General features: G+C 36.4%; 3 protein-coding genes, 1 long non-coding RNA gene and 3 other non-coding genes across 8 annotated transcripts; 4 read left to right on the forward strand and 3 right to left on the reverse strand.

The window, feature by feature from the left end:
* Positions 1–18,996: 18,996 nt before the first annotated feature.
* LOC141674046 (protein FAR1-RELATED SEQUENCE 5-like) lies at positions 18,997–20,091 on the reverse strand. Its single transcript, XM_074480771.1, has one exon. It carries the CDS (start codon positions 20,089–20,091, stop codon positions 18,997–18,999), a length of 1,095 nt encoding a protein of 364 aa, XP_074336872.1.
* A 388-nt stretch (positions 20,092–20,479) lies between these two features.
* LOC141675072 (uncharacterized) lies at positions 20,480–35,231 on the forward strand. The gene is made up of 2 exons (XR_012555878.1): positions 20,480–20,729; positions 34,743–35,231. It is a non-coding gene; the product is annotated as an uncharacterized LOC141675072 (long non-coding RNA).
* Positions 35,232–35,603: 372 nt separating this feature from the next.
* Positions 35,604–37,102, reverse strand: LOC141670805 (RNA-binding protein involved in heterochromatin assembly dri1-like). 2 transcript variants are annotated; one of them, XM_074476806.1, is made up of 4 exons: positions 37,066–37,102; positions 36,153–36,573; positions 35,956–36,074; positions 35,604–35,827 (listed from the first exon to the last, which is right to left on the reverse strand). In XM_074476806.1, the coding sequence occupies exons 1-3, from the start codon at positions 37,085–37,087 to the stop codon at positions 35,984–35,986; spliced, it is 534 nt and encodes a 177-aa protein (XP_074332907.1). In that variant the 5' UTR covers positions 37,088–37,102; the 3' UTR covers positions 35,604–35,827; positions 35,956–35,983. The 2 variants fall into 2 exon arrangements, with proteins under 2 accessions (XP_074332907.1, XP_074332908.1); XM_074476807.1 differs by lacking the exon at positions 37,066–37,102 and adding an exon at positions 36,681–36,831.
* A 16,446-nt stretch (positions 37,103–53,548) lies between these two features.
* LOC141675823 (small nucleolar RNA R71) lies at positions 53,549–53,655 on the forward strand. Its single transcript, XR_012556455.1, has one exon. It is a non-coding gene; the product is annotated as a small nucleolar RNA R71 (small nucleolar RNA).
* A 2,431-nt stretch (positions 53,656–56,086) lies between these two features.
* LOC141674047 (uncharacterized) lies at positions 56,087–56,710 on the reverse strand. The gene is made up of 3 exons (XM_074480772.1): positions 56,642–56,710; positions 56,314–56,539; positions 56,087–56,205 (listed from the first exon to the last, which is right to left on the reverse strand). The coding sequence occupies exons 1-3, from the start codon at positions 56,708–56,710 to the stop codon at positions 56,087–56,089; spliced, it is 414 nt and encodes a 137-aa protein (XP_074336873.1).
* Positions 56,711–64,357: 7,647 nt separating this feature from the next.
* On the forward strand, positions 64,358–64,468 carry LOC141675731 (small nucleolar RNA R71). The gene has a single exon (XR_012556368.1). It is a non-coding gene; the product is annotated as a small nucleolar RNA R71 (small nucleolar RNA).
* Positions 64,469–100,501: 36,033 nt separating this feature from the next.
* LOC141676267 (small nucleolar RNA R71) lies at positions 100,502–100,608 on the forward strand. Its single transcript, XR_012556865.1, has one exon. It is a non-coding gene; the product is annotated as a small nucleolar RNA R71 (small nucleolar RNA).
* The last annotated feature ends 43,571 nt before the right edge of the window (positions 100,609–144,179 follow it).

The following is a 144,179-nucleotide window of genomic DNA, read 5'->3' on the forward strand; positions in this document are numbered from 1 at the left end:
ACTTATATCTTTTCCAAATACTACTTGAACTACCACCGTTCAAGTTATAATTAATTTCAAAAGTTCATCACATAGATGAGACTATAAGACAAGATTTGAATAGATTAAATCTTTAAAATATTATCAAAATAAAATGAAGTTACGAGATACTTTATTTGATGTAAACATCATTTTGAAAACTTGACCCTGCCAACACTCAACAATCGCCCAACCGTAGCCTTTCTATCGAAGTGCTCTGGGTAGTGTTGCAGAAATTATCCAATTGGATGATGAACTCATTACGGGAGTTTGCCGCGCCAGGAAGACCACTTACGATGATCAGTCGTAGTAGTACAACCCCACCATTTTCTACATGTAGAGGAGAACCTGTCGGATTTACTTGTCAACCGAACACTGAACTCCTAAGGAATGGACCGCCTTAGTGGAACTTCCAGGCCATTTGGGCCAATATAATAAGGCTGGGCCGGCGCTACTCGGCCACTTACGCCACTCCTAGTTCAGATGAAATCCATGACTCTGAAACGTAAAGCTCGTCCCCACTTTCCCCAAGTAGAAACTTGTTGATACGGCTCCACCAAGAAGTCGTATCTATTTGGAAAGGAGAACTCACCGATATTTCCCAGGCGATGCCTGTTAATGGATTAACTTGTTCCAAGAATTTAACTTCCCGAGTGTTGGGTAAGTAATCAATTCATTTATCAAAACAGCAACCTTGTTGCGAATATAAAACACACCACAGAGCCGGATCCCTCAGGTTTTGAGCGAGTATTTAAATCCCCTTAAAAAGGAAGATCTTAAATATAAAAATGAGTTTTGGGATCCGCTCTAACTTTTAAAAATCATTTTGAAGACTCGAAAATACTTTATAGAGTGTTTGGAGTAAAGCTGATTTAATGAAGTAAACCAGTCCCCAGAATATTTAGAAAATGACTGAATATTATTATTTAAATAATATTCCCATAAAGAATAATCTTTATAAAAATAATTGAAGTAGAGGTATTAAAACTTATACTTGAAATGGATATCAAATAACCAAAGATATACTTATATGAAAGTACTATCTTTATTTGAATAATCGAAAATAAGTTTGATTATTGACACCTTATTCTTTAATAAAATAAAGAATATATCTCAGCAAATAATCGGAGTCATAGATCCTCAAATGAATATTCAAATAATATTCATTAAATAATATAAACTGAGTCATAAGCCCTCGAATGAATATTCAAATAATATTCAAATAATAAAATAAAAGGAGTCATACATCCTCAATTGAATATTCAAATAATATTCATTTAATATAAAGGAGTCATACGCCTTCGAATAATATTCGAAATAATATTCAATAATAAAATAAAGCTAAAGTTATCGAATAAACCTTATTCGATTAATAGTTTTGAAAACTATGACCATATATATATATATATAAGTATATATATATATATATATATTTATATCCATATATACAAAACCTACTCGGGATCCTCGACTCCCGGTTTTAGAAAATATTTTCACCTTTGGGTCCCTATACTAAGGGTATATGCAAATTACCGCTATCCTCTAGCATAGGTATTATCAACTGAACCAACAGATATATATGACAAGAATACGAAACAGGCATGCATATATATACCATATCAGCATGCTTCAATATATCGCAAAATTTGCTAATTAACCAACATGCATCTATCACAAGATAATGCATATACATATATACATCACAACAACAGTATAACGGGTAGAAAACTTGCCTGAGCGCTCCCGGATAGGCTTAAGCTTAGAGTGGGTCCGATAACCTATGAACAACAACATAAGTCGGAATTAAACCCCGGTCGCTTAAGAAACTAGACTTTAACCATTTAGAGTCCTAACGTTCGCTTTCGCGCTTAACGATTTACTTAAGTCACTCGAGTACCCTCGGCTCCACCATTTTTAATAAATCAAACCATTAAGGGTTTTAAGGCGATTCTTTCGTGAGTGTCTTACCAACTGCCTAACACTCTTACCATAATTGTTTCATACACTAATTAACCCTTTTTGGTCTTTAACCTATGTTTCAAAGTAAGGCGAGGGGTAAGGGTTCGTTCGCGAAACGTCGTTACTTAAAACGGCCGTTTCTCCTAAGCCGTTCATCGGAATCAAACGAACCACATATCAAAACGAAGCTCATAACATGAACTATCTAATCATGGCAATGGTCAAAACCTAACAGTGAGTTCAAGGGTTCTGATCTTAAGAACAAAAATAGTCTACGGTAAATCGGGCATTACGACGGCTATGTTTACGCGATTACCCAATTTTAAACAACTCCAAATCATCTCACAATCAACCCACAATCACAACCCAATTCAACCTCAAATCCAACATACAACCAACATCCATCCTTATCACATCATAACAACCCCAACCAATTCAATTTTAACATTCATACTTATGCCTAAGCTTAACTTTAACCCTTCTTAAGTTCTTTTAATCAAAACAACAACATTTACCATTCCAATTCAATACCATTTCAAATCCCAAACTCTAAATCACAACATCAAGCTACAATATCACCCTACTAATCAAAATCATCTTATAATACATAGGAATCTAGGGTTTGGAGATGATATACCTTCCTTGAAGTGGTGGGAGGAGCTAGGAAGCCTTAAGAAGCTTTGAGAAGTCTTAGGAATGCTTGGATCTTCAAGGAAAACAAGAAAAACTTCAAGTTAAAAACTTGAAAACACTATTCATAGTCTTCTTCTTTGATTAAATGAAGAAGATGGAGAAGGAATTGATGGCTTAAACTCATGATATAGCCCTAACTAAGCATGAAGATGATTAGGGAATTAACTCACCAATTTAGGAAGCTTGGATCTTTGATTTTGAATTTCTTGCTCTTTTGAATAGTAAAAAGCCGAGAGCTCTTCAAGAACAAGCCTTGGTTCTTTTTGATTTTGATGAAAATGATTTTGCTTGGCTTGGTTGGCTTGTTTTTGTGTTTGATTTAGTTAATTACCTTATTGCCCTTGAATTTGTGTGGTTAAAAAGCCACCACACCTCCTTCCTTCCCATGTCATGCTTGTGTCATCCTCATGATGTCATCCTCCCCTCCTTGTCCTCTTTCTATTGGTTGGATGACATCATCCCCACTAATCCCTTTGATTAACTTCCTAATTGTTTGCCTAATGACCGCTGATCTGTTATACGGTTCGCTTTACTTTCGTTCTCGTTTATCGTTTGAAGGATCATACCCGAGATCTTATTACTTAGGTTCCCTTAACCTTTCTCAATACATTATATTCCTTTTTATGATCCTCTATTATAATCCTTTAATTTAAATCTGTTTTATCCTGTTACCTTGTACTCAATCCTTTCCGTATCTAGTGGATTTCCGGGAAAAATCCAAGTGTTCGGAAATTGGATTCTGACGATCTTTACATACACTTATATACCACATAGAGTACTAATAATATCCCAGAAGATCAATAACAGAACCCCTACATAGTGTGGCATGAAAAGTTTTCTCATTCAGCAAAAACATTATTCATATGGGTTTCAAAATTTTTCCAAAAATTGGGGTTATTACAGTCTCCCCTCCTTAAAAGGATTCCGTCCCGGAATCAGATAGAAATGAATAGGGATACCTTCTTAGTATTGCACTTTCTAACTCTCAAGTCAATTTTCCCACATTGTGGTTCTACCATCAAACTCTTACTAGTTTGATAACCCTTCTCCTAAGCACTCGTTCCTTCTTAATCTATACCCTTCCTGGTTGCTTCATATAGGTTACGTCTGGTTGCATGTCTATGCGCTCCTATGCCCCTATTTGTCTGGAATCCGAATTACACTTCCTTAACATTGATATGTGGAACACGCTATGAACTTACTACATGTTCGGGGGTAGGGCTAGCTCATATGCTAACTTCCCAAAACGTCTTAATATATCCAAGGGTCCAACAATTCGTGGACTTAGCTTTCCTTTCTTTCAGAACCTCATCAATCTTTTTTTCCCAAGGGATACCTATAACATTACTAGGTCCCCTATTTCCCATTCCTTGTCCTTTCGTGTTAAATCAACATACTTCGTGTTCCCATCTTGGGCTACTACCAGCCATCCTCTGATTAGATTATCATATCCTTGGTCCTTTGGACTACTGCGGGTCCGAGCATCTTGCGCTCTACAACTTCATCCTAACATAAGGGAGATCGACATTGTCTTCCCTCTAGGATCTCATAAGGCGATATCTCAATACTGACATATGATCTATTGTCGTGATATAACTTAATCCGCGTTAAGTGATCATTCCAAATTCTTTCAAGTCTATTGCACAGACTCTCATTATAGCTTTTAGCATTAGAGCTTTTGCTTCTCAATACCCATTCTTTTCCAGTTCGTAATCGCTATCACCTTCCGTTCCTAATATTATACTGGCTATACTTTTGCTCGTTAACGTTTTATAACCTTTTAATAACCATGCCAACCTTAGTATCACGAATGTGTTTCCATTCCGAATACTACCACAACTTTATTACTCCTTTTTTAGTTGTTTCTATTTTCCAAAATTTGATCAATCAAATAGAAGTAAAGGAATTTGTTGAGAGATCACTATGATCATGAACACTTGTTATATCACATAGTTAGTACAGAAGGTGGCCAGCCTTTAGTACTTGACAAGCAATTAAACAACATGCGGTATCCTACTAGGCTTCTATCACAAAGATAGATAGTCATTCGGCAATACCTCCCCTTCTGGAAGGGTTGTTCTTCTCAGCTTACATGAAATGAAAAGAAGAGAAAATAACAAATTGAAGAGAATTGTATATATGAAAAAAATATACTGCCACAAAATATCTGGCTTGGAACCTACCTCTGAACTATAGAGGTTTATCATAGGAGAACAAAACATATACGTATTTATATCAGCATCAAGTATTATAGCATCGCATTTCACATGCTTAAATATTTTTGTTATTCCGTCCATCATTCTATGGACCCATGCTCTTCCTCGAGCATATACTCAATTACCTATGAAACTCCCTCGACATCGAAAATCGAATCTGGAATCTCATTTTATACATCATCGTTAATAAAATTCTATGCTTGCACCACAACCTTCCTCGTATAGTAATACGACTCTCTATTGATAAGAAAGAATAATATTCAATAGGTAGATACTCTACTTAATTAGTCTATCAATGATAACTTATACACTACCACGACCCGATTAGTGGTACTCAATCTCAACACCCATTCCAATACAACTCTCACGGTTGTAATCAGCTCATTACTCGCAGAATCATTGCTACCTTACTATGGTCCACCACTGACCTACTGTAGTCATTCATTTTCCATGAAGTCTTAATAGCTAACCATACTGAGTCCATACATGTCGTATCAAATCCTTCTAGGGAGGTAACATAATCACCATTTCTGATTCATGAAGAACACTCCTGATCCTGACATATATACATGACATGAAGCAGATAAAATTGCAGAAGAGTTTCAATCAAAGCAACGATAGCAGGTTAATACCATTCTAAATCATATGCCTTAAATAGAAGACTTACTCAAAGGTTCGTCTAGTCCTTTTTGAAACATGGTCCTGGCTTATCTCAAGATAGGACCTTCTAAGATAGATAGCCCGTTCATGGCGATTACATGAATTAAACCTTTACCAACTACTATTACGGTTGGGTATTGCACAGTCATCAGAAGGAATGCCAATCTTCCAATTTATAATACAACCTTCACAGTTTTAACCATCATCACTGTATTCTTTTGGCACAAGCGCCTATAATTATCCTCTTACCTTTAAAGTGTCGGCCACCTCTCTGGCCTTTCCTGATAGTAAAATTTCCTTACAGTCAATGTCACTTTAACCACCTCCAAATAAATTTTCTACCTTATTTCAATCACAGCTTATGTGAAAAGGCTTTTCTTAAAATCTGATGAGTAAAAAAAAATCAACATTTTTCCATAAGTTATTGCCTCAGTCTTTAGAGGTTAATCACTGTCATGACTGACTCTCAATCATAATTAGAACATCTTTTATCTTAAGTCCTAATTGCCCTGAATAATTTCAACCATTACTGGTTCGATCCATACTTTCTCGTGGTTTAACACGTGCCCCACTTGGCAACATATAATTACGTCATATTTCCTTTATCAACATTTCTATTCTTGAAAATTTTGAATATTACCTTTCTCCTTGTAAAACCTCTAAGGTTATCCTTCAATCGTTCCTCCTGTATTCCCTAGATACAGGGCATATTAAAATACCATTTACTATTACTAGAACCATTATCTATATACTTCTGAAAAATTTCTCCACTGATTCTTAAAGGTTGTTGTTACATTAACCCTTTCCAAATCATACTGTCAAAACTCATACTGTCCCTATTAAGGGTGAAATGCCAACCTTTATGCATTCCCCTAGGATTCATTTTAAGTTATCGAAGTTATATCCTTAATCCCATCTTTAAAAGGTACCTGCATCCTTCCATGGATAAATCAAGTCATATTTCCTTGATAGATTATCTTATTCATCATTCCCCACCTCGATAGTCTATACCTAACTTCATAATAGCATCCTTATTCAAATTGAGGTCAATCCATATGGCCTCCAAAAGATAACAATGGTCATCCGCTCTTCTTTCCTGATTTGGTAATGATAACATGGATGTTCTGGAAGATATTGGTCATGTTTAACATGAACCTCTTCTTAATAATTCCTTATTTACTTTTTTTGTTTATCTCAACAGTCACCTCAATGTTGGGATATCTTTCATACCTGGCGTCTCCCTTTCTGGGTATCATGCCACCGGTCTTACACTTCACATTCTTGAAGGTCACTTCCTTCATCCAATTTTCCTAGTTTCTTACTTCCTCGCCTCCTTAGTCTATTCGCGTCTTATTATTTATCCTTCGAACTATCTAAAGGTTTCCTTGAATCCTCCCAACTTAAAGGGGATAAAATGTACATAACTCGTATGCCTTTGTTCTGGCTCTAAAGCTTTTACACTATCTCCTTATCTTTGGGAATTACTTTCCCGAAAACAATTGACTGAACTTAAATCAGTTTATTCTAATCTCTTGCTTCGTGCCTTCCTTGGTCTTTCACCAGCGGGTGGTCTCTCTCTTAGGAGGGTAAGTGACAAAAACGGTCTTTTGTGGTTCATCAATCATTTTGAATCTCAAATGATTCCTATATTTCCTTTAGCCAGGCTCTTGCCTCGGCTGGGTCAGCCTGTTCCTTGGAACTCTGAGAGCTTAGCGATTTAAAGGTCATGAAAGAATTTCACACCACATTGTTTCCTCAAGGTGGTGGTTGGGAATAAAATATAAGTTCTGTCTAGACAGGTCCATGAATTGCCGTATAGGAGTACCGTCTCGGGTCTCCTTATCTCGCTCGACTTTCTATTTCCTTAGTATGAAATGTTTTATCCTACTCCCCATAATTGGGGTCATCTTTTAATTTAAAATCCTCATTTTCCACTCCGATATGTCATGGGTTCCTTCTATCTTGATGGCGACCTCCCTGACTATCACGTTCAGGGTTTGCTCTAAATCTTATTCCTCCAACTATGGCTCTCATCTAAGTTCTCATTCTTACGCTCTTGAACTTTTCGGAACCCAAATTCTATAGGAATACCTCATTATTCCCTTATCATCTTTCTCGGTATTAATCTCATATCTATTTGTTGGCTCTCTGCCGTCATTCATCACTTTTTCTGTCACAATATGTTCTTTTCCGATAATTCGGTCTCTATTGCAATCTCAAACAGCTTTTCGGTACCGGCTCCGGTTACCTTCACTACTATTTCCAAAATCTCTTATAAACTCTCCCAAAGACATTATCATCTTGAGTCTCTCCTTTTTACTAAGGGCATCAGCCACCACATTGGCTTTCCCCGAATGATAAAGAATCTCCCAATCATAATTCTTGATTAGCTCTAACCGCCTCCTCGGGCGTATGTTGAGCTCTTTCTGCGTGAAAATGCACTAGAGCTCCTATGGTTTGTGTAAATCTCGCACTTCTATCCATACAAGTAGTGCCTCCAATATTTAGGGCAAACCTATTGCCACGAGCCCAAGCTCATGGGTGGGGATATCGAATTTTAAATTCCCTTAATTGTCTTGTCGCAGACGCGATTATCTTGTTGTTCTATATAAAAGCACCCTAATTCCTTATGCGAAGCGTCACTTACAAATCACAAAATCTCCTTTTTCCATCCGGCAACGCCAACATAGGGGTCGTCACCAACCTTTGCTTCAGTTCTTGAAAGTTGTTCTCGCATTTCTCTGTCCATTCGAACTTCTCAGTCTTACGAGTAAGCCACGTTAAAGGGGGCTACTATCTTTACAAACTTGAACGAACCTCCGGTAGTGATCGACCAATCCTACCTCTGGTAGTCGACCTAATCATGGTCATCAATTCATCAGTGGTCCTTTATTCATTCTTGTCAGGATCCTCTATGGGATCCTCCTCAACAACTATCCCTTCTAGGACAACATCCTCAACCGCTACATCCTCAATATCAACATCATCCGGTCCTGTATTAAGACACTCTATCGGATCCACAATCCGATCTCCAATTAGTAATAAAACATCATCGCGTTGTTGCTCCTCAACCTCAGGGTTTGGAGTCCCGCTACCATGTACGATAACGAACTACGCTACTATCACGATATTTATAGGGGTTCCCATAAGGGTTTTAACTGTCAGTACTATGTAAGGTAGTCCGACTATGAACTTGGCAAGAGTTCTTATTATCTTTGTGAACTTATTATCTTAACGTCCCATCATCTCTGAGGTTTATAACGCTTAGCTCTGATACCACTTCTGTAACACCCCCAGATCCGGGGTCGGGGATCCGGGTTGTCACGAGTTCCATTTCCCTTAGTAACACCCAACCTTAATAATTAATCAACTACTCTGTACTGTGACCCCACAATAAACACACACACTACACGTTATAGTCTCAGAGATGAACATCCAAAAGTAATCACAAGTCATTTTATTCCACAATTATCTGCCCATACACCTTAAAAGGTTTTCTGAATAAATTTACAGTTCTTTGCCATTATTACAATTCATAAATATACATAAATCTGGTACATCAAAAGTTGAAAGCCTAGCCTATTGGTAGTTCCTACCTCAGCTACAACGACATCAACGCCTATAGGAAACTGCGGAATGTTTCCTATCCGCTCGCGAATTGGGAGCTTGGTCCTGTTCATCTTGTCTATCTGATGTTGTGTGATGAAAGAAGAAAGCAAGGGTGAGCAGCAAGCCCACCAAAATAATATGTATAATGATTAATAGTATATGAGCCTTCTCTTAGTACTCATGAAAGTCTTGGTCAAAAGAAATGAACCAAGTTGATATCTTAATGCGATGAAGTCGCAAAATATTCAGTATATATATATATACATATATACTTTTCAAAATATTGGAAGTCCTCTTCCATGCATAATATACACAAAGTCCCAGTGTATAACTGTATATAAAAAAATATCGTTGCAAGGTGATCTCATATATCTAACCTTGTCTCAACATTTTTCTGAAAATCTTTGTCATTCATAAGACAATTATTAATTAGATATAAGCTTAAAAGATGAAGTTACCAAATACTCCAATATACTTATATCTTTTCCAAATACTACTTGAACTACCACAGTTCAAGTTATAATTAATTTCAAAAGTTCATCACATAGATGAGACTATAAGACAAGATTTGAATAGATTAAATCTTTAAAATATTATCAAAATAAAATGAAGTTACGAGATACTTCATTTGATGTAAACATCATTTTGAAAACTTGACCCTGCCAACACTCAACAATCGCCCAACCGTAGCCTTTCTATCGAAGTGCTCTGGGTAGTGTTGCATAAATTATCCAATTGGATGATGAACTCATTACGGGAGTTTGCCGCGCCAGGAAGACCACTTACGATGATCAGTCATAGTAGTACAACCCCACCATTTTCTACATGTAGAGGAGAACCTGTCGGATTTACTTGTCAACCGAACACTGAACTCCTAAGGAATGGACCGCCTTAGCGGAACTTCCAGGCCATTTGAGCCAATATAATAAGGCTGGGCCGGCGCTACTCGGCCACTTACGCCACTCCTAGTTCAGATGAAATCCATGACTCTGAAACGTAAAGCTCGTCCCCACTTTCCCCAAGTAGAAACTTGTTGATACGGCTCCACCAAGAAGTCGTATCTATTTGGAAAGGAGAACTCACCGATATTTCCCAGGCGATGCCTGTTAATGGATTAACTTGTTCCAAGAATTTAACTTCCCGAGTGTTGGGTAAGTAATCAATTCATTTATCAAAACAGCAACCTTGTTGCGAATATAAAACACACCACAGAGCCGGATCCCTCAGGTTTTGAGCGAGTATTTAAATCCCCTTAAAAAGGAAGATCTTAAATATAAAAATGAGTTTTGGGATCCGCTCTAACTTTTAAAAATCATTTTGAAGACTCGAAAATACTTTATAGAGTGTTTGGAGTAAAGCTGATTTAATGAAGTAAATCAGTCCCCAGAATATTTAGAAAATGACTGAATATTATTATTTAAATAATATTCCCATAAAGAATAATCTTTATAAAAATAATTGAAGTAGAGGTATTAAAACTTATACTTGAAATGGATATCAAATAACCAAAGATATACTTATATGAAAGTACTATCTTTATTTGAATAATCGAAAATAAGTTTGATTATTGACACCTTATTCTTTAATAAAATAAAGAATATATCTCAGCAAATAATCGGAGTCATAGATCCTCAAATGAATATTCAAATAATATTCATTAAATAATATAAACTGAGTCATAAGCCCTCGAATGAATATTCAAATAATATTCAGATAATAAAATAAAAGGAGTCATACATCCTCAATTGAATATTCAAATAATATTCATTTAATATAAAGGAGTCATACGCCTTCGAATAATATTCGAAATAATATTCAATAATAAAATAAAGCTAAAGTTATCGAATAAACCTTATTCGATTAATAGTTTTGAAAACTATGACCATATATATATATAAGTATATATATATATATATATTTATATCCATATATACAAAACCTACTCGGGATCCTCGACTCCCGGTTTTAGAAAATATTTTCACCTTTGGGTCCCTATACTAAGGGTATATGCAAATTACCGCTATCCTCTAGCATAGGTATTATCAACTGAACCAACAGATATATATGACAAGAATACGAAACAGGCATGCATATATATACCATATCAGCATGCTTCAATATATCGCAGAATTTGCTAATTAACCAACATGCATCTATCACAAGATAATGCATATACATATATACATCACAACAACAGTATAACGGGTAGAAAACTTGCCTGAGCGCTCCCGGATAGGCTTAAGCTTAGAGTGGGTCCGATAACCTATGAACAACAACATAAGTCGGAATTAAACCCCGATCGCTTAAGAAACTAGACTTTAACCATTTAGAGTCCTAACGTTCGCTTTCGCGCTTAACGATTTACTTAAGTCGCTCGAGTACCCTTGGCTCCACCATTTTTAATAAATTAACCATTAAGGGTTTTAAGGCGATTCTTTCGCGAGTGTCTTACCAACTGCCTAACACTCTTACCGTAATTGTTTCATACACTAATTAACCCTTTTGGTCTTTAACCTATGTTTCAAAGTAAGGCGAGGGGTAAGGGTTCGTTCGCGAAACGTCGTTACTTAAAACGGCCGTTTCTCCTAAACCGTTCATCGGAATCAAACAAACCACATATCAAAACGAAGCTCATAACATGAACTATCTAATCATGGCAATGGTCAAAACCTAACAGTGAGTTCAAGGGTTCTGATCTTAAGAACAAAAACAGTCTACGGTAAATCGGGCATTACGACGGCTATGTTTACGCGATTACCCAATTTTAAACAACTCCAAATCATCTCACAATCAACCCACAATAACAACCCAATTCAACCTCAAATCCAACATACAACCAACATCCATCCTTATCACATCATAACAACCCCAACCAATTCAATTTTAACATTCATACTTATGCCTAAGCTTAACTTTAACCCTTCTTAAGTTCTTTTAATCAAAACAACAACATTTACCATTCCAATTCAATACCATTTCAAATCCCAAACTCTAAATCACAACATCAAGCTACAATATCACCCTACTAATCAAAATCATCTTATAATACATAGGAATCTAGGGTTTGGAGATGATATACCTTCCTTGAAGTGGTGGGAGGAGCTAGGAAGCCTTAAGAAGCTTTGAGAAGTCTTAGGAATGCTTGGATCTTCAAGGAAAACAAGAAAAACTTCAAGTTAAAAACTTGAAAACACTATTCATAGTCTTCTTCTTTGATTAAATGAAGAAGATGGAGAAGGAATTGATGGCTTAAACTCATGATATAGCCCTAACTAAGCATGAAGATGATTAGGGAATTAACTCACCAATTTAGGAAGCTTGGATCTTTGATTTTGAATTTCTTGCTCTTTTGAATAGTAAAAAGCCGAGAGCTCTTCAAGAACAAGCCTTGGTTCTTTTTGATTTTGATGAAAATGATTTTGCTTGGCTTGGTTGGCTTGTTTTTGTGTTTGATTTAGTTAATTACCTTGTTGCCCTTAAATTTGTGTGGTTAAAAAGCCACCACACCTCCTTCCTTCCCATGTCATACTTGTGTCATCCTCATGATGTCATCCTCCCCTCCTTGTCCTCTTTCTATTGGTTGGATGACATCATCCCCACTAATCCCTTTGATTAACTTCCTAATTGTTTGCCTAATGACCGCTGATCTGTTATACGGTTCGCTTTACTTTCGTTCTCGTTTATCGTTTGAAGGATCATACCCGGGATCTTATTACTTAGGTTCCCTTAACCTTTCTCAATACATTATATTCCTTTTTATGATCCTCTATTATAATCCTTTAATTTAAATCTGTTTTATCCTGTTACCTTGTACTCAATCCTTTCCGTATCTAGTGGATTTCCGGGAAAAATCCAAGTGTTCGGAAATTGGATTCTGACGATCTTTACATACACTTATATACCACATAGAGTACTAATAATATCCCAGAAGATCAATAACAGAACCCCTACATAGTGTGGCATGAAAAGTTTTCTCATTCAGCAAAAATATTATTCATAAGGGTTTCAAAATTTTTCCAAAAATTGGGGTTATTACAACGACTCGTTTATTTTTTTTATTTTATTTATTTTATTTTATTTTATCCTAATATTTGGAAGTGTAATAAAGGTTTAGGTAAATAAATAAAATGTGCGTATTGGTTTTGGCAGCAGTTATGGATTGTAATATAACTATTTATGATTGTTGTTATGTGGGATTGAATTGTGTGATTTACTAATGAGTTATATGACTTTATTTGACTTGTGATAGTGATTTTATTGTAGTTTTAATTCCATAAATATTTGGATTGTCTTTAAAATTGGTTTTCTAATTTTATAATTTCAATAATTATTTTTAGGACTTTATAAAATTGAGAAATCAATATTTCATTGATTATTTATTTTTTTAAATAATTTTCTGAGTGTACTTATTTGTAAAATCCATATTTAATTCAGAAATTCTTTAAAAGTCACGAAAATTTTATTTTATCAAGTTCGTATTATTCTGAGAATTTTAAAATTATTTTTGAAATTTTCGGGAATCGTTTTACCCGCGCGTTGTTTCGTTATTTGTTAAAAAGCGGGTATAAAGCGTATCTTAAAAATTGTTTTAAAAATTCAAAACTATGATTTAAATAACTTCGGGATATTTGTATCATATTAAGCCTATTTTGGCGATGTTCTGATTAATACTTATTTACGAATTGTACCCTTAAAAATAGATTAAAACAGCGTGTCGGGCTTGCAGTCAGTTAAAACAAAAATAAAACGACACGTATCCAACGAAGTTGGACACGTGCCGTGCGTTGGTTCTTACAGGAGGGTGAGTAATCAATTTGGGGGGGGATAAATATCACTTCTCTTTGTCTCTCTTGGCTGTATCTCGATTCTCTCTGTTCTCTCTCGAATACTTCTAGTTTTGCTCGGCTCTTTCTTTTCTCGGCTATCATCTTCTTCCTTTTTGCTTCCCTGGGCTTCGTTCCTCTTACTGCTTCTTTCCGGCTTGTTTTTCCGGTGAGCCGCCGCTGTTATTCAGTTTGGCTTGGTTCAATTTTGCTCAGTTGGTATACATATATATATACATACATGTGTGTGCCCTGTATGTGCATATATGCTATGTTGTGTGTGTTGTGTTGTGTGTGTGTATGGGCGGCGCGTGGTCATGTGTGCTGCGGTTGCTGCTCTGTGGTTTCTCTGTTGGGCCTGTGCATTCGGGCCTTGTTTTTTGTTGTTGGGCCTTACAGTTGTGTTGACTATTAGGCTGATGGTTTGGGTTTTGTGGGCTGTTCATGTTCTGTTGGGTTGGATTATTGCAAATTTTAATTTTTAAATTCCTTTTATTGCAGGGAATTATTGATTAATATTCGTGATATTAATTATTCGTGTTGGAAATGGTTTTTAAAATAATTGGTAGAATTTGCGATGGAAACCCGAAATTAATCGGGTACCCGTAAAATTTTACCGCCGTTGATGATGAACTTCGGTGAGTCAACGGTGGACCGTGATGATCATTATCTGAGTCCTAATCTTAATAAATAAATAAAAATAAATCATATATTGGAATTATATATAATAATCGCGTGATTGTGAAATTGGTGGTATATCGAGACTTATGATTTGTTGGTTGTTGACGTCGATTGCAATCGACGGGTAGTCCTCTAAACAAATAAGATGCTGCCAAAATTTTCTAAAAATATATTATAAATATACATAATTATGTTCTACGCGTTACCCCTATTTATGTTTAGGATATGTGATTACGTGATTATGGGTATAATAATAATACGAGTCGGATTATCGGATTGAGTTGTTAGAATCTGAGGATATCAAGCATGTCGGTATAACTAATTAGAGTATTCTGTAATTGTAGATCCCAGTCGAGTTGTCTCAGGATCAAAGTCAGCGTGAAAGCTACTTAGGGTTTTGTAAAGCGTTGCAAGGCAAGTACCCCTGACCATTCTTTTATGGTTCAGTGCATATGAATAGCTAAATATTTTATTCTTGTAATGGAACATAAACGTTTTAAGTTACGTATCCCCTGTAGTTATAAATCACTGTTTTCAAATGGTTTAGGGGAGAAGTAACTTCGAAAGGTACCTATCTCGAATGAAATGAATTGTGAACTGGATTTTATATGTGTGATGGTTAAATAAATGATTTTAAAAATGAGATAGGTACAAGTGTTTTGAAAACTGGATAAAACGGTCAGATATGGGATACATTGGGGCCAGAGTAGGCCTATTGAGGTGGCGTAAGAGGCTAATTTGGTTGCGCGCACTATAAAACCGATTAGTCCAGCAGGTCAGAGACCTAGCTAGTCTCTGAGTTCCGGAACAGGTATATGGGATGGCAGTTAGAGCCGTCTGGTGTTGATAGCCTGATCAACTGTCTTCACATATCCTCTATGTATCTGATTTGGATTTGTGATTTACATAAGAGCATAAGTAGTTGATACAGCGGTTTTATAAAATGATTAACATGCTAAAATTGGACTCTGGTATTACACAACACACTACTATGTTATTTTAACAAAGCATGCTAGTTAGTGATATCCAGTTATCTCTGATTTTCATTATGAAATGTTGATATCATGATTACAGCTCTGTTCCTATTATTGTTACATTATTGTTTTATTCTATTATTCATATTTTGGTACTGCTGAGCGATTATGCTAACCCTTACAAACTGTTATGTATATCTCGCAGATGCCTAGAAGACCAGTCAGACCGACCCATGTTCCCGCCCCTACTGGACCCGGCTCCTCTGAGGTAGTTTGTATCAGACCATGAGGTCTGAGGAGTTGCTGAATAAACTTAGTGTGTGTTAGATGTTGAATAAAGAGTTTGTATTAGTGAGAACCTGAATTATACTTGAACCTAGATCAAATCTTGGTTTGGGGGTCAAGTTAGTATATTTTAATAATAATTCTGTTGTTTATATTTTTGGTAATGGTGTATAGTGACGTCAACTCCTAACCTCGGGGTTGAGGCCGTCACAGACGGGGTCAAGCTTTACAAATTAAGGGAACGATGTGCGGAGCTACCAGAGGGGGGGGGGGTAGAACAGGATCTTGTGGTTTATACACGAGCTTATCTTTTATACATCATTGGGGGCATATTGTTTCCTTCATCGATTCGATATACCGTGCATCCGAGGTATTTACTTGTATTTGTTGCATTTCAGTTTTTAAATTGTAGTTTATAGCATCTTAGTCCTTCACTGGTCCTTTTTTCTTGATTTTGCATATGAAGCCCCGTATTCTCATTTATTTCCAATTTGACACTATAATTCTTATAATTGGTGCATTTTAGTTCTTAAATTGTAGTTTATAGCATCTTAGTTCTAATTTGACATTAATGTCGCATTGTATTTGCATATCATGCCCTGTATTCTTACTTACTCTGTATTTTCTTTGTCGCAGGTACTTACAGCTCATTCAGGATTCACCTCGGATTAAATCGTATGCATGGGGAGCTGCTGTATTGAGCTATTTGTTTAGAGGTTTGACCAAGGCTGCTCATAAGAGTGCAATAACACTTAATGGATGCACGATGCTACTGATGTTGTGGGCACACGAGAAATTGTTACCTAGTGCTCCTAAGATTGCACCTGGGGTGGAGCTTGTTTGGCCGAGGGCTTTGGCATGGGCTGAGCCGAACCCTGATCAGAGGGTAAACCCTCACCACCATACAGGTACTGTTCTTTTTTACATATTTTCTATTTGAACTCTCCTTCGACCAAACATTTGCATGCTTTTGAACTATCCAATTTCATATGTTCCCTTATTGTTTTGCTTATACGTTAGTACCGAGGGGATTTTGACCGATTTAAGATGAGTTGGCTAACACGGGAGCCTTATCGGTTATTCTTTGATGCGGTGGACTATTCTGAGGAGCAGTATGTTGTCGAGCTGATGGATGCTTCGTATATAAGTCTCGGCCTTATTCCACTTATTTGCTTCGAGATTGTCGAGTATGTCATTCCGGACAGAGTCTTGAGACAGTTCGGTATGCTGCAACATATTCCAGATGATCCTATTGATATGTCTGCTCTGCGGAGGGACAGGTTATCTTGTTGGCAGAGGGACCAGCATATGACTACTCTAAGACAGTATCGGGATGAGTGGTATGCTTATCTTGATGGCCAGATAGAGCCCGTTGGAGAGGGGCAGTACGTGAGCATTGACCAGTATATGTACTGGTATAGGACCCATAGTAAGCTGAGGATTGCTCGTTTTGTGGGTGTTGATCCATGCAAGATAGTGTCGCGTGACTGGTGCTCTCAGCAGGACATGGTTGATGCGGTATGTTTTAGAGTTTAGTTTAATATTTGAATCTTGTATTCATTTATTTCATTGTTGCATTTTTATAGGGTGTTTAGGTAGATGATTAATAGTTAATGATTTGTGTAGCTTGACTGTGGGATGAGGACATTGCATGCTATTCACAGCCATGATCCCCCAGACTGGTTCTATGAGTGCATTCCTGAGTTTCTGATCCGTTATGATCGAGTCAACACTGAGTGGAGGGGTCCGACATTCAGTAGACCCAGTTTTGATAGACCCTCATGTGCACATGATATGCATATTGATCCAAGTGCTCCTCCTTCACCTGAGAAACGTACATGCGAGGTGCGTTTCATTTATGTCATTCCAAAATCCAGTCTACTATATTGAATGTGAATGTGTGTATGATCGTTATCTTATCGTGTTATTGCATGAGTTTGCTTCTGATTCTCATGATTCACCTACACAGGAAGCCAGTAAACGCCCTCGTCAGGTACTTACTCGAGTAGTCTACTACACCGAATTATATGTAGTTTTATCGAGTTATTGACATCTAATGTAGGATGAGACTGTAGTTCCTAACGCTGCGGCTATCCCTGTACATGTCTCTCATCCTGTTCAGATTGAGGTACTTATTTATATTCGAGCATGTTATTCGCGTAGTCTAACTCTTTAGTTTTAAGATGTATATAATGTTTGATACTCAGTGCATTTGTAGGTTGCTGCTACTGCCCCCCCTGCTTCTCAGTCGACCCCCTATCCGCCCCCCTGTTGTTCAGTCTGATGTTATTCAGTCTGAGGTACTACTCTTTAGTTTTATAACTTTACTTTTTTTTACTATTGTGTGTCTTATACATATTCGAGTATGTTATTCAAGTAGTCTAACTCTTTAGTTTTAGAGCTGTATAAAATGTTTGATACTCAATGCATTTATAGGTTGCTGCTACTGCTTCACAGTCGACCCCCTATCCGCCCCCCTGTTGTTCAGTCTGATGTTGTTCAGTCTGAGGTACAACTCTTTAGTTTTAGAACTTTACTTTTTTTTACTATTGTCTATCTTATACATATTCGAGTATGGGTGCTCTGTCACTACTCTCTTACGATATTTCAAGTTGGATAAAAAGAGCGACCCTAAAGAAAAGAACTCCAGACCGAGTTAGGAGAAATACCACGTTGGTGTTGACTATTTTAAGGGCTAGTTGACTTAATTTATTAAATCACTTTTTTCAAATTTTCCCATTACTACTGCATATTTTTATTATTTTAAGAGTTTTGGTGTTGAAAAATGTTTAAACAATATTAATATTACTAAACTTGGTTTTGTTAAAAAATAACATTAATATGCAACATTATGTGTAAATTTAAATAACGTTAATATTATGTAATTTAAATAGAAAAGTTAAAAGAACTAATGTACTACTTGTCAACAATTTTTAGGTTAAAACCTAAAAATTTCTTCGATCATGCTCCTCCCTTAGGGGACAGTTTCTTGCATCATGTTCTCCTCCGATCTCCCCACAATAATTGCACTTGCGAGGCTTGATCTTGATCTTTGAAGTTGCCGTCTCAATTCCATTTTTAAATCTTTTTTTTCCTTCCTTTAGTTTTCGATGTTGGAGGATCGAATATTGGATCATGTTGGTAGTCCTCTTGAGTTTTCGCCTCATGGGTTCTTTCGCTACGCTCTTCATCTGCAAAAGTATCTTTCAAGTATCTCTTCTCTCTATCAATCACACCCATTAAGTATTTATACAGTGAAACGGAACAACTACCAGAATCAGCTAAATCTTGAAAAGATTTGCACAATGCACCATACCTTAATGGTTGTGACGCACCATCATTACCAATAGCGAGAAGAGCATATGAAAGAGACCCCACAATTTTGTTACCGTTTATTGTCCACCTACCCATGATGAGACTTTCTGGTATCTTGATTTTTTGTTTTTTGTCAAGATAACGAATTATGTGTTTGCAAATCATCCCGAAATGTTCAAAGTTCTTACACGAGCATTCAATTTTTTCGTACATGAAAACCGTCACTCGATATTTTCTTCTACAATTCTCCAGCAGGGTAGCCTTCTCAACCAAATACAGTTTCGATATATAAGTTCCATTGTTTTTGACACTGTTCACGATGTAACATGTACTTTTCATAAGCTCCTTTTGAAAACGTTTGAACATTTCTTTCGTGTAGATTTCGGATGCATGCATTTTCAAGGACGAGTGCAAAACTAATCTCCTTTCCAATTGTTCGGTGCCATAATCGGCTTTAACCTCCTTCAGATATTGTGTCTCCAAAGCCTTTTGGGAGTTCTCAATGAATTCCTTCAAACCGGTAGATGATTGCACATATTCATCAAAAAAAGAATTTATAGACTCGCTTCTTGAAGTTGTAGTCATGCCGGCGGAAAAATGTTGCTTCGTGTAAGCACCAATCCCTTGAGTTCTAATAGCATACATGTCATTTAACCAAGCATGATCCTCAAGATCGTACTTCTCAACTAATTGCTCCCATCTACCTTCAAATTCTGTAGGTGTCAACGACTTGTACACATATGCATTAAACTCTGTCTTGAACTCCGGATAATTTGTGTACAAATAAGACAACTTCTCGGAAAACTTACTACTTATATGCCATGTACAATATGTATGCTTTGTTTGTGGCATAGGCATGACCTCGGCAATGGCATTTCCCAATGCAATGTGTTCGGAAGACGACACCTTTCGATCAATAAACAATCATAACAATACTCCATTCATACATTTCAGTTATCATCTGCGGTTTTTTATGTTTTTCATTAAAACTAATATTTTAATTATTTTTCCGATTATATATCTTATTTAATTTTAAATTCTTAACACATTATACAATTGATAATATAAATGGGAAGTAGTAATAAAATTAGTATAAATAGAACAAGTGGTTGTTAAAATTAATTATATACTTTTTAACTCCGTTATTATCAAAAACAAATTAATTAATTAAAATATGATTTTTTGTTATTTAGGAAACTAAATCACTACTTCATTGTTTCATTGCGGGGTTGCAATGAAACAATGCGGCAGTACCTGCAGCATTATGAAGTACTGCCGCAATACGGCAACCATCGGAGTTGTGGACCAAAACCCAATTATAAAATATATATATATATATATATCACAAAAGTTTTAAAAAAAATATAAGCGCGGGTTTACCGACAGCACTACTAAAGGTTCACCGTAGGGGCCCCGTAAAGATGCAACTTAGTTGGCGCCAAATGGAAACGGAATCAGCTACAGCTCGTTTGCAGTGTTTTCACGTCGGCAAATAGGTACCAAATGCCGTCCAATCCGTAGTGTAGTGCCGTATTTTTTTTTTCTCAAAATAATGATTAAAATACTGCGTACAAACTGTTTGATTAAATGTTAATTATAAACCTAGTACTTGATATTTATTTATCGAGAAACTGGTCCGATTACCGCAATCAGTCCAGTTCGCTCAAATTGCCGTTTTTGATGTCTGTGGCTCTAAGTGCCCACTAAACTCACCCATACGAGGGTGTCAGTATTAATATTCCACTTTTGCATTTGTTGCACATACAAACACAACACAATACCATGCAATGTAGCAAACACGCGATTCTTTGCTTCATTTCTGGCGTCTCTTTTACACTTTTTAATTACTAATTAGCTGTAGGTTTATTCTATTCATGTTTAGGATTGTCATATATTTATATCTCAAATGTGTGCGGACTTGCTTAAAATTTCCTTTGATTAAATGATTTTTAAAGATCAAAGATGTTTTGACATATAAATTTAGTTGGTCTTAATGTTTCTACACTTCAGTTATCATTTGAACATTTACCTATTTGTTTTGGTTATTTTGCGCTAGTTTTTTAAGTTTATACATATAGGAAGGACACATTAAATTTCATCAGTAATTACTTTTTTTAAAAAAATTTAAGTGGTAATACAGTAGCTGAATGTTGTTACACATAACATCTAAATTTTTATAAATAGCAACGAAGACCATAGAAATACTAAGTTCTGATTAAAAATTATTGACATATCTAGAGTTTCTATGACAATTTTTTTTTTCAAATTTCTGTATTATGCGGGATGGTGTAGCTATTCGGCCATTGTTAGGAAAAGCTGATGTGGTGCACGGAGTAAAGAAATTAGTTGTTAATTACTATTATTGACTTACAATGATAAATAAATTATAAGTAATTAAGTAGTTCAGGTTCTTTACAATAATATTGTAACTTTCACCCAGTATAACTCTCATGACATATTTATGAAAATTTGAGAAAAATGAAGCTAATTATGTTGCTATGGTTTGTTAGTGTGATTGTGTGGTACTTAATATTTGTTGCAAAGCATGTGAAAAGTTCGTGTTACTAAGAGCATATTCAATGATGTGCTATATCTTGTACTATAAGAACAAAAAATAAAAAAATGTCAATTCAATGGTGTGCTAAATTTTGTGCTAAAATAGCACAATGCTATAGTCAGTGTATGTCAAATGGTGATTTAAACATGTGTAGCCATTACTATTATTTAGTATCAAAAAGTAGATTTTGGTGCTAAAATAGCTCCATGGCTCCAATTGTTTGTCTCTATCTTGTTCTAAAATTCTTTTACTCTCTAAGTACTCCACTATTTTGAATACAAAATTATTTTTCTACCTAAATTTTTTAATTTTTGATGAGGTGAGATGAGCTGGGATGATGTGTCAGTTATAGCTACACCTATCTTTTGTTCTATTATTGGCACAAATTATAGCATTGAGCTATTTTAGCACAAGATATAGAATACCATTAGGAGTGATAAATTTTAGTTTTTGTGCTACAATATAAATAAATATAGAACAAGATTTAGCACACTATTTGTTTTGCGCTTAGTTTGTGCAATATTTAGCACAAAATAAAGATGGTGCTATAACTGCGAACTCATCAAAAGTTTTAAAATTAGGGGGGGGGGGTAATGGATAAAGTATGTAATTAAGAGTGTGGGCACTTGGAAGGTAGTTAAATTTGTATTTAATGTGTAGAGTTTTTTGTAAGTTCTTTAAATTCGGAACAAAATTTAAAACAAACCATTTGAGACATTATAATATTTTAGCATCAAAATTCACTTTTTGGTACTAAATTATAGCAATAGCTACACCCATTTTTACACCAGCATTGGCTTTGCCCTAATATAAGAGTGCTAAAACTCGCAATAAATTTAATCTTTTATATAATAATGTATGTGTAGAAGGTGCTTGCTTGATAAGTTTAATATTTGCATGCCAACAAATTTGTAATTAATTGGTAAGAGATATTATCTGTGATTTTTAAAGGGTTATTGCATCTAATGAAGATTTTGGGTTATTTCATCTAACAAAGATTTTTGTCAAAGACTTCATTTTTATTGTTGTTGCTGGAACTTATGTGATTCTGTCTAGCATGGGTATTGTGTTTTTAAACTCTATGTAATCTATGATTTTAAAAAACTATATTGCTGCCAATCAATTGTTCATTTTAAATTTATGTTACTTTCGCTCTATAAAGTGTAATAATGTTAGCAAATTGTTTTGTAAAAAACAGGTTTAATATGAAAAGTTGACACAACATCCCCTGATTTTTAAAAACTATCATATCTGTGAACGATATAGTTCTATTTTTTATATTCAGTATGAAGAATTTACGGTATATATATACTACTAATAGCTAGATTACTGATAAACATAAATACAATGATAAGAGGTACATGATAACTATGTACTAGTGGATAGCTACACAAACTAACCCTGTGATAAAAAATATCCTTTTGGAGATAGTTATGTTATCAGCTCCTCGGAAGCCTATAGTGTACGAGGCAATAGACGAAGCTTGGAGCGAAGCAACAAAAACTGACGAGTACCCAAAGGCTTGGTAAAAACGTCACCAATTTGATCGGCGGAGGAGATAAATTGAACTTGAAGAGTGCCATTCGAAATATGTTCACGCACAAAGTGATAATCAAGTTCGATGTGCTTAGTATGAGCATGAAAAATAGGATTTGCTGTCAGATAGATCACACCAATATTGTCACACCGTAAACTTGGCTTCCGAGGACACGGAATGCCAAAATCAGTTAACAACGATTGAATCCATAGTTATTCTGAATTTGTATTAGCAACTGCTTTGTATTTACTTTCAGTAGAAGGACGAGCAACTATTGGCTGCTTCTTTGCCGTCCAAGAAATTAAAGAGTTCCCTAAATAAATGGCATAACCATTAGTGGAGTGGCGATCATCCGGACAACTACCCAAGTCACTATCAGAAAAAGATTGCAACTGAGTGTTAGAATTAACAGAAAAGAAAAGGGTAAACTCATTGGTGTGCTTAAGAAAGCGCAACAAACGTTTCACAGCTTGCCGATGAACATCAGTAGGTTCGTCCATAAATTGACAAAGGCGGTTTACAGCAAAAGCAATATCTGGACGAGTGAAAGTTGCATACTGCAGTGCCCCAACAACCTCTCTGTATTTCTCACTAGAAGCTAAAGGGATACCAACTACCTTCGATAATGGTGGAGATGCTGCCATTGGAGTGAGGCAGCCTTTAGCATCAGCCATACCAGTCTATTCGAGCAGGTCATTAATATATTTGGTCTGACTTAATGTAGTTCCTTTTCAAAATTGAGAACTTCAATTCCAAGAAATTAACTTAAAGGAACAACATCTCGAACTAGAAAATTGCTTATTTAAGCATGACATAAATTTTTCTAAGAGTAGTGGTGAAATGCCGGTTTATATTATGTCATCGACATATACTAACAAAAATATACGAGAAGTACCTTGTCGAAGAATGAATAAGAAAGAAACTTCCCTAGAAGCTGTGAACCCGAATGCCAATAAAAAGGAACTCAATTTATTGAACCATTCACGAAGTGATTGTTTCAAGCCGTATAAGAATCTTTGTAATAGGCAAACATAATCTGGATGATCAGAATCTTCGAAACCTCGAGGTTGTTCCATAAAAACTCTTTCTTGGAGGCTGCCATGTAGAAAAGCATTAGAAATATCTAATTGCTTCATGGGCCAATGATTATTGGTAGCAAGGGTGATGATTATGTGTATCGTGGTTGCTTTCACTACCGGGCTAAAAGTCTCATTAAAATCAATACCATTTTGTTGATCATATCCTTTCGCCACCAATCGAGCCTTGTATCTTAATATGGTGCCATCTAAGTTCTTTTTGATTCTGTATGCCCATTTATTGCCAACTACATTAACATTTGGTGGCCTAGGTACCAACTTTCAAGTGTTGTTTTGCAACAAAGCATGCATTTCATTAATCATGACCTCCCTCCATTCTTTACGTTTAACAGCTTGTGTAACGTACGAGGTTCATGATCTGGCAAGGAATTTTGGTTGGAGATGTAGAAGTGTGCTTCACGGTGTTTCATAGTACTAGGTCTCAGCTTCATGTGGTGGGTTCTAGGAGGAGATGCTGGTGGTGTAGGTGGCGATGACTGAGCTTGGCTTATGTGCTGAGAAAAAGTAAATGGGTGAGATATTATAGAATCAGAATAAGAAGAGTTAGGATTACCTGTAATTTGTGAAGGAGAAGTGGCAGAACCAATAACCTCAAGCCAGGGAACTGTCGGAATACTTTGTGGCCGAGAAAATGTGTTGCTGACATGTTGAAAAGGAAATATAGTCTCGTTAAATTTGACATGTCTATCTATATAAATCTTATCATTTTGAATGTCCAGACACCGATGACCGTGATGATCAGGAGAGGGACCTAGATAGGCACAGTCTTTTGTGCGGAAATTAAATTTATTGGGATTACAAGGACGTAATTACGTCTTATATATAATTGGAGTAAGGGAGTTCTTATGGTTCAGTTTGGTCGTCACGGATAATTTAGTAATTTACTTGGAAAGGAGTAAGCAATTTTGATGGTACGGTTTGATCGTCAGGGTAATTTAGTAATTAACTTGGAAGAAAATAAGAAAATAATTAAAAAAACAAGGCTTTAAACGTGATGGTCGCGATCAAGACATAACTTAGAAGAGGGTGCAGATTAAGACATAACTTAGAAGAGGAGATCAAAACATAACTTAGAAGAGGATATGTTCATGCAACACTGGAATTTGTAAATAAAAATATTTAAAAACTAGGAGAAAAAAAATTAATACAAATACAATAGGTATATATATATTTTTAGACTAATATATGATTTAAGAATAAGTAATAATAGTTATAAAGTCTTTTTCATGATTAGTAATTATAATTTTATCAAACACAGTTGGAAAATATTATTAATTTGAAAATTACTTTGCAAATAAATATGTATTGAATATATTAGTTTACAATTTTTATTTTAATATAAAAATTGATGTGAAGGATTTATTATGGTATATTTTGGTCGTCCTTTTAAAGTTAGACTTGGCAATTAAAAATTAAAAAATGTTGTTAGTTCAGAAATTATTCAGCAAAATTTGTGAATGGGATTTGAATATATAATTTTATAATTTTTACAAGAAAATGAAAAATTATTTACATATATTATAATATAGTTAAAGCGACTAAAATAGAATACATAATCGAAGGATCATTCCTTTTTGCGGTATACGATATAGGGAATTTCACTAAATCTATTTTTATAAAATCTCTAATAACCATTTATCCTTATTTCAACAAAGGAAAATTTGAATATTTTAAACTTAGAAAAATATACTATACAATTAAAACAAAACGTTAGTAATAAAAAAATGTATGAAAATATAAATTTACAATATTTTTTATAATTTTTTTTAATATAAAAATAAAAATAACTAATATTAATAAAGCTTCTCGTGCATTACACGGGTACAGAGCTAGTAATGGAATAATGGTACAACCAAAATTTTTAAAGAATTCAAAACTAGGTTGTTTACCATATAAAAAAAGTGTGGAGAATTTTCATGGAGTACATCGGTCGGTAAGCCACTAATTAAAGTGATAGCTGTACCATAGGAATAAGGCCAAAAACGAAAAGGAATAAAACTGTGAGCCAACAATGTAAGACCTGTGTCAACTAAATGCCTTATTTCTGCTATTCCGTTTTGTTCGTGTGTATAAGAGCATTTCCAATGGAGGTTGTCAAATCTTATGTGGCATGGCACCATTGGTTGCCAATCTATTAGAGTTGTATGGTTGCCAAGAGGTTGGCTATCAAGGTTGCCAAAACTTGGCAACTTCCTAAAATGGTTAAAATATATATACAAATGCAAAAAAATTATATCAATAATGCCTTTTTTAGTTTATAAGTCATTTGCAATTTAATTTAAGGGGCCACATAGACAAAAATTAAAGTTTGCTAACTATTGGAGTAGAATGTTGCCAAGTTGATATAAAATTGAGTGAAAATAAAATATTAATATATATGATGATTTGGAAAAGTTGACAACTAGCTTGACAACCCCTTATTGGATATGCTCTAAGGGCAGGCTATACGATGAATGATACCATGATTTCGAAAGTACTTAATTAATTTTTGGTATTCACCACCCCAGTCAGAATGAAAAGCTGTGATTGTGGTGGAAAATTGATTTTCAACAAGCACCTTAAAATTAACGAATGTATCATACACTTCATGTTTAGTTTTCGAAATATAACAAAGTGAGTCTTGTATAGTCATCAATGAATATCACAAAATATCGAAATCTAAAATTTGACAAAATGGGAAAAGGGCCCCAAACATCTGAGTGAACAATATCAAAAGGTTTTGAACTTTTATGTTCAACAAGAGCTACAGAAATGTTGGATAATTTTCCTAACAAACAAGAACATCTATTTTGGGGATGACCGAGTCGTGAATGCTAGACATGAAAAGGAGCAGCTTCAGCCATAAGAGCATTAGGTTTCTTGAAAATCGGCATATGATACAACCCATTTTTATTCACGCCTTGCAGGAGTCATTGCTTTGTTTTCTGATCCTTGATAAGAAAGAAAGAAGGCCAAAATTCAAAGAAACAATTATTGTCATGACAGAATTGTGAGAGAGAAAGTAATGGTTTGGTAATACGAGGGACATGTAAAATATTATGTAAAGAAAGTTATCTAGAAAAAGAAGATATATGAGAGTGAGTGACCAATAGAAAAAATATGTAATCCTTTACCATTTCCAACCACTAAATCACCACCACCTGTATAAGGCATATGGAGATCAAAACTAGAAAGATCTGGGGTAATGTGACAATTTGCACCAGTATCGACCATCTATGGAGCTGCATAAGATGTCCTGCATAAGTGTGCCTGTGGATAAGCTGGCCTTGGGTTGAATAGTGAGGTATAACATCGACACCTATCAGCTCTATGATTCCTCATATTGTAGATTTGACAAGCTGGCCGATTATTTTTCCATGAATGGTTACGATTTGGCGGGTTAGGCAGCAACGGTGGTAATGTATTTTGAAGTGGAAAATTCTTGTTGAATGGTGATGCCTGAGGTTTATAAGAAAGGTGGGCAAGTGGAGTTTCATGGCGTCCTCGAAGATGAATTTCATGAGCAAGAAGATGGCCATGCAATTCATTGAAACTAACAGGTTCGGGACAAAGGTTTATGCCGTTATAATACTGTGATATTAGGCACCAATGTTCCGATAGATCATGGCATTAAATTCAGCAGGGGTCATGGCTCGACTAGCAAATGCTAATTCATCAGAGAGAGATTTCCCCTTCTGAAGATACTGAGAGACAGACAAGTCATTTTTCTTTAATTCTTGTAATTCACTGTTGAGTTGGAGTTGTCTATTTTGAGAAATAGAGCCAAACGTGCTAGCCAAGGCTGCCCATACATCTTTAGATAAAGAAAGACGAATAATGTAAGGAAAAACTTCTTCAGCGAGAGAAGACAGTAACCACGAAAGAAGCATTTGATCACGTTGGAACCAAAGTTGATACTCAGGATTTGGAATTGCATCGGGAGGAGATGCAGAATTTAGAATAGTTTTCAAAGGGGAGGTGTTTCATCGATAAAACTCATGAGATTTTGATAATTTAAAAGAGGCGAAAATTGAGTCTTCCGGGCTAAGTAATTTTTGGTCAATTTGATAGAAAATGAATGGTGAGCAGAAGTAGATATAGCCGGGGGAGCAATAGGTTGAGTAAGTTGGTTGGTAGCGGCCATTGCAATTGTAGCTTGACAAGGAACAAGAAAATGAAAGGAAAGGAAATATATATATATATATACACACATATATATATGAGTAAATGACACTTTGCACCCCTTATAAATATTTACTTTTTCAGTTTGATCTTAAATTTTTAATTTTGGCAGAATGTATCCCTTAATTTTAAATTTCACTTTATATTGCACCCTTTTAATAATTTTCGTCCAAAATAACCGTTATTGTCAGGGGTAAAGTTGGAATGGTTTTTAAAGTTTATATAATGACGATATGCACCCCATAGTTTTAATATTTTGACGATATGCACTCTATATAATTTTATAGTTTATATTTTATTTTAAATTTTCATAACTTTTGAAATCCATAAAAATATATATTATAAAATTAAATTAAAGAATAAAACATATAACAGACAAACTGGCTAGGGTCGAGTGTGATTTTTTTTAAAAGAAATAAACCGAAACCCAAAATTAATGTTATAAAAACGATCTAAATCAAACCAAATGCTATAAAATTAATGAAATCTTGAACCCATATATAAACATAAAATTTGATGATTTTTAGTAAATTATTATATTATGAAATCCAAACCAAACCGAATAAAGTAGAAAATTTTGGTTTGTGTAGTTTAGTTTAGTTAGAGCTCTAAACGAACCGAACTCGGACGAACTTTTAAGGAATTCGGACAAAATCTTAATGAACCGAACACTGTTCGATAAGCTTTTCGGACAAAATTTCTTGTTCGAACTAGAGTTCGATAATATTCGAATTGAACACGAAATGTTCGCGAACTCAACGAACCGAAGCGAACACAAACGAACACGAACGGTTCGCGAACATCATTTGTATTTTTTTTAAAAAATAATTTTAAATATTATTTCAAGTAAAAAATTATATCAAACTATTAATATATATTTTTTCATAAATAAAATATATATTTTAAATAACTATAAAATATATTTAATAAATATTATTAATAATACCTATACTATTTATACATATAATATTATAAAAATATTATTTTTTTCGAACCGAACTCGAGCTTAACGAACGAACCGAACTCGAATCAAACACGAACCAAACTTGAGTTGAACACCTTAAAAGTTCGATTCGGTTCGTTAAGATTATCGGACAAGAAATGTTGTTCGAACTCGAGTTCGATAAGCTTATCGGACGAGTTTATCGCACTCGAACTCGAACGAACCGAACGAGTTAAACGAACAGCTCGGTTCGTTTACAGCCCTAAGTTCAGTGGATTCTAAGAAAAAGAATGTCCAATAACACTGCATGCATTTTACGAGTTTTTAATTTGGTACATATTTTGTAGCTAATTTATTTTAAAAAAAAAAATAAGAACATGAATCAAATGCAGTATTTAGTAACACTAAAAAATTTGAAAAATTAGGAAATAGTTTTAATAGAGATTTATTATAAAAATATTAAAACAAAAATAAGAAATTATAAATTATATAGATTGTGCCGAAAAGTGATATCAAAACCTAGACACATATATTTGATAAAATAGATATCCTTTGATATTATTATTTAAAAATATATATAATTTAAAATTATCTACATAGTATTTAAATTAAATTAATTTGAATAAAAGACTTATTTGTGATTTTAATTCATATTTAATAGAGAATATTTATATTTTAATTATTTTTTAAGTAAAAAAATATTACCTAATATTATCATACAAATTTATATATTTTTTGAAATGATTCGAAATTAAAATCGGGGTGTAATCTGTTACAATATTATAAATACGGGGTGCACATTGTAATGACATAAACATAAATAAATTATTCCGATTTTACCCTTGAAAATTGTTAAAAGAGGTGCGATATGAAACGAAATTAAAAGTTGAGTGATGCATTCTGCCGAAATTAAAAGTTTAAGATCAAACCGAAAAAGTGAATATCTATAAGGGGTGCAAAGTGCAATTTCCTCTCTCTCTATATATATATATTTGAATATCAGAGTGGTTCTGATACCATTTGAACGATATAGTTCTATCCCTTATATTCAGTATGAAGAATTTACAGGATATATACTACTGATAGCTAGATTACAAATAAACATAAATACAATGATAAGAGATATATTATAACTATGTACTAGTGGATAACTACACAAACTGACTCTGTGATAACAAATATCCTTTTGGAGATAGTTACGTTATCAATATCAACCCCTAGCTTTTATCAATACTACAGTAGCTTTTATTCAATGGAAGCATTTCCGATTATTTTGTTTTGCCACTAATATTATATGTTACGAGGGCTTCTTCTTTTTTCTTTAAAAAAAAAATTATTCAAGTACTTTGGGGTTTTTTTGTCAATTTTCTAAAGAGGCTGTTTTGTTTACTTTCAAGAAGTTGGGGACTGTTTGTCAATTTTCTAAAACTTGGGAATGTTTTGTCAATTCTTAAGAACTCGAGGGCTTTTTTTGTCAATTTTCAAAATTCTAACACACTAGTATGTTAGTTTATACAACATTTATAATTTTATATCACCGAAAGGATTGTTAAGGCACTGGTATGTTACTTTATACTACAACATTTATATCACCAAAAGGATTTTTATTTTGATTTCATGATACACTCAAATATTCAGTACAATTACACCTATTATCTACTTGTGTTAAATAACTAGGTTATATGCCAGAAAAGTCGGGCTCAAAACTATACCACTTCAATCCTAGCTGAATTAGTCCATAGTCCATTGTCTATATATCTCGATTCAGACCACGGTCTTCTGCAAAAAAATAATAACATTATGTTTTAAGTATGGTATGTGCATTTACCTTTTTAATATCTCCTTTCAAGGTGTGTAAATTGGTATAGTTGTTGAGACAAGAAAATGTAGACTTTTTAAGAGAGAAGCATTAGTGTTGAATATGATGTTATGAAGTTTTCGATTGTGTTTGGCTCTCAGCTACTTTTTAAGGATGACTAATCTGGCATCGTATACAGTAGTCTTATTGGTTGAATCTCTAGGGTGTTGTAGAAGTATTATTAAAGAGCAGACTCCAAGACTTGTAGTCTGTAGAAATTAATTAATTGTGGGTATATGCCGGAGAGGTGCTTCTCAAGTAGCTATTTGCATATGTTTCTACAGACTACAGTCTGCACCCGAATGAAGAGGTAGAGGTTCTTTTACTTTGTGATTCAATCTAAGTCCTGAATTGGTGCTTTTGTATTGAAATACCCAAGCAGGGTGTACATCGTGATCATTATAAACTATTGTGTTTGATTATTTTTGCGGGTTTTCACCTTAATCAGAGAAGTTATCAGAGCGGAGTGTATAATCAGTATAAATTTCTATAGAATCATATTAAATAAGGCCGTTACCAAATGAAAGGGCAATTTATTTAAATTTCCCTTCATATGTTATATGAAACAGTGTATTGATAGAACTAGAGCAGGGAATATTTACTAAAATAACCTCTCTACTTTAGGACCGTACATCCAAGTAGGACATCCGCGGCAATTATTTTTTTTGAGTAGTGCTAGGTGTACAGAATTTTGTACAAAATATTTGTACATAATGACATGACATTTGATGTGGGGTGTTTTAATTGGTTTTGTTGATGTAAATGCAGGGGGCGCATTCCAATTAAAACACACCACATGTCATTATGTACAAAATTTTGTACACCATTCTGTACACCAAGCATTTTCCATTTTTATTTAGTATCCTGCTGAAATTAGTGTCTCGTTGAATTTTAGTTTATGTATCATCATATAAGTTCCCCTTAAAGAAGTAATTTAGTAAACTTTAAGTAGTGGGCACAACTTTACTAGTTGCATAGAAATTTCGTAATCACGAGGATTTGTTCAGCACCTGGTGAAAGCTGTAAATTCGTAGAAGAGACCATAAACAGGATAGCTCTCTAGGGCAAATGTTGAATAGCTCATTTGGGATCAAACTTCTTCAAACCTGCCCTTAATATATTTACTTTGAAGAATGTTCCAAAATATTTGATGTTAGAAGGGATAAATTATCAATGAATTGATTATTGAAGATAAAAGGAGGAGAATGCATGTTTCCAAGGCAAGCAAATTGTATAGAGTTTATATGTTCAGTCTCCAGCAACCATCTTATAATTTGGTTGGGAACTTGAAATTTGACTATCATAAACCTAGAACTTAGATCTTATTAGGAGTCCGGACTGAAATGCAACTGAACCCGGGTACAAATATTTGTGTCGTACGTTGTGATTTCAAAAGATTTTGTAGACTGTTTAGCAATATATTTTTTCGCTAAGCAAATTTTTGTTGCTAAGCAATATATTTTTTGAATAGCCTTCGAGTTGGGAGAGAAATGATCCCTGAACACCCTCTCAATCTTTTGCTCATTTAGATTAGACAGGGCAGATGAATAACTGTCATAATGGCATTTATGTAGGAAGTAAAATTTTTAAATTGTTAACTCAAAATCAATATGTTCCATCATTTTTTTCACAATACAGTATATTTTTATTACATATTCATATCACATGCTACATATATTAAATTCGAATGGTAGTATTCTACAGATCAAGTATTAACTTGAAACCTAAAAGAAAGTGTCAACAGGCAAACTGAGAGAAAGTTATTTACATAATTAAAGATCATTTGATGACTGCTTTCCAGAAATGGATATCAGTATCAAAAGTCATAACCAGTGTAAGCAAGTGATTAGTTAGAGCCCACAGGATAATATTGATTGTACTTCCATATCAAACAAACTAGATGAGTAAAAATGGGCCCTGTTAAAAGAGAGACAAGAATCTTTCAGAAAGCTAGATAATGGAGTCTTCTAGGGGACAGTTAAAATTGTGTTGTTCCTTTTTGACCATCAAACTCTACTTATGATATGCTTGTTAGTTGTTAAGTCAATGATTATCTGAAGATGTTAATATATGGAAGCATGAGAATCCTATGTGAATTATATATTATCTTAATTTGCTAAGATCCTTATCGGTTTTCATTGAACAAAAAACTTATGCTCCACCAAAGTTGATAACATTTGTAGTAAATATTTTTAAACTCTAGTGTATAAAGGACAGATTTGAAGAGAGTGCCATCCCCCTTTCTGTTTTGATGTTAGCTGCAGTGCTAAGAGAAATTTAAAGTTCAACACTTTTCCATTACATTCAATCTAGTGTTTTCTTTTTCTTTTTAGTCGCCACCAGTTAGGACGAGCTCTGAATCATAATCTAATTCTTCATTATTTGTAAAGATACATATTGCTTGACAGGACAGGCAATACAGGAACCTTTCAGACTCTTCTGTGTTAAGGAAATTATACACACACCTGCATGTATGTGCCATTAATGAAGAACTTGCTAAGAATATTTTTCCAGTGTATTTCATGCATATAATGCAAGGCTTCTGTAGAGACATCCGGTTTATGTGTCACATACAGAACAAATATGTAGTGTTTGGAAGGACAGTGATATTTGATCCTTGTCAGTAATGATGATTTTGTGTTCCTTATTGTCCATGACTATAGTCGGGGTCTCCCCAAAATACTCTCCTCTTATGTGGACAAATTTAAGATAGTATATTTCTGGACTGATGATTTACATTTTACACTAATGAAAGTAGTAGTGTCATATTTTTGCTTGACAAAAAATAAAATAAAAATATTGTCATATTTTTACTTGTTTGTTCGGTATGCACTATTCAACTACGTTTGGCTCTTCTCTAATTGAGCTTCACTTTTAATCTATGAACAAATTGAGTTTTAGTGCGTCTAAACTTTGATTCTTGTAAAAGTTCTAAGAGCAGGGTAGGTTTTTGACTCAGAGTAAACTTGCATAGAGACTCAAAAGACTGTAGATAAGAAGTCTTTTGTTATAAATTCATGAACATCCCCGTGAAATAGGTTTATGAACAAAATTGTGAACATGCACGATGGGTAGACCGGTAAACGATATTGAATATTTGATTATCTTTCCTATTAATTTTGGATATACTAACATAAAATATTGATGGTAGTGAGCATAAAATTTTCACAAGTTATGCTTAGATAGATGGTACTAGTATTATGTAATTTAAAATGTTTTGAATGTGTATAAATCTATGAAGAACAAGTGGCATTGTGGCATCATGGTTCAAAGTTTGAACCAAATTTTTCAACAAGTCTATTTTTTGAGGTGGAAACGGGAAGTGCATATCTCAGCTCATTTAGTTTCGCCTGCAGGTTTACAGCCCAGTATATGGCCTTGGGGATTTGGCTGATACTTTTTATTGCAGGCACCTAATTAGGAAGGAACTGAGAAATGCTTAGTGGCAGAGAGGGAGTAGAAAGAAACATTGTCCTTTTTGGGGCTGTTGATGCTTTTTGCTGCCGTTTGGTTTGGTTTGGTTTGGTTCAGACGATATCAACCTGGTTACAGGGAACCAGAATGTTCTATGTATGGTTGAAATGAAAATCGCATTCTCATTAAGCACATAATTCATTCCCTACCTACTTGCACTGAAATTCTAAATCATTATCATTCCGTTATCTACATTAGCATTCAAATACATAGGGCCCTAATCAAGAATATTTTCTTTCCAAGAGCATCTAACCTGTAAAAGGTGTGTGTGTGTGTGTGTGTGAGGGAGGGTAGGTTTGTGTTGTATTGTGTTGTGTTGTTTGTGGACCATATATTCAGACACTGGTGTTCTTTAAACACGAATTTGAACCTGGCTTGCTCTTTTAGTTACATATATGTGCTGCACCAGACCATCTCATGCAAACTAAAAAATGTAGTTGGCTTAAGTAGACTGATATGTTATTGCAGGTGTTTGTTTGGCGGAGTGTTCTGTTTTTTTTATGTGTTCAGTATTTCTGAATCTAAAATTCATATTCAATCAGTTTTTGGTGAAACGCCCATATCCGATTTGAAATTATTTGTATAATACTCATGTACACTAAAAAAATAGTAATTTAATTATATATAAAACTATAACATGTGAAGCACTTGCCCTAATTTATAAGTGAAATCATTGAAATTCCTTAAGAACATTTGTTTAGGAATTTATATTAAAAGATCTAACAAAACAACGAAGTCAGATCTAATTCAATATCAGAAACATAGTCCATTAGAAAAGCATAAAAATGAAAAAGCCCTTATGAGTAAGGACTATAAAAGGCATACAAAGTAAAAGATAAAAGAGTAAAGAAAAAGAAAAGAGATTGATGGGGCTGGGCTACTTAGGGCCAAAAAGGGATGACTCAGATTTCATGCATCTTGAATACTGAGCTACTTGATCTTCTCACTTTCATGAATTTGAGCTTACCTGGAGAAAATTAATGATTTCTTTAGATATACTTTGCATGGAAATGAAAAGGACAAGTTATGTAAAATTTGTGAAAACACTCAAATATATGAATGATGTCTTGCAGTGATTTGAAGATGTGAACTTACCAAAATATATCATGGAGATGTTATGTGGCTAATATGGAGATCTGCTGCCAGGCTCCCTAGGAGCATTGCATCTGAAACATTCCATTCTACTAGCAAAGTTGTGTTCATTACAGCCTAACCTGCAGCTTGCACAAATTTATCCGGCTCAAAATTTTTCATTTGAAACTTACCTATAAATTTTAAGTTTTCAGCTAAACCTGGTACAAATCCAATCACCGGACTTCCATGCAGAGCGTCCGCTGCTACCACTTCCCCCATTAATACTCCCAAAACCTCTTCCGCGAGAAATGTCACCACCTGCATCAAATCCTCCTCCGCCGCCTGTTTCATCCTTGAAAGCACCACATTTGAAACAGCTAGAGCGGCTTGCAAAATTGTGAGCACCACAGTTTCCAATATTACAGTACCAGTCACCAGGCCTGACATCAGGACCGGTGAGTCCAAAAGGCGACAAGCCTGTGTTCCTCATTCCAGAGCCTGCTCCGAATCCAAAGTCTATGACACCTCTGTCAATGCTGCCATGCCTTGGCTCACCACAACGCTGGCACGAGTCTCTCCTCTGGAAGTTGAGGTGCTGGCATGACCTGCAGTTCCAATCTCCTGGCCTGTTCATGTTTCCTGCAATCATACGTATTGGTAATTATCATGCATGCATGTGTGATTATATATGTGTTGATGAAAAAAAAATACATATATATGATAGAGTAGCTAACTAATTAAATTACCTTGGAACATGAAAGTAAACGGATAATGCTAAAAAAAAAAAAACAAGAAGCGAGAAATGGAGGAGATGATAGATAAAATGGAAAATGTGATCTTATAAGTTTGATGAGGGAGTGAGGGGGTATTATATAGTTGGAGGAGGGACCTAAAATCGAGGCAAATTGTGAAGCTGGACTGTAAAATATTCTTGAGTTGTACAAAGGAATCAAATGATGAATAAAAATTAAAGAAAAAAAGTAGGGGGGGGGGGAGGGGAATATAATTAAGAGGAAGATAAATATGGCTAAAGAAAGATGATAGATTATAGTGAAATTTGAATAAAGCTTTAGGCTACGCCTTCTTTTGAGGCTTCTAAGGTGTTGGGAGTCATCAACACTGAACACTTACCAATAAATTCTTCTTCTCGCATTACAAAGATGCCCTTCTCCTCTTCCTTCTTTATTTCATCAGTCGTCTATTTTATAAAAATCCAAAATCACAACAAAACCCCCTCCTGCCATCGGAAACTAGTTTAGCTAATTAATTTAAGTGTTACCCAGAGTTTGTCATGTGATTCTTTGGAGGTTTTCAGATTGCCTTTGGAGGTTTTCAGATCAATATTTCAGCTAAATAACGTGATTTCATTGTTTATTGCGCGACTCAAATTGTGTAACCATTTCGTAGGTTTCTACTTTAATTTATCTATTTTTGTTTTATCAGCACTTATCGTGTGAATCAATTTTGTAACTTCTATAGCAGTGTTTGAATCAATCTCTTTATTTCATATAAACCTTAGATTTTAGGGAGCCTCTGATATAGTTTAATGGAACCCAATTATGTCCGAAGACCGAACCCGAACCCGAATTATTTTATATTATTTTAAAATTCTGTGAATTTTGACCGTGAAACCAAATCCCGCTAATTCCGCTCAAAGTTAGATCAATTATCGTCAAAATCAATATAAACAAGTATTGTTATAAAAATCGAATAATTTTACGAAGATGAATTATTGAAAGTTCGGAAGTTAATCCAATCGGATTTATACTTTCATATTTTACAAAGTATTTGAACGTTAGAAATGCGTATTGAAAGTATTCAAAAATTCAGCCAAATGTTCGGTCTTTAAAAATGCAATCAGCTTTCGTTTTTTTATTTTATAATATTGAGAAGTTCAAAACTCAGACTTTTATTTTGTAGTTATGAAAATTTTGAGTCATGAAATATTGTAATGAAACCATTATTATAAATGAAAGTCGTACCTTCATCTATTGAACATGTTGGGTCCCGAAGTATCGTAGAAAGGGGTTGAATACGATACTCACTAAATTAAAAAAAAATTGAATATTTTGCGGATATATAATTTAGTATTCGGTTAGTAGTTCTGTGTTCTCTAAATAGTGTTTAGGACAATAAAGTAACGAACACAACATATTCGGAGAAGTATATATTCATATATAAATCCTCGGGGGTGTTGTTACACTCCAGTAAATAAATTAACCGACTACAATCCAAAAATAACAAGGTTGGGTCCCGAAGTTTTCAAGCTCTAACTGGCGACTACTAGGAACAAGGTGAAGTTTTCCTTAGCAAATTGCTAATTGCGAGCCCTTGCATCACTAGGAGAACTAACTTGTGCAAAGAAGAGGAAAGGGTTGCACTTGGTTTCCTTCTCTTCTAGGTGGCGACTAGAGGTGCTCCATAGGATGCTTACTTGTGATTACAAGCTCCTAGAGGAGTTTCCTTAGTGAGCTGCGACCCTGGCCCCTCTTGGAAGCTAAGTGGCGACCCCTAGTGCTCTATTAATATTCCATGACTTAGAAATTATTCTAAGTTGCGTCTAAAACACCTGTGAAACCCAAGTTGTGATAAGTTGTGCACTGATAAGGCCTCTTGTCACAACTAAATGCCTTAGAACATTTTCAACATAGTAGAAATCTAAGTTGTGATCAAGAGGTAGAAACATGCACTTTTGACTTTGATTTTGCTCTAGTTTCCTCCTAGATTCTCCTGCTAGGTCAAGGCCAATTCCTTTACTTAGATACTGAGTTGTATTTCAATGTTCTTGCTCTTACTAAGAAATGAAATGGTCTTAGTGACTCCTACTACAAGGTAGTGATCACTTTGACTTAGTTTCTGTAGAACGCTTTAACCCTTAAATTGTCCCGTCTTCAAGTCTTCTTTCAGAATCTTCGAATAAACTATATAACCTTTATATTTAGATACAAATTCTCACTTAACAATTCTTCTAATGATAATACTCAGATTTCTTTCACAAACTACTGACGCCTAGTGCAACTGCTCTGGTTCACAGATGACTAGCTTCGATTCAGGTCTTCGTATTATATCCTTGATTACATTATAAAGTTTGGAACAACTTTATCACTTCGAACACTGATTATCAATAAACAATTGTACTTTCAATGAAATCTTTTCTGGTACTCAGACAACGTCTTCGTTGTTACTACAATCTTGAATACTTCATTCACTGTTCTTCACTGACGCTTGAACATATAAATGAACTCATTTCAGTGAGTATAACTTCAAGATTGCAGCTGTCTTCTTTAAACTTTGTCTTTACCATGTCTTCATTTCTTCAAATTTCTATGCTTCGTACATTGTCATCTTCAATCAATGCTGATACACTGAAATCTTCTGGTGACACTTTTACACTGAACCTTCAACAATTCTGAAACCCTGAAAGTCTTTCACCTTTATTCTTCAGTGAGGCATGAACATATTAATGAATTTCCTTCAGTGACCTATAAACAGACTTCAAGTCTTCTTCTAATCTTTAGATTATTTATATTTGACTTTTTTTCATTTCTTCCTAATTTCTCTGTAGACGTAGTATTATTTACATGTCTTGTTCTAGCGTTGAGTTATCACGTAAACTGTTCATACAGCTACGCGTCTCAGCAATAATCTCCCCCTATTGATAAGTATACAACAACGAAGGCAAAACCCAAAGCGAATAAACAAGAACAAGAAAATAAACGACAAATACACAAGACAAAGATTTACATGGTTCGGAAATTCCTACTCCATAAGTCGCACTAATTTTGTATTGATCTCTCACAATTTATTGTGTTATGATTTTACAATTACATGAGTATTTATAAGAGAAGAAACTAGGCCTAAATCAAGATTCTAGTCCAAATCTGACAATTAGACTAATCCATAAACTAATTTGAATCTGAATCCGAATAATCTATTTTCATGGCCTTAATTAATAGACTCCACAAATCCTGGAGTCTGGCCAATATTCACTTCACTCTTGTAAGTCTAGTAAAATCAATTCTTCAATGAATAACTCTAACTAGTGCAGCGCCTTCTCATCAATCAATTCTGAAGGTCAGTTGAAGTTACGCAAAGCTTCAACTTTTCATTCGTAACCACCTTAGTCAACATATCTGCAGGATTCTTTGAACCAAGGATTTTCTTCAAGTATAAAGTACCATTACTTATCAACTCTCTTGTAAAGTGATATCTCAGCTGAATATGTTTCGTCCTAGCATGAAACACAGGATTGTTCGCAAGATGAATAGCACTCTGAATCTCGCTACACAAAGCAAAGTCCGCCTGTTTCTTGCCCAACTCCTCAAGAAAATTCTTCAACCAAATCATCTCCTTTCTAGCTTTAGAGATATCTATATATTCTATTTTTGTGGTTGAAAGAGAAACACTCTTTTGAAGTCGAGACATCCAACTAACTGAGGTGACACCCAAAGTGAAAATACAAACCGGTGTTCTTTTTCTTGCATCCAAACATACACCCAAATCTGCATCAGAGAATCCTTCCAAGATAACATCTTTCTTACTGAAATATAGTACAACCTTGGATGTGCGTTTCAAGTAGCGTAACAACCACTTAACTGCTTCCCAATGCTCTCTTCCTAGATTAGACATAAATCTGCTAACAACTCCTACTGAATGAGCAATGTCTGGCCTTGTACACACCATAGCATACATTTGTTCGCACAAAAACAAGCAAACGTACACGATCACAAGTAGTATAAGATTAAGTTTAGTTCGTTCCCACAGAAATTGGTTTAATTCAGAATGTGCACTTATGCAATAATGTATAATTATTATTCCCTGCTAAGACAAGTATCAAATTGAGTTTGATTATCTAAAATAAATATGCTAGAATGAATTAACTACGAGATTTAAAAGCAAGTTACTTATATAAATAAAATATGGGATTCTAACTTCATTAAATACTTCGTTCAGAGTTTATGCCTTTAATCATAGTATGTGATGGTGTTGATAACTAACCAGATAACACAAAATTAGTACACGCTATCTTTCAATATACGTGTACCCTACTACTCAGCATCCACAATTCAGATAAAAGCTGGGCAAACACCAATTATGCTTAGACCCTATATGTCTATAAGATTTGAAAACATAACAGTTTAAGAGCAAGTTATCTATTGAGATCATATAGGGAAGCGTAAGATGGTTAAAATTACACTAAGAATCATGCATGTTAAAACATCCATAAACCTATGCTAGTATGTCAAGTTCTAAACCCCTATACCCACTTTCGCAATCAATAGAGATTAACAAACAACTTAGATGTTGCTACGCATCCAAGAAGATTAAGCACAACGATACTAGGATATCAATAATTCAACACACGCTAAAAACTTTAAGGCAATCAACTACTAAACTCCATAAATAAATTCGCTAGAATCCCACGATAACGATTAGTTCATAATCGAACGTCTCGTCATCATGGGTTCCAATGAAAACATGATAGAAAAAAGGATTTGAATACTACAAGAGAATAATAAAGTATCAAGGTTTAGAAAACAAATCTGAACAAAGCATCCAAAGTATCGCCTAATTAGAAGAATACAAAAGAACGATATAGAACTAAATCTTCTTCTTCTTAGCCGTCTTGTGTGCTTTTGATTTCCAGAGTTCTCTCCTTGTTCCCTGTTGTTAAATTCGTCTCCTTTTATTTATTTATATGCTCCTAGTTGCCTTGGCCGCTTAGAATATCCAAAATGAACTCAAAATAGGATTCTGCCAACTCGACCTAGCGCAGGCGCGCCTGTATGGACCGCGGGCGCGCTCTCCTTCTGAAAAATGAGCGCAGGCGCGCCTGAGTCAAGCGCAGGCGTGCTTGGCTTCTGTAAAAACTTTTACAGAATTCTCATTTCTCGTTCTGATCTTCTCACAAGCGATCGCACTTCAATTCATGATCTCTTATCAACATAAAAGCATATAGAAGTCCATTCCTGCCTCCAACTAAAGCCCTACCCATACTCAACACGAAATGCATTAAAAACACCACATACTTGAGGTCAAATCACCAACTTAAGCCGATATGAAGCGTTCTAAATGGATATAAAATTTACTTATCACACCCCCCAAACTTAAATCGATGCTTGTCCTCAAGCATAGACAGACTCGACAACTACTACAACTAATGCATGAATACATCTAAATGAATGAATGATAAAAGATCCCCTCGGAATAACCATAACCAAATCAACAAGTCAATGCCTCTAAAAATGCAATAACTTTAAACAGAGCTCGACTAAATCCAATGCCCTAACTTACAAGCACAGAAGCATGATTGTGTGCTTTGCTTATCAGAAATACTCCCAACACTAGATCAAAAACCATATCTTATTCTTCACCAAAACAATCACAAGTTTATAAGTAAAATAAACACTAAACACATCACGACTCCATACACCTCCATCATCACTAGAGTTAAACAAGGATTCATGCTACAACACTGAACATATCAACACAAATGCTTATTTGACAGTGCAATGGATGAGGCCCCAAAAGACTTATGCAATAATACCCATATAACGAGCATTAGGTTAGTGGATCCTAGACTGAAAAAGCCTTAGGTCACTAGGCACAAAGTCCCGTAGAACTTAATTGCTCGACTATTAAAGAGCTCACCCGTGGTCAATTCTGCATAATCAAATACTACACAATTTTTTTTCTTTTGTCAATTCTTGTTTTTTCTTTTCTAGAGTGAGTGTGTTTCACTCCATCTCATCCAACCCTAGACTTCTCATAAATATGAGCGGCTGCTAGCCTTTTGATGCCTAAATTTTATTACAATTAGCAAAGAAATCCCTGGTTCCCCCCAATTTAAATTTTAGTGTTCCTTCGTCATCAAGGAATAACAGACATTCTTAATGTAAACAAGTGATTAAATTTCAACAACTAAACAAGTATGAACTTGATCTAGCCCAAAAGCACCTGATTAGACTTGTGAATAGATTCTGCTTCTGAACATGCAAGTTAATTCATACGAACTTAATCAACCCTTTATTCATTATCACTACACCCAAATCAACACCGACCGACCAACCGAAAATAGCTCATCCTACGGGATCATGGTATATGCTATGTAAATGCAACTAAATGGACTCACATAATAAGCATGAACAATTATGCAAACAAATATGGCGTATATGACGATTATGTAAAATTATAAATGAACTACTACTACACATGCAATATGATTCCTATATGCACACGACCCTACTATTAATAATCCTTAAATTATCACCCCCAAACTTATAATATTCAATGTCTCCATTGAAGGAAATAATAAGGATAGCAATGGCATACCTAACCGTTGGCAGGATCACCCTCTTCAGGTGGAGAATCAGGAGCGGATACACTGTGCTACCTCCAAAAACTGGCCAATCAACCTCGACACCAGTGGCTCGAAAAGTAGTACCTAGGGCCTATGTCAAATCCTCTGCAAAATGGCGGTGAATGTCATGCATGGCATCCATACGCCGAGCCAACCTTCTGTACCGAGCATCACCAAGACCAGACCTATCAATTGTCTGCTATGCATGAGAGGACCTAGCAGCTGCTGCACGAGGAAAACAAGGAGGATCCGGGTGGCCACCACTTGAACCATCAATAATATAACCCAACCCTTCTCTTGGGGCCAACCGTCGTCCCATTCCTCCATTCGAGAAATTGTACAACCATCAATAGGGGCACTCGGCATCTGTAACTGCTCATGCTCAGACCACCTAACACCCACAAATGTGCACAACTTAGTAACAATAGAGGTATGAAGAATCACCCATGTCGTCCCCCCCTCGCATAAATCACATCATGCTCTGATGAATGACATAACCAAGATCAACATACTCTTCATTTAGAATCCCCCACAAGAGTATGGAGCGGTCCAGAGTGACCTCATGCGAATGCGAAGAAGGCAGAATATTAGCACATATAAACAAATTCCATGCCCTCGCATACCTGTTCATTGCAGAAGCAGGGAAAGTAAGCGGCTCAGTTGTGCCCACCATGTATTTCCATTCCGTGCCCGGAACACATAGCTCCCCCAAGATATAGTCCAATTCCAAATCAGCCCGGGTCTTGTACACCCAATCATCAGCAGCCCTAGGCTTCGCAGGTTGATGTAGAACCCGATGAATAGAAGCAGGCCGGTAATCCATAGTCAAAACCCCGAACCAACGAAAATAAATTCTTCTCAGCCTTAGCATTGGCATAAAACTCCCGCATAATGCTCAATGGAACCGCAGCGGGTACCTCACAAAAACTCTCCCAACCCTTCTCTGCAATCATCTCCAATAACTTCCCATCTTGAGCCGTAGGCAAAAATTCCCTTTCCTTAGCCACCGATTTAGACATCAATCAAGCAAATTCCGCTTGTGCCTCCTGTGAAGTGAATTTATCATCACCGCCACCCATACTAGATGCCTCTTCAGAAGAGGGATGGGTGCTACTACTACCAGTAAGTCTTGCTCTCTTCGGTCCCACAATCAACAAGTGAGTGAGATGTGGATTTAGGAAGTGTATGTGGAGCTAGGGTTTATATGTATATAAGATGGTTGTGTATAATAAGAAGTGAATATGTAGGAGAGTGTTAGGGCGTAATCACGCACTAATATTCACGCAAGTATACGCGTTCGCAAGTAATATAGAATACTTTCTAGTTCGTTCCCTCAGAGACTCAGACTAAGTTAATGTCTAATTAAACTCACTCACCAATGTATGATTACTTCTCAATGTTAAGATAACACTTAAAATTGTTGATTAAATATTAACTATAATTAACTACTTAATTAACCACTTAACTAACACTTCAATTTATCAATAATAAAACACTCATGAGATCACAACTTCATTATTACTTCCTTCTATAGCCATTGTTATTACCTTTAGCATGTGATAGTGATGACATTAATCGAATAACACGAAACTGATAAAAGCCAACTTTCATTGTACTAATACCATTCTACCAAACATCCACAATTAAGATAGAAGTTGAATAGTCATCAATTATGTTGAGTTCCTATATGTCTACAGAAATTGACAACACAACGATTTAAGCACAAGTTATTCCTTTTGATTACATAGGGCAAATAAAACTGTTAGAGTTACCCACTAATCATGCACAACGTACATGAACCTATGCTAGCATGGTAAGTTCTAAATCTCAAGATCCACCATCGCTTCACAAGAGATTAACACCCTATCTTATATGTTCGCGACGCATATAAGACGAATACGCACAACCAATACTAGATATCATGCAATCATCACACACTAAAGTATTAAACAATTAACTAAAGAATTCTATAATAAATTCGTTGCAACCCCATGATCACGATTAGCCCATAATAGAACTTATCGCCATCATGGGTTCATATGAAATCATGATAAACAACATAAGAGAATAATAACTAAACTAATTATATTAAAACAGAGTACGTCACAAGAGTAAATAAGTCAAAGCAAGAAAACTAGCATCCAACGTTACAACGAAACAAGAATCACAAGAAAATATGCTTCCTCTTCGTTGCGGTGTGCTAAATCGGTCTTCTTCCTTATCTCCTTCGCTTCTTGCGCAAAACATAATCTAAAACATAATCTCCTTCTTATTCTCTGTGAAAACGTCTCAAATCTACTTATATAATAGTCCCATAAAACTCAGATTACATAGAAGTTGGAAGCCAAACAGAAGTAGAAGTCTAAAATAATTCAGCTTTTTCCCTGACCCTGCGCGGCCGCTCAGCATTACTGCGCGGGTGCGCAAGGCTGCTGTGCGGCCGCTTAGCATTGCTGCGCGGCCGCGCAGGACCCTACTGGAAAAATTCCAGGTTTGCTCCGTTTCTTCGCCGTAATCTGCCCGTTCTTTTCCTCTCGCAATGGTGAACACATGCCAAGGCTTATTCTTGATGATTCCTCCTCCGAAATGCAACTAATACCCTGAAATGCATAAACACTAGAAAAACGCATCAAATACACAAAATACTTGATTTCAAGACACCAATTTAAGCCATTTTAAGACGTTCTAAGTGGTATAAAATGCCACTTATCACACCCCCAAACTTAAATCGATGCTTGTCCTCAAGCGTCACAGACTCAAAACAAATAAAAATATGCATGAATGCAATCTATATGAAAATGCAACGATCCCCCTTACTACAATTAACCAACCAAATTGTCACATCTCAACGAATGCAGTTAGACACTAAAGATCAATAAACTCATGCAAACGGACATACAGCCAGAAACGTGGTGTGTGCAAATGCTTAACAGATATGCTTCGGAACTAGACCAATTACTATGACTAGACTATCCTCAAGGCAATCCTACGATTATACAAAGAATAAAAATTCTAGGCACAAAGTGATATACAACACTATAAGAACTCTGGAGCTTTCTACGGAATCGTGCTTTTTATTTACAACTCAAATGCTTATTTGACCGTGCAATGAGTGAGGTCCACAAAAGACTTATACAATGGTATCCATGTAACGAGCGTTAGGTTAGCGGATCCTAGACTCTAAAAGCCTTAGGTCACTAGGCACAAAGTCCCCTAAGAACTTAATAACTCGAATACCAAAGAGCCCACTTTTGATCAATTATGCAAAAAAAAAAAAATTTCTTTGAGCAAGTGCGTTTCGCTCCATCTTGCTCAACCCTAGACTACTCGCATAACATGCGAGCCGGCTACTAGCCATTTGACGCCTAGCCACAACTAGCAACAAATTCCATTTTTACTCCATTTTTTTCTTTTTCATGCCTTTACCACTAAGAACCTATTATCAAATTCTAAGCATAATAAATAGATTATCCTCGAAAATAATCAGATGATAACAACAATCTAGCCCTTAAGCATTCTCTAAGACTTAGTGAAAATACAAGTGCTTCTAGCATGCATATCAACCTACACAACTTAATATCACTTTAATGCTATCACTACACTCGCATCAATATCACAATTCAGTCGATAAATTATTGCAAAAGGGATCATGGTATATGCATGAGCTATATGATATGACAAACAAATAAAGCTATAAAAAAACTATATGGCAAAAATTATGCAACTATATGAACTAACTATCATGAATATGCAGCTATATGACACACACAAAATATTCCTTAACTACCACCCCCAAACTTAAAATCTTCACTGTCCCCAGTGAAGGTAGTAGAAAGGAACACAGGGTATACCTACTCGGAGTCATCATCATCATCACCCTCAGTGGGTGGAGTATCATGCGGCGGGTATGCAGAGTCCTCACCAAAAACTGGCCACTGGATATCAGCTCCAAGGCCTCGAAAAGCAGTCCCTAACGCAAGGGTGAGCTCCTGAGCAAACCTGCTCTGCGTCTCATACATGGCATCCATCCACCGTGAAAGCCTCCTATACTGGGCATCACCCATCCCAGCACCCTCCTGAGCTCTCGAAGAACCAGCCTCACCACGCCCTGGCCTAGCCATAGTAGCACCTCGTGCTGGACGTCCTCCTGGAAGACGATAACCCAGCCCATGCTCCTCAGGCTCACCACCGGTCCACTCCTGCATCCCATTCAGAGTGCCAGAATCTATCGGAGCTGCTGGCATCTGCAACTGCTCATGAGCCGGCCAGTTCACTCCTACTGCTCGGCATAGCTTCGTAACCGTGGATGCATAAGGGATGTTCATATGCTTTGCTCCCCTCAAAAACTTCAGAATTCCTTGGTAGATAAACTCACCAAGGTCCACATAGTATTCATCATTCAGAATTCCCCACAACAACTGTGCTCTCTCAACTGTGACCTCGTGTGCATGTGAAGAAGGCAAAATATTAGCACATATAAATGCATTCCATGCATGGGCATACCTGTTCATGGCGATCGCCGGAAAGTGACGATACTCATTATTGGCTGGACTGCGGTTCCAAACTATGCCCGGTCGACAGAGAGTCGCACAAATCAAATCCAAGTCAAAATCCTCAGCAGTTTTTCATTCCAGTTCTCCTCCTCGGGCTTCCTCTCTCGCTGTCCAATCACACGGCGAATCTCCGCAGGATGATAATCAACCGTCAGCCCACGAACTACAGAAAACCCATTCTTTTCAGCGTGTTCACGTAGAACTCGCGAACAACACTCATCGGTACTGCTTCGGGTGACTCACAAAAAGCTATCCACCCCTTCTCTGCAATCATGGGCAACAACTCACCATCCCTCCCTGAGGGTAAAAACCCCTCTCCTTCAGAATCGGCTTCCCCAACAGCCTAGTGTACTCCTCCTCCGCAGCTCTGTCAGTTAACCGAGGCCTTGCAGCAGTACCCCTTGATGAATCAGCAATAGGAACTGTGTTGCTGCTGTCAATAGTGTGTGCTCTCTTGGGTGCCATTGATTTGTGAATAAAAGTGTGTAAGAACTGATTTTTGATGTTTATGAGAGGGTTTAAGTGTAGGAAGTTTGTGGGAGATATGTAGGATAGGTGTATGTATATATAGGGTGTGGAGTAGGTTAAATTAGATTAGGAGTGAGGTTGAGGGATAAAATCATGGGGTAATGGGAAAAGAATTCGTGGGTTTATGGGCTGTGATGGGTTTTTGTGTTTTTGTTTTTCTTTTTTTTTCTGAACTGTAAAAAAAATTTCTGGAACTCGACCCCTGCGCGGCTGCTCAGCATTTCTGCGCGGGCGCGCAACAAGCTGCGCGGCCGCTCAGCATAGCTGCGCGGGCGCGCAGAGGGTCTCTGGAAAAAAAAATTTTCAGCCCCTGTTTTCTGATTTTTTTGTGTTTTTGGATAGGTTATTAACTTCTAAGGGTTCCTGTAACAACAATTCATGGGTTGCCTCCCACGCAGCGCTTCTTTTTCGTCATTAACTTGACGTTCCATACCTTTCTCAAGTAGTCAACAAAATGGCACTAACCACCTCTCGGTTTGCCATGTCCCCATAGTAGTGCTTCAACCGCTGACCGTTAACCTTGAATGCTTGGTCCGAATCATTCTCAAAAATTTCCACCGCTCCATGTGGAAACACAGTTTTGACAATAAAAGGTCCAGACCACCTTGATTTCAACTTCCCAGGAAAAAGTCGGAGCCGAGAGTTGAATAAAAGAACTTGTTGCTCTGGCACAAATAACTTAGGATGTAGCTTCCTATCGTGCCACCTCTTCACCTTTTCCTTAGACATTTTGTTATTCTCGTACGCTTGAAGTCGAAATTTATCAAGTTCATTAAGCTGAAGCATTCTTTTCTTACCAGCTGCATCTAAATCCAGGTTCAATTTCTTCAATGCCCAGTAGGCCTTATGCTCAAGCTCCGCCGGTAGATGACATCCCTTACCGTACACCAACTGAAACGGTGACATCCCAAGTGGAGTTTTGTATGCTGTTCTGTAAGCCCAAACAGCTTCATCGAGCTTTAAAGACCAATCCTTCCTTGACGGACAAACAACCTTCTCTAGAATGCGCTTTATCTCTCTGTTAGACACTTCCGCTTGACCATTTGTTTGCGGATGATAGGCAGTAGCTACTCGATGATTCACATTATAACGCTGCATCATAGAACTGAACTTACGGTTGCAAAAATGCGATCCTTCATCACTTATGATTACCCGAGGCGTTCCAAACCTTGTGAAAATTTGCTTATGAAGAAAATTTAGCACTGCCTTTGCATCATTTGTCGGTAAAGCTTTAACTTCGACCCATTTTGAGACATAATCGACTGCCAGCAAGATGTACTGATTATTGCAAGACGAGATAAAAGGCCCCATGAAATCGATTCCCCATACATCAAAGACCTCGACTTCAAGCATCACATTTAATGGCATCTCATCCTTCCTTGACAAATTTCCCACTCTTTGGCAACGATCACACCTTAAAACAAACTGATGAGCATCCTTGAACAAAGTAGGCCAGAAAAAACCTGCTTGCAGAATACGAGCTGTCGTCTTCTCACCTCCATAGTGTCCACCATAAACCGTGGAATGGCAGTCTCGTAATATCCCCTCCGTCTCACAGAACGGGATACATCTCCTGATGATCTGGTCAGCTCCCTGTCTAAACAAATATGGTTCATCCCACATATACCACTTCACCTCATGCAGAAACTTCTTCTTTTGAGCGGATGTCAAATTAAGCGGCATTATATTGCTGACAAGATAGTTTACAATATCTGCAAACCATGGTTCTTCCTCCTGAATTGCAAACAACAGCTCATCCGGAAAAGATTCATTGATTAACGTCCTATCTTGTGAAGTAGAATCGGGATTCTCCAACCTAGAGAGACGGTCAGCTACTTGATTCTCAGTACCTTTTCTATCTTTGATCTCTAACTCAAATTTCTGAAGTAAAAGCACCCAACGAATGAGTCTCGGCTTCGAATCCTTCTTAGAAACCAGATAGCGAATAGCTGCATGATCAGTGAATACTGTTACTTTCGTACCAAGCAGATAAGATCGAAATTTCTCAAAGCCAAAGACTATAGCCAAAAGCTCCTTCTCAGTAGTGGTGTAGTTCAATTGGGCCCCATTTAAAGTCTTACTCGCATAGTAGACCACATGGAAGAGATTTTTCTTGCGCTGTCCCAAAACTGCACCTACCGCATAGTCACTCGCATCACACATCATCTCAAACGGTTATGTCCAATCTGGTGCTGTAATAACTGGTGCCGTGATCAAACTCTCCTTGAGAGTCTCGAATGCTGCCAAACATTCATCATCAAATTTGAAAGGCACATCTTTCTCAAGTAAATTGCACAACGGCTTAGATATCTTTGAAAAGTCCTTGATGAATCACCGATAAAAACCCGCATGACCGAGAAAACTACGGATTCCTTTCACCGAATTAGGTGGGGGAAGATTTTCAATGACTCCCACCTTGGCCTTGTCCACCTCCAGACCTTTGCTAGAGACCTTATGCCCAAGGATAATGCCTTCACGCACCATAAAATGACATTTCTCCCAATTAAGCACCAAATTAGTTTCCACGCATCTTTTGAGTACGGCGCGCAGATTATTCAAACATTCCTCATATGAGTGTCCAATGACGGAGAAGTCATCCATGAACACTTCGACGTTATTTCCAATCATGTCAGAGAATATAGCCATCATACATCTCTGAAAGGTGGCCGGGGCGCCACATAACCCAAACGAAACTCTACGAAAAGCAAATGTGCCAAATGGACAAGTGAAGGTAGTCTTTTCCTGATCCTCTGGTGCAATACAAATCTGATTATACCCGGAATAACCATCCAGAAGACAAAAATACTCATGTCCCGCCAATCTGTCAAGCATTTGATCAATGAATGGGAGAGGGAAGTGATCCTTCCTTGTGGCTTTGTTCAATTTTCTATAATCCATGCATACTCTCCATCCTGTAACTGTTCGAGTAGGGATGAGCTCATTCTTTTCATTTGCGACCACAGTGATACCTCCTTTCTTAGGTACACATTGCACGGGGCTCACCCACGAGCTGTCAGAAATAGGATAAATGATGCCTGCATCTAGCCATTTCAGAATTTCTTTCTTCATCACCTCCTTCATGATCGGGTTCAGTCTTCGCTGCTGTTCCACAGTTGGCTTACTACCTTCCTCTAACAGAATTTTATGCATACAATATGAAGGACTTATCCCCTTGATGTCTGCTATGGTCCATCCTATAGCCGATTTGAATTCTCTCAAAATCCTTAAGAGCTTGTCTTCCTCACTACCTGAAAGGTCAGCTGAAATAATAACAGGTAACGTAGATGAATCACCTAAAAAAGCATACCTCAAGTGTTCAGGTAATGGTTTGAGCTTCAAGGTAGGTGCTTCCTCTATTGATGGTTTGAGCTTCCCTTCAGCATTCTTAAGGTCAGAAGTACCAAGAGATTCAAATGGTATGTCGAGCTTTCGCTTCCATGGAGAAGCGTTCAGATATTGTAATTGCTCGTTGCTATCTTCATCATCGCTGTCAAAATCCCCCACTAAGGCCTTTTCCAATGCATCAGACATTAGCATGTGATCGAGTTTCGAAGTAACCGCAGAATCAATCACATCCACTTTTAAGCACTCCTCATCTTCTGTAGGGAATTTCATTGCCTTGAATACGTTGAAGGTCACATCCTGATCTTGGACCCGCATAGTAAGTTCCCCTTTTTGCACATCTATCAAGGTACGACCAGTAGCCAAGAAAGGCCTCCCCAAGATTATGGGAATCTTCTTATCTTCCTCAAAATCCAGAATAACAAAATCTGCAGGAAAGAAGAGCTTATCCACCTTGACGAGCACATCCTCAACTATGCCCCTTGGGTAAGTAATGGAACGGTCAGCCAATTGTAGCGACATGTATGTGGGTTTTGGATCAGGCAGATCCAGCTTTTTAAAGATCGACAACGACATCAGATTAATGCTTGCTCCCAAATCACAAAGGCACTTGTCAAAAGTTAGATTGCCAATGGTGTAAGGAATGGTGAAGCTTCCTGGATCTTTTAGTTTTGGTGGTAACTTTTGCTGCAGAACAGCGCTGCATTCTTCCGTGAGAGCAACGGTTTCAAGGTCATCCAGTTTCACCTTCCTTGAAAGAATAGTCTTCATAAACTTCGCATAACTAGGCATTTGTTCCAGAGCCTCAGCGAAAGGTATATTGATGTGAAGTTTCTTGAACACCTCCAGAAACTTCCCGAACTGTCTATCCAGCTTTTGTTGCTGCAATCTCTTAGGAAAAGGTGGTGGAGGATAGAGCTGTTTCTCCCCTGTATTAGCCTCAGGCAGAGTGTGTTCAACAGTAGTCTTCTTTGGTTCCGCCACTTTCTCCTTTTGCTTAGATTCTTCATCTCTAACTTCAGCTTCGACTTCTTTTGCCTTTTCAGCATCAGCTACTTTTCCAGAACTTAAGGTAATAGCCTTGACTTGCTCTTTAGCTTCCTTCCTGCCTGGTACTTCCGTGTTACTGGGAAGAGTGCCAGGTTGACGATTGAGCACTGCATTGGCTAATTGACCGATTTGATTTTCCAAGGTCTTGATAGAAACCGCCTGACTCTTGCACAACAGCTTAAGTTCCTCAAAATCAGCACTAGTAGGTGCAGCTGCACTTCCCTGTTGAGGATATGATTGCCTTGTAGCATACTGTTGTGGTTGCTGGAATCCAGGTGGGTTAAACTGTTTACTTACTCCTTGCTGATATGGTGGCTAAATAGCATTCTGATTATTTCCCCAGCTGAAATTTGGATGATTTCTGTTATTAGGATGATAGGTCGCTGGCACAGGCTGCTGTTGTCGCTGATAATTATTCACATACTGAACAGATTCATTGACAAGAGAACACTGATCCGTAGCATGAGAACCTGCACAAAGCTCACAAACCACAGCTATTTGATTAACTCCATACGTAGCCAAAGAATCAACCTTCATTGATAGCGCTTGGAGCTGGGCTGCAATAGCGGTGGCTGCATCAACTTCCAGAATACCTGCTACCTTGCCTGACATCATCCTCTGAGTTGGGTTTTGATGCTCATTTGCAGCCATCGTCTCGATAAGATTATACGCCTCAGTATAGCTTTTAGCCCATAAGGCGCCTCTAGCTGCTGCATCGAGCATGGGCCGAGATTGGGCCCCGAAACCATTATAAAAACCAGTGATTACCATCCAATCCGGCATTCCATGATGTGGATATTTTCTCAACATTTCCTTGTAGCGTTCCCAAGCCTCGCACATAGATTCTGTAGGTTGCTGCGCAAACTGAGTAAGAGCACTCCTCATAGCAGCAGTCTTTGCCATTGGATAAAACTTCACCAGAAACTTTTGCGCAAGATCTTGCCACGTAGTGATGGACCCAGCGGGTTCAGAATGTAACCAGTCTTTAGCTTTATCCCTCAGTGAGAATGGGAAAAGCCTCAACTTGATAGCCTCATCAGTCATGCCATTATACTTAAAAGTGCTGCAGATCTCGACAAAATTCCTTATGTGCATGTTGGGGTCTTCAGTTGCCGCTCCTCCAAAAGAAACAGAATTCTGCATCATCTGAATAGTGCCCGGCTTGATTTCAAAGGTGTTAGCTTGAATAGCGGGATGAAGGATGCTTGACTGAATGCCATCAATTTTAGGCCGAGAAAAATCCATAAGAGCTGGATCAGCTTGAACAATACGATCTCCCATGTTTACTGGTTCTTTCTGCTCAGTTCCTGAATCCGAATCCTCAAAATCTAACTTCTCCGGAGTATCAAGAACTTCGTCTTTCTCCTCAGCTGTATCTAAGGTCCTCTTGCGAGCACGAGAACGAGTTTGCATAAACGCTTGCTAAAGTACCTGAAACACAACCGAAAAGAGTAATTAACTACTACGTCCTAATCACTGAGTCCTAATGACCAATGATGGTAAGTATATAAACTAAACAAATACGCCGAGTCCCCGGCAGCGGCGCCAAAAACTTGTTAGGGCGTAATCACGCACTAATATTCACGCAAGTATACGCGTTCGCAAGTAATATAGAATACTTTCTAGTTCGTTCCCTCAGAGACTCAGACTAAGTTAATGTCTAATTAAACTCACTCACCAATGTATGATTACTTCTCAATGTTAAGATAACACTTAAAATTGTTGATTAAATATTAACTATAATTAACTACTTAATTAACCACTTAACTAACACTTCAATTTATCAATAATAAAACACTCATGAGATCACAACTTCATTATTACTTCCTTCTATAGCCATTGTTATTACCTTTAGCATGTGACAGTGATGACATTAATCGAATAACACGAAACTGATAAAAGCTAACTTTCATTGTACTAATACCATTCTACCAAACATCCACAATTAAGATAGAAGTTGAATAGTCATCAATTATGTTGAGTTCCTATATGTCTACAGAAATTGACAACACAACGATTTAAGCACAAGTTATTCCTTTTGATTACATAGGGCAAATAAAACTGTTAGAGTTACCCACTAATCATGCACAACGTACATGAACCTATGCTAGCATGGCAAGTTCTAAATCTCAAGATCCACCGTCGCTTCACAAGAGATTAACACCCTATCTTATATGTTCGCGACGCATATAAGACGAATACGCACAACCAATACTAGATATCATGCAATCATCACACACTAAAGTATTAAACAATTAACTAAAGAATTCTATAATAAATTCGTTGCAACCCCATGATCACGATTAGCCCATAATAGAACTTATCGCCATCATGGGCTCATATGAAATCATGATAAACAACACAAGAGAATAATAACTAAACTAATTATATTAAAACAGAGTACGTCACAAGAGTAAATAAGTCAAAGCAAGAAAACTAGCATCCAACGTTACAACGAAACAAGAATCACAAGAAAATATGCTTCCTCTTCGTTGTGGTGTGCTAAATCGGTCTTCTTCCTTATCTCCTTCGCTTCTTGCGCAAAACACAATCTAAAACATAATCTCCTTCTTATTCTCTGTGAAAACGTCTCAAATCTACTTATATAATAGTCCCATAAAACTCAGATTACATAGAAGTTGGAAGCCAAACAGAAGTAGAAGTCTAAAATAATTCAGCTTTTTCCCCGACCCTGCGCGGCCGCTCAGTATTTCTGCGCGGGCGCGCAAGGCTGCTGCGCGGCCGCTCAGTATTGCTGCGCGGGCGCGCAGGACCCTACTGGAAAAATTCCAGGTTTGCTCCGTTTCTTCGCCGTAATCTGCCCGTTCTTTTCCTCTCGCAATGGTGAACACATGCCAAGGCTTATTCTTGATGATTCCTCCTCCGAAATGCAACTAATACCCTGAAATGCATAAACACTAGAAAAACGCATCAAATACACAAAATACTTGATTTCAAGACACCAATTTAAGCCATTTTAAGATGTTCTAAGTGGTATTAAATGCCACTTATCAGAGAGATATATAGGGGATTGGGTAAAAAACTGTAGAATAATGGGTAGGGTTAGGGTAAAATTCGGGTAGGGCTGGGGTGTTTTATTTTTGAGTTTTCTGTTTTTTTTTTCTCCAGAGGGAAAGCGCGGGCGCGCTTGGGAAGGGCGCGGGCGCGCTTGGAAAGGACGCGCGCCTGGCTCCTGTAAATTTTTTTATTTTTTTCATTTTTTGTCTCTTTTTTTAAAAGCAAATATACTACAGAAAGCATAGGTTGCCTCCCACGAAGCGCTTGTTTTACGTCTTTAGCTTGACATGAAACTTCAACTTCAAGTCGTAGCAAGAATGACGGTTACCTCCTCGCGGTTCGCCGTATCACCATAGTAATTCTTTAACCTCTGACCATTAACCTTGAATGCTTGCTCTGGATGTTTATCAAAAATCTCCACTACACCATGTGGAAATATAGTCTTGACTATGAACGAACCTGACCACTTTTACTTAAGCTTTCCTGGAAAAAGTCTAAGACGAGAGTTGAAAAGTAGGACTTGCTGACCAGGCATAAATAACTTGTGCACTAACCTCCTATCATGCCATATCTTGACCTTCTCCTTGTATAACTTATTGTTCTCATAACCATGTAGACGAAACTTACCGAGTTCATTAATTTGAAGTATTCTCTTTTCTCCAGCTGCGGTCATGTCAAAAATTAGCTTCTTCAAAGCCCAGTATGCCTTATGTTCAAACTCAGCAGGCAGATGACACGCCTTACCATACACCAACTAGAAAGGAGACATTCCTAGAAGAGTCATGAATGCTGTTCTGTAGGCCCACACAGCTTCATCTAGCTTCAATGACCAATCCTTCCTTGACGGACTCACAACCTTCTCCAAGATTCGCTTGATCTCTCGATTAGAGACTTCGGCCTGTCCATTAGTTTGAGGATGATACATTGTGACAACACGATGATTCACATGATACCTTTCGATTAATACAGTAAATTTGCGATTACAGAAATGCGATCCCTCGTCACTGATTATTACCCTTGGAGTACCGAAACGTGTGAATATTTGCTTATGCAGAAAATTTATCACCACCTTAGCATCGTTGGTTGGAAAAGCTTTAACCTCAACCCATTTAGACACATAATCCACCGCCAAAAGAATATATTGATTATTGCACAATGAGATAAATGTCCCATGAAGTCTATTCCCCACACATCGAAGATCTCAACTTCCAGAAGCATATTAAGAGGCATCTCGTCTCTCTCGGATATATTTCCAACCCGTTGACAGTGATTACATCTCAAAACGAACTGATGAGCATCTTTAAACAAAGTTGGCCAGAAAAATCTCGCCTGAAGGATACGGGCAGCTGTCTTCTCTCCACCATAATGGCCACCATACGCAGTGACATGACAATCTCGCAAAATACCCTCCGTTTCACTATACGGAATGCACCTCCTGATTATCTAATCTGCCCTTGTCTAAACAAGAATGGCTCGTTCCATCGATACCACTTCACTTCATGTAAAAACTTCTTCCTTTGAGCATAAGAAAATTCTGAGGGAATAACATTACTCATAAGATAGTTCACAATATCTTCAAACCATGGTTCTTTTTCTTGCACCCCAAAAAGTTGCTCATCAGGAAAAGATTCATTGATCAACGTGTTATCTTGTGAAGCTTTACCTTGACCTTCCAAACGTGATAGATGATCCGCTACCTAGTTTTCTGTACCTTTCCTGTCTTTGATTTCCAACTCAAATTCCCGAAGCAAGAGAATCCATCGAATCAATCGAGGTTTTGAATCTTTCTTCGAGACCAGATATCAAATAGCAGCATGATCAGTATAAACAGTCACTTTTTTCCCAAGCAAGTAAGATCTGAATTTCTCGAACCCGTAGACAATTGCCAAAAGCTCCTTCTTCGTAGTAGTGTAATTCAGTTGAGCACCATTAAGAGTTTTACTAGCATAATAAACCACATGAAAAATGTTCTTCTTCCTCTGACCAAGAACAGCTTCAACTGCAAAGTCGCTAGCATCAATCATCATCGCGAAGGGCTCATCCCAATCAGGTGCAGTAATAAAAGTTGTTGTAGTCAAACTCTTTTTCAGAGTCTCGAAAGCAGCCAAACATTCTTCATCAAACTTGAAGGGAACATCCTTCTCCAACAAATTGCACAAGGGTGTAGAGATTTTGGAGAAGTCTTTAATGAATCGCCGATGAAAACCCGCATGACCAAGAAAACTGCGGATTCTTTTAAATGAGATTGGTGGAGGAAGATTTTCAATAACCCCCACCTTCGCCTTATCCACTTCCAGCCCCTTGCTAGAAACCTTACGCACAAGAATGATACCCTGTTGCACCATGAAGTGACATTTTTCCTAGTTAAGCACCAGATTGGTCTCAACACACCTTTTCAGCACCAAACTCAGATTATGCAAACACTCATCATAAGAAGACATGAAAACATAAAGTCATCTATGAACACCTCCACATTGGTACCAATCATGTCAGAGAATATGGCCATCATGCATCTCTAAAAAGTAGCAGGTGCTCCACAGAGCCCAAAAGAAACTCGACCAGAGGCGAAAGTTCCAAAAGAAAAAGTAAAAGTGGTCTTCTCCTGATTTTCTAGGGCAATGCAAATCTGATTATAGCCTGAGTACCCATCCAGAAGGCAAAATTACTCATGACCTTCCAACCTGTCAAGCATTTGATCGATGAATGGAAGCGGAAAATGATCCTTCCTGGTGGCTTTATTCAGCTTCTGATAATCTATGCATACTCTCCACCCTGTGACTGTCCGAGTAGGGATGAGCACATTCTTCTCATTAGCCACAACTGTAATGCCTCCCTTCTTGGGTACACATTGCAACGGGCTCACCCATGAACTGTTTGAAATAGAATAAATGATGCATGCATCCAGCCATTAAAGAATTTCTTTCTTCACCACCTCTTTCATGATAGGATTGAGTCTTCTCTGATGTTCAACGGTAGGTTTACTTCCTTCCTCAAGTAGAATTTTATGCATACAATAAGAAGTGCTGATTCCCTTGATATCTTCTATAGTCTATCCGATTGCTGATTTAAACTCTCTCAGAATTTGCAAGAGCTTGTCTTCATCACTACCTGAAAGGTCGGAGGCAATAATAATAATAGGTAAATTAGATGCATCACCAAAAAAGCATACCTCAAGTGATCAAGCAGTGGTTTGACCTCAAGTGTGGGAGCTTCTTCAATATATAGTTTAAGACGCTCCTGAGAATTTTTTAGCTCTTCTAATCCAAGAGACTCGAATGGCAAATCCAACTTCCTCTTCCACAGAGATGCATTCAAAAACTGAAGTTGTTCTGCCCCTTCATCATCTTCACTATCAGATTCCCCTTTAAGGCTCTCTCTAAGGTATCTGACCTTAGCAATTGATCAAGCTCCGAGTTCACTAGAGAGTCGACCAGCTCTACCTTATAGCACTCCTCTTCATCTCTGGGGAAATTCATTGCATTGAAGACATTAAAAATGACATTCTGATCCTGAACCCTCATTGTAAGTTCTACCTTTTGCACATCGATCAAAGTTCATCCTGTAGCTAAGAATGGTCTTCCCAAGATAATAGGAATCTTCTTATCCTCCTCAAAGTCTAGGATGACAAAATTAGCAGGGAAGATGAGTTTATCCACCTTAACCAAGACATCCTCCACTATACCCCGTGGATAAGTGATGGATTGATCGACCAGTTGTAAGGACATGTTTCTAGGTTTTGGATCAGGCAAACCAAGCTTCCTAAAGACAAACAATGGCATCAGATTGTTGTTAGCTCCCAAGTCACACAAATACTTGTCGAAAGATAACTCACTAATGGTGCATTATATCGTGAAGCTTCCTGGATCATTAAGTTTAGGAGGCAGTTTCTGTTAAACAACGACACTGCACTCTTCCGTTAGAGCAACGGTTTCCAACCCCTAAAGCTTCAACTTCCGAGGTAGAATACCCTTCATGAACTTAGCATAGCTCAGCATTTGCTCTAGAGCTTCCGCAAAAGGTAAGTTGACATGTAATTTCTTGAAAACCTCCAGAAACTTGACAAATTTCTTATCGAACTTCTGCTTCTAAAGTCTTTTAGGATATGGAGGAGGCAGAAAGACCTGTTTGTCTCCTGTATTCTGCTCAGGAGTAGTGTGTTCAGTAGAAATTTTCTTTATTTCCGCTTCGCCATCCTTCTGATCAGCTGTTTCCTCAAAATTTACAATTTCTGGAATAGGGGCAGGCGCGGGCGTGCTTAGATTGGGCGCGGGCGTGCTTGGCTTCTGACGAAATTTTTTTTGAATCAGATTTTTTATGGTTAGCGACCTTTCCAGACCTCAAAGTGATTGCTTTCAACTGTTCTTTGACTTTCATCTTGCCTGGGTTAGCTTCCGTATCACTAGGAAGAGTTCCTTGAGGTCGATTCAGCAACACATTAACAATTTGTCTTATTTGATTTTCCAAAGTTTTAATCGAAACCGCTTGGCTTTTACACATTAGCCTCAATTCCTCCAATTCAGATCTTTCGTTAGCAGATTGTTTGGCACTTCCCTACGATTATTGTTGCATTACCGATGGCTGAAATTATTACCTTGGTGCATATTGTTGTTGAAAACCAGGAGGGTTGAATGGATTGGCTCCAAACTGCTGATAAGGCTGTTGTGGATGTTACATATCACTCTGATTGGTGCTCCAGCTAAAATTAGGATGGTTTCGGTTGTTAAGATGATAAGTGGCAGGAACCGGTTCTAGTGGTCTCTGAAAATTGCTCACAATCTGTGTCGATTCCCTCGATATAGCACATTGATCCGTCGCACGTGCACCTGCACAAAGTTCAAAAACACTTGCTATCTGATGAACTCCATAGTTAGCCAGAGAATCCACTTTCATAGTCAACGCCTTTAGCTGAGCAGCTATAGTCGTAGCTGTATCCACCTCCAGAATTCCTGCTACCTTACTGTAATATCCGGGATATCGCGTGTAATTATTTTATCAATAAATGATTTTTATGTAATTATTATGTGAATTTTGATGAATTATCTACTGATTGATAATAATATTTAGATGCAAATGTGTGATAATATGTGAATGTGTTAATTTTGTTATGTCCAGAATAAAATATAGATAATTACGGAATTTTCTAGTAATTTTTGGAGTGTTATATGATTTTATACTAATTGATGAATTTATTAATTATTTTCTGAATAATTACAAAATTATTTTATAAAGCCGAGAATCGTCCAACCTCAACCGTTTTTACGTTTTTACAACCCGAAACTTTTCTGAAAACTCCTTCCTAACCGAATCTGGTAATTCCGGACATTTTCCGTGTTTTGACTTTTTTGATCCGGATTACGGTTTGACCCGTACGCGTCCCGGCGTACAATTTTCGATACGATAATTGTTTCGATATATCAAAAAATCCCATATTCTCCAAAGACGGGATAATATTACATTATTTTCGTATAAAGTGTTTTATAAAAAGTCCGGTTGGGATAATTATCCAATACGGGTATTAAATCAGATCGTTTTTGCAGTTACTTAACGGCTACATAACTAATTTTAAGATCCAAAACGATCCAACACGATCAATTATTCCATAAATATAAATAGACCTTTTATTATTTCATTTTAATCGTATAATCACAATCAGACAGTCGAAACAGAAAATTTACAGAGAAAATCCCGAAATTTCGTCGCGTTCTTGAAAATCAAACCTAAAAATGAAGGCGTTATCGAAATCAAAACCAAGCGTGCTATATACCGAATCGAAGCTCATGAATTATACTTTCTAAATCCATCATCAATTTCACTACAGAAATCAAGGTATTTTTCTGATTTAATTATTTTAATTCGAATTAATTATGGATTAAATTATGAATTTTTGTTCTTGATACTGTTGATATGATTGGATGATTCCATCGTATAGATAATATTTTTCTGGTCATTTTAGTATATTATATGTCAAAAACCGAGTTCAATAACATATAGAAATTTATGTTTGATTCTCGGTTATGAAATTAGGGCTTTAAACTATGAATGTTCTAAATAAAAAATTAGGGGTTTTATTTTTAATGAATCTGGGTTTGATTAAATGAAACCAGTGAATAGATCGTGGAAAAACAATTTAATTTATGTATAGATAGTAAACGGACTGTTTCGGGAAGGTGGTAACCGGAGTTCGACCGTTCGCCGGCGTCGGAGTTTTCATGCGGATGTTTCAGACGTTTCTGTGATTGTTTGAACATAAAAACCACAGAAATGGACTCCTGAGGTCACGGGGATTATTCCCTGTTAATTTGGGCAGTTTCTGGGTCATGTCGAAGTCACCGGAAAGCGTGAGCGACGGCGGAGGTCGCCGTTAATGGCTTTCCCGCGTCGACGATGGAAATGAAGAAGACGAGGCTAAACTGCAGTTTAGTCCTCGATCTTCTTCCCATTTTCCAAAACAGCCCCTGTACTTTCAAAATCTTATAAAAATAAGATTTTTGTTTTAAATATTTTCAAAATTTATATTTGTGTTTATTTAAATTTCAGAAATTAGTTTTTAATTGATTTTAAATTTTATACATCAATATTTTTAATTTTAGAAATTATTTTAAATTCAAAATTAAATCTTAATTATATAATTAATTAATTTGAAGTGATAAATAATTATTTAATTAATCAATTAATTTAATTATTAATTGGTTAATTGATTTAATTAGTTATTAATTAATCTTAATTAATTTAGTAATTAGATTTAATAATCTTTTTTATTTAAGAATTATGAAAAATAGTTTCGAGCTTTAAAATATTATTTAAAATTATTTTCAAGGCTCGATAATTATTATAAAATTATTTTAAAGTTAGATTCGTGTATTCAAACCTTGTTATTTAAATATTAAAATGATTCGGAGTCCCGTTTAAATTCCGAAAAATATTTAAAAATCCGTATTAAATACGTGAAAAATCATTTTAACCTCGAATCTTCCTTAAATAATATTTTATGTGCTACGTGTTATATGTGATTTGATTGATGCGTAATATGATTGTACGTGTATTGTTTGACTGTTTTATTCATAACTTTCAATCTGTACGTCAGATTTGGGTGAAACGAAGGGTAATTAGAAGCTCGTAACGAATAGAATGTGATAAGACGTAGTATTGATAAGTGCATGTGATATTTAACAGAGGAAGCGAGGCGTAGAAAAGGAAAGCAGATAGTTAGTGAGTAGGAATCACCTGATAAGTGCTAGTAAAGTGAAAGTGAATTGATAAGGCAAGTGTTTCTTTTCCTCTTGATTATTGCAAGTATTTTGGAACGTTCTTCATTGTGTTGCAATTACTCTAAACGGTTATTATTCTATATTGCAAGTACTTTGAAGTACTTAACCTAAACCCTGATTCTTATTGATCTTGAGTCATAAGCCTGTTTCTTCATAAACCGTTGATTGTTGAATCCACATATACAAACCAGACCTATACAATACTACTCCATAAATACATACCTACCACATACTGATCCCTGATATGAAATTGTTTATCATACCAACCCTTATACCTTGTGTAACAGAAGACCAATTCTTGTAACTCTTGAACGCTTGAGTCTTTTGCTTTCTGTTTCTTTCCTTGATTGAAACCCATCCTTTATGATTTCCTGGTCATTTCATGGAATTACAGACCATCCTATGTTTCAAATTAAATGTTGTTTATGATTCAACTATTGAGTTACATTGCTTATCATATTGTGATTTTAGAATTGGATTATTTTTGAATATGGACCAGATTCGTGGTCGGACCAGATTCGTGGTCACAGTAGGCCAATGTGTGCCTCAGATCCAGTATATAGAGCAAAGTTGGGAGCCTTGCTCGGGGTTAGTGCGTGACTGATCAGCAACCTAACCTTGGTTTTTAAAATGAAAATGAATATCCAATTCTAATCACTGCTTATCAGTAAACTTGATTCTTTATAATATTTCAATTGATCATTGTTAATCTCAGTTATGGTCTTTATGACTTGTTGAGCTAGTTAGCTCACTCTTGCAAAACTGTTTATATTCTTTTCCAGTGAAAAAGGAAACTGGTGGTAGCGAGGATCCCCAGATAAGTGTGCGAGCTAGGTATCCAGGTTGAAATGGAATAGACTAGCAGATGATGTTTGGCGTGGTTGTGTTGATAGTTTGTAATAAAGTTTAAACTTCAGTTGTAAGATAATTAAACTGGGATTTGGTACGTTTGTGTGATAAATTAGATTGTGGCTTGTGGACATACTTTAAACTGCATCGATCCAAGGATTATGGTAAGTAGGGTCATTTTATATACATATTATTATATTCATAACAGGTTTAATATGGTGTGTGTGTGTGCTGTGGGCCCCAAATTTCTGACCCGGGTTTAGAGGGCGTTACACTTGCCTTGTGACATTCTCTGACTTGGATTCTGAAATTCATTAGCATCTATCATTTCAATTAGCTCATAAGCTTCCTCATAGCTCTTAGCCCATAAGGGTCCACCTGATGCTGCATCAAGCATGGGTCTTGATTGTGCTCCCAAACCATTATAAAAGCAATTCTTTACCATCTAATCAGGCATTTCATGATGAGGACACTTCCTAAGCATCTCCTTGTAGTGCTCCCAAGCTTCACATAAAGATTCTCCCGATTGCTGTGCAAATTGAGTAAGAGGCTATTCTTTTGGAACGAGTAGCCCTGTTGGCACGGGTCCAGGGATTTCAACACATTATCGGGACTATAGATGTCGATAGAAATATAAAGGAACTTCGGAATAAGATACAGGTGACCCGGAAAGTACTTGAAACTAGACGACGGAGATAATGCGATAGCTGATATAAGTATAATATTGTATGATATGTAAGATCAGACTTGTAGTGGAAATATAAGTAAACCAGATTTGCTGACTAATGGATAGGCCTGTTGTACCTTTGCCTTCAATAGAACGTTTCGTGCTTTTATAACCAAACTTCGATATAGACCAATATCCTTCCTTTTCCAGCATTGTTATTACTTTACTATACATATTTTATCTTATTGCACCAGATATGAACTTTTGTGATAACATGTACCCTTTCCCTTAACTCTTTACATTCTATAAAGAAGTATGAAATTTACTTAGTTCAATGATTGAAAATGTTTTCAAAAAGAGATAATTCTATTTTACAAAAAAACTTTTCAGAAAAAGGGATTTGATTTACAGACTAAATAAATTATTTGATTCTTTATAGAAAATGCCTCCTAGACGAAACACCCGTGCTACCAACCATAATGAAGAAACCAACAACAACAACAATACCCAAGACAGCAATAACTAGAATGTGAAACCAGGTCCCATAGACCCAACTGTAGCCCAAATTCTTCAGGTCTTGGCCCAACAGACAGTCCATCTGACTCAAAAGCAGCGGAGGTAGACTAACCCTCAGGTAACCTTTAATACCTTTCAGGAAGTGAATCCACCAGAGTTTAAGGGTTCTGCAGATCCGATTGAGGCAAGGGTTTGGTTGAAAGAGATTGAGAAGGAATTTGCCATAGTCAAGGTAAAGGAGGAGCAAAAGACTGAATTTGCAAGTTACTATCTGAAGAATGAAGCCACCTATTGGTGGGAAACTGTTAAAGTGTTGGAAGGTACTGATGATGTTGTGTGGGAAAGATTCAAGGAGTTATTTCTAGAAAAGTATTTCCCTCAGTTTGTTCAAGATCAAATGGAATTGAAATTTCTGGAGCTCAAGCAAGGGAATATGTTAGTGGCAGATTATGAAAGCAAGTTTGAGGAATTGTCTAGGTTTGTGCCATCTTATGTGGAGACTGATATGAAGAAGGCTAAGAGGTTTCAGCAAGGACTCAAATCATGAATTCTTGGGAAGGTGGCCATATTTGAATTGGACACGTATGCGGGAGTTGTGTAGAAAGCTATGATTACGGAGACAGAAAGTGAAATGTTTCAGAAAGAGAAGGAAGGTAAGAAGATGAAGTTTGAAAGGAATGAAGAACAGTCCCAGACAGGGAAGTTTCCAAATTTCAATCAGAGGAAAGGTAGGTTTCAGCCCGGAAGGAACTTTAACAGACAGAATACAGGAAATGGAGGACAAGGTAACCGTCCAGCAACTGGGAACCAACCAACCCAACAGAGGCCAGATCTACCAGATTGTCAAGTCTGTAGAAAGAAGCATGGAGGAGTTTGAAATAAGTTGAATATGGTCTGCTACAGATGCAACTAAAGGGGTCACTATTCAAGGGAGTGTCATAACCAGCCATCCAGAGAGCCAGCTAATAGGGATCAACCTACCAGGAATTAGGCAGGAAAAGTTCTAACAATTGGGTATACCTGTTTCAAGTGCGGGAAGCCAGGATACATAGCAAGGGATTATAAGGCACCAGTTCCAATCAATAATACACTGTGAATCATGGGAGCCCCTCCAGCGGTGAATGAACCTCCCAGAGCTAGAGTTTATGACATGTCTGTGAAAGATGCTATCATGGACACAGATGTTGTGGCATGTACGCTTACTATAAACTCCTTATGTGCTAAAGTGCTAGTAGATTCGGGAGCAACTCGATCATTTATTTCTCAAGATTTTGTTGATAAGTTGAATTTCCCAATTAAATTATTAAGTGAGCTTATGACGGTAGAATTATCAAATCAGGAGTGTGTATCTGTGAACCAAGTATGCAAGAACTGTGAGATTGAGATTTCTGGAAATAAGTTTGACGCTGACTTGATACCATTTAAGTTAGGAAAGTTTACCATTATTTTAGGAATGGAATGGCTATCTAAGCATGATGCTCAGATAGACTGTCGTAACAAGAAGGTGATTTTGAAGACGTCAGACGAGAAGGCGGTGACGTTTAAAGGTTAGAAGCAAGCAAAGAAGTTCTTAACGATGATTCAAACTAAGAAACTATTACGACAAGGATGCGAGCATTTCATTTCCTACGTGATAGACAAAAGTCAGGAGCCAGCAAAACTGGAAGATATTCCTGTGGTAAATGAATTTCCAGACGTATTTCCAGGCGAACTACCAGGACTTGCTCCGGATAGGGAAATTCAGTTTGCAATCGACTTAGCACCTGGAATGGAACCAGTATCGAAGGCCCCATATAGAATGACGCCAGTTGAAATGAAGGAGCTAGCAAAAAAATTGCAAGAATTATTAGAAAAAGGAGTGATTCGGCCCAGCGTATCCCAATGGGGTGCACCGGTGTTATTTGTTAATGTTGTGTATATGTTGTGAACTTGATGATTTTATTAACAAAACATCTTGGTAGATTTTACTTAGTGAAAAATTGTAGCACTCGACGGATAAGGATTATAGTCCCGACGGATGACTCAATATATTCCCGACGGATGATGATTTATTATCCATCGAGTGAGTAGCTTATGTAACAATAATTCTGTAGCACATTTCTGCATACACATTGTTTAGATTCTGTAAGTAGTACTCAAGTCATGTTGACTTTAACTAGATATGCAGAATAGGTTGATTAATTATACATAGATGATGTCTTGTAATCCTGCATAAATGAAATGAAGTCAAGTGCCAGATTGCTACCCGACGGATGAACAACAATGCCATTTGACGGATGATCAACTAGACAACCCGATGGATGATCATGAACTCGACGAATGATCATGAACCCGACGGATAAAGAATTCAAACATCTGTTGACAGTGACAACACAGTCACATGCGTCGAGTGTATGTAAATGGAATATGGAAGCCAATTCAACTGGGTTTTAGAAAACAAAGAAGCATTGCCATTTCCATGCTATTATGAAGATATTCAAAGATGCTGGAATAGAGTAATGAAGTAGCATAGTATTAGACTTGATAGTTTTTGTTTTATTATCTTGTCTTATTGCTTTGTAATCTTGGTGATATCTAAACCAAGAAGCAGCAAATAGAACAACTAACTGAGATACAAGGAGATAAATATTTGTAAGCTGTATTCTTAGCATTTCTCTGCATTCTTAGTTGTTCAACATTTGTAAGCAGCTGTGAGCTTTTTTGCTACACAGAGTTCTCTCGATATATATTATATATCTCTGGTGGATACATTCAAATCCACCAGAAAGTTTTTAAAGACTTGTGTTTTTAATTACTTGTGTTTTGATTCATTTGAAGTTATTATTCCGCATTCTGCAAATCAATTCATACTGATATATATATATATATATTTATTTAAGTTAGAAAAATTTTATTTAAGAAAAAGTTTCAAGAATTCCATTCAACCCCCCTTCTGTAATTCTTGTTAAGTTGTTAAGGGACTAACAATTGGTATCAGAGCAAGCTCTTGATAAACAAAGAGTTTTAAAGATCAACAAAACAGCAAGATGAACAAGAAGGATGTTGGAGTCAAGATTCCTTTTCTGGATAAAGATAATTACCATCACTGGAAGGTAAAGATGCATCTTCATTTACTTTCTCAAGATGAGGCCTATGTAGATTGCATAGAAAGAGGTCCTCATGTACCAATGAGAGCTGCAACTGGAAATGAGCCATCTGTCCCCAAGCCAAGGCATGAATGGTCTATTCCTGATATAGAACAAGTCAGGAAAGATAAGAAGGCCATGAATATCATGTTTAATGGAGTTGATGGTGATATGTTTGACAAAATCATCAATTGAAAAACTGCCAAGGATGTTTGGGACACTATACAGATTATCTATGATGGCACTGAGCAAGTTAGAGAAAACAAAATATAGCTACTGATTCAGCAATATGAGCATTTTTATAGTGAAGAAAGTGAGTCTCTCACTGACATCTTTAGTAGGTTTCAAAAACTACTAAATGCTCTGAAGCTGTATGGAAGAGTCTATCAGACAAAAGACTCCAATCTGAAATTCCTTAGATCTCTTCCAAAGGAATGGAAACCAATGATAGTCTCATTAAGAAACTCTCAAGATTATAAGGAGTTTACTTTGGAGAGACTATATGGCATCCTGAAGACTTATGAGCTTGAAATAGAGCAAGATGAGAGGATGGAGAGAGGAAAGAAGAAAGGAGGATCCATTGCACTAGTTGCTGAGTTAGAAAAAGAGAAGGAGATGAAGATAGAAGCTGTTGAATCAACTTCAAGGGTCTATGAAAACAAGGGCAAGGGGCTGGTAGCTGAAAATGAAGATTCTTTGAGCCAAGATGACATGGAGGATATTGATGAACATCTAGCATTTCTTTCCAGAAGATTTGCCAGCTCAAGTTCAAGAAGAACTTTGGAGCAACCAAGCCAAATAGAAACATGGTGGATAAATCAAAATTCAAATGTTTCAAAAGTGGCTTGGAAGGGCACTTTGCCAGTGAGTGTAGAAAGTCGGATTCCAACAAAAAGAATTTTGAGCCTGTGGATTATAAACAGAAATACTTTGAGTTACTCAAATAAAAGGAAAGGGATTTTATTACACAAGAAAATGACTTGGCTGCAGATGGTCTGGATGAAGATGAAGATGTCAACTATGTCAATCTAGCCCTAATGGCCAAGTCTGATGAAATAGAGACAAGTTCTTCAAGTAATCAGGTAATTACTACAAACCTTGCACATTTATCTAAAGCTGAGTGTAATGATGCTATAAATGACATGTCTATAGAGTTATATCATTTGCGTGTTACACTTAAGTCTCTTACTAAAGAAAATGCTAAAATCAAAGAAAACAATTTGTTTTTAAGTGAGAGGAATAATGTGCTAGAGTCTCAGTTCATTGATTTTGAAAAATTAAGAATTGAGTGTAAGATTGCCAAGGAGGAATTAACTGAGTCCTTGAAGAAAGAAGAAATTTTGAAGAAGCGGCTTGAACGTGAACAGGAGGTGATTAAGGCATGGAAAACATCTAGAGATGTTCATGCTTAAATCACCAAAGTTCAAGGGATCGAGTCCTTCTGTGATGCAGCCTGAAAGAAGAACAAGGAGAAGCTAGATCCAAATTTGGTGGAAGGAGTGCTAACATATGTAGACTTGACGGATGATGAGGGTCATCCGTCGGATAACAAAAAGGGTTATCCGTCGAGTGATGTAAATCCTCGTCCGTCGACTTTGAGCAAGCCTATCAGTAAAGCCAAACTCATTAAGTTAAATGAAAAGTATGGATCAGTTTCCAAGAATTTTGTTACAAGAGAATCGAGTCAAGTTAAGAAAGGGAAAAAGGCTAGTGTTGGTCATATGACTGTCAAGCAATTGAGTGATAGACTTGAAAAGATTGAGGTTAAAACAGAGGCTAAAAAGAAAAATAATAGAAATGGTAAAGTAGGGATTAACAAACACAATAACTACACACCTGATAAATATGCTCTAAGAAAAATCTGTGTCAAGTGTGGTAGTGTAAATCATTTGTCTTTTAATTGCAAATCTTCCATGCCTACTTCCATATCTGTGCCACCTCACTTTCCCAACATGAATGCCATGTCTCCTATGCCTATAAATGCTATGTCTACACAGAATATGAATGCACAGTTTGCTAACATGCCATTTGCACCTAATTCTTATTATGCTGCATTTAGTATGCCACAATTGCCATTTAACATACCTTACTGGAATAACATGTTCACTAATAACATGCCATTCCCTGTTAATCATAATATGCATGATAATTCTGCTGTGATGAATGGTTTCAAAGGCCCAACTCAAATGACTAAGGATGAATCTGATATCCCCAAGTCAAATGAGATAAAGCCTAAGAAACAGAAAAAGAAAGCTAACAAGGCAGGACCCAAGGAAACTTGGGTACCAAAATCAACTTGATTTGATTTTGATGTGTGCAGGGAAATAGAAAGAATCCATGGTACTTGGATAGTGGTTGTTCAAGACACATGACTGGTGATTCTACCCTGCTCACAGAGTTCAAGGAGAGTGTTGGCCCTAGTATTACTTTTTGAGATGACACCAAGGGTTATACTGTGGGATATGGCTTGATTTCAAAAGACAATGTCATCATTGAGGAAGTTGCCTTAGTGGATGGTCTCAAGCACAATTTGTTGAGTATCAGCCAGCTTTGTGATAAAGGCAATTCAGTAACCTTCAACTCAGAAGCCTGTGTTGTGACTAACAAGAGGAGCAACAAAGTGGTTCTCACTGGTGTGAGAAAAGGAAATGTGTACCTAGCTGACTTCAACTCATCAAATGCAGAATCTGTTACTTGTCTTCTCAGCAAAGTAAGTTAGGATGAAAGTTGGTTATGGAACAAGAAACTATCCCATTTAAACTTCAAGACCATGAATGAGCTAGTAAAGAAAGAACTGGTTAGAGGCATTCCTCTAGTAGAGTTTTTTAAGGATGGATTGTGTGATGCCTGCCAAAAGGGAAAGCAGATTAAAGCATCATTCAGAAAGAAACTTGATTCAACAATTGAAGAACCTTTGCAACTGCTACACATGGATTTGTTTGGACTAGTCAATGTGTTGTCCATCTCAAGGAAAAGATTTTTCCTAGTAATTGTAGATGATTTCTCAAAGTTCTCTTGGACATATTTCCTAAAGTCTAAAGATGAGGCTGGTGAAATCATAATCAATCACATAAGGCAAGTCAATAATCATCCTGATTTCAAAGTTAGAAGAATCAGGAGTGACAATGGAACTGAGTTCAAGAATTCTGTCATGAGAGCATTTTGTGAAGAAAATGGAATACTGCATGAGTTTTCAGCAGCTAGGACCCCATAACAGAATGGAGTAGTGGAAAGGAAGAACAGATCACTTATTGAAGCTGCCAGAACAATGCTTGAAGAATCTAAATTGCCAACATATTTCTGGGCTGAAGTTGTAAACATTGCGTGCTACACTCAGAATATTTCCCTGGTTAATCAGGAAAGATGCATGACTCCTTATCAATTGTTCAAGAACAAGAAACCAACTCTAAATTTTCTTCATGTCTTTGGCTGCAAATGCTATATACTGAGAAATCAAACTGATCAGAGTGGGAAGTTTGATGCTAAAGCAGATGAAGGAATTTTTGTTGGATATGCTGTTGGTAAAGCATATAGAGTCTACAATCTAAGAACCAACATTGTTGTGGAATCAATACATGTTGTGTTTGATGTAAAAAGATTGAAGGACTACAAGATGGAGATTACCATGAGAGCCTCAAATTTGACAATGTGGAGATGGTTAGTGATGACAGTGATGATGAAAGTGATCAAGAAATAGTATCAAAGGATAATGCAGAAAAATCCACTACAAATTAAGCACAAAATTCAACATCTGTCGAGTTACATAATGCTTCATCCGTCGGGAGGCAATCTGCGTTATCCATTGGTAAACAACCAGCTTCATCCGTCAGAACTCAAAATTCACCATCCGTCGGGTTATCAAAAGAAGCTGGAAATCAGAATAGATCACCTATAGAAAGTTTCCCTTTCTCTAGTCATAGATCCACAAACTCAGGGGGAGTTTCTAATAATCAAAACTCAATCACAAATCAAGACAACAATGAGGCCTCTTCATCTAGAGCTAATCTACCTCAACAAAGGAAATGGACAAAGGATCACCCCTTTGAGCTCATCATTGGTGATGTTTCTTCTAGAGTTCAAACCAGGAGAGCAACTCAAGAAGAATGTCTATACAGCAGCTTTCTTTCCAAGGAAGAACCAAAGAAGGTAGAAGAAGCTTTGTTGGATCCTGATTGGATTTTAGCTATGTAGGAGGAGCTAAACCAATTTTAAAGAAATAATGTATGGAAGCTGGTGCCCAAGCCTAAAGGAAAAAATCCAATAGACATCAAATGGGTATTCAGAAACAAGATGGATGAAAATGGCATAGTAGTCAGGAACAAAGCTAGATTGGTTGTTAAGGGCTATTGTCAACAAGAAGGAATAGATTTTGATGAAACATTTGCCCCTGTTGCAAGACTTGAAGCCATCAGAATCTTCTTAACCTATGCAGCCCATGCCAATTTCAAGGTCTATCAAATGGATGTCAAAAGTGTCTTTCTGAATGGAGATTTGGAGGAGGAAGTATATGTCAATCAACCTCCTGGTTTTGAAGATCCAAATTTTCCAGAACATGTCTATTATCTTTTGAAAGCACTTTATGGACTAAAGCAAGCACCCAGAGCCTGGTATGACACTTTGTCAAAATTCCTTTTGGAAAATCACTTCACAAGAGGTACTGTAGATAGAACTTTATTCTTTAGAAATGTTAATGGCTCTAGCATACTTGTTCAAATTCATGTAGATGATATTATTTTTGGCTCTACAGATGAGAAACTTTGCAAAAAGTTTGCCAAATTGATGCAAAGTAAGTATGAAATGAGTATGATGGGAAAACTAACTTACTTTCTTGGTTTGCAAGTTAAGCAAGTTAGTGATGGAATATTCATTAGTCAAACTAAATACATTTTTTATCTTTTAAAGAAGTTTGATCTAATGGATTGCACATCTGCAAAAACTCCCATGGCTACTGCAACTAAGCTTGAATTAACACTACTGAAAAGTCTGTGGATATTTTAAGTTATAGGGGCATGGTTGGCTCACTTCTGTACTTAACAGCAAGTAGGCCAGATATAATGTTTGCTACATGTTTGTGTGCTAGATTTCAGGTTAACCCTAGAGAATCTCATTTAGTAGCTATTAAGAGAATTTTCAGATATCTCAAGGGAACACCAAAACTTGGCATTTGGTACCCTAGAGATTCTGGTTTTGATCTAACTGGTTACTCAGATGTAGACTATGCAGGTTGTAGAATTGATAGAAAAAGTACAACAGGAACCTGTCAATTTCTTGGAAACAAGCTTGTGTCCTGGTTCAGTAAAAATCAAAATTCAGTTTCTACTTCTACAGCTGAAGCTGAATATATTGCTGCTGGCAGTTGTTATGCACAGATTTTGTGGATGCGAAATCAATTGCTAGACTATGGTTTGCAAGTTGAAAGGATTCCTATTTTCCGTGATAACACAAGTGCAATTGCCATCACTGAAAATCCAGTACAACATTCAAGGACAAAGCATATAGACATCAAGTACCACTTCATAAGGGAACATGTAATGAATGGTACTGTGGAACTACACTTTGTTCCAAGTGAGAAGCAACTTGCAGATATTTTTACCAAGCCACTGGATGAATCCACTTTTCAAGGTTGGTAAGTGAGTTAGGTATACTCAATTATTCTTAAATCTTTATGAGATAATTTGCAAGTTGTAATGCAGCCAGAAATTTAATTAATTTTTCAGTCTTGGATGAAATTTTGGCTAAGTCGAAATTTACATCTCGACGGATGATCGTTATCCATCGAGTTTGATCATCCGTCGGAATACTATTCGCTAATAAAAATCAATTATTTTTCTGGAATATTTTATAACTCGACGGATAACAGTTTATCTTCATCCGTCGAATTGTCTTAATCTTAGCCGTTAATTTCCTGAACATTATCCATCAAGTATACTTACAGTTTGTAAGCATAACACGACGGATAATTGATGGAATTTTTACAGTTTATTTTTAAACAGCTATTTTAGGCAATTTTAATTGGCTACTTTATTTTACTTTATTATTTTTGGAAGTTATTTTTGAGATAGTATAAAAGCCTATTTCATTTCCATTGCTTTTCTTTTATCATTCTCAAATTATCTGCTCCAATTTCTTTCTCTTTCAAAGCACTTACTCTCTCTCTGCAAACTCTTATTCTCTAACAATGGCGCCTGTTGTCAAGATTATGTCTCAAACTGGGTTCATTTATTAGAAGATAACTTCACAACCTTAGTGAATAAAGGGATTCAGCATTCTGGTGACTACCACAAAATGATGGATTTTGTGAAGATCTGTGTAACACCCCCAGATCCGGGGTCGGGGATCCGGGTTGTCACGGTCTTTCTTTCCACAATATCACTTCACTTAATTAATAATAAATAACCTCATGCTGTGACCCCACACTAACACACACCACAACTCGTTATAGTCTCAGAGATGAAATTGAAATAAGTACAAGTCTTTGAATCCAGCATTTAAAAGTTATTACAACCCAAAATGATTACTTGATAAATTTACAGTTAATTGCCATTATCTGCTACAAGTTATAATTATACATAATTTGATTCTCAAAAGTAGATGGTCTGAACTACAATGGATCTACCTCTGCAGCTATAGCAGCTACAACATCATCGGGAAGACGCGGGACGCTTCCCACGCACTTGCGCTGGGTCTGCTGGAGTCTGGCCATCTCTCCTAACTGTTGTTGTGTGATGAAGAAATAAAGCAAGAGTGAGCCTTACAGCTCGCAAGATAATACATAGTGATAACAATAATATAAGTATCTAAATGGATACTTACTAGAATCTTTATCGTAAGTAAGGTAATTACTTACTGGATATAAGTTTTAAAAGAAGATGAAGTTACCAATTACTTCACTATACTTATACCATTTTTTTTTTGAAATCTACTTGAACTACTACTGTTCGAAGTATAATAAGATTCACGAGGTCATCCCATAGATGAGACCACAAATAAAACTTGAAAATATTTGATTTTTGAAATATTTTGAAAAGAGATGAAGTTACGAGATACTTCATTCAATGGATACACCAGTAAAAATGTTTGACCCTGTCAATGCTTCGGCAACCACCCATTAGTAGCCTTTCAATCGAAATGCTACGGGTAGTGTTGCAGAATTATCCAAATGGATGATGAACTCATTACGGGAGTTTACCGCGCCAGGAAGACCACTTACGATGATCAGTCATAGTAGTACAACCCCACCATTTTCTACTTGTAGAGGAGAACCTGTCGGATTTACTTGTCAACCGAACACTGAACTCCTAAGGAATGGACCGCCTTAGCGGAACTTCCAGGCCATTTGGGCCAATATAATAAGGCTGGGCCGGCGCTACTCGACCACTTACGCCACTCCTAGTTCAGATGAAATCCATGACTCTGAAACGTAAAGCTCGTTCCCCCTTTCCCCAAGTAGAAACTTGTTGATACGGCTTCACCAAGAAGTCGTATCTAGTTGGAAAGGAAAACTCACCGATATTTCCCAGGCGATGCCTGTTAATGGATTAACTTGTTCCAAGAATTTTACTTCCCGAATATTGGGTAAGTAATCAAAAACTCTTTTACCAACACAGCAACCTTGTTGCGAATATAAAATACACCACAGAGCCGGATTCCCCAGGTTTTGAGCGAGTATTTAAATCCCCTTAAAAAGGAAGATCTTAAATATAAAAATGAGTTTTGGGATCCGCTCTAACTTTTAAAAATCATCTTGAAGACTCGAAAACACTTTAAAGAGTGTTTGGAGTAAAACTGATTTAATGAAGTAAATCAGTCTCCAGTATATTTAGAAAATGTCTGAATATTATTATTTAAATAATATTCCCACAAAGAATTATCTTTATAAAAATAATTGAAGTAGAAGTATTAAAACTTATACTTGAAACGAGTATTAAATAATCAAAGATATACTTATATGAAAGTATTATGTTTATTTGAATAATCGAAAATAAGTTTGATTATTGACACCTTATTCTTTAATAAACTAAAGAATATACCTCAACAAATAATCGGAGTCATAGATCCTCAAATGAATATTCAAATAATATTCAGATAAATAAATAAAAGGAGTCATAAGTCCCCGAATGAATATTCAAAATGATATTCATTAATAAAATAAAAGGAGTCATAAGTCCTCGAATGAATATTCAAAATAATATTCATTTAATATAAAGGAGTCATACGCCTTCGAATAATATTCGAAATAATATTCAATAATAAAATAAAGTTAAAGTTATCGAATAAACCTTATTCGATTAATACTTTTGAAAACTATGACCATATATATATATATAAGTATATATATATATATATCCATATATACAAAATCTACTCGGGATCCTCGACTCCCGGTTTTAGAAAATGTTTTCACCTTTGGGTCCCTGTACTAAGGGTATATGCAAATTACCGCTATCCTCTAGCATAGGTATTATCAACTGAACCAACAGATATATATATGGAAAGAATGCGAAACAGGCATACATATATATATACCATAGCAGCATGCTTCAATATATTGCATCATTTGCTAATTAACCAACATGCATCTATCGCAAGATAATGCAAATACATATATTCATCACAACAACAGTTATAACGGGTAGAAAACTTGCCTGAGCGACTTGGGGTGATAAAAGGCTCGGGACGAGTCTGGTAACCTATAAACAACAAGTAAGTTGGAATTAAACCAAAATCACTTGTAAATCTATACTTTAACTAACTTAGACTTTAACGCTTGTTTTGCGCTCACTGATTTGCTTAAGTCACTCGGGTACCCTCGGCTCCACCATTTTTAATAATTTAACCTTTACGAGTTTTAAAGCGATTCCTTCGCGAGTGTCTTACCAACTGCCTAACACACTTACCATAAATGTTTCATACATTAATTAACCCTTTTTGGTCTTTAACCTATGTTTCAAAGTAAGGCGAGGGAAAAAGTTTCGTTCGCGAAACGCCGTTACTTGAAACGGTCGTTTCTCCTAAACCGTGCATCGGAATCGAACGAACTACATATCAAAACGAAGCTCGTAACATGAGCTATCTAATCATGGCAGTGGTCATAATCTAGGAGGGGGTTCTCGGGTCCTAATGCTATGCACAAAAACAGTCCAAAGAAAATCGGACGTTACGACGTCTATGTTTATGCGATTTCCCAATTTTAAGCCATTCAAAACCAACCACAAACCAACCTCAAATCCAACATACAACCAACATCCATCCTTATCACATCATAACAACCCCAACCAATTCAATTTAATCAATCATACTTATGCCTAAACTTAACTTTAATCATACTTAAGTTCTTTTAATCAAAACCACAACATTTACCATTCCATTTCACTACCATTCCAAATCCCAAACTCTAAATCACCACAACAAGCTACAATATCATCCTACTAATTAAAATCATCTTATAATACATAGGGATCTAGGGTTTGGAGATGGTATACCTTCCTTGAAGTGGTGGGAGGAGCTAGGAAGCCTTAAGAAGCTTTGAGAAGTCTTAGGAAAGCTTGGATCAATTTAGGAAGCTTGGATCTTTGATTTTGCATTTTTCTTGCCTTTTGAATAGTGAAAAGCCGTGAGCAATGAAGAACTAATGCCTTGGTTCTTTTTGATTTTTGATGAAGAATGAATTATTTGGCTTGGTTGGTTGTAGTTTTGTGTTTGATTTAGTCAATTACCTTCTTGCCCTTGAATTTGTGTGGTTACAAAGCCACCACACCTCCTTCCTTCCCATGTCATGCTTATGTCATCCTCATGATGTCATCCTCCCTTCCTTGTCCTCTTTCTATTGGTTGGATGACATCATTCCCACTAATCCCTTTGATTAACTTCCTAATCGTTTGCCTAATGACCGCTGATCTGTTATACGGTTCGCTTACTTTCGTTCTCGTTTATCGTTTGAAGGATCATACCCGGGATCTTATTACTTAGGTTCCCTTAACCTTTCTCAATACATTATATTCCTTTTTATGATCCTCTATTATAATCCTTTAATTTAAATCCTTTTTATCCTGTTACCTTATACTCAATTCTCTCCGTATCTTGTGGATTTCCGGGAAAAACCAAAGTGTTCGGAATTGGATTCTGACGATCTTTACATACACTTATATACTTCATAGAGTACTAATAATATCCCAGAATATCCATAACAGAACCCCTACATAGTGTGGCGTGAAAAGTTTTCTCATTCAGCTAAAACACTATTCACAAGGGTTACAAAAAGTTGAAAATTTTGGGGTTATTACAGTCTCCCCTCCTTAAAAGGATTCCGTCCCGGAATCAAACAGAAAACAAATGGGGGTACTTTTCTAGCATTGTGCTCTCTAGTTCCCAAGTTGATTCTTCCACGTTATGATTCTGCCATAGTACTCTGACTAGCTTTATCACTTTGTTCCGAAGCACCTGCTCCTTCTTATCCATAATCCTTACTGGCTTCTCCACGTAAGTTAGATCTGGCTGCATATCCACCTGCTCGTACTCCACTATGTGTCTGGCATCCCGATGATACCTCCTTAGCATTGACACATGGAACACATTATGAACTTGTTGCAAATTAGGGGTAGGGCTAGCTCGTAAGCTAACTTTCCAATCCGTCTTAATATCTCAAAAGGTCCAATGTATCTTGGGCTTAGTTTTCCTTTCTTTCCGAACCTCATTAATCCCTTCCAAGGGGATACTTTCAACAATACTAAGTCCTCTACTTCATATTCCTTGTCCTTTCGGGCTAGGTCTGCATATTTCTTCTGTCTGTCTTGGGCTGCTACAAGTCGCCCTCTGATAAGATCCACTATATCTTTGGTCCTTTGGACCACTTCGGGTCCGAGCATCTTCCGCTCTCCTACTTCATCCCAGTATAAGGGAGATCGACACCTTCTTCCGTACAGGGCCTCATAAGGCGGCATTCCGATGCTAGCATGAAAGCTATTGTTATAAGAAAACTCGATCAACGGCAAGTGATCATCCCAACTTCCTTTAAGGTCTATTGCACAGACTCTCAACATATCCTCTAGTGTCTGGATGGTCCTTTCACTCTGTCCATCCGTCTGGGGATGGTACGCGGTACTCATATTTAACTTGGTCCCCGCACATTCCTGAAAGCTCCTCCAAAATATGGAGTTGAACCTGGGGTCTCGGTCTGAGACAATGGACGCTAGGACTCCATGTCGCGTCACTATTTCCTTAAGGTAAATGTCCACCAGTCTATCGACTGTGTATCTCTCATTGATAGGAATGAAATGAGCTGACTTTGTCAGTCGGTCTATAATTACCCAAATGGCGTCGTGATTGGCTTTCGTCATTGGCAAGCCTACAACAAAATCCATCGCTATCTGTTCCCATTTCCATTCGGGAATCTCCAGGGGTCGCAAAAGTCCACTGGGTCTCTGGTGCTCTGCCTTTACTCTTTGGCAAGTCAAACACTTGTTTACCCATTCTGCTACGTCCCTCTTCATGTTGGGCCACCAGTAATATTCCTTCAAATCCCTATACATCTTGGTACTTCCCGGGTGAATGGAATACCTTGAACTATGGCTTTCATCCAAAATCTCATCTTTAAGTTCTTGAACATTCGGAACCCAAATTCGGTAGGAGTACCTCATTATCCCTTTATCATCTTTCTCAGTATGGATCTCCTCTCCAGTCATTGACTCTCTGCCTTCATTCATTATTTTCTCCTGGCACAATCTGATCTTTTCCAATAACTCTAGCTGCATTGAGATCTCAAAAAGCTTTTCAGTTCCGGTTACCTTTACTTCTATTTCCATTCTCTCAAAATCCCTTATCAACTCTTCCGAAGTCGTTATCATTCTGAGTCTTTCCTTTCTACTAAGGGCATCAACCACCACATTGGCTTTCCCTGGATGATAGAGAATCTCACAATCATAGTTCTTGATTAGTTCTAACCATCTCCTCTGGCGCATGTTGAGCTCTTTCTGCGTAAATATGTACTTGAGGCTCTTATGGTCTGTGAAAATCTCGCACTTCTCTCCATACAAGTAGTGCCTCCAAATTTTTAAAGCAAATACTATTGCCGCGAGATCAAGGTCATGAGTAGGATATCTAACCTCGTATTCCTTCAGTTGTCTCGATACATACGCGATAACTTTACCGTGCTGCATAAGCACACATCCTAATCCTTTGTGCGACGCGTCACTATATATCACAAAATCTCCTTTTCCGTCTGGTAATGCCAATACCGGATCCGTTATCAACCTTTTCTTTAATTCCTGAAAACTGTTCTCGCATTTCTCCGTCCATTCAAACTTCTCTGTCTTACGAGTAAGTCGTGTCAAAGGGGCTGCGATCTTCGCAAAGTCCTGTACAAATCTACGATAGTAGCCGGCCAATCCTATGAAACTCCTTACCTCTGTGGGTGTGGTTGGCCTTTCCCAATTTGAGACCGCCTCTATCTTGGAGGGGTCGACCAATACTCCTTCTTTATTGATCACATGTCCTAAAAACTGTACTTCATTCCGCCAGAATTCACACTTCGAGAATTTGGCATATAACTGCTCCTCTCTGAGTATTCCTAGAGCTATCCTCAAATGCTCTGCATGTTCTGCCTCAGTCCTTGAGTAGATCAAAATATCATCGATAAAAACTATCACACACTTATCCAAGTACTTCTTAAATACTCTATTCATTAAATTCATGAAAGCCGTTGGGGCGTTGGTTAATCCAAAGGACATTACCAAGAACTCATAATGCCCATACCTGGTACGGAACGCTGTCTTGGAAATATCTTCGGGTTTAATCTTTAGTTGGTGATATCCAGTTCTCAGGTCGATCTTGGAAAAATAAACAGCATCCTTTAGCTGGTCAAACAGATCGTCTATTCTAGGCAATGGGTACCTGTTCTTTATGGTTAGCTTGTTCAACTCTCGATAGTCTATGCACAACCTCATGCTCCCATCTTTCTTCTTAACAAATAAAACTGGTGCTCCCCACGGAGACACACTGGGTCTTATCATACCCTTATCCAAAAGTTCCTGTAATTGGATAGCTAATTCCTTCATTTCTAACGGGGCTAACCGGTAAGGTGCTTTTGAAACTGGCGCCGTCCCTGGGGCCAACTCAATATCAAATTCAATCACTCTATCGGGTGGTAATCCCGGAAGGTCTTGTGGGAATACATCTTCAAATTCGTTGACTACTGGAATATCTTGTAAGTTGGGCACCTCCTTCTGCGTGTCCACCACATAGGCTAGGTAGGCCTCACTTCCTTTTCGTAGCATCCTTTTGGCTTGAGCCATAGTCAAAAATTTCTGCATCTGCCTCTTTCCTCTAAATATAACTTCTTTCTTCCCGGAGATATTTAACTTAACTTTCTTCCCTTTACAGTCTATCTGAGCATCGTTGCTAGATAGCCAGTCCATTCCCAAAATCACATCAAACTCCCCTAATTTAAAAGGAATCAGATCAACACTGAAAGATTGCTCCCCTATGCCTATCTCACAGGCGGGGTGAATCTGGTTAACAGGAATAATTTCATGATTGGCTATTTCTACTTGTAAGGGTTCTATCAAGGGTTCAGCCTTAAGTCTTAACTTACGCGCAAGGTCCTTTGATATAAAAGATTTAGTTGCTCCCGAATCAAATAAAACATTTGCACTGACTGAATTTAGAGAAAGGGTACCTGCTATCACATCTGAATCTTTCATAGCATCCTGGACTGTCATGTTGAAAGTCCTCGCAGTAGGTGGCTTATTAGAAGCAGCCCTGCTTGCTCCCGAAGCTGCTGGTTTGTTCATTGGGCATTCCCTCTTCTAATGACCTGGGCGTCCGCACTGATGACAAGTGGTGGTTGGAATGACGGCAGGGGCTGACGAAGGGCATTTGTGAGAATAGTGGCCCACTTGCCCACACTTAAAGCAGGTTACTGGCTTTCCCTTACATTCCCCAGAATGCATTCTTCCACAAGTGTTACAGGTTGGCAATGGGGGTCGAGACTGGTTGGAATAAGACATTCTAGACTTCTGGCCGCTCTGGCTCACATTCATGCTCATTGGCCGCTTAAACCCAGTGTTCTTTCCCGGTAGGGACACTGCTCCTCGATTAAATCTAGTTGGGAAGCTCCTTCCTGCTGAACCCCCACCCATGCTCATACTTTTCCTCTTTATTCCCTTCTTCTCTCTTTCCTTCTGCATCTGTTCACTTCCGGCTTCTACAATCGTTGCCTTTTGCACCAGAGTGGCATAGTCCGTAAGCTCAAGGATTGCCACCCTATTCTGAATCCATGGTTTCAGTCCCTGCTGAAACCTCCTAGCTTTCTTTTCCTCGGTGCTCACAAACTCCGGCACAAACCTTGATAACTCAGTAAATTTCGCTTCGTACTCTGCTACAGACAAGTTATTCTGCTTTAGCTCCAAGAACTTGAGCTCCATCTGGTTTTCCATAAACCTCGGGAAATACTTCCCCAGAAACAACTGACTAAATCTCTCCCAGGTTATAATAGCATCTGTCTCCATGTTTTTCTTGGCCTCCCACCAGTAGTTAGCTTCTCCTTTCAGAAGGTAGGTAGCAAATACAGTCTTCTGTGCCTCCTCGGTACTCAAAATCTCAAAAGATTTCTCCATTTCCTTTAACCACGCCCTTGCCTCAACTGGGTCGGCTGATCCGTGGAACTCAGGGGGCTTAAGGGACTTAAAAGCCCTGAAAGAGTTTGCCACTGAATTGTTACTTCCTTGAGGGGGTGGGTTGGGTTGACGTTCCAAATTCTGCCTTAGGAGTTGCATGAACTGGCTCATGGGATCCATGCCTGGGTTTGGTACTGGTTGCTCAACCTCGGTTTCTCCTTCTTCAGCCTCTATCTCAAATCCCTCAATATCATATGTTTCCTCTTCCTCTTCATACAGGGAGTCATCCTGTTCCACATAATCCTCATCTTCCTCGTCACTGTGTTCTTGGTTTCTATTGTCCTGATTATGGCTTCCCTGGTCCTCGGATCCAGGGTTTGCCCTAGTTCCAATCTTTCTTGGCGGCATGATTCTGATAATAATAAAAAAAAATTTGGGAAAATTCAACGTTAGGTCACAATCATATACAACATTGTGCCTTGCACAGCTCTTATAATGGGGAGAACGTATATCGCAATTCTATTATTTTAAGAAAGTTCTAATACGAAGTGCAGTAATAATAATGATAAAAACAGTGATCCCGTCACTATGGAACTGAACTGAAAGGAAACAAATATATACATAATGCGAGAAATACATAGTTTGATCTGGTCAAAAGTACAACAGTGCTACAGTCATCTGTCCCAAAAGTGATACACAAGAGTCTATCTGTCTAGTCAGAAAAAGGGATGCTATATACAAGTCAACTATCCCGGAAAATTGGCTCTTACTAAGGCCTCGGCTAACTAGACAACTAGACTATTCCATCATCAATCTTGAATCACACACCGGAGCGGGTCAGCTCCCAAACCCTTTCCATCGCACGACGGAAGATATAGTCGGCCTGCCGCCTGGAGATCCTACCATGCCTGTCCCCCTGGAGCGATCTGAGCCTCGCTCGGGATGTGAGCTCTATCCCCGTAAGCTCCCTCCTCAAGGATCGGGGTATAGAAGCCCTAGTCTCATAAGCTCGGGTACGCCTACCCGCCCTCTCTGCATCCAACTCCCTCCTGGCCTCATCTAGTCGGCCCTCGGCAACAGCCACTCGGGTCCTCAGAACATCCTGAACATATCCATGTGCTAACGAAGACTGCCTGTGGGCAGGGTCAAGAGGTGGTGAATCCGGAGCCGCTGAGGGTGCCTCCTCGGTCTGCCTAGGCTCGGAAGTATGGGTCTCTGAGCTGTCATCATCAGGAATCCAAGATAGTGGTGGAGGGGTAGGGGCTCTAACCACCGGAAGTGTGGGTAATGGGATACCAGCATACAGTACCATAGGTCCAACATGCTCCTCAGCTACTGGGACCTCATCCGGGTCCTCCTCATCTGGAATAGCAATAACCTCTGTCTCTGACTCCTCTGAGGGGTCCTCCTCATCTGAAATAGCAATGACCTCCGTCTCAGGCTCCTCTGAGGGGTCCTCCTCATCCTCCTCCATCTCAGGCTCCTCCTGATCCTCAACATCTAGCAATGCCTCATCATGCTCACGCTCGAACTTCTCAGGGTCCTCTATCTCAGGCGCCTACACATTAAACGAGCTAAGTTACTATCATGATACTTATAAGGGTTCCCGTAAGGGTTTTAACTGTCAGCACTACTTTAAGTAGTCCGACCATGAACTTGGCAAGAGTTCTTATTATCTTTGTGAGTTTGTTATTATATCGACGCATCATCTCTGAGGTTTATAACGCTTAGCTCTGATACCATTTCTGTAACACCCCCAGATCCGGGGTCGGGGATCCGGGTTGTCACGGTCTTTCTTTCCACAATATCACTTCACTTAATTAATAATAAATAACCTCATGCTGTGACCCCACACTAACACACACCACAACTCGTTATAGTCTCAGAGATGAAATTGAAATAAGTACAAGTCTTTGAATCCAGCATTTAAAAGTTATTACAACCCAAAATGATTACTTGATAAATTTACAGTTAATTGCCATTATCTGCTACAAGTTATAATTATACATAATTTGATTCTCAAAAGTAGATGGTCTGAACTACAATGGATCTACCTCTGCAGCTATAGCAGCTACAACATCATCGGGAAGACGCGGGACGCTTCCCACGCGCTTGCGCTGGGTCTGCTGGAGTCTGGCCATCTCTCCTAACTGATGTTGTGTGATGAAGAAATAAAGCAAGAGTGAGCCTTACAGCTCGCAAGATAATACATAGTGATAACAATAATATAAGTATCTAAATGGATACTTACTAGAATCTTTATCGTAAGTAAGGTAATTACTTACTGGATATAAGTTTTAAAAGAAGATGAAGTTACCAATTACTTCACTATACTTATACCATTTTTTTTTTGAAATCTACTTGAACTACTACTGTTCGAAGTATAATAAGATTCACGAGGTCATCCCATAGATGAGACCACAAATAAAACTTGAAAATATTTGATCTTTGAAATATTTTGAAAAGAGATGAAGTTACGAGATACTTCATTCAATGGATACACCAGTAAAAATGTTTGACCCTGTCAATGCTTCGGCAACCACCCATTAGTAGCCTTTCAATCGAAATGCTACGGGTAGTGTTGCAGAATTATCCAAATGGATGATGAACTCATTACGGGAGTTTACCGCGCCAGGAAGACCACTTACGATGATCAGTCGTAGTAGTACAACCCCACCATTTTCTACATGTAGAGGAGAACCTGTCGGATTTACTTGTCAACCGAACACTGAACTCCTAAGGAATGGACCGCCTTAGCGGAACTTCCAGGCCATTTGGGCCAATATAATAAGGCTGGGCCGGCGCTACTCGACCACTTACGCCACTCCTAGTTCAGATGAAATCCATGACTCTGAAACGTAAAGCTCGTTCCCCCTTTCTCCAAGTAGAAACTTGTTGATACGGCTTCACCAAGAAGTCGTATCTAGTTGGAAAGGAAAACTCACCGATATTTCCCAGGCGATGCCTGTTAATGGATTAACTTGTTCCAAGAATTTTACTTCCCGAATATTGGGTAAGTAATCAAAAACTCTTTTACCAAGACAGCAACCTTGTTGCGAATATAAAATACACCACAGAGCCGGATTCCCCAGGTTTTGAGCGAGTATTTAAATCCCCTTAAAAAGGAAGATCTTAAATATAAAAATAAGTTTTGGGATCCGCTCTAACTTTTAAAAATCATTTTGAAGACTCGAAAACACTTTAAAGAGTGTTTGGAGTAAAACTGATTTAATGAAGTAAATCAGTCCCCAGTATATTTAGAAAATGTCTGAATATTATTATTTAAATAATATTCCCACAAAGAATTATCTTTATAAAAATAATTGAAGTAGAAGTATTAAAACTTATACTTGAAACGAGTATTAAATAATCAAAGATATACTTATATGAAAGTATTATCTTTATTTGAATAATCGAAAATAAGTTTGATTATTGACACCTTATTCTTTAATAAAATAAAGAATATACCTCAGCAAATAATCGGAGTCATAGATCCTCAAATGAATATTCAAATAATATTCAGATAAATAAATAAAAGGAGTCATAAGTCCCCGAATGAATATTCAAAATGATATTCATTAATAAAATAAAAGGAGTCATAAGTCCTCGAATGAATATTCAAAATAATATTCATTTAATATAAAGGAGTCATACGCCTTCGAATAATATTCGAAATAATATTCAATAATAAAATAAAGTTAAAGTTATCGAATAAACCTTATTCGATTATTAGTTTTGAAAACTATGACCATATATATATATAAGTATATATATATATATCCATATATACAAAATCTACTCGGGATCCTCGACTCCCGGTTTTAGAAAATGTTTTCACCTTTGGGTCCCTGTACTAAGGGTATATGCAAATTACCGCTATCCTCTAGCATAGGTATTATCAACTGAACCAACAGATATATATATGGAAAGAATGCGAAACAGGCATACATATATATATACCATAGCAGCATGCTTCAATATATTGCATCATTTGCTAATTAACCAACATGCATCTATCGCAAGATAATGCAAATACATATATTCATCACAACAACAGTTATAACGGGTAGAAAACTTGCCTGAGCGACTTGGGGTGATAAAAGGCTCGGGACGAGTCTAGTAACCTATAAACAACAAGTAAGTTGGAATTAAACCAAAATCACTTGTAAATCTATACTTTAACTAACTTAGACTCTAACGCTTGTTTTGCGCTCACTGATTTGCTTTAGTCACTCGGGTACCCTCGGCTCCACCATTTTTAATAATTTAACCTTTATGAGTTTTAAAGCGATTCCTTCGCGAGTGTCTTACCAACTGCCTAACACACTTACCATAAATGTTTCATACATTAATTAACCCTTTTTGGTCTTTAACCTATGTTTCAAAGTAAGGCTAGGGAAAAAGTTTCGTTCGCGAAACGCCGTTACTTGAAACGGTCGTTTCTCCTAAACCGTGCTTCGGAATCGAACGAACTACATATCAAAACGAAGCTCGTAACATGAGCTATCTAATCATAGCAGTGGTCATAATCTAGCAGGGGGTTCTCGGGTCCTAATGCTATGCACAAAAACAGTCCAAAGAAAATCGGACGTTACTACGGCTATGTTTACGCGATTTCCCAATTTTAAGCCATTCAAAACCAACCACAAACCAACCTCAAATCCAACATACAACCAACATCCATCCTTATCACATCATAACAACCCCAACCAATTCAATTTAATCAATCATACTTATGCCTAAACTTAACTTTAATCATACTTAAGTTCTTTTAATCAAAACCACAACATTTACCATTCCATTTCACCACCATTCCAAATCCCAAACTCTAAATCACCACAACAAGCTACAATATCATTCTACTAATTAAAATCATCTTATAATACATAGGGATCTAGGGTTTGGAGATGGTATACCTTCCTTGAAGTGGTGGGAGGAGCTAGGAAGCCTTAAGAAGCTTTGAGAAGTCTTAGGAAAGCTTGGATCAATTTAGGAAGCTTGGATCTTTGATTTTGAATTTTTCTTGCCTTTTGAATAGTGAAAAGCCGTGAGCAATGAAGAACTAATGCTTTGGTTCTTTTTGATTTTTGATGAAGAATGAATTATTTGGCTTGGTTGGTTGTAGTTTTGTGTTTGATTTAGTCAATTACCTTCTTGCCCTTAAATTTGTGTGGTTACAAAGCCACCACACCTCCTTCCTTCCCATGTCATGCTTATGTCATCCTCATGATGTCATCCTCCCTTCCTTGTCCTCTTTCTATTGGTTGGATGACATCATTCCCACTAATCCCTTTGATTAACTTCCTAATCGTTTGCCTAATGACCGCTGATCTGTTATACGGTTCGCTTACTTTCGTTCTCGTTTATCGTTTGAAGGATCATACCCGGGATCTTATTACTTAGGTTCCCTTAACCTTTCTCAATACATTATATTCCTTTTTATGATCCTCTATTATAATCCTTTAATTTAAATCCTTTTTATCCTGTTACCTTATACTCAATTCTCTCCGTATCTTGTGGATTTCCGGGAAAAACCAAAGTGTTCGGAATTGGATTCTGACGATCTTTACATACACTTATATACTTCATAGAGTACTAATAATATCCCAGAATATCCATAACAGAACCCCTACATAGTGTGGCGTGAAAAGTTTTCTCATTCAGCTAAAACACTATTCACAAGGGTTACAAAAAGTTGAAAATTTTGGGGTTATTACAATCTGCAAGCTTAACTATGCCATGCTGGAATCACCCACCATCTTTTGTGAAGTTGTTGAAGAGATGTGGACCACTGCTACATACAACTCAACTGATAAGACCATCACACTCACTATCAGAGGAAATGAATTCTGTATTAATAGTGATGTTATTAAAGCATGTTTCAAGATTCCTGATAACAATGTGACCACACCACACACAGACACTGATATAGTTAATATGCTTAATTCCATGAACTATGCTCTTTCTACTTCTAAGTTGAGTGACATTAGGAGATTGGGCCTTAGGAAGGAATGGAGTTTCATGTGTGATATAGTGACCAAGGTATTTACTGGTAAAATCAGTAATTTTGATTCTGTTAATATTTTCATGCTTAACATGCTCTACATGCTAGTTACAAATAAGTACTTTAATTTTAGTGACATTGTTCTGTTTGAGTTGGATTTTAAATTAGGAGAGTTAAATAAGAGGGGTAAAAGTGTTTATTGTGCTAGATTTTTCATGATGTTAGCTAACCACCTCTCTGAGGAAATTGTGCCTCAGAACCCAAACAACAAATTAGATTGTTGGGTTTAAGAGAAAAGGATTATTGCAGATTTGAACAGGGCAAATCATCACAGAGAAGTGCCACTTTTCTATTTCCCTGTAATGGAAGCACCGCAGGTAAGTGAGGTAAGTTCATCTATCCCTACTACTATTCCAACCTCACTAGTTTCTTTGAGTTCTAGTGTAGCTATGGCAACTGTGTCAATGACCCAACAGTTGCCTACCCTAGCTACCAAACCAACAAAAATTTCAAAATCCAAATCAAAGAAAGCCCTCTCTGGTATCTCTCAAAAGATGCCAGTTGCAAAATCCACCAAAACCAAAGAGGGGAGTGTGAAGGTGGGCAAGGTACGTGAGGGAAAGGGTGAACATAAAAGAAACCCTAAGGATAAGGATGGAGAGTTGAGTGGTTCCCAGCCTAGCCATACTGCAGTTTCCCAACAAACTGCAGTGCTTAAAAAGGATAAAAGCTCATTTCTAGTTTCATCCTCCCAAAAGGATGTAACTATTGAACAAAGCTCTCAACTAAGAGCACATTCCAAGAGGGTAAGGGACACTAGCTCACCCCAAACTTATGCCAGAAAGAAGAAATCCAAAACACTTGGGGATGCACAGGGTACACACACTGTGCAAACTGGTGCTAAAGTCACAGTCACTGCACCTTCTCAAATTCAGCTTGATGTGGCTCCAATAAATGTGGACTCACAGCCAAAATCTCTAGTAATAGAAGCACCTTAAACACCAAATTCTCCTACAATTTCTCTGGATGTGGATATGATCAACACATCAATTCCTGATTCCCCTTCTTTAACTTTGTTGGGGAAGCCAAAATCTAATGCAAGTGAGCATCATCTTTTAGATGATTTGTTGGCTCACTTGTCAATTCTTTCAGGAACTGTTGAATCATCTGTGCCCAAAATATCATCAATCAACATAGAGTCCACAATAGTTTCTATACCAAGATCATTCATTTCTACTCTATCAATGGATATTGCTCATCCATCGAGTAGTAATTGTATCCCGACAGATAAGCTTAACAGCAGTTATCCGTCGGATAGCAAAACCACTAACCCGATGGATATTACTCATCCGTCGAGTGTCTCTGCACAGCTTTAAACTTCATTTATTTCTAGTGCAGAAGAATTAGTGGTTGTACAGTCACTCTTAGGATTGAGGGCAGAGAGTGCTATGAGTGAGAGTCTGGGTTGCTCCCAGGAAAAAGGAGAGGAAAAGAGTGAAACTATGCAATCCATTTCTTCAGGATTGGTAAAAGAGAGTGAGAGGAGTCCCACCTTAGATGGTGAAGGTGAGGGTGTGAGGGTGGGGAGCCAGGGTGAGACCCTGATGCAACAAAAGAGAGAACATGAGAGAAATGCAGGTACATGATCTATAAGGATGGATGTCATTGCTAGTGAGTTAATGAATATCCAGGATGCAGACAGGGAGGGACTATCTCAGCAACCTCAAGCTGTTATAGATTCCACCTCCCTTGATGCTGAGGTATTTACTCACCCTGTTACAGCTTATTAACTTCTAGCTGAACAGGGAAATGACAATGCATAAAGGATGCTCAATTTGGTGCATACCACTCAGTCAATGCTAAGAGCTAAGGATGCCATCACAGCTTTGCCTTCTACAGCTGGTGATGTGGAATATGAGATTGGTGGTTCAACAGATTTCTTTGGTGATGAAGGTGGAGATAGTGAAGAAGAGGCATTGGACATAGGAGAGAAGTAGGTTCAAGTTCAAGATCAGGAATGCCATCATGGGTATTTTCACAGCACTGTGATGAGCACTACTTCAAGACAACCCTGATTCAATTAATCAATCAGACAAATACTGCTCTTCAAACCACTACAAATGCCAACACCAAGAAGCTCCTTCAAGCACATCTTGCTTCTGTGCAATTACAATAAATTCAAGACTTCCAACATCCTAGGGATGTTAATACCATCAAGGGTGATATTGATGAGATGAAGAAGGCCATTTTAGACAAAATGGATTCTAAGCTTCCAGAAGCTACAATGCTTGACATCAAGATGCAACTAAGGAAAAATTCTGATCTTGCAACAAAGATAGATGCTTTGGATACAAGAATGTCAGTTATGGAAGCATCTCTAATAGCCATTCATCTTCATCAAGCCCAATAGACAGATTTTCTTCAGAAACTGGTGGCTGCTCAAACCTCCTCCTCTACTCAACTTGATGATAACAAAAAGGGGGAGAAAAGACCAAGTAAGGGGGAGAAGCTTCAAATTCAAATCAGTAAAGTAATTATGCCCACAATTACTTTCACCAAGCCACCAGTAACAAATAGTATAGATCTGATCAATGCAGCAGCAGCCAATTTAGGAGAAGCTGAAAAGGAGTAGTTGAAGCCAATCAACTGGGAGAAAATTGATGAGGACATATAAAGGAAGTCTGGGCTAGTAAATGAGCCAGTAAAGTCAGCCATTCATCACTCAGAAGTCAAACAGATCTCTGTGAATGAAATGAGCATGAACTATCTGGAAAGAGGACAGCCATCCTGCATCAAATCTCTAAAGGTTGAAATTATTCTGAAACCAAGGGTAAACTATCCAAAATCATCATTAAAGAATCCTTTGAATACAGTGTATGAAACACCTAAACCTAATGAGAAGAAACTTCTGTCAAGGTCAATTGCCTTCTACAAGGATCCAGCTGATTCAGCTTTAAAGAGAAGAATTGCTAATGTTTTCAGGAATGGGAAAAAAAATTTTATGGTGGCTGGACATCCTCAATTTGCTCAAGCAAAGAGAGAAGAAAAGGCAAGATTGAAGCAGGAAAAGAAGTAAGCTATTCTAGATGCCAAAAAGGCTAAGCAAAAGAAAGAGCAAGCTGCTATCTTGGCCAAGCTACAAGTTGTGAAACCAACTCAACAGATTCCTTCTCAGCCATCTGAAATCACTGAATCTCAAGATCCAAAGAAGCAAGTTGAATCAGAACAGAAGAAATCTCCAAGATACAAGGAATTGGCCAAAAGAACTAAAAGGAAACTGAATTTTGTTGATAAGGAATTGGAGGTTCAGTTTTCCAAGGAATCCACTTCAACTATAACTCAAGCATCAAAACCCACTGTGGTATTTGAAGACATCAAGGTGGTGAATCCTTACAGGAACATTCATGGTGAACCTATTGTGCCTAAGGATGAACCAATAGACTGGGAGAGCCTACCAATTCCTGACTTCAATTTGCCAATTCTTAGCAAGCCAAAAAGAACAAAGTCAAGAGCAGTCAAGAAAGTGAAGTTGTCACCTCTCAATTCCAAAACTCTAGTCAAAACTCAATCTAAAGACAATAAGGGAGATTACATGTACTTATGTGACATCAAGGAATTCTCAGATCTAAATCTCTATCTAGATGAACTAGAAGAAGTGAGAGGGATTGATGCATACAAAAACCTACCTGAAATGTTAGTTTTCAAGTACAAGGGAGGAAAAGAGATTCAATGGCCACTTCACAAGATCCTTCAAGAAAGCCAAGCTATACTGATTAAGGTTTATTCATCTTTCAAGAAGAACTTTGGGTTCAATGTAACTGCAAGAAGATTTGTTCTAAAGAATATTGAAGAACTGAGGAGTTTTAGAGCTAAAGATGCACTCCCAAAGACTCTAATTATCCCTTACACAGGGAGAAGAGTGCATCTAAGGCCCTACTGGCTGATGGAGTTCATGGATGACAAAGGAGTGAGAAGATTCTTCAGATTAGGAGACCAATTGAGCATCTCTGGCAATGAGACTCTCTTGGAGATGCAAGAAAAGCTAAATCTCTCAGAATCTGATGAACTGGAATTCCACATACAGCTCCAAAATCAGATAGAAGAAAATAACAGAAAGCTTGGAAAGAGATCTAGACCCTCAAGGAACTAGATAAATCTGCTCAGGCTAGAGGAGCACCTTGAAAATGACTGTGAGCTAAATTTTGTACATTTTGTTAATTGAAGCACTATACAATTTTATCTATCTACTTTCAAAGTTGTATTTTTAGGGTGTTTTGTTATCATCAAGTTTCTCTTAATTTATGGCTACAATTCCAGTAGACATAAATTGGGGGAGATTGTTGTGTATATGTTGTGAACTTGATGATTTCATTAACAAAACGCCTTGGTAGATTTTACTTAGTGAAAAATTGTAGCACTCGACGGATAAGGATTATAACCCGACGGATGACTCAATATAGTCCCGACGGATGATGTTTTATTATCCATCGAGTGAGTAGCTTATGTAATAATAAGTCTGTAGCACATTTCTGCATACACATTGTTTAGATTCTGTAAGTAGTACTCAAGCCATGTTGACTTTAACTAGATATGCAGAATTGGTTGATTAATTGTACATAGATGATGTCTTGTAATCCTGCATAAATGAAATGAAGTCAAGTGCCAGATTGCTACCCGACAGATAAAAACAATGCCATTCGACGAATGATCAACTAGACAACCCGATGGATGATCATGAACTCGACGGATGATCATGAACCCGATGAATAAAGAATTCAAACATCTGTTGACAGTGACAACACAGTCACATGCGTCGAGTGTATATAAATGGAATGTGGAAGCCTATTCAACTGGGTTTTAGAGAACAAAGAAGCATTGCCATTTCCATGCTATTATGAAGATATTCAAAGATGCTGGAATAGAGTAATGAAGTAGCATAGTATTAGACTTGATAGTTTTTGTTTTATTATCTTGTATTATTGCTTTGTAATCTTGGTGATATATAAACCAAGAAGCAGCAAATAAAACAACTAACTGAGATACAAGGAGAGAAACATTTGTAAGTTGTATTCTTAGCATTTCTCTGCATTCTTAGTTGTTCAACATTTGTAAGCAGCTGTGAGCTTTTTTGCTACATAGAGTTCTCTCGATATATATTATATATCTCTGGTGGATACATTCAAATCCACCAGAAAGTTTTTAAAGACTTGTGTTTTTAATTACTTGTGTTTTGATTCATTTGAAGTTATTATTCCACATTCTGCAAATCAATTCACACTGATATATATATATATTTAAGTTAGAACAATTTTATTTAAGAAAAAGTTTCAAGAATTCCATTCAACCCCCTTCTGTAATTCTTGTTGAATTGTTAAGGGACTAACAGTTAAGAAGAAAGACGGAAGCATGAGGTTATGCATCGACTATCGAGAACATAATAAACTTACGATCAAGAACAAGTATCCATTACCTCGAATTGACGATTTGTTTGACCAATTGAAAGGAGCCAAGTATTTTTCTAAGATTGATTTAAGATCTGGATCTCATCAATTAAAGATCAAACCTGAGGATATACCAAAGACAGCTTTCAGAACAAGGTATGGTCATTACGAATTCTTAGTGATGTCTTTCAGATTGACCAATTCCCCAGGAGCATTTATGGACTTAATGAACAGAATTTTCAAGGAATATTTGGACAAGTTTGTAATTGTGTTTATCGATGATATTTTGATTTACTCCAAGTCAACGGAAGATCTCGTGGAACATATAAGGATAACTTTGGAAATTTTGAGGAAGAAGAAGTTGTATGCAAAGTTTTCAAATTATGAATTCTGGTTACATGAAGTTCAATTATTAGGGCACGTAGTGAGTTATGAAGGAATCAAAGTGGATCCAGCGAAGATTGAAGCTATTACGAATTGGGAAAGGCCTTAAACACCAACGGAGGTGAGAAGTTTCTTGGGATTAGCGGGATATTATCGACGATTTGTTCAAGACTTTTCGAAGATTGCAATGCCTTTGACAAAGCTTACCAGGAAAAATGAGAAGTTTATATGGAACGAGAAATGCGAAGAAAGTTTTCAAGAATTAAAGAAGAGGCTGATCACGATACCTGTTTTGTCACTTCCAGATGATCAAGGGAATTTTGTTATCTATAGTGATGCTTCTCATAAGGATTAGGTTATGTTTTGATGCAGCATGATAAAGTTATTGCATATGCATCGAGACAACTGAAACCTTATGAGCACAAGTATCCTACTCATGATTTGGAACTAGCAGCAATAGTATTCGCCTTGAAGATTTGGAGATATTACTTATATGGAGAAAAGTGCGAGATCTATATTGATCACAAAAGTTTGAAGTACATATTCACGCAAAAGGAGCTCAACCTGAGGCAAAGAAGATGGTTGGAATTGATTAAGGACTATGATTACACGATTAACTATCATCCAGGAAAGGCGAATATGGTGGCAGATACATTAAGCAGAATAGAAAGACTGAACATGTTGACGATACCTGAAGAATTATACAGGGAATTTCAGAAATTAGATTTGGAAGTTAGAATTTGTAAACCTGATGAAGCAAATATGTATAGTATGACTTTTCAATCAGAATTTTTAGAAAAGATAAGAAAGTGCCAAAAGGAAATAATGGATCAGGATATCAATCGGTTGGTTGGAGAAGAGTTATGCACTCAGAAGGACGATCAAGGTATTCTTAGATTTTCATCCAGAGTTTGGATACCACCAGTGGCAGGACTGAAGAATGAAATTCTACACGAAGCTCACAATTCAAGGTATTCTATTCATCCGGGATGTACTAAGATGTACATAGATTTGAAAGAGAATTATTGGTGGCCAGACATGAAGAGAGAAATTGCGGAATGCGTCAGCAAATGTTATACGTGTCAAAGAGTTAAGGTAGAGCACCAGAGACCCAGCGGGCTTTTACAACCATTAGAGATTCCAAAGTGGAAATGGGAACATATTGCTATAGATTTTATAGTTGGATTACCAAGAACGAAAGCGAACCACGATGCTATTTGGGTCATAGTAGACAGACGAACCAAATCAGCTCATTTCTTGCCTATTAATGAAAGATTTTCACTGGATAAGTTAGTTCACATGTATTTGAAGGAAATAGTAGTTCATCATGGAGTCCCGGTGTCTATTGTATCTGATCGAGATCCACGATTCAATTCGAGATTATGGAGAAGTTTTCAAGAATGCTTGGGAACCAGTTTGAACATGACTACAGCTTATCATCCGCAGACAGACGGCCAAAGAGAGAGAACGATCCAAATAATTGAAGATATGTTACGTGTTTGTGCCATTGATTTCAAAGGCAATTGGGACAAGCATTTACCCTTAGTGGAGTTTGCTTACAATAACAGTTATCATGCCAGTACCGGAATGCCTCCCTATGAAGCTCTTTATGGACGCAACTGTCGATCACCAGTACATTGGGACGAAGTTGGTGAGCGTAAAATACTGGGACCTGAATTGGTACAGCAGACAAAAGAGGTTGTGGAAGTCATCCAGAAAAGGCTAATTGCAGTACAGGATTGTCAAAGAAAGTATGCAGATCAATCCAGAAAGGACATGGAATTCAAAGAAGGAGATCTAGTGTTATTAAAAGTGTCACCATGGAAGGGATTGTTGAGATTTGGAAAGAAAGGAAAGCTCAGTCCTAGATACGTTGGACCTTTTGAAATTTTAAAATGTGTCGGTGAAGTAGCTTACAAATTGGCGTTACCCCCACACATGGAGCACATTCATAATGTTTTTCACGTATCAATGCTTAAGAAGTATAACCCCGATTCTAAGCATGTAATCGAGTATGAACCGATAGAACTCTAGACAGATTTATCGTATGTAGAGAATCCGATAGAGATTCTAGAAAAGAGAGAAAAGATATTGAGGATTAAAGTTTTAAAGTTAGTAAAAGTATTGTGGAGAAACCCAAAGGTTGAAGAGTCAATCTGGGAACTAGAAAGTGATATGCGAGAAAGATACCCTCACTTATTGACTTAGTAGATTCTGAGGACAGAATCCTTTTAAGGGGGAAAGGTTGTAATATCCGGGATATCGCGTGTAATTATTTTATCAATAAATGATTTCTATGTAATTATTATGTGAATTTTGGTGAATTATCTGCTGATTGATAATTATATTTAGATGCAAATGTGTGATAAAATGTGAGTGTGTTAATTTTATTAAGTCCAGAATAAAATATAGATAATTAAGGAATTTTTCTGGTAATTTTTGGAGTGTTATATGATTTTATACGAATTTATGAATTTATTAATTATTTTCTGAATAATTACAAAATTATTTTATAAAGACGGGAATCGTCCAACCTCAACCGTTTTTACGTTTTTACAACCCGAAACTCTTCGGAAAACTCCTTCCTAACCTAATCTGGTAATTCCGGACATTTTCCTTATTTTGACTTTTTCGATCCGGATTACGGTTTGACCTGTACGCGTCCCGGCGTATAATTTTCAATATGATAATTGTTTCGATATATCAAGAAATCCCGTATTCTCGAAAGACGGGATAATATTACATTATTTTCGTATAAAGTGTTTTATAAAAAGCCCGGTTGGGTTAATTATCCAACACGGGTATTAAATCGGATCATTTTTACAGTTACTTAGCGGCTAACTAACTAATTTTACGATCCAACACGATCCAATATTCCATAAATATAAATAGACCTTTTATTATTTCATTTTAATCGTATAATCACAATCAGACAGTCGAAACAGAAAATTTATAGAGAAAATCCCGAAATTTCGTCGCGTTCTTGAAAATCAAACCTAAAAAAGAAGTCGTTATCGAAATCGAAACCAAGCGTGCTATATACCGAATCGAAGCTCTTGAATTATAATTTCTAAATCCATCATCAATTTCACTCCAGAAATCAAGGTATTTTTCTGATTTAATTATTTTAATTCGAATTAATTATGGATTAAATTATGAATTTTTGTTCTTGATATTGTTGATATGATTTGATGATTCCATCGTATAGATAATATTTTTCTGGTCATTTTGGTATATTATATGTCAAAAACCGAGTTCAATAACATATAGAAAGTTATGTTTGATTCTCGGGTTATGAAATTAAGGCTTTAAACTATGAATGTTCTAAATCAAAAACTGGGGGTTTTATTTTTAATGAATCTGGGTTTGATTGAATGAAACTAGTGAATAGATCATGGACAATAACTTGATTTATGTATAGATAGTAAACAGACCGTTTCGGGAAGGCGGTGACCGGAGTTCGACCGTTCGCCGGCGTCGGAGTTTTCAACCGGATGTTTCAGATGTTTCTGTGATTGTTTGACCATAAAAACCACATAAATGGACTCCTGAGGTCACGAGGATTATTCCCTGCTAATTTGGGCTGTTTCTGGGTCATGTCGGAGTCGTCGGAAAGCTTGAGCGATGACCGTCGACGGTGGAAATGAAGAAGACGAGGCTAAACTGCAGTTTAGTCCTCGATCTTCTTCCCATTTTCCAAAATAGTCCCTGTATTTTCAAAATCTTATAAAAATAAGGTTTCTGTTTTAAATATTTTCAAAATTTATATTTCTGTTTATTTAAATTTCAGAAATTAGTTTTAATTGATTTTAAATTCTATACATCAATATTTTTAATTCTAAAAATTATTTTAAATTCAAAATTAAATCTTAATTATTTAATTAATTAATTTGAAGTGATAATTAATTATTTAATTAATCAATTAATTTAATTTTTAAATGGTTAATTTATTTAATTAGTTATTAATTAATCAATTAATTTAATAATTAGATTTAATTATCTATTTTTCATTTAAAAATTCTGAAAAATAGTTTCGAGCTTTAAAATATTATTTAAAATTATTTTCAAGGCTCGATAATTATTATAAAATTATTTTAAAGTTAGATTCGGGTATTCAAACCTTATTATTTAATTTTAAAATGATTCGGAGTCCCGTTTAAATTCCGAAAAATGTTCAAAAATCCGTATTAAATACGTGGAAAATTATTTTAACCTCGAATCTTCCTTAAATAATTATTTTAATTAAATATCTTACATGCTACGTGTTATATGTGATCTGATTGATGCGTAATATGATTGTACATGTATTGTTTGACTGTTTTATTCATAACTTTCAATCCGTACGTGGGATTTGGGTGAAACGAAGGGTAGTTAGAAGCTCGTAACGAATAGAATGAGATGCGACGTAGTATTGATAAGTGCATGTGATATTGAATAGAGGAAGCGAGGAATAGAAAAGGAAAGCAGATAGTCAGTGAGTAGGAATCACCTGATAAGTGCTAGTAAAGTGAAAGCGAATTGATAAGGCAAGTGTTTCTTTTCCTCTTGATTATTGCAAGTATTTTGGAACGTTCTTCATTGTGTTGCAATTACTCTAAACGGTTATTATTCTATATTACAAGCACTTTGAAGTACTTAACCTAAACCCTGATTCTTATTGATCTTGAGCCATAAGCCTGTTTTTTCATAAACCGTTGATTGTTGAATCCACATTTACAAACCACACCTATACGATACTACTCCACAAATACATACCTACCACATACTGATCCCTGATACAAAATTTCTTATCATACCAACCCTTATACCTTGTGTAACAGAAGACCAATTCTTGTAACTCTTGAACGCTTGAGTCTTCTGCTTTCTGTTTCTTTCCTTGATTGAAACCCAACCTTTATGATTTTCTGGTCATTTCATGGAATTACAGACCATCCTATATTTCAAATTAAATATTGTTTATGATTCAACTATTGAGTTACATTGTTTATCATATTGTGATTTTAGAATTGTATTGTTTTTGAATATGGACCGGATTCGTGGTCGGACCAGATTCGTGGTCGGACCAGATTCGTGGTCACAGTAGGCCAATGTGTGCCTTGGATCCAGTATATAGAGCAAAGCTGGGAGCCTTGCTCGGGGTTAGTGCGTGACTGATCAGCAACCTAACCTTGGTTTTTAAAGTGAAAATGAATATCCAATTCTAATCATTGCTTATCAGTAAACTTGATTCTTTATAATATTTCAATTGATCATTGTTAATCTCAGTTATTATCTTTGTGACTTGCTGAGCTAGTTAGCTCACTCTTGCAAAACTGTTTATATTATTTTCCAGTGAAAAAGGAAACTGGTGGTAGCGAGGATCCCCAGATAAGTGTGCGAGCTAGGTATCCAGGTTGAAATGGAATAGACTAGCAGATGATGTTTGGCATGGTTGTGTTGATAGTTTGTAATAAAGTTTAAACTTCAGTTGTAAGATAATTAAACTGGGATTTGGTACGTTTGTGTAATAAATAAGATTGTGGCTTGTGGACATACTTTAAACTGCATCGATCCAAGGATTATGGTAAGTAGGGTCATTTTATATACATATTATTATATTCATAACAGGTTTAATATGGTATGTGTGTTATGGGCCCCAAACTTCTGACCCAGGTTTGGAGGGCGTTACACTTGCCCTGTGACAGTCTCTGACTTGGATTCTGATATTCATTAGCAGCCATCAGTTTAATTAGCTCATAAGCTTCCTCATAGCTCTTAGCCCAGAAGGCTCCACCTGATGCTGCATCAAGCATGGGTCTTGATTGTGCTCCCAAACCATTATAAAAGCAATTATTTACCATCTAATCAGGCATTCCATGATGAGAACACTTCCTAAGCATCTCCTTGTAGCGCTCCTAAGCTTCACATAAATATTCTCCCGATTGCTGTGCAAGTTGAGTAAGAGCATTCCTGATTGTATTGTGTTGTTTGCCATAGGAAAGAATTTAGTAAGAAATTTCTGAGCAAGATCTTCCCATGTCGCAATAGAACCTAGTGGTAGAGAGTGCAATCAGCTCTTAGATTTATCCCTCGGAGAAAATGGGAAAAGTCTCAGTTTCACAGCATCTTCCGAAACACCGTTGAACTTGAAGGTGTCGCAGATCTCGATGAAATCCCTAATGTGCATATTGGGATCTTCCGTTAGAGCACCCCCAAACAGGACTGAATTTTGTACCATTTTTTCATTATAGAGAGTGTTGGTTAGTTCTGTTTCAGTGTTTGTCTTTACAGTTTGGGATAGAAGTTCTGGGTTTTTAACCTCATGACTATCAATGAAAGAAGGCCATTGGAGACTGAACCTGCATCACATAACATATAATAATATAGAGATAAAATACACTCTAAAATCTATAATGAATAAAAATTATGCATTTTATCTTTTGAGAGAAATACTGTACAATGGTGATTTCACAAAGATTTTCATGAAATAAGTGATCACCACTGTAGAAAGAAGTTTGATTTTATCTTAAAACTGTTCGAGCACACGTCTGCATTTATGCATAAAAAGATAATTAATCATGTCTTTGATAAGAAAAAGACACAGACTTATGAACTAGCAATATTAAGAAGAGAAAGAATAATTTTCTCTTTTAATATGAATGAGTTTTTAGAAAAACATTGATCATGTAGGGTAAAGTCTAAGCAATTTTCATTCATATCAAAAGCTCCATAATCGATCTTTATAAAATTATTACCAACAACATTGTTTATTGATAAATAATCTTAATAAGAATGACTATGCTGCTGACTTTAAATTATAGCGAATCTTTTAGGTATAGCAACACATATAAATTCACTAGAACTTAAAATCTCACAATTATCTGTAACAAAATTTTAACAATATATCGTTGACTGATACTTGTCAAGTACTTTAGACATAAATAATTATGATGGATCTTATTTTAAATAATAAAAAAAGATATCAATGAATTAAATACCAAATATCTATCAAATAGGCATTAGCATTTAATTTCATATACTATACAATTGTTAATTCCTAACAACTGGAATTTTCTCAAATAATATTAGTTCGATAAATAAATCAACATTTACCAACATTGTTTTGTTTGCAATCTTAGAAAAGCATTCTAAGTTTCATATACTTTAATCCGTTGAGTATTGCATCTATATCAAAGTATTCAAGAATTTGTAAATAAGTATAAAATTTCTAATTGGATAATATATGGTTAATTTTAATAAAGTATTATCCACATTGACCATAATTGTACTTAAGAAAGAGTTACACACTTTTTATATTAGTATTAGTGACCGAGGATAAACATTGATTACTTAGAGTAGTTCTAAGAATGCCACGGATACTAATATTTCATAATTAGTTTATAGCTAAAATCTTGATTAAATATCATTAAATAATATAATAAAAATTAGCATACAACTAATCATGCTACAATCATGATTCTGATTTCAGTGAATTCTGGAGATATAAGTTGATAAATTCATTAGAACCAAAATCTCATAATTAAACTATAACAATTTAGTCACAATCAATATACTAGATATTAATTGTTAACATATTTAGTTATGATTAATCATGTTGCTTATTTATTTTAAGTTAGTTTGAATTATGGAGTAAATAAAATAATTGAATTGCTTCAATTTCCATAATCCAAACTACCTAACATACATAAATAATAAATAAATACTAAGTATTTATGAGTTAGATACTAGAACTTAAATATTTATAATTATCCTTGAATAATTACCAATAAAATATATGAATTATACACATGGCAATTATTTTCTGGATAATTAGTAATTTTAGAAATACTTTCTAAGCATATACAATACTGAGAGTTTTATACATATCTTAGAAAATACTTCAACTTCTAATATTAGTTATTTTAGTAATGAACATCAATTATTCAGAATAAAAATTCTAAATAATATCACTAAAACTAAAAGTATCACAATTATTCGTACATGATACAAATAACTATGTTGCATATTATTTTAATACAATTAAAATAATATTCAACTTAATTTTATAATACTAAATTACCACAAATGTATAAGGCATTGTAATCATTATAATCAAGATTGTAACACTAAGTACGAGGTACTGGATTACACATATATTCACAAGTCCTTTAAATATTGAAGATTTAATACTTGTGAACTTATTTAAAGAATTCCTTGCAAGTGGGATTTCCAACTAATATGTAATAAGTAGTATCCCAAGTGCACAAACCAGTCTTAAAAAAAATAATTTTATCAAGTGATTTAGTACACGTTCCTGAAAGTAACTCTTTGACTAAAATATATGATCTCGAAAAATGATACATGGTGTCAATATGCATTTTTGTAGAGTGTTCCATGGAGTTTTTGGAGTTGAAGTTGTTTCTTATCATAACAAGAAATCAATCTTCTTTCATGAAGTTGACAGCTTTCTAAGATGCTTCTCTTGTCACTTAAGTTGACAGCTTCTAGATATGTTTCTCCTATTTTTCTTACAAAATGTGTAATCTATATCTATATAGCCAAACATGTTAAGTATAATATCATTAGGGTACAATACTCCAAGAGTTGGTAGTCCTTTAAGATATCTAAAAATCTTGTTAATAGCTATAAGATTGGATTCTCTAGGATCCACTTGAAACCTTGCATATTGGCATGTTGAGAACATTATATGTTGTCTATTTGCATTTGAGTAAAAGAGTGAGTTTGTCATATCTTTATAGCTTGTTATTATACATGATTTGCACTGATCAAGCTTTAGTGGTTTCATCATTCTATTGGTTTACTTGTGCTCCTAAAAGAAATATTCTTTTGGCTTGCATGTAATAATTCTAAAAAGAATTGCAACTTTTCCAACATGCTCCTCCATACCTACTCTGCAATTACTTAGAAAATAACTTGCACAAGTTTTCGTTAGTATATCAACATATAATATTATCATTATATCACTACACATCTATAAAACATTATGTTTGTGCCTAGTGATAATGAAAGTTATTAATATAACGACTCTACTACTTCATATTTAACTCCAACTTTAATTAGAGTGCTGTATCATGTCCTTGACGATTTCCTGTATAAGATACTAGTTCAGATCGACCTGAAGTGAGCTTGTGAAAAAGAGATATAGAGAGTCCAATTGATCTGCAACTACAAAGTCTATAAACTATTGTACATTTATTTCCTGTTTTTGAGTCACCAACCAGGAGTGCACTTTGTTCACATTCACCTTATGGATATTGAAGTTTTAATGTGCATCAGGTGCATGCTAGATATGTCATAATAATCTCAAGTCTGTCACCGGTGCTTTCTATTAGATACTGCTTCCAGATAATAACCTAAGATCCAGTTTGGCCTTGTCCCTCGTAATAATGCCATTTTCGTCTAGTTTTGACTTTTGGTTATCCTTGTACCAGTTACAATATTGTCATTTGGTTTGGATACCAGCTTCCCTACAATCTATGTTTTGACTGATTGAGTTCATTTTGCTTTGCAATCACCCAATCCGGATCTATTAGAGCTACTGTATTTTTTTTATTTCTCCTTGAGATAGAAACTAGAGAAATAATCATCCATACTCAGTAGCCCCTTTAATCATTACTCCACCATCTAGATCACTAAAGACCTAGAATTTGGGAATAATATTGACATCAAACCCTTTGTCTTAGTAGATATGTTCTTGTTGTGTCCTCTTGATTAAAAATGTGGTGTTGTGTTTGACTAGTTGATCCTTCTTTTTCTCCCCCTAAGTTGTTGCTGAGATTTCTTGAAAATCTTTACCCTTGCTGACTGGCTTCATTGAACTAATGAGTTATGTATTACACTTCCATTCCACTATATGGATATGAATCATCAATACAATTAATTTCAACTGTAACAGCTTGGAGCATGGAATTGTTGAACTATGCACTTAGAATATCTATCACCTTCTGTTGATCAACCACAAATGCCCTGTAGGTTGTAGACTCCACTGAGTAGCCATTGAAACTATTCTTATGATTCTTAGATGCAAATTCCAAGATCTTCAAGCAAGTGAAAATATTTCATTATTTACTTCCGTAGAACATTTTCTCCAAACACTTTCAGATTATTCAGTGTTTGATTCTGTTTTCCATTAACTTATTAGTGGTTTTCATCTTTACATCCTGATCAAGGCCTGATCTTACTTGTAGCAAATGGTATTGACTGTTCCAACTTTTTAGTATTCAGAAAGTCTTGATTTTCTTGATTTTGTCCTTGTTGCTTTAATCAAGTTCTAGTTCTTTCTATGTACCACTCCATTCTGACACAGAGCTCCCAGTATTGATTATGTCTCAAAATATTCTTGATGTTACAGATATTAATCAGAACCGCTTCTTGAATTCAGTCTCATTATCTGACCACAAGATAATTTCTGTTACAGTTGCTTCCAGATTAATCTCCTTTGATATGATCAATCACCATATGTGATGTCATGTCTTGAGAACGCATGAAAGATAACTTTGTGTTAAGAGTATTCATCAATCATCACTAAGGCGTATCTTTACTTTGATGTGATGTTGTCTTTGACTTCTCTTTTAGTCATGCCTCACATATTTCATCCTTCTGAATTCCAGATGAGGCAGTACTCTCACTAATCCCTTTTTACAAGAGAATTCCTTGTGTTGATGTTCAAGAGTGAGATCTTCTAATGTCATAACTAAACTTTTGTCAAATGAATGTTTACAGTAGAAACCATTGAATTTACCTTTTCCTGAGATTCAGTCTAGCTAAGAGCATATTATTTCCTTACTTTAACAAGAGCAAACATCTCAACCTTTCTGCTTGAGATGAAACACCACTCCTTCATTGAATTGATATGTTTTCCTTTGTTAGAGTACTGTCTAATAAGAGGATGTGTGCGCTGATTCTTCAGCAAGAAAGATGCTTCCAATTGTTATCACTGACACCAATGATTAGTTATTATCAGTGATACCAAATATTGAATTAATTATGACATCCCTTTTTCTACACATCTTTGCCCCGTAATGAAAATCTTTGATGTCATCTCCAAAGATTATTGACGGAATAACTTTTGTCAATCACATTTGATTGTGAGGCTCTTTCTTGATCATATGCCTTGAGTGTCAATTACCAAGAATACATATGAATCAATTAACCTGTTATGTCTTGCACCACATATGGATTAACAGTTCTTGGTACCCAACTTATCAGTTTGGGTCTAGATGGATTAGAGATTTTAGTTTTTACAGTGATAACAACATCTTCAACCTTAACATGCTAATTTTTATATTTGACTGACCATTTTCCCCATTTTAATACCCTTGAAAAATTTATCTCTAGGCTAGGGGAAAAATGATTCCAACCTTACATAAGGAGGATTAACAGTCTTTGCCCTATTATAATTCTTGAACATGTTTTGTCTAAAATTAATGCAAGTACTAAGAGATGCATTAATGGTATTGAAATAAATAAGCATTGCATTAAAAATACATGACATTCATTCAGAAACATTACACATAAGAATTAAGCAAAACAGGTATGATATGGAACATAAATAATTAACACATAAATCACTAATTCTATCTAGTCCAATCATGTTGTTCTATGTCACCTTACTATCTCTATCCAATTATTAAACATATAAACCTTAACAAACAACTCAAAATAAATGAGCAAATCATATTATAACAAGATACAGAGAATAAGCATAAATAAAGGTCTTATATGTTGGAAAACATATATCTCACTAAAGTAATAAATCATGTTCAACAAATATTAAACACATATTTAAGAACATATAAAGTATCATGCACAATTTAAACATCATTCATAGTTACCATAAATATTCTAGAGAACCAGTTCAATAATATCTATGTATGATGCTATCATGCGTGTGCGAGTGTCAAACATTTAAATACTAAGATCTTAACATACATTGAATATGTGAGTTGGGTCATCTTCAGAGATTGCTATAAAAGCAATATATTTATGATCTTCCTTCTCGTCATCTGATCCATCCCAACTTTTTCCTTACGCATTATAAGTTTTGACTAGCTGGTTAAGAAAATATTCCACCTTTGTCTCAACTTGTCAACTGAGTCCCTACTCATCCTTGTTTGTCAAGCTTCTTGTTATATTGTAGCACAACCCTGATAGTTACTTGACACATATTTCTAGCTATCAAATATTTTTATGTCCCCATCTCAGCCTTGTAACCACCTCTTGAACTAATCTTTAAGAGTCTCTGTTTCGAAATATATAGGCTTGATCCTTGGATATAGCTTATGTACTCATTATGAATCCGATGCGACTAAACTTCCCTAACATGTGAAATACTGCCCTATCATTCACTCCCTCAAGTATTCTTAAAGTGTACAAGTCACTTTCATCTGCCTGAGCTTCCTCTGATTCAACTATCCGTAACTCTTCTATTATGTTCTTAGGTTCCAACTTTAATGCATGTAACTGAGATGTTTGCATGTCCACACTATTCTTTCTAACCTCCTCGATTCCTTTCTTTATGATCTCTTTGATTCCCAAATAAATGTAACCTTGGTACAAACCACTGTGTGACTGTATAATCTGGAATCATTAGAGTTATCTTAAAATCTTTGAGAAAAATTATATCCCTATAAACTTTCTTCGTTTCGCGCATTTGAAAATCCAATGGTATCCTTTGGAGTAAGCCTTTGAGGAAATACCATAATTTTCTTCCGTAGGTCCTGAAATCAGCTTCATTGAAATAAGAAAACCATTATCTTTAATTACCTTATTCGGGAATTTTCCATCTGAATAGCACATGGTCTTCATTTTCTTCAAAAGATTAAAATCATCTTTAACACTCGGAGGAATCTTGAGTCTACCAATCCTTTGAGAACCTTTGGCTTGGGTAAGTACAAATTATTTAAAATTTAAAAATCTCAAGAGTTGATAATTTTTGAAAATTTAAAAATTTAAAAAAATGAGAACTTGACTTTTTGGTCTTACACATCGGATCTGATCTGTATATCGATCAACAAGCTCTAATAATAATTATTAGGTCCCGAAGTATCGTAGAAAGGGGGTTGAATACGATACTCACTAAATTAAAAAATTATTTCGAATCTTTTGTGGATATATAATTTAGTGTCCGGATAGTGGTTTCGTGTTCTTGTGGTGAATAGTATTTAGGACAGTAAAGTAAGGAATATAAGATATTCGGGAAAGTATATATTTATATATAAATCCTTTGGGGTGTTGCTACACTTGTTAGGGCGAACACACGCGCTAATATTCACGCAAGTATACGCGTTCGCAAGTAATATAGAATACTTTCTAGTTCGTTCCCTCAGAGACTCAGACTAAATTATTGTCTAATTAAACTCACTCACCAATGTATGATTACTTCTCAATGTTAAGATAATAACACTTAAAATTGTTGATTAAATATTAACTATAATTAACTACTTAACTAACCACTTAACTAACACTTCAATTTATCAATAATAAAACACTCATGCGATCACAACTTCATTATTACTTCCTTCTATAGCCATTGTTATTACCTTTAGCATGTGACAGTGATGATATTAATCGAATAACACGAAACTGATAAAAGCCAACTTTCATTGTACTAATACCATTCTACCAAGCATCCACAATTAAGATAAAAGTTGAATAGTCATCAATTATGTTGAGTTCCCATATGTCTACAGAAATTGACAACACAACGATTTAAGCACAAGTTATTCTTTTTGATTACATAGGGAAAATAAAACTGTTAGAGTTACCCACTAATCATGCACAACGTACATGAACCTATCTAGCATGGCAAGTTCTAAATCTCAAGATCCACCGTCGCTTCACAAGAGATTAACACCCTATCTTATATGTTCGCGACGCACATAAGACGAATATGCACAACCAATACTAGATATCATGCAATCATCACACACTAAAGTATTAAACAATTAACTAAAGAATTCCATAATAAATCTGTTGCAACCCCATGATCACGATTAGCCCATAATAGAACTTATCGCCATCATGGGTTCATATGAAATCATGATAAACAAACACAAGAAAATAATAACTAAACTAATTATATTAAAACAGAGTACGTCACAAGAGTAAATAAGTCAAAGCAAGAAAACTAGCATCCAACGTTACAACAAAACAAGAATCACAAGAAAATATGCTTCCTCTTCATTGCGGTGTGCTAAATCGGTCTTCTTCCTTATCTCCTTCGCTTCTTGCGTAAAACACAGTCTTCTTTTTTTCAATCTCCTTTGTGAAAACGTCTCAAATCTACTTATATAATAGTCCCATAAAACTCAGATTACATAGAAGTTGGAAGCCAAACAGAAGTAGAAGCCTAAAATAATTCAGCAAAATTCCCGACCCTGCGCGGCCGCTCAGCATAACTGCGCGGGCGCGCAGGCCTCTACTGGAAAAAATCCAAGTTTGCTCCGTTTCTTCGCCGTAATCTGCCCGTTCCTTTCCTCTCGCAATGGTGAACACATGCCAAGGCTTATTCTTGATGATTCATCCCCCGAAATGCAACTAATACCCTGAAATACATAAACACTAGAAAAACGCATCAAATACACAAAATACTTGATTTCAAGACACCAATTTAAGCCATTTTAAGACGTTCTAAGTGGTATAAAATGCCACTTATCACACCCCCAAACTTAAATCGATGCTTGCCCTCAAGCGTCACAGACTCAAAAACAAATAAAAATATGCATGAATGCAATCTATATGAAAATGCAGCGATCCCCCCTACTACAATTAATCAACCAAATTGCCACATCTCAACGAATGCAGTTAGACAACTAAAGATCAATAAACTCATGCAAACGGACATACAGCCAGAAACGTGGTGTGTGCAAATGCTTAACAGATATGCTTCGGAACTAGACCAATTACTATAACTAGACTATCATCAAGGCAATCCTACGATTATACAAAGAATAAAAAAAATTCTAGGCACAAAGTGATATTCAACACTACAAGAACTCTGGAGCTTACTACGGAATCGTGCTTTTTATTTACAACTCAAATGCTTATTTGACCGTGCAATGAGTGAGGTCCACAAGAGACTTATACAATGGTATCCATGTAACGAGCGTTAGGTTAGCAGATCCCAGACTCTAAAAGCCTTAGGTCACTAGGCACAAAGTCCCCTAAGAACTTAATAACTCGAATACCAAAGAGCCCACTCTTGATCAATTATGCAATTTTCTTTTTCTCTTCTGAGCAAGTGCGTTTCGCTCCATCTTGCTCAACCCTAGACTACTCGCAACATATGCGAGCCGGCTACTAGCCGTTTGACGCCTAGCCACAACTAGCAACAACTTCCATATTTTTTTTTCTCCAAATTTTTTTTTCTTTTTCATGCCTTTATCACTAAGAACCTATAATCGAATTCGAAGCATAATAAGTGGATTGACCTTGAAAACAACCAAATCATAACAACAATCTAGCCCTTACGCATTCTCTAAGACTTAGTGGACTTACAATTGTTTCTAGCATGCATATCAACCTACACAACTTAATATCACTTTAATGCTATCACTACACTCGCATCAATATCACAATTCAGTCGATAAATCATTGCAAAAGGGATCATGGTAAATGCATGAGCTACATGACATTCAAAAAAAAACTATATGGCATAAATTATGCAACTATATGAACTAAACTATCATGAATATGCAACTAAATGACACACACACAATATTCCTTATCTACCACCCCCAAACTAAAAATCTTCACTGTCCTCAGTGAAAGTAGTAGAAAGGAACACAGGGTATACCTACTCGGAGTCATCATCATCATCACCCTCAGTGGGTGGAGTATCAGGCGGCGGGTATGCAGAGTCCTCACCAAAAACTGGCCACTGGATATCAGCTCCAAGGCCTCTAAAAGCAGTCCCTAACGCAAGGGTGAGCTCCTGAGCAAACCTGCTCTGCGTCTCATACATGGCATCCATCCGCCGTGAAAGCCTCCTATACTGGGCATCAACCATCCCAACACCCTCCTGAGCTCTCGAAGAACCAGCCTCATCACGCCCTGGCCTGGCCATAGTAGCACCTCATACTGGACGCCCTCTTGGAAGATGATAACCCAGCCCATGCTCCTCAGGCTCACCACCGGTCCACTCCCGCATCCCATTCAGAGTGCCAGAATCAATTGGAGCTGCTGGCAACTGCAACTGCTCATGAGCCGGCCAGTTCACTCCCACTGCTCGGCATAGCTTCGTTACCGTGGATGCATAAGGGATGTTCATATGCTTCGCTCCCCTCAAAAACTTCAGAATTCCTTGGTAGATAAACTCACAAAGGTCCACATAGTACTCCTCATTCATAATTCCCCACAACAACTGTGCTCTCTCAACTGTGACCTCGTGTACATGTGAAGAAGGCAAAATATTAGCACAAATAAATACATTCCATGCACGGGCATACCTGTTCATGGCAATCGCCGGAAAGTGACGATACTCATTATTGCCTGTACTGCAGGTCCACACTGTGCCCGGGCGACAGAGAGTCGCACAAATCAAATCCAAGTCAAAATCCTCAGCAGTCTTTTCATTCCAGTTCTCCTCCTCGGGCTTCCTCTCTCGCTGTCCAATCACACGGCGAATCGCCGCAGGATGATAATCAACCGTCAGCCCACGGACCACAGAAAACCCATTCTTTTCGGCCTTCGCGTTCGCGTAGAACTCGCGAACAATGCTCATCGGTACCGCTTCGGGTGACTCACAAAAAGCTATCCACCCCTTTTCTGCAATCATGGGTAGTAATTCACCATCCCTCCCCGATGGCAAAAACCCCCTCTCCTTCAGAATCGGCTTCCCCAACAGCCTAGTGTACTCCTCCTCCGCGGCTCTGTCCGTTAACCGAGGCCTTGCAGCAGTACCCCTCGATGAATCAGCAGTAGGAACTGTGCTGCTGCTGTCAACAGTGCGTGCTCTCTTGGGTGCCATTGATTCGTGAATAAAAGCGTGTAAGAACTGATATTTGATGTTTGTGAGAGGGTTTAAGTGTAGGAAGTTTTGTGGGAGATATGTAGGATAGGTGTATGTATATATAGGGTGTGGATTAGATTAGGGTTTGGGAATTAAGGGATAAAATGATGGGGTAGTGGGAACAAATCGTGGGTTTATGGGCTAAAACTGTTTTGTGTTTTTTTTTCTGAACTGTAAAAAAAATTTCTGGTACTCGACCCCTGCGCGACCGCTCAGCATAGCTGCGCGGGCGCGCAGGGGTCACTGGAATTTTTTTTTCAGCCCCTGTTTTCTGATTTTTTTGTGTTTTTGAATAGGTTATTAACTTCTAAGGGTTCCTGTAACAATAATTCATGGGTTGCCTCCCACGCAGCGCTTCTTTTTCGTCATTAGCTTGATGTTTCGTACCCTGCTCAAGTAGTCAACAAAATGGCGCTAACCACTTCTCGGTTTGCCATGTCCCCATAGTAGTGCTTCAACCGCTAACCGTTAACCTTGAATGCTTGGTCTGGATCATTCTCAAAAATTTCCACCGCTCCATGTGGAAACACAGTTTTGACAATAAAAGGTCCAGACCACCTTGATTTCAACTTCCCAGGAAAAAGTCGGAGCCGAGAGTTGAATAAGAGAACTTGTTGCCCTAGCACAAATAACTTTGGATGTAGCTTTCTATCGTGCCACCTCTTCACCTTTTCCTTATACATTTTGTTATTTTCGTACGCTTGAAGTCGAAATTCATCCAGTTCATTAAGCTGAAGCATTCTTTTCTTACCAGCTGCATCTAAATCCAGGTTCAACTTCTTCAATGCCCAGTAGGCCTTATGCTCAAGCTCCGCAGGTAGATGACATCCCTTTCCGTACACCAACTGAAACGGTGACATCCCAAGTGGAGTTTTGTATGATGTTCTGTAAGCCCAAACAACTTCATCGAGCTTTAAAGACCAATCCTTCCTTTACGGACAAACAACCTTCTCTAGAATGCGCTTTATCTCTCTGTTAGACACTTTCGCTTGACCATTTGTTTGCGGATGATAGGCAGTAGCTACTCGATGATTCACATTATAATGCTGCATCATAGAAGTGAACTTACGGTTGCAAAAATGCGATCCTTCATCACTTATGATTACCCGAGGTGTTCCAAACCTTGTGAAAATTTGCTTATGAAGAAAATTTAGCACTGCCTTTGCATCATTTGTCGGTAAAGCTTTAACTTCGACCCATTTTGAGACATAATCAAATGCCAGCAAGATGTACTGATTATTGCAAGATGAGATAAAAGGCCCTATGAAATCGATTCCCCATACATCAAAGACCTCGACTTCAAGCATCACATTTAATGGCATTTCATCCTTCCTTGACAAATTTCCCACTCTTTGGCAACGATCACACCTTAAAACAAACTGATGAGCATCCTTGAACAAAGTAGGCCAGAAAAAACCTGCTTGCAGAATACGAGCTGCCGTCTTCTCACCGCCATAGTGTCCACCATAAACCGTGGAATGGCAGTCTCGTAATATCCCCTCCGTCTCACAGAACGGGATACATCTCCTGATGATCTGGTCAGCTCCCTGTCTAAACAAATATGGTTCATCCCACATATACCACTTCACCTCATGCAGAAACTTCTTCTTTTGAGCGGATGTCAAATTAGGAGGCATTATATTGCTGACGAGATAGTTTACAATATCTGCAAACCATGGTTCTTCCTCCTGAATTACAAACAACTGCTCATCCGGAAAAGATTCATTGATTAACGTCCTATCTTGTGAAGTAGAATCGGGATTCTCCAACCTAGAGAGATGGTCAGCTACTTGATTCTCAGTACCTTTTCTATCTTTGATCTCTAACTCAAATTCCTGAAGTAAAAGCACCCAACGAATGAGTCTCGGCTTCGAATCCTTCTTAGAAACCAGATAGCGAATAGCTGCATGATCAGTGAATACTGTTACTTTCGTACCAAGCAGATAAGATCGAAATTTCTCAAAGCCAAAGACTATAGCCAAAAGCTCCTTCTCTGTAGTGGTGTAGTTCAATTGGGCACCATTTAAAGTCTTACTCACATAGTAGACCACATGGAAGAGATTTTTCTTGCGCTGTCCCAGAACTGCACCTACCGCATAATCACTCGCATCACACATCATCTCAAATGGTTCTGTCCAATCTGGTGCTGTAATGACTGGTGCCGTGATCAAACTCTTCTTGAGAGTCTCGAATGCTGCCAAACATTCATCATCAAATTTGAACGGCACATTTTTCTCAAGCAAATTGCACAACGGCTTAGATATCTTTGAAAAGTCCTTGATGAATCGCCGATAAAAACCCGCATGACCAAGAAAACTACGGATTCCTTTCACAGAATTAGGTGGGGGAAGATTTTCAATGACTCCCACCTTGGCCTTGTCCACCTCCAGACCCTTGCTAGAGACCTTATGCCCAAGGATAATGCCTTCACGCACCATAAAGTGACATTTCTCCCAATTAAGCACCAAATTAGTTTTCACGCATCTTTTGAGTACGGTGCGCAGATTATTCAAACATTCATCATATGAGTGTCCAAAGACGGAGAAGTCATCCATGAACACTTCGACGTTATTTCCAATCATGTCAGAGAATATAGCCATCATACATCTCTGAAAGGTGGCCGGGGCGCCACATAACCCAAACGAAACTCTGCGAAAAGCAAACGTGCCAAATGGACAAGTGAAGGTAGTCTTTTCCTGATCCTCTGGTGCAATACAAATCTGATTATACCCGGAATAACCATCCAGAAGACAAAAATACTCATGACCCGCCAATCTGTCAAGCATCTGATCAATAAATGGAAGGGGGAAGTGATCCTTCCTTGTGGCTTTGTTCAATTTTCTGTAATCCATGCATACTCTTCATCCTGTAACTGTTCGAGTAGGGATGAGCTCATTCTTTTCATTTGCGACCACAGTGATACCTCCCTTCTTAGGTAAACATTGTACGGGGCTCACCCATGAGCTGTCAGAAATAGGATAAATGATGCCTGCATCTAGCCATTTCAGAATTTCTTTCTTCACCACCTCCTTCATGATGGGATTCAGTCTTCGCTGTTGTTCCACAGTTGGCTTACTACCTTCCTCTAGCAGAATTTTATGCATACAATATGAAGGACTTATCCCCTTGATGTCTGCTATGGTCCATCCAATAGCCGATTTGAATTCTCTCAAAATCCTTAAGAGCTTGTCTTCCTCACTACCTGAAAGGTCAGATGAAATAATAACAGGTAACGTAGATGAATCACCTAAAAAAGCATACCTCAAGTGTTCAGGTAATGGCTTGAGCTCCAAGGTAGGTGCTTCCTCTATTGATGGTTCGAGCTTCCCTTCAGCGTTCTTGAGGTCAGAAGTACCAAGAGATTCAAATGGTATGTCCAGCTTTCGCTTCCAGGGAGAAGCGTTCAGATATTGTAATTGCTCGTTGCTATCTTCATCATCGCTGTCAAAATCCCCCACTAAGGCCTTTTCCAATGCATCAGACATTAGCATGTGATCGAGTTCCGAAGTAACCGCAGAATCAATCACATCCACTTTTAAGAACTCCTCATCTTCTGTAGGGAATTTCATTGCCTTGAATACGTTGAAGGTCACATCCTGATCTTGGACCCGCATAGTAAGTTCCCCTTTTTGCACATCTATCAAGGTACGGCCAGTAGCCAAGAAAGGCCTTCCCAAGATTATGGGAATCTTCTTATCTTCCTCAAAATCCAGAATAACAAAATCTGCAGGAAAGAAGAGCTTATCCACCTTGACGAGCACATCCTCAACTATGCCCCTTGGGTAAGTAATGGAACGGTCAGCCAATTGTAGTGACATGTACGTGGGTTTTGGATCAGGCAGATCCAGTTTTTTAAAGATCGACAACGGCATCAGATTAATGCTTGCTCCCAAATGGGGTTGAATACGATACTCACTAAATTAAAAAATTATTTCGAATCTTTTATGGATATATAATTTAGTGTCCGGATAGTGGTTTCGTGTTCTTGTGGTGAATAGTATTTAGGACAGTAAAGTAAGGAATACAAGATATTCGGGAAAGTATATATTTATATATAAATCCTTTGGGGTGTTGCTACACTAGTTAGGGCGAAAACACGCGCTAATATGCACGCAAGTATACGCGTTCGCAAGTAATATAGAATACTTTCTAGTTCGTTCCCTCAGAGACTCAGACTAAATTATTGTCTAATTAAACTCACTCACCAATGTATGATTACTTCTCAATGTTAAGATAATAACACTTAAAATTGTTGATTAAATATTAACTATAATTAACTACTTAACTAACCACTTAACTAACACTTCAATTTATCAATAATAAAATACTCATGCGATCACAACTTCATTATTACTTCCTTCTATAGCCATTGTTATTACCTTTAGCATGTGACAGTGATGATATTAATCGAATAACACGAAACTGATAAAAGCCAACTTTCATTGTACTAATACCATTCTACCAAGCATCCACAATTAAGATAGAAGTTGAATAGTCATCAATTATGTTGAGTTCCCATATGTCTACAGAAATTGACAACACAACGATTTAAGCACAAGTTATTCTTTTTGATTACATAGGGCAAATAAAACTGTTAGAGTTACCCACTAATCATGCACAACGTACATGAACCTATGCTAGCATGGCAAGTTCTAAATCTCAAGATCCACCGTCGCTTCACAAGAGATTAACACCCTATCTTATATGTTCGCGACGCACATAAGACGAATATGCACAACCAATACTAGATATCATGCAATCATCATACACTAAAGTATTAAACAATTAACTAAAGAATTCCATAATAAATCTGTTGCAACCCCATGATCACGATTAGCCCATAATAGAACTTATCGCCATCATGGGTTCATATGAAATCATGATAAACAAACACAAGAAAATAATAACTAAACTAATTATATTAAAACAGAGTACGTCACAAGAGTAAATAAGTCAAAGCAAGAAAACTAGCATCCAACGTTACAACAAAACAAGAATCACAAGAAAATATGCTTCCTCTTCATTGCGGTGTGCTAAATCGGTCTTCTTCCTTATCTCCTTCGCTTCTTGCGTAAAACACAGTCTTCTTTTTTTCAATCTCCTTTGTGAAAACGTCTCAAATCTACTTATATAATAGTCCCATAAAACTCAGATTACATAGAAGTTGGAAGCCAAACAGAAGTAGAAGTCTAAAATAATTCAGCAAAATTCCCGACCCTGCGCGGCCGCTCAGCATAACTGCGCGGGCGCGCAGGCCTCTACTGGAAAAAATCCAAGTTTGCTCCGTTTCTTCGCCGTAATCTGCCCGTTCCTTTCCTCTCGCAATGGTGAACACATGCCAAGGCTTATTCTTGATGATTCCTCCCCCGAAATGCAACTAATACCCTGAAATACATAAACACTAGAAAAACGCATCAAATACACAAAATACTTGATTTCAAGACACCAATTTAAGCCATTTTAAGACGTTCTAAGTGGTATAAAATGCCACTTATCAACACTCCGGTAAATAAATTAACCGACCACAATCCAAGAATAACAATGTTCTTGCTTCTACAAAGATCAACAAATTAAATCCTATATAATGATCTACCTTTTTGTTTATATAAGGATCAAATTACCAGATAATGATTATAATGCCCCTATGAATATACAAGAGTTAAATCGGGCATTACAACATTTCTGGGGTGAGAAGTTTAACGGATATTCAGTGTACCTGAGCTTCTCTGTATCTCTTTGTTTCTTGTTTTATCAGCTCTCGTCTGAGAAGAAGATTGTTAGGTCAAAAAGGTACATACAGAGGGGGTGTGAATGTATGTTTTTTCGTTTTTATCAAATTAATGCAGCGGAGTATCGAAACTAAAATGAAATAAACAAACAAAGAGATTCTGGCTAAATATTATTTTTATTTAAAAGTATAAATACCCGAAGGATTTGCTTACAACTCCAAATACAAAGATTCGAAGCTACAAATATATAAAAAGAACCAAAACAATAGTCTATAAATCTAGGATTCTTCTTATCACTCTAAAAATCGAAAGCTCTTATCAAATGATATTAAATACAATCAAAGGAGTTTTAAATAATGAGTGTTAAAAGTTTGTAAGGCTTTAAATGGTGTGAATCAAATTGGACATGACCTCTCCTTTTCAAATCAAGCTTTTAAGAGATGTTGAAACTGTTTTGCAAGATCTTCGCACTTTGTAAAAATGGAGAGATACTATTTTCAATCTGCATCTAATTGTTATATAGGCTGATAGGCAGGAGAGAGAAGAAGGCTACGTGGCTTAATCAGAACCAAGTATTTAAAGTCCATAGCTTACAAATTAATCACTTGTGTCCCTGAAGTTTATTACTTGCAACCATCTACATACGAATTGATTTGCCTTTAAAAATCTTCTGACTTGCGACCCTTGATGCATTGGAAGAGGTGACTTGCGATAGAGAACCTAAGGAGGAGTTGCCTTTGTTTATTTCCTAACTTGCGACTTGAACATGAAGCACCAGCTGAATTTCCTTTGCAAACAAACGCTACAACTTGTAATGGTTATTTTTAACTCTTAAGTTGCATCCTGTATTGTATCAAGTTGCCAAGTGGTTCAACCTCCTTTGTTCAATTTGTACGCGATTGATTAGTTGAAAATAGGACAGAAACAAAAGCTTGTTTGTTTTGTTTATTTAATAAACAAATACATGCATTCCTTTTTCTTTCCAGCTACAGGAATCTCGCGGCAAGAGCTCACGCGCGGCTGGTGTGAATTGCATTTATTTCTTTTAATTTCAAGTAACCAAAGCAGCTAGGGAAATTTTGCATGTCACGCGCAGTTTTCAAATCAGGCAACATGAGCGTTCTGTACACGCGCCTTTACTTGCACACCCAACTGAATCACCAAGACCTGCCAAATTCTTGATATTACAATCTCTGTTCCTTTGTTTTCTTTTTGTTTAATTAATAAACAAACACACGAACACATGCATGCTGGCGAGCTAAAAAAATATTTGATGTTAAATTAAATAAATGAATTGGATTTCATTTATTCATTTAATAAAAAAATAAAATATTAATTTATTTATTTAAAATCAATTGTTGATGTAAAATTATATAATTAAATGAATTAATTTCCATTTATTTATTTAATAAAAAATCAGCCATTGATTAAATAAATCCTGCAAATTCTCGGATTGTAGTCATTTGTATCTTCAAGCCTTCTAATATCTGGGTCTTTGCACTTTAAAATATTTTCAATCCTCTCAAGCACACAAATCACTTAAAAATATTTCTAAAAATAATACTCCATTTGCTTTCATGGATCACTAACGTCTAGTGCAAGGGTCTGGTTCACAGACGACTCGTTCCGTTCTCAGGCCTTCGTTTTATACCTGTACAAACCACTGTAAAGTCTTCTACCAAATATAACCAACTTCACATAGAATTCTTGAGGTCTTCACACTGATCCCGATAACTACTTCGAATAAAACCAACCTTATTCCTCCTATGCGTGAACATATTAATGAACTTCATACGGATCACTGTTGACGTCTTCTTAATTGCAACTACCAAAACCATAGTGTACACTACACCATATTTGGCCTGCATCAACACATTTTTTGGTGTTACAAGCAAAAATGTTGCCTTGAATTACTAAAATTTGATCTGAGGTAACTTTTTTTTTGTGTTACAATAGAGAATATAAGCTGTTATGATATATATGATGAAATCATTGTTGTAACACAAAAAATTATTGTTAGCATTGATATAACAACTAGTGTTACCATAGCACTTAATATTTAGGTGGGATTATAGTTGCAGACCAATTTTGGCCAAAATTGTACCAAATTTTGGGCGGCCCAAATGATCTAATTTGACCCGCTCATTTTTTACACTCAGACAAATAAAATAAACACTCACACTCTCTACACTCTCTACACTCAAAGGTAATGATAATGTTTGGAGATTAGGATTGGCAACACTTAGCCGGTCAGAGCTTGAAGATTAGAGTTCTAAATTAGGCTTGGAGATTAGGGCTATAACACTCAGTCGAGTCAGAGCTTGGATATCAAGGTTTAGTAATTAGGATTTTCAGTCGGGTCTGATCTTGAAAAAATTAGGGTTTGTAGAAATTGGAGCTTTCTTCTTGTTCGGGTATGCTCTTTTCTTCTTTTTATTTTCTTCTCTAATTTGTTATTTTCTTCTTGTTCGGGTATGTTGCTCCACTAATGAATAATTTTCAGGTAAGCGGAAAGTTGATCCCCTTCTTATTCTTTGGATTTCCTTTTCAATCAATTTAGGACAGAGTAATCAAACCTAAGTTTTGGTCTTTTGTTTGTTTAATTCATATCTGATGTTCTTGTGTATAATTTTGTAATAACCTCAATTTTTGGAAATTTTTGAAACCCTTATGAATAGTGTTTTTGCTGAATGAGAAAACTTTTCATGCCACACTATGTAGGGGTTCTGATATGGATATTCTGAGATTTTATTAGTACTTTATATGGGATATAAGTGTATGTAAAGATCGTCAGAATCCAAATTCAAACACTTTGATTTTTTCCGGAAATCCACTAGATACGGAAAGAATTGAATATAAGGTAACATGATACGAAGGATTTAAATTAAAGGATTATAAGAGAGGATCATAAAAAGGAATATAATGTATTGAGAAAGGTTAAGGGAACCCAAGTAATAAGATCCCGGGTATGATCCCTCAAACGATAAACGAAAACGAAAGTTAAGCGAACCGTATAACAAATCAGCGGTCATTAGGCAAACAATTAGGAAGTTAATCAAAGGGATTAGAGAGAGTGATGTCACCCAACCAATGAGAAGAGGACAAGGAGGGAAAGATGACATCACAACATGACATAGGCATGACATGGGAAGGAAGGAGATGTGGTGGATTATTAACCACACAAAATCAAGGTTAAATTGGTAATTAACCAAAAAACAAAACAAAACCAAATCAACCAAGCCAAATAATTCATTCTTCATCAAAACAAAAAGAAACCAAGGCATTGTTCTTCATTTGCTCTCGGCTTTTTCATCTTTAAAGGCAAGAAATTTCAAAAATTCAAGATCCAAGCTTCCTAAATTGGTGAGTTAATTCCCTAATCATCCTATGCATAGTTAGGGCTATATCATGAGTTTAAGCCATCAATTCTTTCTCAATCTTCTTCATTAAATCAATGAAGAAGATAATGAATAGTGTTTTCAAGTTTTTAACTTGAAATTTTTCTTGTTTTCCTTTAAGATCCAAGCATCCCTAAGACTTCTCAAAGCTTCTTAAGGCTTCCTAGCTACTCCCACCACTTCAAGGAAGGTATATCATCTCCAAACCCTAGATTCCTATGTTTAATAAGATGATTTTGATTATTATGGTGATATTGTAGCTTAATGTTTGTGGTTTAGAGTTTGGGTTGAAGTGGTATTGAAATGGAATGGTAAATCTTATTGTTTTGGTTAAAAGAATGTAGTATAGTTAAATTCAAGCTTAGGCATAAGTATGAATGTTAAAATTGAGTTGATTTGGGGTCGTTGTAATGTAGTTTAGATGGAGGTTGATTGGGTTGTGAATTGGAGTTGAAATTGTGGTTGTTTGAATTGGTTTAAATTTGGGAAATCGCGTAAACATAGCCGTCGTAACGTCCGATTTTCTTTAGACTGTTTTTGTGCATAACATTAGGACCCGAGAACCCCCTGCTAGATTATGACCATTTCCATGTCTAGATAGCTCGTGTTACGAGCTTCGTTTTGATATGTAGTTCGTTCGATTCCGATGCACGGTTTAGGAGAAACGACCGTTTCAAGTAACGGCGTTTCGCGAACGAAACTTTTCCCCTCGCCTTACTTTGAAACATAGGTTAAAGACCGAAAAGGTTTAATTAATGTATGAAACATTTATGGTAAGTGTGTTAGGCAGTTGGTAAGACACTCGCGAAGGAATCGCCTTAAGACTCGTAAAGGTTAAATTATTAAAAATGGTGGAGCCGAGGGTACCCGAGTGACTTAAGAGAATCAGTAAGCGCAAAAGAAGCGTTAGAGTCTAAGTTAGTTAAAGTATAGATTTACAAGTGACTTTGGTTTAATTTTAACTTACTTGTTGCTTATAGGTTACCAAACTCGTCCCGAGCCATTTGTAACCCCCAGTCGCTCAGGCAAGTTTTCTACCCGTTATACTGTTGTTGTGATGTATACATATGTATATGCATTATCTTGTGATAGATGCATGATGGTTAATTAGCAAATTCTTGCGATATATTGTTGCATGTGATATGGTATATATGCATGCCTATTTTGTATTCTTGATACATATATCTGTTGATTCAGTTGATAATACCTATGCTAGAGATAAGCGGTATTTGAGTTTACCCTTAGTATAGGGGATCAAAAGGTGAACATATTTCTAAACCGGGAGTCGATGTTCCCGAGTGTAATATATATATTTTTATATATATATGGTTATAGTTTTCAAAACTATTAATCAAATAAGGTTTATTCGATAACTTTAAGTTTATTTTATTACATGAATAGTATTTCAAATATTCATTCGAGGACTTATGACTCCTTTATATTATTTAATGAATATTACTTGAATATTCATCTGAGGACTTATGACTCCTTTTATTTTATTTATTGAATATTATTTTGAATATTCATTTGAGGATCTATGACTCCGATTATTTGCTGAGATATATTCTTTATTTTATTAAAGAATAAGGTGTCGATAATCAAACTTATTTTTGATTATTCAAATAAAGATAGAACTTTCGTATAAGTATATCTTTGGTTATTTAATACTCCTTTCAAGTATAAGTCTTACAACTTCTACTTCAATTATTTGTATAAAGATTATTCTTTATGGGAATATTATTTAAATAATAATATTCAGATATTTTCTAAAAATATTAGGACTGATTTACTTCATTAAATCAGCATTACTCCAAACACTCTTTAAAGTGTTTTCGAGTCTTCAAAATGATTTTTAAAGGTTAGAGCGGATCCCAAAACTCATTTTTATATTTAAGATCTTCCTTTTAAAGGGGATTTAAATACTCGCTCAAAACCTGAGGGATCCGGCTCTGTGGTGTATTTTATATTCGCAACGAGGTTGCTGTTTTGATAAATGAATTGATTACTTACCCAAGGTTCGGGAAGTAAGTCCATCTATTGAGTCAGCATAAGCAACATGGGCTCAGTGGGCGTCCATGAAAGTGTAAGTGGCTCAGTGGGAGTCCATCAAATGCATAAGTGGCTGAGTGGCAGTCCAGCATAAGGTCCTATTGCGACCAGGGTGATGACCAGTGGGGAATTCGTCCATCTACTAGTAGAAAAGGTTACTTATTGGTATCTTTGCCTGATCAGCAAGATATCAGGTTTATGCCAAAATTCTTTCCTTTCCAAATTTATTGGATATTGCAATTCTGTTCATACTTTACATGACAGAGGTTTTCAGGAAACGTATGTATATATATAGGTGTATATATATATCGGGACTTAATGAAGTATATCATAACTTCATTTCCTTCAAAATATTTCAAAGATTGAATCTATACAAGTCTTATCTTGTAGTCTCATCAGTGTGATGAACTTTTGAAACTAATTATAACTTGAACGGTGGTAGTTCAAGTAGTATTTGGAAAAGATATAAGTATATTGGAGTATCTTGTAACTTCATCTTTTAAACTTATATCTAGTAAATGATTATCTTATGCATGACAAAGATTTTCAGAAAAACGTTGAGACAAGGTTAGATATATGAAATCACCTTGCAACGATATTTTTATACAGTTATACACTGGAACTCTGTGTGTATTATGCATGAAAGAGGACTTCCCATATTTTGAAAAGTATATGTGTATATATATACTGAATATTTTGCGACTTCATCGCATTAAGATATCAACTTGGTTCATTTCTTTTGACCAAGACTTTCATGAGTACTATGAGAAGGCTCATATATTGTTAATCATTATACATATTATTTTGGTGGGCTTGCTGCTCACCCTTGCTTCTTCTTTCATCACACAACATCAAATAGATAAGATGAACAGGACCAAGCTCCCAATTCACAAGCGGATAGGAAATGTACCGCAGCTTTCTGGAAGCGTTGAGGCCGCTGTAGCTGAGGTAGAAATTACCAATAGGCTAAGTTTTCAACTAATAATGTACCAGACTTATGTATATCATGAATTGTAATAATGGCAAAGAAATGTAAATTTATTCAGAAACCTGTTTAAGGTGTATTGGCATATAATTGTGGAATAAAATGACTTGTGATTATTTTTGGATATTCATCTCTGAGACTATAACTTGTGGTGTGTGAGTTTATTGTGGGGTCACAGTACAGAGTAGTTGATTATTTATTAAGATTGGGTGTTATTAAGGGAAATGGAACTCGTGACAACCCGGATCCCCGACCCCGGATTTGGGGGTGTTACAGAAGTGGTATCAGAGCTAAGCGTTATAAACCTCAGAGATGAAGTGACGTTAAGATAATAAGTACACTAAGATATATAAGAACTCTTGCCAAGTTCATAGTCGGACTACCTAACGTAGTACTGACAGTTAAAACCCTTACGGGAACCCTTATAAATATCGTGATAGTAACATAGTTCGTTCTCGTATAGGGCAGCAGGGCACCGAACCCTGAGGTTCAGGAGCATCAGCATGAGGATGTTTTATTACAAGCTGGAGATCAAATTGTGAATCCGATGGAGTACCCTAATGAGGGACCGGATGAGATTCATATTGAGAATGTTGCGGTTGAGGATGTTATTCCGGAAAGGATTGTGGCTGAGGAGGATCTCATGGAGGATCCTGATGAGAATGAAGAGAGGACCACTGAGGAATTGATGACCGTAGTCAGGGCGACTACCAGAGCAAGAATGGCCGCGAGGGTGGCACTAGAGGATGAAGAATTACCAAGGGCACAAAGGTTAATGAGCAGAAGGAGTGGGGCCTTCCATGACCCGAATTATACCAGTATCAGACCCTCTTCCAGAGGTTTCTGTAGAAATCCATGAGGTTCCACCAATTCCTGTTCCCTCCCCTGTACAGAGCCCAGCACATACTGAGGAAATGCCACCTTTATCTCCTGCACCATTGTCACCTGATACCGTGCTTGGTTATCTGTTTGGATCTCCTGGGTCTGCGCCACCTGCACCCCATGGACTGCTAGATGCTACCACTCAGGCTTCTCTTATTGCCAATTATCATATGACTTTGGGTGGCCTGTCTGAGGCCCGTAATGTTAGGAGTGATCTGTTGGATCGACTTACTGCACCGAGGATTGAGGGTGGGGTACTTCCGGCAGGATTAGCTCATAGCATGGAAAGGATTGAGGCTACCACCCGTGTTATAGCTAGAGGCCATCTTGAGGGTCAGATTGATCCAGCTCTACTTGCAACTATCCTAGACCTCATCACCGCTTTAATGGAGCAGGTTAGGGATGTCGTGCGTGCTCGCATTTCTTGATCCATGGTAGTGTGCAGAGCCAGAGCAATCAGACAAGAATTTCATGCAGCACCGCTTTTGGAGGATTAGCCTAAGTTATGAATGATTAGTTTTAATGACGAGATGACTATCTATGGTAGTACTTTTGGGATAGGAGCGATAAGTTCAAATGATGTAATCCTCTTTAATATGTTCAGTTGTTGTACCCTCGAACAAATGGTTATGTATATATTCGTTAATTTTAGTTCAGATCAGTTTGTTTGTGATAAAATCACATTGTTAATTGCTCTATTAACACTTAAGAGAGTGTCATGAAGTTTATCGAACTTGAGAATTCATAATTTGCAATCGTGCAAGGACTAAACGAGGGGAAGACTTAAGCAAAGTAAGTAAGATAAATATCCGGAGATTCTCAAAATTTTCCAAGTAATATGCCCCCACAAGGAATAAGATTAGGGGCAAACCTTGAATGTGATAATCAGGGAGGTCGCAATTAAGATATAAAGAACCCGGAATATAATAAAGTGGAAAATGAAGATTTTAAATTAAAAGTTGACCCCAATTATGGGGAGTAGGAAGAAATATTTAGACTAAGAAAGCAAAAGTCGAGCGAGATAAGGAGACCCGAGACGGTACTCCTATACGGAAATTCATGGACCTGTCTAAACAGAACTTATATTTTATTCCCAACCACCACCTTGAGGAAATAATGTGGTGTGAAATTCTTTCAGGACCTCTAAGTCTCTAAGCTCTCAGAGTTCCAAGGAACAAGCTGACCCAGTCGAGGCAAGAGCCTGACTAAAGGAAATATAGGAATCATTTGAGATTCTAAATGATTGACGAATCACAAAAGACTGTTTTTATCACTTACCCACCTAAGAGAGAGACCACCCGCTGGTGAAAGACCAAGGAAGGCACGGAGCAAGAGATTATAATAAACTGATTTAAGTTCAGTCAATTGTTTTCAGGAAAGTACTTCCCAAGGTTATAGAGATAGAGTAAAAGCTTTAGAGCCAGAACAAAGGCAGACGAGTATGATGAATTATGAATCTAAGTTGTAAAAGTTGTCAAGATTCGTTCTGAGGACACGAATCCAGAATGACGGGATGTTTGAAATCGATGCTTATGTTGGGTTGGTTCATGAAATAATGATAAGAGAAAAAAAAAAAGAAACTGAAGTGGAAAGGAATATAAAGGCAATAGAGTTTGAGGAATGATAAGGAAGTTGGGTATGAGGAAACCCTAAAGACTCGTAGCAATAGAAATAGAAAAGTATGTAATCGTCAGGATGAGGGTGATTCACCATGAGTTAAAATTGATGGTTGAGGGCATAAGAGATACATATATTTTATCCCCTGTAAGTTGGGAGGATTCGAGGAAACCTTGAGATAATTCGAAGGATAAATAATGAGACGCGGATAGACTAAAGAGACAAGAAAATAAGAGATTAGGAAAATTGGATGAAGGAAGGACCTTCAAGAATGTAAAGTGTAAGACCGGTGGCATGATACCCAGAAAGGGAGACGCCAGGTATGAAAGATATCCCAACATTGAGATGACTGTTGAGGTAAACAACAAAGGTAAATAAGGAATTATTAAGAAGAAGTTCGCGTTGAACATGACCAATATCTTCCAGAACATCCTTGTTATCGTTACCAAATTAGGCAAGAAAAGCGGATAACCGTTGTTATCTTTTGGAGGCCATATTGGTTGACCTCATCTTGGATACAGATGTTATTGTGAAAATTAGGCATATACTATCGAGGTGGGAATGATTGAATAAGACCCCCTTATCAGGGATATATGACTTGATTTATCCATGGAATGATGTATGTATTTTTTTTAAAGGTGGAATTAAGGATAGAACATCGGTAACTTAAAACGAATCCTAGGGGAATGCATAAAGGTTGGCATTTCACCCTTAATAGGGACATCATGAGTTTTGACAGTATGAATTAGGAAAGGATTAAGGTAATAACGACCTTTAAGGATCAGTGGAGAAATTTTTCAGAAGTATATAGACTATGATTCTGGTATTAATAAATGGTATCTTGATATGCTCTGTGCCTAGGGTGTACCTGATAAAGGATTTAAGGATAACCTTAAGAGTTTTACAAGGAGAAAGGTAATATTCAAAATTCTCAAGAATAGAAATGTTGATAAAGGAAATATGACGTAATTATAATGATGCCAAGTGGGGCACGTGTTAAACCACGAGAAGGTATGGATCGAACCAGTAATGGTCGAAATTGTTCAGGGCAATTAGTACTTAAGATAAAAGATGTTCTAATTATGATTGAGAGTCAGTCATGACAGTGATTAACCTCTAAAGACTGACGCAATAACTTATGGAAAAATGGTGATTTTTTTTTTACTCATCAGATTTTAAGGAAAACATCTTCACATAAGCTGTGATTAAAATGAGGTAGAAAATTTATTTGGAGGTGGTTAAAATGACATTGACTGTAAGGAAATTTTACTATCAGGAAAGGCCAAAGAGGTGGCCGACAGTTTAAAGGTAAGAGGATAATTATAGGCGCTTGTGCCAAAGGAATACAGTGATGATGGTTAAAGCTATGAAGGTTGTATTATGGTTTGGAAGATTGACATTCCTTCTGATGACTGTGCAATACCCAGCCGTAATAGTAGTTGGTAAAGGTTTAATTCGTGTAATCGCCATGAGCGGGCTATCTATCTTAGAAGGTACTATCTTGAGAATGAGCCTGGACCATATTTTAAAAGGACTAAACGAACCTTTGAGTTAAGTCTTCTATCGAAGGCATATGATTAAGAATGGTATTAACCTGCTATCGTTACTTTGATTGAAACTCTTCTGCAATTTTATCTACTTCATTTCATGAAAGTACGTCAGAGTTTGGAGTGTTCTTCATGAATTGTGATTGGTGGTTATGTTAACTCCTTAGGAGAATTAGATACGAGATGTATGGACTCCGTATGGTTAGCTATTAAGACTTCATGGAAAATGAATGACTACAGTAGGTCAGTGGTGGACCATAGTAAGGCAGCAATGATTCTGCGAGTAATGAGCTGATTACAACCGTGAGAGTTGTATTGGAATGGGTGTTGAGATTGAGTACCACTAATCGGGTCGTGGTAGTGTATAAGTTATCATTGATAGACTAATTAAGTAGAGTATCTACCTATTGAATATTATTCTTTCTTATTAATAGAGAGTCGTATTACTATACGAGGAAGGTTGCGGTGCAAGCATAGAATTCTATTAACGATGATGTATAAATTGAGATTCCAGATTCGATTTTCGATGTCGAGGGAGTTTCATAGGTGATTGAGTATAAGCTCGAGGAAGAGCATGGGTCCGTAGAATGATGGGTGGAATAATAAATATTTAGGCATGTGAAATACGATGCTATAATACTTGATGTTGATATAAATACATATATGTTTTGTTCTCCTATGACAAACCTCTATAATTCAGAGGTAGGTTCCAAGCCAGATATTTTATGGCAATATTTTTTTCATATATACAATTCTCTTCAGTTCGTTCTTTTCTCTTCTTTTCATTTCATATAACTGAGAAGAACAACCCTTCCAGAAGGGGAGGTATTGCCGAATGACTATCTATCTATGTGATAGAAGCCGAGTAGGATACCAGCTATTGTTTAATTGTTTGTCAAGTACTAAAGGCTGGCCACCTTCTGTACTAACTATGCAATGTAATAAGTGTTCATGATCATAGTGATCTCTCAACAAATTCCTTTACTTCTATATGATTGATCAAATTTTGGAAAATAGAAACAACTGAAAAAGGAGTAATAAAGTGGTGGTAGTATGCGGAATGGAAACACATTCGTCATACTAAGGTTGACGTGGTTATTAAAAGGTTATAGAACGCTAACGAGCAGAATTATAACCAGTATAATATTAGAAACGGAAGGTAGTAGCGACTACGAACTGGAAAAGAATGGGTAGTGAGAAGCAAAAGCTATAATGCTAGAAGCTATAATGAGAGTCTGTGCAATAGACTTGAAAGAAATTGGAATGATCACATAACGCGGATTGAGTTTTCTCACGACAATAGATCATATGTCAGTATTGAGATATCGCCATATGAGATTTTTGAGGGAAGACAATGTCGATCTCCCTTATGTTAGGATGAAGTTGTAGAGCGCAAGATGCTCGGACCCGCAGTAGTCCAAAGGACCAGGGATATAATAGATCTAATCAGAGGACGGCTGGTAGTAACCCAAGATGGACATAAGAGGTATGCTGATTTGACACGAAAGGACAAGGAATGGGAAGTAGGGGACCTAGTGTTGTTATAGGTATTCCCTTGGAAGGGGTTAATGAGATTCGGAAAGAAAGGAAAACTAAGCCCAAGATATATTGGACCTTTGAGATATTAAGACGGATTGGAAAGTTAGCTTACGAGCTAGCCCTACCCCCGAACCTGTAGCAAGTCATAACGTGTTTCGCGTATCAATCTTAAGGAAGTGTAATTCGGATGCCAGATAAATACGGGCATATGAGCACATAAACATGCAACCCGACGTAACCTATATGGAGTAACCAGGAAGGGTTATAGATTGAAAAAGAAACAAGTGCTTAGGAGAAGGATTATCAAACTATTCAGAGTTTGATGGAAGAACCAAAATGTGGGAGAATTTACTTGAGAATTAGAAAGTGTAATGCTAAGAGAGTATCCCTATTCATTTTTTATCTGATTCCGGGACGGAATCCTTTTAAGGAGGGGAGACTATAATAACCCCAATTTTTGGAAATTTTTGAAACCCTTATGAATAGTGTTTTTGCTGAATGAGAAAACTTTTCATGCCACACTATGTAGGGGTTCTGATATGGATATTCTGAGATTTTATTAGTACTTTATATGGGATATAAGTGTATGTAAAGATCGTCAGAATCCAAATTCAAACACTTTGATTTTTCCCGGAAATCCACTAGATACGGAAAGAATTGAATATAAGGTAACAGGATACGAAGGATTTAAATTAAAGGATTATAAGAGAGGATCATAAAAAGGAATATAATGTATTGAGAAAGGTTAAGGGAACCCAAGTAATAAGATCCCGGGTATGATCCCTCAAACGATAAACGAAAACGAAAGTTAAGCGAACCGTATAACAGATCAGCGGTCATTAGGCAAACAATTAGGAAGTTAATCAAAGGGATTAGAGAGAGTGATGTCACCCAACCAATGAGAAGAGGACAAGGAGGGAAAGATGACATTACAACATGACATAGGCATGACACGGGAAGGAAGGAGATGTGGTGGATTATTAACCACACAAAATCAAGGTTAAATTGGTAATTAACCAAAAAAACAAAACAAAACCAAATCAACCAAGCCAAATAATTCATTCTTCATCAAAACAAAAAGAAACCAAGGCATTGTTCTTCATTTGCTCTCGGCGTTTTCATCTTTAAAGGCAAGAAATTTCAAAAATTCAAGATCCAAGCTTCCTAAATTGGTGAGTTAATTCCCTAATCATCCTTATGCATAGTTAGGGCTATATCATGAGTTTAAGCCATCAATTCTTTCTCAATCTTCTTCATTAAATCAATGAAGAAGACAATGAATAGTGTTTTCAAGTTTTTAACTTGAAATTTTTCTTGTTTTCCTTTAAGATCCAAGCATCCCTAAGACTTCTCAAAGCTTCTTAAGGCTTCCTAGCTACTCCCACCACTTCAAGGAAGGTATATCATCTCCAAACCCTAGATTCCTATGTTTAATAAGATGATTTTGATTATTATGGTGATATTGTAGCTTAATGTTTGTGGTTTAGAGTTTGGGTTGAAGTGGTATTGAAATGGAATGGTAAATCTTGTTGTTTTGGTTAAAAGAATGTAGTATAGTTAAATTCAAGCTTAGGCATAAGTATGAATGTTAAAATTGAGTTGATTTGGGGCCGTTGTAATGTAGTTTAGATGGAGGTTGATTGGGTTGTGAATTGGAGTTGAAATTGTGGTTGTTTGAATTGGTTTAAATTTGGGAAATCGCGTAAACATAGCCGTCGTAACGTCCGATTTTCTTTAGACTCTTTTTGTGCATAACATTAGGACCCGATAACCCCCTGCTAGATTATGACCATTTCCATGTCTAGATAGCTCGTGTTACGAGCTTCGTTTTGATATGTAGTTCGTTCGATTCCGATGCACGGTTTAGGAGAAACGACCGTTTCAAGTAACGGCGTTTCGCGAACGAAACTTTTCCCCTCGCCTTACTTTGAAACATAGGTTAAAGACCAAAAAGGATTAATTAATGTATGAAACATTTATGGTAAGTGTGTTAGGCAGTTGGTAAGACACTCGCGAAGGAATCGCCTTAAGACTCGTAAAGGTTAAATTATTAAAAATGGTGGAGCCGAGGGTACCCGAGTGACTTAAGAGAATCAGTAAGCGCAAAACAAGCGTTAGAGTCTAAGTTAGTTAAAGTATAGATTTACAAGTGACTTTGGTTTATTCCAACTTACTTGTTGCTTATAGGTTACCAAACTCGTCCCGAGCCATTTGTAACCCCCAGTCGCTCAGGCAAGTTTTCTACCCGTTATACTGTTGTTGTGATGTATACATATGTATATGCATTATCTTGTGATAGATGCATGATGGTTAATTAGCAAATTCTTGCGATATATTGTTGCATGTGATATGGTATATATGCATGCCTATTTTGTATTCTTGATACATATATCTGTTGATTCAGTTGATAATACCTATGCTAGAGATAAGCGGTATTTGAGTTTACCCTTAGTATAGGGGATCAAAAGGTGAACATATTTCTAAACCGGGAGTCGATGTTCCCGAGTATAATATATATATTTTTATATATATATGGTTATAGTTTTCAAAACTATTAATCGAATAAGGTTTATTCGATAACTTTAAGTTTATTTTATTATATGAATAGTATTTCGAATATTCATTCGAGGACTTATGACTCCTTTATATTATTTAATGAATATTACTTGAATATTCATCTGAGGACTTATGACTCCTTTTATTTTATTTATTGAATATTATTTTGAATATTCATTTGAGGATCTATGACTTCGATTATTTGCTGAGATATATTCTTTATTTTATTAAAGAATAAGGTGTCGATAATCAAACTTATTTTTGATTATTCAAATAAAGATAGAACTTTCGTATAAGTATATCTTTGGTTATTTAATACTCCTTTCAAGTATAAGTCTTACAACTTCTACTTCAATTATTTGTATAAAGATTATTCTTTATGGGAATATTATTTAAATAATAATATTCAGATATTTTCTAAAAATATTGGGACTGATTTACTTCATTAAATCAGCATTACTCCAAACACTCTTTAAAGTGTTTTCGACTCTTCAAAATGATTTTTAAAGGTTAGAGCGGATCCCAAAACTCAGTTTTATATTTAAGATCTTCCTTTTAAAGAGGATTTAAATACTCGCTCAAAACCTGAGGGATCCGGCTCTGTGGTATATTTTATATTCGCAACGAGGTTGCTGTTTTGATAAATGAATTGATTACTTACCCAAGGTTCGGGAAGTAAGTCCATCTATTGAGTCGGCATAAGCAACATGGGCTCAGTGGGCGTCCATGAAAGTGTAAGTGGCTCAGTGGGAGTCCATCAAATGCATAAGTGGCTGAGTGACAGTCCAGCATAAGGTCCTATTGCGACCAGGGTGATGACCAGTGGGGAATTCGTCCATCTACTAGTAGAAAAGGTTACTTGTTGGTATCTTTGCCTGATCAACAAGATATCAGGTTTATGCCAAAATTCTTTCCTTTCCAAATTTATTGGATATTGCAATTCTGTTCATACTTTACATGACAGAGGTTTTCAGGAAACGTATGTATATATAGGTGTATATATATATCGGGACTTAATGAAGTATATCATAACTTCATTTCCTTCAAAATATTTCAAAGATTGAATCTATACAAGTCTTATCTTGTAGTCTCATCAGTGTGATGAACTTTTGAAACTAATTATAACTTGAACGGTGGTAGTTCAAGTAGTATTTGGAAAAGATATAAGTATATTGGAGTATCTTGTAACTTCATCTTTTAAACTTATATCTAGTAAATGATTATCTTATGCATGACAAAGATTTTCAGAAAAACGTTGAGACAAGGTTAGATATATGAGATCACCTTGCAATGATATTTTTATACAGTTATACACTGGAACTCTGTTTGTATTATGCATGGAAGAGGACTTCCCATATTTTGAAAAGTATATGTGTATATATACTGAATATTTTGCGACTTCATCGCATTAAGATATCAACTTGGTTCATTTCTTTTGACCAAGACTTTCATGAGTACTATGAGAAGGCTCATATATTGTTAATCATTATACATATTATTTTGGTGGGCTTGCTGCTCACCCTTGCTTCTTATTTCATCACACAATATCAGATAGATAAGATGAACAGGACCAAGCTCCTAATTCGCAAGCGGATAGGAATCGTACCGCAGCTTTCTGGAAGCGTTGAGGCCGCTGTAGCTGAGGTAGAAATTACCAATAGGCTAAGTTTTCAACTAATAATGTACCAGACTTATGTATATCATGAATTGTAATAATGGTAAAGAAATGTAAATTTATTCAGAAACCTGTTTAAGGTGCATTGGCATATAATTGTGGAATAAAACGACTTGTGATTATTTTTGGATATTCATCTCTGAGACTATAACTTGTGGTGTGTGTGTTTATTGTGGGGTCACAGTACAAAGTAGTTGATTATTTTTTAAGATTGGGTGTTATTAAGGGAAATGGAACTCGTGACAACCCGGATCCCCGACCCCGGATTTGGGGGTGTTACAATTTTTGAGAAATTAGGTTACTTTTTATTTGTTTATGGGAGACAAAAGTGTATTTGTAAAATTTCATGTTATGTAGAGGACACCGTGATGCAATTATTTCGAGATTTGTTATTGAGGAGACGGCTGCATTAGAATTAGGTATGTGATCATTGTCAAAGCTATTACTGGTTGGTATATTTTAAACATATTTATTTTATGCTCTCCTTTACTTTTTCAATTATTTTCAATATTGGTTACACAAAGGAAAACAAAGATTCAAAATGAAAAAAATAATTGCGGATTATTGTCAATATTGGTTACACAAAGGAAAACAAAGATTCAAAACGAAAAAAATAATTACGGATCTTATTGCTTCTGCTGCTCATAGTACCATCAGTAATTCTAGGAACCTACCTCTTATATAATGGCAGGAAAAGAAGACTTCAGAAAGCAGGTAACTTTCCTATAAGACCTCTTGATTAGTTACCTCCATAAACAATGCACTCTCTCAATGAATTTAGTAGTAAAACTTTGAAAAATGAAGAATTAGACTCACCAAGGATCTAATTATAATTTTGAAAATTGTCTAGTCATTTTATTTTGGAGGCAACCGTAATTGTCTAGTCATTTTATTCCTTTTGAATAGGAATACGTAAATTTCCATAATATGTACTATAATCCCCTCAATAACCAATTTTAATTTTATGTTTAGTAGATGTTGTGAGAAAAGTTAAATATCTTTGTACTGAGAGCTATATCTTTTTTGTAGGTTGGACATCATAGATGAGATATTGAGATTTACTGCTGAAATTAGGTTGTCAATTTCCTGTGTATTCTGATAGGCTAGTCTTCACAAATCCAACAGGGATAATATGTAGATGCAAAAAGAAAAACTATGTATGCTAACAAATATGGAAATGCATAAGGATAGACAATAAAGATTGGTGTGGATTAATAATCAATTTAGGCTTCTAGATGGATGTCGATGAAGGGAGTAAAATACAGAATAGGGTTTTACTTGAAGCTTAACATCATTTGTGGTTGATTTTTCTTTCATGGGGAAAGAAATTCATGATGGAGATCCGAATATATGTTCGTAAGTTAAGTGACCTCTGTTAAATGTTAGTTGTATTTGTATTTTTAAATTTAGCACTTACTACCTACACTATCTAAAAGCAATCTGATTAAATTATGTGTGAATCTAGAGTGATCATCAATGAGTTTTATTTTCTAAGGTCTAACAGTATGATTGCTTCCAGAACATGCAAGGGGCATGTATAATAACCAAGAGATATTATTTAATCACTCTCTTTGTGCATGTGTAGACATGTAACTGATTTGTCACTTTATTAAGTGGTAGGAGTCCTGGTAGGTAATTTATGTTTATAAAGACTCTAGGTATGACTAATGAGATATTGGGGAAGTAATTTATTGATCTTTCCTCGCTCTTTCCTTACATTTTTTGGAGACCTTGGATTTCATAAACTCTAGAATCCTTACAGCGTCCAGAACATGGTAAGTGGTGGTTAGTAACTAAGTACCATCTTTAGAATATATTCGGATCTTCACCACTTAATATCTTGTGGTAAACAGGTGACTTATAACATTCCATTTTCTCTAGGATCTATATTTTCCTTCTGCCGAATATAAAGAAGGACAATATGAAATTAGCCCTGCTTTTCTATCTTTCCGCTTATCATTGCGGAATCAAATTAAGTCTCATTAAAACTTTGATTAATTCGTTCAATATTTGTGTAAATAAGTCTCTCCCTAGGGGTGCTCCATGTTTCAATTTGTATACTGTAAGTAAGTTTTTGTTCATTAGCATTCAACTCTTAATCATTTACATAAAATTTAGAGCTCTATGTTTGCTATTGAGATTTTGCATTAAACAACGATGAACGTGTAAAAAACGCCATGCGGATTCTAGTTTCGTTCACGAGTGGACCGATAGATGCAGCATTTGAAGGCAGAAACTTGCCAATGTTCATGATCAGAATTATTCCAGCAGCAATAAGCGGCATTTTGGCAGTAGTGTCGATTCCAAAGGCTATGGATAATACTCATATTGATTTAACATTAACATTTGCATACCAGTTCTGATAAAAACATACACACAAGCCATAAATGTATGTGTCGTGATGATGGACAATTTCAATTAATAATATACAAATAAATTTTTGTGACAAAACATTTGTGGCTTTTAGATTAATTTAGAACTTTGTTTATTTTGGTTGAATTGGAACTTTGTATTGGTTGAACTTTGTTTACTTTGTTAGATATGTTTTTAATTTTTTAATTTTACAAGTAGATTTGGATTATTACATTTGGAATGTAATCAATATATATATTTATTTTTTAAAAAATGGGAAAAAATGTTACAATAAATACAAGAGTGTTATAAATGTTACAATAAAATAAAAAAATGTTACCAAAAAATTGAAATGTTTTATCATACAATGTTACAATAGCAAATATGATTTTACAAAAGAGTTTATTGCAACATATTTTTCGGTGTTACTAGACCTTTAAGAGTGTTGCATTAAAACTATTGTTACACCTGCATGGTGTTACAATAGATACTGAAACTTTAACCATAACTTCTATGTTGTAACATTTTTACCGGTGTTATCAAAGATTCAAAAAGTGTTATCTTATACCCCTATTGTAGCAGGGGCAAATCCAACACCCATTAATTCTGAAAAAGTGTAAACATAGCCCGATTTTTTGTATTAGGTAACACTTTTTGGTCACTTTAACACTTTTTCTTGTATTGCTAGAGGCCAAATATGGTGAAGTGGTATATGCCCAATAAACAATCTTTACTGATTCTTGTGGAATATGGATTATTTCAAAGTCCTTTGTTCTATGTTGAGTTATCCAAACCAGTATTGTTGAGTTATACATACAGTTTCAATCTTGCTCAACAATCTCCCCATATTTGACTGTTACACCTGACGGTCAAATAATAATGGAGAAGTCTCAGTTTGAAGGATAAGTCAACTCACCATAACCAAAAATCTTCAATCAGCTTTCAACTTTCATTCCTGGACTTGGAAATAATACTATCTTATATCTACCGCATCTTCTATACATATTTAACTTCAGCAGAGAACAGATTCTTCTCTTCCTTATGTAAAATTGCAGTTATATACGTCTTCCAAATACTGTCTTCAATAATCTTCAGATTTTCCCATAAAGCACATAGAAAACATTTTGGAACTCATAAAATCAAAACCCAATAATCTCTCCCCTTAAGATGAAGAATCCTCTCCTTAGTACAATAAAGTTGGAAAATCCATTTCTTAGTTTAAGAAAAACTATTCAATCTTGATAATCTCTATAATCTTTTATATAATCTCTCCCCTTTAGTTGAGTAATCCTTCAAAATGTATCAGATGGAATCTTAGGATTAAACAACCAACTGAAGAGATTATATGTTAACCATTTTCTCATAGTGCAAGTGTGTGATTTCTGTTTAGTGATCTCACATTTTGTTTCACTCCACTCTACACTCAAGTGTTCGTCACTCAGTCTCACATTGTGTCACTCACTCAAAGTCCAAACATCCAAGTGTACCTACAAGAAAATCCTTTTTTTATAGAAAATACTACACCATATATGGGCTATTGCAACACCAAGAAAGTGTAGTATAAGATCCCAAATATATTAAAATAAAAGCTTTTGCAAGATTTTTGCTAAAATTCGGCATTGCAAAATAAAATTCGGCATTGCCAGATTTTTGCAAGATTTTTGCTAAAATAAAGTTTTCGTCTTTGAATTAATCTGTGGATGAAGACGCAACCAAGCAGAAAAGATCACTAATTTTTTTACAGTTACTTATGGAGAGTGTATGTCAGATTGCTCACAGTATCCAGAGATTATAGCAAATGTTTCTTGAACCTTAGGGTATCCCCCAATCTTAATTTCCTGTAAGAGTATCAGAACAGAATTGACCCCATAAATTCACCTAAAAATTCCAGAATATCACATAGTCATGTAGAGATACAGTCGACACTATCACATAGTCAAATGTACTAAGAACAACAAAAACAGAGGAGTACTTGTAGAATGTAGTCCGTTTGAAGGGTTGCGTTTTGTCCTTCAACAGATATTGCCGGTAAAGTTAGCTGAGTTGAAGCATATATAGAAACAAGGTTACAAATTGAAGGAAATAGTCAAAATATTCTAAATGAATGCCCTTCAGAAATAATATGTACATAATTTTAATTGTAATTACATATATCCCTTAGCAGCATATAAACAAAATTTTGTATTGTCTTGGACCAAAACTATATTAGTAGCAACAAATTTGTGGAGCCATTCCAATCTGCGTGAAAGGGGGAAACTATATTGATGCAGCTATCTTCTTCACCATGGTTTTGTACCTGAATATTTGATGGCTGAAATTGGCTGATATCGGTATCAACTAATGCTTGTAAGTTTGGTCTTATTGATGCCACATCTAGATTACCCTAAAACCAGGGTAAACCAATAGAAAATATTTTTTCCTGGAAAATAAACGCTGATGTATGATTCAGAAAATGCAATAAACAAAGAAGCCTAAGCAAGTACGGAAAAAAGAAAAGTTGTATACAAAATATAAATTTTCCACCAAAGTTGACTCTGGAGGAAGATTTAGGGCTATCACTCGCATCAAAATATCCTTTGAACTGACATGGTCAGAATATAAAAGCTCATATTCAAATCATTACTAAATAATAGAAGTCGACATTTCTACATAAGTCTTATATAGGTCATAATTCATAACTGATAAATTGAAAGCACAAAATAGGCGTGGATACAAATTAAAGAGAACTAACGTCAGAATGCCTTGCGGTTTTTCATCAACTGTCATGATTGCACAACTTGACTGACATTCAAGCATCTTCTTTAATGACATTAAAACAGTATCCACGGGCATCACAATAACAACCCTGAAATGCTCAGAATCGATTGAACAGAATAAGCTACACAATGTCATAATTAAAAGTGAACATCTACAAACAGGTATATATGAAAAACCATTAGAAAAATACAAATAATTAATATAAATATTACCTACTTTGAACTCTCAGATAAGATTGTAGACAAAGAAGGCTTAAATATTCGCTCTTGAAGTGTTTCAATAAATGTATTTGGACCTACATAAAAAAAACAAGAAACAACACAGTTAGGTAAATAAAAGTAGTGCCTAACTGCCTATCGAAGAACTAAGCTAATAGAAAAAAGTATGGATCATGTTTGAGATGTATGCAACATCTTAAATATTGTCCCCCAACCAATTAGTGTACTACTTATATATTAATTTCTAAGACAGATCACAAGGTACAAACCAGACGTTGAACCGCCCCAATATTTCTCAACACCTTCAACAACAGCCGCTATATCCTTCAATCAAAGAATGAACAACTCAGAGATATTTACACTTCAAGTACGAGTTCTTTTACATGCTTTTCAAACCACTTGACAAAGAAAAATTGGTTTTACCTTATCTGTCAGAATTCCACAAAGTAATGCATTTGAATCCGTCAGAAGCAGAGCATCAACTCTACGAGCTGCCATTCGGCGACAAGCTTCATGAACACTTGTAGTTTCAGTTATTGTTAGTGCCTTTGAAAGCCTTAATCTCTTAATAGTACGCTCTCCACTTAGTCCCTTACTCCGAGAATAAGAAATTTGAATAAATAAAATTGTTAACCAAATAAAGAGGTTTTGGTTTAATCTTAGACTTAACCTTACTCCTTTATAAAGTCGTACGGTGTGCATCCTTTATAAAATATCTCATAAGAAGCTTTCTTATGAGACATACTACTTCTCCTTGATGCACCTCCTTGACTTCCCGCCATATCCCTCACCTATATATAATCTCAATACTTATTTTTCCTCTGAAACATATACATATAGCAATTCAATCAGATATAAAATTGATAGATTATAATAAGAAATTAAACTAGTTTAAATATAATTAAATTGAATTAACAGATTGGAAAGGAGAATTACTTACCGGAAAGCTACCGGAGGATAAGAGCAACTTCAGCATCACATAGAACAGAAAGCTCATAGGCTTTCTTGAGCAAACCATTCCTTCTCTTAGAAAATGTTACTTGTCTGTTGATCTTGTTCTCTATTCTCTTTAACTCCATTCTTCCCTTCCCCATTATTACTATTTCTACTTGTGTTCACTCAGATTAAAATGTTATCAACAAGTTCATATATATAAATGGACTGCATTCATTATCATGATAATGTATAGAGAGGAAGAGAGATGTAGAAGAAAGGTGACAACGAAGTGTAACTTAAATGGCAAAAAGTGGAGATATAAACAAGTAATAAAGGGTAATAAAAGCTTAACTATTTTGTTGACCACACACTAGATCCAAAAGAAAAAATGTGGTCACAATAACCTTAAAATCTTCTTACTGGATAAACTAACAAGCCCCAATGATCTGATCCAAATTATCTCTGCAGAGATTTCAATTATTTTTTTATCTAGTTTCAAAATTATCGTATTACACTGAAAAGACTTTATTTTTAATGCATAGTTGTCAAATTTTTTTACATTGTTCATGTCTCTCTGATCTAACTCCCTCCATGATACAAATCATGTTTATTTCTAGTGAGGATGCAGAAGAAATATGATGAACTTGGAATACAATCTACTCGAACACTGTTTAAATAGCAGTACCGAAACTAGATGATAGTTACTAGGCATTAAGCTACATGACTTTGATGCACACTACAAAAGCTGCAAAATTTAAGAAAAATACTGGAAAATAACCATTTTGTGTCCAAAACATTAGAGCATGGTATAATCTTAAGACAACAATTCTACAAGTGCTAGGATGAGCCACATTATTGACTTTGACATATGGACTATAGTTTACAAGTCAGGATCAAAACCCGAACAGTAGAACAAAGAGATAATCTTACCAGGATTGGGTTTTCTGCAATCAATGTTCCAGCAATACCACCACCAATTACACGACCATTCGGACCTGCTAGTGAGACGCTTAATCTGTTAGTCCTTTTATAACCGCCATTCTCAGAGACTGTAAATTAGCCCGTTAATGATAAGATCTCAAATCGACCTTGCAAATGAATTTCAATGTAATGAATTTTTGTAGGCACTTTGTTACGGTTAAAGGCACCTTAGCTATAGCAACATGCTTAGAGAACCAGAAAAATATGACTCAAACCTCGTATGTGAGCATGCCACTGGGCTGGAAAATGGTGACACTAGAAACAATTCAATTTGCAGAAAGAACACATATTCCTTTAGCCCCATTATGGAAAAGGGACATGATCTTTGAAGCAACATCCTGATTACTTTATTTTAAAAAATAAATATAAAACAATCGCTTGTTAAATAGAACTTATCACTCCACAGTTTGTGAAAGAGTTAGAGTATGATTACCTCTCCAGGGTACACATTAATCACATGAGGCGTAAAATCTCTTCCAGTCGTGTCTGGAAACAGCTCACCTTCACAATCATCGAACACAACTCAAATCCTATTAAATTATCCAAACAGTTATGAAAAGAAGCCCAAAAAAGACACCACAAACTTAATTAGTCCTATTATGAACCAAAATGAATCGTATATTTAATTAGATAATTCGGTTTTATGATCTCAAATCGACCCTAAAATTTATAGAACCTTATTCCATTTTATCAATAAATTGTTGACAAAGTTAATGTGAAAACATGCACATATTAGCTTAAAAAATCTGTACAATATGCCAGAAAGAGAAAATCAGTTATCAGGGGGAATAACATAATCATATTTTAGAAAATAGAGAGAGATCAAATGCTGTAAATTAGAGATGTCTCCCCTAGTCAGAATTCAGAGTAGGAACGATTCTTCTATACTAATTTGTAGCTCCACAAGTTCATCACTTCATATTAGTAGAAACACTAGTGTACATGAACACTTTTTCTCTTTGTATTTGCAATCTCATTCAGTAAATTCAGTACATCACTACAATTACTCATCTATTAGCAGCATATAATCAAAATTTTATATTGTCTTGGACCAAAACTATATCTTAATTCCACTAATTCCAACAATTGAAAAATTCCACTAAACTAACCACTAATTATACATATCACCACTAATTATGTAAAGAGAGTCTCATCAATAATTAAAGACACACACAAACACACACACATTCATTTTCCTGCAAATCCCCATGTAACAAATCTTGAAAATTACAGACCCTCATTTCTGAGCCCAACATTTTATAACCATATTAAACCAACAGAAATAAGTTAGAGTAAAAACATAAACCCAAGTCAGGGAAAGTATTAAGAAAATATTAACACATAATTACAAAAAACTCGCTTAAATTTAAAATAAAAAATCTACTAATTAACACATGTACTTGAATATATAAATGAAATTTTTGAGAAAAGTAAACATATATACCTCTAATTGAAAAGAACTTTGAAGAAGATGGTTTTCTATCTCTAATAGAAGCTTTAATTGAATCTTTTAGGGAATTTACTCAAATCAATTTTGAGGTCTTACCCAAATTGATTTCAAGGATTTGAGAGAGGTTTGAAAGATAAGTGAGAGAGATATCATAGATGAGTGAGAGAGATTAGCAGAGAGATGGTTGAGCGAGTTAGAGAGGAGTGAGGCAAAGGAGTGGGATAGAGAGGAGTGAGGCAGAGAGATGAGTGAAGTCGAGAGATAATTATTTTATGTAATTAAACTTTTATTTTATGTAATAAAATTTTGGTGCCAAAAGATTTGGGTTCCAATTTTTATCCCGCCCAACTCAAATGTTGATTTACCGCCTACAATTTTCGGTCAAACTGATAAAAAGCGTAATATATATTGTAATGTTTTTCTATAAGTGTTGCAATTTTCAGAAAAAATTGAAATGATCTTTATGTGTGCAACACTTTCATATTTTATACAACACTTTTAAAAAATATTGCAATAGATTAGTAGATTTTTGTCTTTTGCAATATTTTATGCAACACAAATGCATTATGGGCTTGCAATAGCCCATATATGGTGTAGTGAAAGTTTCCTTCCACCTTCAAGGATGGAAACTCTCAGTCAAGAGATTCAGAAATGTTCCTTCTGAGAGGGGAAATTATGATTCTTGTAAGTGGAAAAATGGCTGATATCCCTTAACTTCCATGAAGAAGTATACATCGTAAACTCGTCAGATTATCTTTGAGTTCTCATTTACATGCTGCAATTTCTAGATTTGAATTCTGGGAAGATAACCAATGATCAATGATATGCCATTAGGGATCAAAGATTTCTTCTGAAGTCTGTGAGGACTTATCAAAGGTTCTAAGATCTTAACCCAAAAATCAGAGTCCAAGATTATTTTACATATCATAGACTAGGCTTTGAGAATTAAGATCGAGCAACTTCCAGGATCATAAGTTCTCATTCAAAATCATAGATAAAGAACAAAAACTTGATCCATGATTTCAACCATTGTTATTGACCTTGATATGATTTAACAATGATTGATGCGTCAATACCTTCCTTATGTGTGTAGATCTCACATGTGCATTGGAATTATTTTAATCAAGGGGTAGTGACTCTCATACAAATGCCCTGGATGATAAGTGAATTTTTAATAGATAACATTCTGTTGGGAGAATGCACCTAGTAACTGTTTATATGCATTTTTCAGCTCTATATCCTTTTGAGAGAATACAGATGGGCTTACAGATGTCTCAGGTTATAGATACTCCACATCTTTATGAGAGACAGAGCTGTAGGGTTGACATTTCCTTCATTATGTGGTGTTTCATGGCACTATCTCCCCCATTATCAAACACAACTCCAACACCAAATGGTAATTTTGTCTGATCACTAAGTTGATATCTCAAGAAAATTAAATGAATTAGAGCAAAATATGGGGGATATATCAGAGTAAGGTAATGGAATATTGTTTGAGAAGTATGTGGTTCTAATGACTTGGGTTAGAATATATGAGGTTTGGTAGGCTCATAGTCAGTTCCTAAAAACAATTGAGGGTGTTGAAGATCACAAACATCTGAAGTACAATATCAGAGAATTTAATGATCAATAACAAAGTGATTTCAGGTCCAGATTTCTATTCCCTTTACTTACCACCACATGGATTAATGAAGGATGTCTCAGATGATCATGCTTTCTGATTCTTTTGACACTGCTACTCAATCAAATCTCATTAGCTCACAAAAGTTCAAGTTAGTCCAATACAAATAAACACTATAGAGAAAGAGAGTAAATATTATTTTAAGCTTATAAGACTTGCATAAGG

This window comes from Apium graveolens, chromosome 7 (genome assembly GCF_009905375.1).
Source record: "Apium graveolens cultivar Ventura chromosome 7, ASM990537v1, whole genome shotgun sequence".
Classification (NCBI taxonomy): Eukaryota; Viridiplantae; Streptophyta; class Magnoliopsida; order Apiales; family Apiaceae; genus Apium; species Apium graveolens.

What these genes read in the sequence shown, in the direction of transcription:
- LOC141670805 (XM_074476806.1), bottom strand. Translation starts at nt 37,087, where the DNA reads ATGCGAGAAGAAGAATTTATTG. An exon ending in GCGAGAAGAAGAATTTATTG is followed by an intron (nt 36,574 to 37,065) that starts GTAAGTGTTCAG and finishes GTATGATTGCAG; the next exon opens with GAAACATGAACAGGCCAGGA. An exon ending in GGTGATTGGATTTGTACCAG is followed by an intron (nt 36,075 to 36,152) that starts GTTTAGCTGAAA and finishes TGCAAGCTGCAG; the next exon opens with GTTAGGCTGTAATGAACACA.
- LOC141674046 (XM_074480771.1), bottom strand. Translation starts at nt 20,091, where the DNA reads ATGCCTATGCCACAAACAAAGCATACATATTGTACATGGCATATAAGT.
- LOC141674047 (XM_074480772.1), bottom strand. Translation starts at nt 56,710, where the DNA reads ATGTATCATCCTCAAACTAATGGACAGGCCGAAGTCTCTAATCGAGAG. An exon ending in TCAAGCGAATCTTGGAGAAG is followed by an intron (nt 56,540 to 56,641) that starts GTTGTGAGTCCG and finishes TCTCCTTTCTAG; the next exon opens with TTGGTGTATGGTAAGGCGTG. An exon ending in GCACAAGTTATTTATGCCTG is followed by an intron (nt 56,206 to 56,313) that starts GTCAGCAAGTCC and finishes CACATGGTGTAG; the next exon opens with TGGAGATTTTTGATAAACAT.